Source organism: Salmo salar, chromosome 10 (assembly GCF_965601325.2).
Source record: "Salmo salar chromosome 10, fSalSal1, whole genome shotgun sequence".
NCBI classification, from domain to species: domain Eukaryota; kingdom Metazoa; phylum Chordata; class Actinopteri; order Salmoniformes; family Salmonidae; genus Salmo; species Salmo salar.
Window position 1 is genome coordinate 40,673,231 of NC_138300.1, and position 121,896 is coordinate 40,795,126.

Below are 121,896 nucleotides of genomic sequence, written 5' to 3' on the forward strand. Positions count from 1 at the left end.
CTGGAACCCAGGGCTGTGTATGTTTTACATGTTGACAGGTACTGGACAGAAGTTATAATTATTAATATTAGGTCTATTGCCTTTTACTACATGAGTATTGCATATAGCAGTTACTGTGGAGATGTGGACCTGTGACCAATGACCTTCACCTTTACATGATGAATGTTCTGATATTTGACACTTTTGAACACTCTGGTGTTCTTTGGTCACAAGCTGAGAGAAAATTATTTTCTGTTGACTTAATGTGATATCTTGTTTACCTCGTGCAAAGGCAATACATTGATTACTATCACTGTCTGACCTTGCTTATTTACAATAATACATAATAGTCCTATACTTTAGGAGAACTGTGCTTGGTCAGAAAAGCAATCGGTGAGCATTATAGAGTTAACAGTTGTTTTTAATCTGCTATCCTAAACAGAGTAAGTTAATTAAGAACAGATTACATAATTACAGGCACAGCAACATTACAAGCACAGCATCATATTTGGGCTCTAAAACACCTGTGAGAGATTTACCTTGGATCATAAAACAAGAACAATATGGACTTCATAATACTCTGCTATAGGGCACAGTCCCCGACTCCACAGCATTTCGCCAAAACAATTCCCTGTCCTTTGTGGTAAACTCTTCCGTGTTCCTTCATGAATTCATTAGCCTTGTCTTAGCATGTTTGATTACACTATTTTAATGCATTTAATTGACGTTTACATGTTGTTCCATCTATTTGGTGCCAGCAATCCATCCACACAGCCCAGACCCATGGTAGGGTAATGGTAATGACAACACAACGGCAGTGTCTCATAGCAGTGCTCTCTCTGACATTGATCGATTGTCCCTTGTTTGATGTGGCCTGTTGGATCTGAACTACAGTGAGAACCCCCCCCATCCCCTCCCCTTCCACCCCCCTTTTACTAGGAAGGAAGTGCTCACCCACTGGTTGTCTGTTCCCTCTTGAGAGAGAGGCAGGAGGACAGGGCAAGCCAGGAGATGGGGGCGGTGTCAAGGGGGAGGGAGGCTGAGGAGGAGGGGGGTGGGGTGGGGTGGGGTAATATTTACAGTGAGCTCTTCCTCTTGCTGGCCAGGGGCCCATGGGAAAAAAATATGAAAGACAAACAATGAACAATAGATGGTTTTGGGGGTGAGCTACGGTGCCAACACAGCGTGTGCCATGGGACGGAGGGATGAATGGAGGGGTGGGGGGGTCTCTAGTCCTGGTGTAGCTGGGGGTTAGGATGACTTCACTGGCTCTCTGTAGAGCTCACCTGAACTACTTTACTCACACTTTGGGGACTATTCCATTGGCTCCATTGTACCGGGTAAACCAAATCAAGCACAGCGCAAGTATTTGAAAGTATGTGACATATGTATTTGACCTAGGTCTGTCTGCAACTAGCGACTCTCTGACACTCCAAACACCAAAGAGAATATTCTGGTCATTCTATAGATGCCAGCTGGGAGTCTGAGCTCCTTTCCTCCTCTCTCTTTCTCTTTTCACGGTGCATCACAGCGGCATTTCCACTTGTTCTGGGAAAGACACAGGCAGCATCATTAGAGCTGCAACAGGGAGTCAGGGAGAGACCACCCAGCCACACTGGAGCTCTGATACCAACATATTTATCTCACCAAATTGTCCAAGGCACGGCAGAGCGTGTTTCTGTATGATAAGACCTGGCCACCCAGCCCCCCCCCCCGCCCCTCAGGGGAACCCGTATTTTCCAATTAGCCAGGGTTAATGTGATAATGGAGGGATCAAACTGTGATTTGGGCGGTTGGTGGTTGGTTTGGCGACTACCCCATCTCTCCATTGCTGTGGCCCAGGTCCAGCACATTGCAGTGAGTGTGAGTGGATGCTTAGGCTCTGACTGGCTCTGAAAGGGCTAATTTAGAGTAATGACTCTGTAGGATTTGGGCCTTCTCAGCCCCCAGGGGTAGGCTACTGCAGCCCTTTGCCATGGACTGGACTGGTGCTCCTTCCAGAACTTGATGAAGGGTTTTGGTGCTTTGACCAGAGGGAGTCGTAATGTTGCTTTTGTTCTCCTTTCTTCCCCACAAGTTAGAGTTCTGAGGGATTCGCATGTGAGGCGTGGTGGCCCGGCGACCAAGGATTCTGGGAGAAATCCGACGCCAAGTTCCAGCTGTCCATTACACGCCATTGGGTTTCATGACCACTTAAAATAGACGCGCCAGCCAGCTCCTGTTTTCACAGACCCCAGACACGACCCTGAGAACTGTTCTACTACGGAAACATTCAGCATTCTACTACACAGAAATATTCTGCATGGAACATTCTATTACAGAAACATTGAACATTTTACTACACAGAAATATTCTGCATGGAACATTCTACTACAGAAACATTGAACACTCTACTACACAGGAATATTCTGCATGGAACATTCTACTACAGAAACATTGAACATTCTACTACACAGGAATATTCTGCATGGAACATTCTAGTACAGAAACATTGAACACTCTACTACACAGGAATATTCTGCATGGAACATTCTACTACAGAAACATTGAACATTCTACTACACAGGAATATTCTGCATGGAACATTCTACTACAGAAACATTGAACATTCTACTACACAGAAATATTATGCATAGAACATTTCGCTACTACTACACAAATGAGCCAAGAGAACCTTGTGGAAGATTCTAAAACAGTAACTGCGCATGATTTGGTTTACCTGGTGCAATGGAGCAAATGGAATAGTCCCAAAAATAAATAAAGCGGGGGGAAAACCAGACAGCCAATACTCCTACGGTGAATCAATCAATCAAATTAATTTACAAAGTGCTGTACAGAAACACAGCCTAAAACCCCAAACAGCAAGCAATGCAGATGTAGAAGCAATGCAGATGTAGAAGATGTAGAAGTAATGCAGATGAACACTCCCAAATGAAAATACATGTACATTTACATTCCATTTTTGTCTAGTTCTTAAGCATGTATTTCTAATATTGCTTTACTAAGCCAATACATACGTATAGCAAACACAGACACAGTATATAGAGACACCTATTGATTCTAAGTGGGTGAGTTATTTTTCTCCACCAAAAAACCAACCAACCCAGTCCAGACATGTGTCAATCTCAGCCGGACGGCTCCCTGGAAGTGTTGCATAATAGTAGGATGTTTGCTGTGCAGTAGGTTATTGGGCAGGTCTGTGTGAACCACCCAGCACAATGAGATGTTTGAGTTTTATATCACGAACCTCACTTCCGACAAGGAAAATAAACGGTTGCCATCCCAAGGTTTGGCTTGGGCTCCTTGTTTTGAGAGCCAGCGAGTCAAGAATGACCTAATAAGAAACAAGGACTTGAGAAGGAGGAAGACACAGGCACACTTTTACGGTGTGCTTGGCAGGCACAGAACATGAATAGGGCAATATCAGTAGCAGTAAAGCATATTTTACTGTCAATATTTCACACCTCAATAAAGATGATAGGGCCATTATTCTCAAAGAAACAATCATGAAAAATGTACACTACAAAGTGCTCTGTAAACCCAAATTATGGCCGTGTTTGAGAGCATCAAAACCATGATGTATCATGGGTAAATTGTGACTGACCGATCTACAAGTAATAATGAGTCATTATTTATGATGCAAGGTGATTTGTAGATCAGTCAGTCGCAGTGGCGATTTTAGCATGTAAAATCTAAGTGGGGAAAAAAACAAAAACATGTTTGCTGCATGCCAGCAAAGCCACTACACAACACTAAACAATATATTAATTGTACTAGAACGGTGACAACAAACTTTTAGGGAAAACCTAAAGCCGTCCCAACAGCAGAGCTTTCTTTTCAGCACCATTAAATGAATCCTTACCACTGCTACACCTGGCTACCAGCAAAGCCTTGTCTGGAAGCGAAACAGTTCATTCATCCTCATTTACTGCCTTTTTTAAAAACATAGCTGATATGGCTGACTTGCTTAAACAAATGTGGTTTCTACTGACAATTCAGATGTACAAACTATGGCATAAGGGAACAACGAGCAGATAAAAGGCAATCTGTAATTTTGATTAAGATATTAATGAGCAAGCTAGGAAGGAAGTAGTCAGTATAACTATTTGTTCAGCACCTTTGAAATGTACAGCGACAGAATTCAGAACATGGGCCGTTCTTACAGTATTCTCCCTGTACACCAAGTCAGAACCGTAGGATAAATAAAGGGGGCATAGAAGCAGACAATGAAAGCTCTTACAATATTTGATGATAACATTTCTCTAAAACAGGCTATAGGCTACATGTGCACCATCAAGTCAGAACAGTAGGCTAAGTTATGAGGGAGGAAAGGGACCAAATTATTAGGGTGAGGCACATGGGCTACTAACAGCTTACTACACAACATACACTTAGTATTACTTTCTTAGCGACAGTATACATATCTCCCTGGCATATTACAATTTATGCAGCAGCATACAATAGATTTTTGGACTCACCTTGTTGTGCTGTGCTCACTTGAACAGGAAGGTGGCGAAGCGGTCCTTCTTGTGGGCTCTAGAAAGAGTCCCTAAATCCCAACTTGGAATTCTGAGTTGGATGACCGCTCAAAATTATTTTAAGTATTTTCCCAGTAGGAGCTAGTTTTATCCGAGTTCCCAATTGTCTTGAACTCACTGAAGTCTGAGATTTTGCAGTTCTGAGTTTCCAGTTGTTTTGAACGCGGCAGAAGTATTGCTGGATTGACAGCATGGCCAATGTTTTCAAACTTTTCTGGCCATGGAGTTACCGCCTTTTTCGTGATATACAATCAGTAGATAGGATCCTGTCTCATCGCTGAAACTCCACTATGGACTCTGCAAAGGTCGAGAGCCAAGACGCGCTGCTTCTTGACACACTGCTCGCTTTACCCGGAAGACAGCGGAGTTAACCAATCAAATCAAATGTTATTAGTCACATGCGCCGAATACAACCTTAAAGTGAAATGCTTACTACGAGCCCCTAACCAACCAAAAAGTTTTTTTTAAATACAGATAAGAGATAAGAGTAACAAGTAGTTAAAGAGCAGCAGTAAAATGACAATAGTGAGACGATATACAGGGGGGTACCGATACAGAGTCAATGTGCGGGGGCACCGGTTAGTTGAGGAAGTATGCACATGTCGGTAGTGTTATTAAAGTGACTATGCATAGATGACAACAGAGAGTAGCACTGGTGTAAAAGGGGGGGGGGGGGGGCAATGCAAATAGTCTGGGTAGCCATTTGACTAGATGTTCAGGAGTCTTATGGCTTGGGGTAAAAGCTGTTTAGAAGCCTCTTGGACCTAGACTTGGTGCTCCGGTACCGCTTACCATGCGGTAGCAAAGAGAACAGTCTATGACTAGGGTGGCTGGAGTGTTTGACCATTTTTAGGGCCTTCCTCTGACACCGCCTGGTATAGAGGTCCTGAATGGCAGGAAGCTTGGCCCCAGTGATGTACTGGGCCGTTTGCCCTACCCTTTGTAGTGCCTTGCGGTCGGAGGCTGAGCAGTTGCCATACCAGGCAGTGATCCAACCAGTCAGGATGCTCTCGATGGTGCAGCTGTAGAACCTTTTGAGGATCTGAGGACCCATGCCAAATCTTTTCAGTCTCCTGAGGGGGAATAGGTTTTGTCGGGCCCTCTTCACGGCTGTCTTGGTGTGCTTGGACCATGTTAGTTTGTTGGTGATGTGGACACCAAGGAACTTGAAGCTCTCAACCTGCTCCATTGCAGCCCTGTCGATGAGAATGGGGGTGTGCTCGGTCCTCTTTTTCCTGTATTACACAATCATCTCCTTTGTCTTGATCACGTTGAGGGAGAGGTTGTTGTCCTGGCACCACACGGCCAGGTCTCTGACCTCCTCCCTATAGACTGTCTCGTCATTGTCGCTGATCAGGCCTACCACTGTTGTGTCATCTGCAAATTGAATGATGGTGTTGGAGTCGTGCCTGGCCGTGCAGTCATGAGTGAACAGGGAGTACAGGAGGGGAGCACGCACCCCTGAGGGGCCTGAGTTGAGGATCAGCGTGGCGGATGTGTTGTTACCTACCATTACCACCTGGGGCGGCCTGTCAGAAAGTCCAGGATTCAGTTGCAGAGGGAGGTGTTTAGTCCCAGGGTCCTGAGCTTATTGATGAGCTTTGAGGGCAATATGGTGTTGAACACTGAGCTGTAGTCAATGAATAGCATTCTCACATAGGTGTTCCTTTTGTCCAGGTGGGAAAGGGCAGTGTGGAGTGCAACAGAGATTGCATCATCTGTGGATCTGTTGGGGGGGTATGAAAATTTGAGTGGGTCTAGTGTTTCTGGGACGATGGTGTTGATGTGAGCCATAACCAGCCTTTCAAAGAGCTTCATGGCAAAAGACGTGAGTGCTACGGGTCGGTAGTCATTTAGGCAGGTTACCTTAGGCATTGGGCACAGGCACTATGGTGGTCTGCTTAAAACATGTTGGTATTACAGACTCGGACAGGGAGAGGTTGAAAATGTTAGTGAAGACAGTGTGGATGCTGCCTGTAATGCATGGCTTCTGGTTGGGGTATGTACGGTCACTGTGGGGACAACGTCATCGATGCACTTATTGATGAAGCCAATGACTAATGTGGTGTACTCCTCAATGCCATCAGAGGAATCCCGGAACATATTCCAGTCTGTGCTAGCAAAACAGTCCTGTAGCATAGCATCTGCTTCATCTGACCACTTTTTTATTGATCTAGTCACGGGTGCTTCCTGCTTTAATTTTTGCTTGTAAGCAGGAATCAGGAGGATAGAATTATGGTTAGATTTGCCAAATGGGGGGGGGGGGGGCGAGGGAGAGCTGTGTATGCGTCTCTGTGTGTGCAGTAAAGGTGATCCAGAGTTTTTTCCCTCTGGTTGCACATTTAACATGCTGATAGAAATTTGGTTAAACAGATTTAAGTTTCCCTGCATTAATGTCCCCGGCTACTAGGAGCGCCACCTCTGGGTGAGCATTTTCTTGTTTTCTTATGGCGGAATACAGCTCCTTCAATGCTGTCTTAGTGCCAGCCTCCGTCTGTGGTGGTATGTAAACAGCTACGAAGAATAGAGATGAAAACTCTCTCGGTAGGTACTGTGGTCTACAGCTTATCATGAGATACTCTACCTCAGGCGAGCAATAGCTTGAGACTTCCTTAGATATCATGCACCAGCTGTTATTTACCAAAATACATAGTCCGCCACCTCTTGTTTTACCAGACGCCGCTGTTCTATCCTGCCGGTACATCGTATAACCAGCCAGCTGTATGTTGATATTGTCGTCGTTCAGCCACGAGGCCATGAAGCATAAGATGTTACAGTTTTTAATGTTCGGTTGGTAGTTTAATCTTCCGCCTAACTCAGCGATTTTATTCTCCAAGGATTGCACGTTTTCTAGCAGAATGGAGCGAAGTGGGGGTTTATTCGATCACTTACGAATTCTCAGAAGGCAGCCCTCTCTTCGGCCCCTCTTTCTCCACTTCCTCTTCATGCAGATCACGGGGATCGGGGCCTGTTCCCAAGGAAGCAGTATATCCTTCGCGTCGGGCTCGTCAGAGTTGCAAATAAAACGAACAAAAAACACAATCGGCTGGGGGCACGTAAAACATCTGCCTTCTTCTCCAGCTCTATTTTAACACTGTAGAACTGACAACCGAGGTCAGCTTGCAGGCACACAGCCCGCCACAAGGAGTCGGTAGAGCCCGATGAGATAAGGACATCTCAGCCGGCCAAACCCTCTCCTAACCCGGATGATGCTGGGCTAGCATAGACCTAGGGCTTGTTCGACATTGCAGCCGAGAATGCATGAGACTGCCGACTGACCATTGGTGACACGTAATTCAGGGCAGGTGTAGCAGAGCCCCACCTGTTAAGCAATTTTTTATTTATTTTTTATTTTAGCTAAACAGGTGGGTCTCAATGACACGTCACCACTGGTCAGTCGGCAGTCGCATGCACTCTCAGCTGCAATGTCGAACAAGCCCTATGTCTATGCTAGCCCAATATTGGACTAAAGGTGCCTAATGTTACTCCTTAGTCCAAGGACCTTACATGTTCTGTTTAAAGGGCGAATTTGATCTGGAAGCCAAAACAGCCAAATACTCTAAACGTGAATCGATTCTTGCGGTACGGCTCTAGAAATATAAATCCCTCTACTTTCTATCACATCAATGCAAAATAAACACTTACGGTTTTAACAGTTGCAGCAGACAGTATGTTTCAGTGACAACACGTTTGTGCCGTCTGTCTTCTGCAGATAGATCATTAGCACAGGTTGAAATATGGCCGTGTGGAAACACTAACCCTATAAAGAAAGTATCAATTTAAACTTTTTTTTTTATTTCTAACCGATATGTTAGATAAGGTCCTTATGCTTCCAAAACCGTACCGCATGCGATGCGTATTAATGTTCAGACCGAGCGTCGCGGCTCTTAACAAAACTCCCCCTACAGAAGACGCCTTCGTCCAATGACTTATGTGTCATGTAATGGTACTATGGGCTATGTCTATGCCTAGAGGATGATCAAAATAAAACATCATGGCAGAGATGAATACAGAATGGTTTAAAGATATTCCAGGTTATAGAATTTTTGGTAGAATAAAGTAGGCTACGTTTGTGTGAACTGGGCCCAGGCCAACACTGCTATTAGTGGCAAGATGGAGAGATTGACAGTTCACAAACCAACATGTTTATATTATTTTCATGTTCTTTTATTTATTTATTTATTTATATATATATATATATATATATATATATATATATATATATATATATATATATATATATATATATATAAAATGCATTTTGGCTATATAAAGCGTTTTGAGTAACTACCATCAACATTTTACTCACTCCACTCAGCTATTGTGAGCTTATGCTCTGAGGGGATGCAAAGTAGAGTGCGTGATGATATCATCACCGACTGGTCGTTGCAGGAAGTGGCAACCTGGAAGTTGATTTTGGAAAAGGTTAGCTGGGATTTTTCTTTCAACAGCACTTAATTGTAAGTTACCCTATGTTATCTATTTATTTAACTAAATGTTGTGACACAAATATGAACTATTTATCATGGTCTTAGTTCGTATCGCTTCAGAGAGAGTTCAGAAGATTGTTTCCATTTCCAGCTAGCTAACGTTAGACAACTCGATAGTTCGCTAACAGTGTCCAGCTTCATATCGCAAGACGGTCTCACGCTACGATGTACGTTTGTCTGATGGTTGTTAAGAGTCTATGTATTTCGGCTGACAGCGAACGAACTTCAGAAATGTTTAGCTATTAACGGTAGTTGCCCTAGCTAGCTCTGTGTCAACTGACCTGTCAAAAAACAACAACCCTGCTCATCTTTAACTGTTGACATGCTCATATGAATGTAATCATTAGTTGATTTGCAAGTAAAACGAGAATTTCTATTCGACAAATTGAGGTAGGACCCTCCCTGTTTCGTATGCTCCCGAAACATTTTGAAACAGAGTCGGCGTAATAAATACGCCCCAGTATTCGCATTCAAGGGGTCATTGACCCATCTACCTGCCTACTGGGAGTGAAACAGTTTGGGAACCCCTGCTCTAACATGTTGGCTTCAGCATTCCCGATCAGTCCAATTACAAGTCAGAATGTTGAATAAACGTGATTTTAACTTACTTTACCTGTTGTCAGCTGTTTTTGTCCTCATGTCGGAGGTAATCTGAGACAAAAATATCAACAGGGAAGTGTTATTAACCCGACTTTCAGTACGCCGGTTTGTATTTCCGGTTTTGTGTTTACAATTCTGAAGTGATTCGCATGCGACAAAACACTTGCACATTGTGTAAACAATGCCCGAGCTTAACAGTACTACAGACCAAACGTTGTCGCATGCAATCAGCTGGCAAATTTCACAAGCACTTTCAGCTGATTGCGAGAGAAAGTGCTTTGGTCACAACATTCTGTTACATTCGGCTATTGTTTACATATTGTGCATCACGTGCAATGCGTCAAGAGATTGAAAATACGAACAGGCGCCGCAAAAACTCAGGTAAACAATACTTTACTGTGGATATTTTATCTCCACTTCCTACCGTCAAAAGGACCAACAGCACAGACAATAGGTAAGGTAAGTGTACAGCATTCTGGTTTGTAGTCTTTTTTTAGTGCGACTTCTTTCAGACAGAATTTCCTTGGGGTAACCACGGTAACAGTCTGATGTTTATGCATAGGCCTATGTAATGCCAATCTCGTGAAATATACACTGTGTTTGGGCTATAAGTGTAAATTTGACTCTGTAGAGGCAGATGTAGAGGAGCTCTGCAGGATAGAATGGAAACAGTGGCTTGTCAAACCAATAGCCATTTGCCCTTGTTGTTTTGTTTTATTGATGTGTACCCTGACTGGCCTCAATACCTAACACTGCTGTATCCTTAGTAAACTGCTAATGCCCCCGTTCTGTCTAACGGCCCTGCTACGCTGCAGCCATCGGGAGTCCGGCATTGCCACCAGCCATTGAGGGAATGCTTCCTTTGAATCAATGACAGCTGCTATACTGCTTGCGTTGCGCCGAGGTTTAATTCTCGATGGCTGACGCCTGTTCTTGTGAATTGAAATAATGAGAAATAAAGTTGAATTTGGTGGGTTACTATGTAGCAGATAGAACGTCACATTGATGGCAACGCGTGTAGTGTAGCTGAAGTGTTACTGTTTGTGTGTGTGTTCTCCAAGCCTACTTGTATGATTTGCTATTCATGGCAATGACAACAATAGAAGTATGTTGAGAATGTAAAATTATCATTATGAAAATGTTTGCTTGCATCAGAGCGTAGTTAGGCTGAGCCCACACTGTAGAGCTGTTTGTCTTTCATTATGGCCAGTTACTGCATGATTACACCCCAGATAGAGCCTGACATGATTCGCCTGCCCTGAGGCACTGTCCCGGCCTCTGCACAGCCTCCAACCCTGATTGGCATGATTTTAGTGATTGACATTTGGTAGATGATCCTGCTGCGCTGATACAGCAGCATATTGCTGTGTTCTCAATCATCCATAATTGGTAGCTAGAAGGTCAGTGTTTTGAAACTATAGCATACAGAGCCTAGCGCCAACATAACAATGATGTCTTTAGTCTCCTTGGATCAATTTTGAACTGCTTTAACAGACTTCTGATCTAAATGAGACTTGGCAGAAGCCTACATTTATGTAAGTTACTGGTAAGCTTGTTTTCTATTTGTAAGATTTTAAGCTTAGATATCATCAAAATGATGTAGGCCTAAGTGTGTCAGATAGGCAAGTAGCTGCCTTAATGTATCAGAGCGCCACATTTTTCATGTTGGATCAGTGTTGAGGGGTCTTCTTATTGGTAGAGGAACATTACCCCTGCTGTGTTACCCTCAGAAATGAAAGGTCAAAGCACAGACCCTTGTTGCTGTGTGTGTGTGTGTGTGTGTGTGTGTGTGTGTGTGTGTGTGTGTGTGTGTGTGTGTGTGTGTGTGTGTGTGTGTGTGTGTGTGTGTGTGTGTGTGTGTGTGTGTGTGTGTGTGTGTGTGTGTGTGTGTGTGTGTCCTCGCATATTGTACACTGTGTGCTGTTTCAGCTGGAGCATTGGGGAGAGGGAGAGAGACTGCACAGGCAGCTCTTTCCCTTGCCGGTCGATAGCTTAAGGTATCACAAAGTTAATGAGACTCAAGCCATGTCCTGTTATCACACCTAGGAATACAGTATGTTTAACGTCAACTGGAAAAATGAAGACTAACAGTAATATAGGTATGGTATTCTTGTGGTTCCCCTTTCAGCTTTATTAAAGGATCTGAATTATTGTGTTGTGTGGGTGGGTGTGCAGGCCTCTCAGTTAATGTATTATTTTTATTTTTTTTTATTTTTAATTCCCCCAAAATGTAAAACCTTTCTTAGTAATTACTGAATATTTTCTACAACTTTACGCTGTGTGTGTATCATTCTGTGGTTGACACCACTGATATTAGAGTTTTGGCTGATACCGATATCCAATATTTTCCTTGCCAAAAAAAGCTATACCGATAACCGATATTTAACATTTAGCGGCCTTTTAAGAATTCAAGTACAGTTAAATCGTTAACACACACACATATGGACGCAGCGGTCTGAGGCACTGCATCTCAGTGCAAGAGGCGTCACTACAGTCCCTAGTTCGAATCCAGGCTTTATCACATCCAGCCGTGATTAGGAGTCCCATAGGGCGGCGCACAATTGGCCCAGCGTCGTCCGCGCCATCATTGTAAATAAGAATTTGTTCTTAACTGACTTGCCTAGTTAAATAAAGGTTACACACACGCAAACACACCACAATGACCAAAAGGTTATTTTGTTGGCATTTACGTATGTCCCCATTACCAGTAAAACGTAATTAAAACCTATTTCTTTCACTTACTGTGCTGTTTCGTTGTTCATTTGTTCAGTCGTTTCATTCTCAAGCAGGATTATTATGGAACGCCGTTTGGGTCTTTGCATGTCAAAAAAGATACACGTCAAATAACACTATTTGATGTGTCAAATAAGCTTGTTGATCAATCAGGATCTGAATATGACTGCAAGTCAAATAATAATTTAATGCGTTCATACATTTTTTACGTAGTTGTTACTAGAGGTCGACCGATTATGATTTTTCAACACCGATACCGATTTAATCGGACGATTTTTATTTATTTATTTATTTGTAATAATGACAATTACAACAATACTGAATGAACACTTATTTTAACTTAATATAATACATCAATAAAATCAATTTAGCCTCAAATAAATAATGAAAAATGTTCAATTTGGTTTAAATAAAGGCAAAAACAAAGTGTTGGAGAAGAAAGTAAAAGTGCAATATGTGCCATGTAAGAAAGCTAACGTTTAAGTTCCTTGCTCAGAACATGAGAACATATGAAAGCTGGTGGTTCCTTTTGCTTACGAGCTTACGAGCCTGCTGCTGCCTACCACCGCTCAGTCAGACTGCTCTATCAAATCATAGACCTTCATTATAATATAATAAACACACAGAAATACGAGCATTAGGTCATTAATATGGTCGAATCCGGAAACTATAGTCTCGAAAACAAAATGTTTTTCCTTTCAGTGAAATACGGAACCGTTCCGTATTTTATCTAACAGGTGGCATCCCTAAGTCTAAATATTCCTGTTACATTGCACAAACTTCAATGTTATGTCATAATTACGTAAAATTCTAGCAAATTAGTTCGCAACGAGCCAGGCGGCCCAAACTGTTGCATATACCCTGACTCTGCGTACAATGAACGCAAGAGAAGTGACACAGTTTCACCTGGTTAATATTGCCTGCTAACCTGGATTTCTTTTAGCTAAATATGCAGGTTTAAAATATATTCTTCTGTGTATTGATTTTAAGAAAGGCATTGATGTTTATGGTTAAGTACAGTCGTGCAACGATTGTGCTTTTTTCGCAAATGCGCTTTTGTTAAATCATCCCCCGTTTGGCGAAGTCGGCTGTCTTTGTTAGGAAGAAATAGTCTTCACAGTTCGCAACGAGCCAGGCGGCCCAAACTGCTGCATATACCCTGACTCTGTTGCAAGAGAAGTGACACATTTTCCCTAGTTAAAAGAAATTCAAGTTAGCAGGCAATATTAACTAAATATGCAGGTTTAAAAATATATACTTGTGTATTGATTTTAAGAAAGGCATTGATGTTTATGGTTAGGTACACGTTGGAGCAACGTGTACCTAAGCGATTATATGCAACGCAGGACAGGCTAGATAAACTAGTAATATCATCAACCATGTGTAGTTAACTAGTGATTATGATTGATTGATTGTTTTTTATAAGATAAGTTTAATGCTAGCTAGCAACTTACCTTGGCTTCTTACTGAATTCGCGTAACAGGCAGGCTCCTTGTGGAGTGCAATGTAAAGCAGGTAGTTAGAGCGTTGGACTAGTTAACCGTAAGGTTGCAAGATTGAATCACCGAGCTGACAAGGTAAAAATCTGTCGTTCTGCCCCTGAACAAGGCAGTAAACCCACCGTTCCTAGGCCATCAATGAAAATAAGAATGTGTTCTTAACTGACTTGCCTAGTTAAATAAAGGTGTAAAAAAAAGAATTCGGCGTCCAAAGATACCAATTTCCGGGTGTTATAAAAACTTGAAATCGGCCCTAATTAATCGTCCATTCCGATTAGTCGGTCGACCTCTAGTTACACATTGATTAAAGTATCACTCGTATTTCATATGTCACAACGATTCATTGATACGTATGCTATGATGCTTGTAAAGTTGTCTCGTGCACCTACAGTGCTGGTCATAAACAAAGCTAGATAGCTCATGGATGCAAACAATGTTCTTCTCTAAAAACATAGCAAAACGTCATAATCTGTTTCAGTAGGTGTAGTTAGCTAGCTAACTATATAGCTAGGTGTCATCATGTAAAATAGCCCTAATTTATAAGACAGTTTTTATTTGATTAATGGTGGTCTGACCCATCGATGTGAAGCTAGCCACAATAAGGATTAGCCACAATAGTGGACTTTGCAGTTAGCCTTAAATAAAAGTATGGCACAATCCTACTATTTGAATTAATTTGCATCACTGTCAATGTCATACTTTTATTTTGAAGGCAAACCGCAAATTCCACTATTGTGCCTAATCCTTATTGTGGCTAGCTTCACAACACATAACCCGCTCTGGTCGAGCGTCACTAGCCAGATGAAGCTAGCTGGCTGCTTATAACGTTAGCTTTGGGCAACAGGGTTAAGTAGCTGGCTAGCTATTTATTTTCATGATCTGAAGTTCAATTTCAATAGGCGAACAACAAGTGGCAACCTAGCTAGTACTTACTCACAAGGATTCCTAAATCATTGCTAAGAATAATGAAAATGACTGCAGTTTCTATTGGTCATGGTTTTCAGGCTGGTTGTATTGGTGCTAGCTAGGTACCAAGCTAAAGCTAGCTACCCCAGAAGTTGCAGTCGAACAAATTTATGCTTTATTACCAACGCGATATTGTAAACGCATCGTTCGTGGGCGGTGTTTGCTTGTTTGCAGACTTTTTTTGTAGAAGCTTTGACAGTGCAACTGTATCTTTTTTGACATGCAAAAACCCAAACGGCGTTCTATAGTATCTATGTAGTGAAGCAAATAGCAGTGACGGTATTACTGTGTAACATCTGAAAAATAGTGCACTTGGTAGTGTGTACCGGTGCTCGACCAGTCGGCGAAAGCCAACATCACCTATGACAGAGAACGGTTGATTGTCAAGGGCAATGAATTCCATTATATTGGCTTTAATGGATTTCGCCTTTGCGATGTTTCGCTGAAATTTTCGTACTCTTTCAAATGCTTGACTTGTTGACTGCTCGATCCACACAGCAGACATTGTGGGCTAGGTTAGGAATGCTGTGTTGCCCGCGTAGCACCAAATTTTACGTGGCGTCATTACGTTCTGTACCTTCGTTATATAGGTATGCACTGTAGCGTTGACATTTGTTTTTAACATCAGTGTTAAACTTGACATCGGGCCGATACCGATGTTGGCATTTTTAGCTAATATTGGCCGATTCCGATATGTTCACCGATATATCGTGCATCCTTAGTTGACACATAGCATGTCACAGGAAATCAGTGCTAAGCTGTCTCTGTCTCTCTGTGGTTGGAGCCTTTAGGACCTCCGTACCTCACCCTCCTCCCTGGGGAGAACACAGCGACGTTTCCTGCCCCCTCACAGGGCTCTAATTGGAAATGTTGGGTGGGCCGGACAGCCCCTGCTTGTTTGTTTTGGTGGAATGCTCGACAGCGGGTTATATTTTTGTGGCATTTTCTCAGCAGTGGTTGCTGCTTTAGGATTAAGCCAGGGTTGGTTGAAGCAGAGCGGTTACAGCAGGGGTGGGAGGGTTGATGAGGGGCAATGTTTTTGGAGTGGCACTTCTCTCTCACCCCTGTTGTCCCTCCTCTCTCTCCACTCTCCCCCACCTGCTGGCCGGCCCCTCTCATACAGTCTTTTTGAGTAGTTACGCTGACTGTGAGGGAAGGGTTATGTTTTTGGAGTCAGTGGCACTTCTGTCTCACCTCTGTCATTCCTTTTCTCCCCCCTCTTCCCCACCTGGCTGGTAGCCACTCTTTCCCCTCTCTCAGTCCCCCCTGCTGACAGGCTTGTTTGTTGGCCATTGGTTTTCACAGTCCTTGGGTCAGTTCCCTGACCCAGTCTGACTACAGGGTAGTCCAGGACAGACCACACTGGATTCTGGGAGAGGAGGGATGGGTGATAACACAGTAATAACCATTTAAAAACCTTTAATAAAACAGTAATAACTAGAGGTTGACCGATTAATCGGAATAGCCGATTAATTAGGGCCGTTTTCATAACAATCGGTATTTTTGGCACACATATATATATATTTTACACCTTTTATTTAACTAGGCAAGTCGGTTAAGAACACATTCTTAGTTTCAATGACGGCCTAGGAACGGTGGGTTAACTGCCTTGTTCAGGGGCAGAACGACAGATTTTTACCTTGTTAGTCCAACGCTCTAACCACCTGCCTTACATTGCACTCCACGAGGAGCCTGCGTGGCAGGCTGACTACCTGTTATGCGAGGGCAGCAGGAAGCCAAGGTAAGTTGCTAGCTAGCATTAAATTATAAAAAACAATCAATCTTCACATAATCACTAGTTAACTACACATGGTTGATGATATTACTAGTTTATCTAACGTGTCCTGCGTTGCATATAATCGATGCGGTGCCCGTTAATTTCTCATCGAATCACAGCCTACTTCGCCAAACGGGTGATGATTTAGCACTGTCGTTGCACCTAACCATAAACATCAATACCTTTCTTTAAAATCAATACACAAGTATATATTTTTAAATCTGCATATTTAGTTAATATTGCCTGCTAACATGAATTTCTTATAATTAGGGAAATTGTGTCACTTCTCTTGCGTTCCGTGCAAGCAGTCAGGGTATATGCAGCAGTTTGGGCCGCCTGGTTCGTTGCGAACTGTGAGAAGTCCATTTATTCCTAACAAAGACCGTAATTAATTTGCCAGAATTGTACATAATTATGACATGACATTGAAGGTTGTGCAATGTAAGAGCAATATTTAGACTTAGGGATGCCACCCGTTAGATAAAATACGGAACAGTTCCGTATTTCACTGAAAGAATAAGCGTTTTGTTTTCAAAATGATAGTTTCCGGATTTGACCATATTAATGACATAAGGCTTGTATTTCTGTGTGTTATTATATTATAATTAAGTCTATGATTTGATATTTGATAGAGCAGTCTGACTGAGCGATGGTAGGCAGCAGCAGGCTCGTAAGCATTCATTCAAACAGCACTTTCGTGAGTCTTTGTTAGGAAGCTGATGTCCTGAAAGAGCTGCAAAATCTGGACCCCTACAAATCAGCCGGGCTAGACAATCTGGACCCTTTCTTTCCAAAATTATCTGCCGAAATTGTTGCAACCCCTATTACTAGCCGGTTCAACCTCTCTTTCGTGTAGTCTGAAATTCCCAAAGATTGGAAAGCAGCTGCGGTCATCCCCCTCTTCAAAGGGGGGGACACTCTTGACCCAAACTGCTACAGACTTATATCTATCCTACCCTGCCTTTCTAAAGTCTTCGAAAGCCAAGTCAACAAACAGATTACCGACCATTTCAAATCCCACCGCACCTTCTCCGCTATGCAATCTGGTTTCAGAGGTGGTCATGGGTGCACCTCAGCCATGCTCAAGGTCCTAAACGATATCTTAACCGCCATCGATAAGAAACAATACTGTGCTGCCGTATTCATTGACCTGGCCAACGCTTTCGACTCTGTCAATCACCTTATCGGCAGACTCAATAGCCTTGGTTTCTCAAATGATTGCCTCGCCTGGTTCACCAACCACTTATCTGATAGAGTTCAGTGTGTCAAATCGGAGGGCCTGTTGTCCGGGCCTCTGGCAGTCTCTATGGGGGTGCCACAGGGTTCAATTCTTGGGCCGATTCTTTTCTCTGTATACATCAATGATGTCGCTCTTGCTGCTGGTGAGTCTCTGATCCACCTCTACGCAGACGACACCATTCTGTATACTTCTGGCCCTTCTTTGGACACTGTGTTAACTACCCTCCAGACGAGCTTCAATGCCATACAACTCTCCTTCCGTGGCCTCCAAATGCTCTTAAATAGAAGTAAAACTAAATGCATGCTCTTCAACCGATCGCTGCCTGCACCTGCCCGCCTGTCCAGCATCACTACTCTGGACGGTTCTGACTTAGAATATGTGGACAACTACAAATACCTAGGTGTCTGGTTAAACTGTAAACTCTACTTCCAGACTCATATCAAACATCTCCAATCCAAAGTTAAATCTAGAATTGGCTTCCTATTTCACAACAAAGCATCTTTCACTCATGCTGCCAAACACCCTCGTAAAACTGGCCATCCTACCGATCCTCGACTTCAGCGATGTCATTTACAAAATAGCCTCCAATACTCTATTCAATAAATTGGATGCAGTCTATCACAGTGCCATCCGTTTTGTCACCAAAGCCCCATATACTACCCACCACTGTGACCTGTACGCTCTCGTTGGCTGGCCCTCGCTTCATACTCGTCGCCAAACCCACTGGCTCCAGGTCATCTACAAGACCCTGCTAGGTAAAGTTCCCCCATACCTCAGCTCGCTGGTCACCATAGCAGCACCCACCTGTAGCACGCGCTCCAGCAGGTATATCTCTCTGGTCACCCCCAAAGCCAATTCCTCCTTCGGCCGCCTCTCCTTCCAGTTCTCTGCTGCCAATGACTGGAATGAACTACAAAAATTCTCTAAAACTGGAAACACTTATCTCCCTCACTAGCTTTAAGCACCAGCTGTCAGAGCAGCTCACAGATTACTGCACCTGTACATAGCCCATCTATAATTTAGCCCAAACAACTACCGCTTCCCCTACTGTATTTATTTATTTATTTATTTTCCTCCTTTGCACCCCATTATTTCTATTTCTACTTTGCACTTTCTTCCACTGAAAATATACCATTCCAGTGTTTTACATGCTATATTGTATTTACTTTGCCACCATGGCCTTTTTTGCCTTTACCTCCCTTATCTCACCTCATTTGCTAACTTTGTATATAGATTTATTTTTCTACTATATTATTGACTGTATGTTTGTTTTACTCCATGTGTAACTCTGTGTTGTTGTATGTGTCAAACTGCTTTGCTTTATCTTGGCCAGGTCGCAATTGTAAATGAGAACTTGTTCTCAACATGCCTACCTGGTTAAATAAAGGTGAAATATAAATTAAATAAATAAAAAAAGGAAGAAATGGTCTTCAAACAGTTCGCAACGAGCCAGGCAGCCCAAACTGCTGCATATTCCCTGACTCTGCTTGCACAGAACGCAAGAGAAGTGACACAATTTCCCTAGTTAAAAGTAATTCATGTTAGCAGGCAATATTAACTAAATATTCAGGTTTAAAAATATATTCTTGTGTATTGATTTTAAAGAAAGGCATTGATGTTTATGGTTAGGTACACATTGGAGCAACGATAGTGCTTTTTTCGCAAATGCACTTGTTAAATCATCACCCGTTTGGCGAAGTAGGCTGTGATTCGATGATAAATTAACAGGCACCGCATCGATTATATGCAACACAGGACAAGCTAGATAACTACACATGGTTGATGATATTACTAGTTTAACTAGTGATTATGTTAAGATTGATTGTTTTTTAGAAGATAAGTTTAATGCTAGCTAGCAACTTACCTTGGCATCTTGCTGCACTCGCGTAACAGGTAGTCAGCCAGCCACACAGTCTCCTCGTGGAGCGCAATGTAATCGGCCATAATCGGTGTCAAAAAATGCAGATTACCGAACGTTATGAAAACTTGAAATCGGCCCTAATTAATCGCCCTTTCCGATTAATCGGTTGACCTCTAGTAGCCATTTGATTCGGTGTTCAGGAGTCTTATGGCTTGGGGTAAAAGCTGTTTAGAAGCCTCTTGCACCTAGACTTGGCGCTCCGGTACCGCGCGGTAGCACAGAGAACAGTCTATGACTAGGGTGGCTGGAGTCTTTGACAATTTTTATGGCCTTCCACTGACACTGCCTGGTATAGAGGTCCTGGATGGCAGGGAGCTTGGCTCCAGTGATGCACTAGGCCGTTCGCCCTACCCTCTGTAGTGCCTTGCGGTCGGAGGCCGAGCAGTTGCCATACCAGGCAGTGATGCAACCAGTCAGGATGCTCTCGATGGTGCAGCTGTAGAACCTTTTGAGGGTCTGAGGACCCATGCCAAATCTTTTCAGTCTCCTGAGGGGGAATAGGTTTTGTCGTGCCCTCTTCACGACTGTCTTGGTGTGTTTGGACCATGGTAGTTTGTTGGTGATATGGACACCAAGGAACTTGAAGCTCTCAACCTGCTCCACTGCAGCCCCGGTCCTCTTGTGTCATCGGCAAACTTAATGATAATGATAGTAATGAACAACTTGGAAGGTGTGTTCCAAAACACGTGCTAGTGGAGTGGAAATTACCTTTCACGGAGTTGCATTATTTTCCAGAGAACGCATAGAGCCCCGAGTTGATTATCCTTTTTATTTCATGGCTATAATTTAACACATTTGCCACTAGAATGTGTTCATTTGCCGGTAGAACTGTATACTATAGCTACAGTAGTTGCCGTGGTAACCAAACAAACAGACTTGATAGTTTAGATAACCAAACCATCAGTCCTAGCTTGCTATTATAAAAATCAAATTCAACAATATCAATAATGTTTTCAATTCGACTTTTGCTTTCAAAAGCAGCTCAAACAAAACATGTAAGAATGAACTATAGCCATTGAATTCTACCGTGCCGATTTACTGTGCATTATCGGGAAATAACGCACGCTCTAGAATGCCCTTCAAGCCAATCAGAAACAGTGTTCATCAATGCCATGGTACAACTCTGTAACCACCCTGTAATAACCCTGTAATAACATGATACACTAGCAGAAGGAACCACTCAATTCACTGTTTGTTTGCAATTTAGGCTAAAGGAGCTGTTTTGGTATTGTACATTTTAATAGGTCTAGTCTGTGGTTTACTGTGAGGAACATTGTTTCTCACGCTCATTGTGATGATCCATGTTTTTGTATGTAAACAAAGTTACTGTACTTATGACACGGCATTACCAAGGTTTAAACCCTGTCTCCCCTTAGCATCTCATTATGTAGCTTTCTGTCTCCACATCTTAAACCCTCTGCAAACATCAGCCTGCATTCATACGCCCACATTTCACTGTTCTGTTTATTTATCTAGGATTCTGAGAGGAGAAATTGGTGCCTATGCTTAAGTTAGATCTTAAAAATATAATTTCAGACAAACAAACAGACAAACAGAGCCAGCCAAAGGATAACAAACGGGAGAGGAGACAGAGGGGATGGAGAGAGCCAAACCCAGACGCCTAATGGCTCTGGTCTAGTCCTCTCCTGGACCCTCTTACTGTCCTGTGTTGGGATTGGCTGAGAAGTGCTGACTCATTGTGGAAGGCTTGACTGGCCAACAGATTCGATAACAAAAAATGTCTGTCTGCCCAAAAACATAAATGGCACTGCAATGGCAACATATTACGTGTCAGATTATTTGGTTGTTTGTTTTACGCAATAGTGCTGATTTTGAAGTTGTCTATTTGTAATCGATTCCTGCTTTATCAAAATGTAACGTTTGATTCAAAATAAAACTAGCCTATGTATGAGCCTTGTTGTCACTCTTCTGAAACTTATTTGATCCCATTACTTTTCCTTTAATGCACACATCAGAGAGTGTAGCCTAACTGATGCTGTCTGTGAAATACTTGGCAGTGTTCTATCTCTCCCCTGCCAGTCTGCCACTGAGGGCCAGTTCAAAGCAATCTGTATGAGTTCTGGTGTGAGTTTTGAGTGAGGAATGGTTTCTTAAATCGCTAGCCTGTCAGATCAGAGATCAGAGCCGGTCATACCAGGGCCATGATGTTTGGCCAGCTCTGTGCATTCAGACTGAGGGGAATCTTTGATGGAATCTGGTGTTTGTGTAATGTTGGGGGGCTGAGGAGAGTGTTAGTATGGGGTACTGGGGAGGCTTAGTGGTAGCAGCGCTGATGGGGAGGCAGGCAAGGGTGGCGGTCTGGGGGGCAGACGGAGATGTCTGAAAGGGTTCCTTTGTGCCCCTAGTCCAGACCATCACACAGAACATACACCTAACTCCCTCTGACCTGTCAATCAGTCCTACATGGGGATATGAGAAACAGTGCAGTATATAGAGCTTAGACCAGAGCGAAGTGGACCATTACACTACATACTATCTGTCTAATTCAGAATAGGCAGGCCAGTTGTGTGTAACATGAGCTAACATCAGGATTTCCTTAACAAGCTCAGTTTGTAAACCCATTGCTGTCTCCAGTAGGGATATCCCCCCTGACAACCAAGGGGACATCTCTCTGACCACCCCCTTCACCCTACCCTCTCTTCCCCCCAGGTCCTTCTCACAGTGACTCAGTCCTTCTGTAGCAGTAGAGAGATGAGGAGGGACGAAAGGGACGCATGCTGGAAGTAGTAAGTAAGTCAAAGTTTAGGAATAAGATGACTTAAATAAACCACTTAAGGCCTATGTTTGGGAGCAGTAAGTGAAATCCCCCCCCCTGTGAAGCCGCTGCTATCCCCCTCTCGGCCCTCCGCTCTCCCCAGAACCTTTCCTCCTGTCCAGTTCATTAACCTAAGCAGCAGGGGAAAATCAACCAAACCCCTAAAACCCAGACAAGCTCTCAGAGGGGGACAATATGACAGACTGATGATCAACACACACTGCCTGGGAAGTGTGTGTGTGTGGGCGTGCTGTGTGTGCTTAAATGCTGGCTTGTGTGTGTGTTTGTTAGTGCACGCATCCTAGGTTGTGTTAAATATGTATCTATCACAATACTCTTATTTGCTCTCCTTAGCGTCTTTCTAAAACAGAACAGTGTCCTGGCATCGTGTGTGTGGGGTATATTATTTGAAGTGTGCAAATGTCCTAGGGTATAGTCCTATATGGTTTTCATCTGTTCTTAAATATTTTTACATTTGTCATTTAGCAGACGCTCTTATCCAGAGCGACTTACAGTAGTGAATGCATACATTTCATACATTTTTTTTGTCCCCCAGTACGGAATATACAGTATAAATAAATATACAGTATAAATACTTCCTATGAAAAAAGTTATTTCTCATATTCAGACCATACAACGGCTGTGACACAAATGGCACCCTACTCACTATAGGCTCGTGCACTACCATAGGGCTCTGGTCAATAGTAGTCCACAATATTAGGAATATGGTGCCATTTGGGACGCAACTTGGGCCACATGCAGTCTTCCCTAACCAGAGAGCTCCTTTCTCCCTGGGCTTGTTAGCTCTGTTTCTGTTGCTTATCAAGACCTAGTAGGCTCTAGTGTGACAGAGCTACCAAATAGAGGGGCAGTCACTCTGTTTATAAGTCCCTTTCCAAGTAAAACAAACCTGCCATTTTAGCCCAATTAGAACAACGGCACTGAGGGAGAGAGAGCAAAACGTAGACTGGGAGGTGTTGCCTAGGGCGGCAGGTACCCTAGCGGTTAAGAGCATTGGGCCAGTAACTGAAAGGTTGCTGGTTCAAATCCCTGAGCCGACTAGATGAAAAATCTTTCTATGTGGATTAGAGCATCTGCTATATCACTTAAATGTAAACAATGTCAATTTATAGAGAGACGATGCTTCTGGATCCGTAATGTGGCCAATGAATAGGAATATGTTTGATCATTAAGTGATGATCCCCTAGAAGCCGGTGTTTGGAGGATATTGGGCACGTGTGTTGATTATCACTTAATTATCAAACATCTTCTTACTCATTGGCCACATTACGGATGTTTTACCAACATATTCAACAATAGATTTACATATTTTGATTAACTTTATTTTGATGAATTTATTCATACTATTTCATCCTTCCACAAGATATAGCCCCGGCACAAATCTAAGGTTGCTACCCAAGCCTGCTCGTTCGTTTTGTCGGTTCTATATCTATAAACGCGACCCAGTTGTTCATTCTAAATGTTCTATTGCCATACTACTGGCTGGCAACGTTCTTATGCCTTGCTTTCTAGCTAGCCAACTACAGCTAACTTACAGTCACATCAAACAGTGCAGCCAGAATAACAACAAAGGAGCTGCATTTGCATTTGTTTAAGCTGTTTTCTAGTGACATTTTATTTGGATACATCCATAAATTAGCTAATGATGCGTGATTTCACCTGGCATATAAAATGTGCTCTTTCATCAGGACACTGTTGTTCAGAGGAGCTAGCCAACAACACAGCTAACACAACACCAACACAGCTAACACAACACCAACACAGCTAACACGGTCACTTCAAACTGAAGTGGGAAAGACTGCAAACTAGCATTTTGTTTCCTTTGATGTGTTTTCTATTGACATTTCTTTGTATATGTCCATAAAAATGATGCTGATTCATGATTTCGACTGGCTGAGAAACGCTGCCTGCCTGTCTGTCTCGTCCCGACTCCCGACCCCAACACGTTCATTACTAGGGGACAGCTGGAGATCGAATTTCAATACTGAAACAATGTTGCAAATGTCAGACAGACAGATGGCAAGGTTTATACAAATCTCCGTTATTGAAAACCAAATGCTAGTCTCAAAGAAATGGGAGATAATCTCTAGATGCTTTTTACATTAGAGATCAAGTTTATAAATTGTCTGGCTGGGCTGCTGAGACAGTGGATTGCGCAGTGAGATGGAACCGAGTAAATAGGCATTTCAACGTAAACTTGTGGAATAGACATCGGTTGGAATGCGTTTTTAACGAATCAGCTTCCAGGATTAGACCCACCCGTTGTATAAACACAGGATAAACAACAAGAATGGTGAGAAGAAACCGGCAGAGAGAACATGAGAGAGCAGGCCTTAACTGCCTTTTTATATGACTTTAATTGTTATTAATGTACTGTGTGCAGTGTCTAGCCTACCTTTTGGTTTTCAGGTAGGCTTTCCAAAGAGGGTCCTTTAGTGCCCCCTAGAGGATGTTTGTAGAACTAATAAACAAACACTGCTGTTAAACAATCTACAGTGCAGTCATGCAAATACTGTTGCTTAGCTTACCTGTTTTTTTTCCCCCACATTTTTTCAGTAACAGTATGACTCATGGCAATTAACAATAACCTACTGAAACCTGAATAGGCATTCCTATTCTGGAGTTCATTTTGATACAGCTTAGTTTTGTTTCTGCTCCTGTCATATCTAAGAGCTTGGTCAATATAATGGACATAGTCCTACATAAAATGTTTATTCGAAATGTAACATCTATGCCTCAATTGTCACTGACAGGGTTGTTCCACTAGCTTGTGACGTATGGCTCGTGCAAGAGCCTCCTTGCTCTGTCTGTGTGTGTGTGTGTTACAGAGTGGAGGGGTCTGGGCACTGTTCCCGTGTCCATGCATGGCCCCCAGAGTAAAGTAAACACAGCGCACTTTTCTCATCCCAGCCGTCAGCAGGCTCTCCCCAGGCCCGAGCCAGAGACCACACAGCCAGACCACACACACACACACTGCCCAGACCCCTCCACTCCGCAGCACAGATCCCTCCACACACTCTCTCACATACACACAGACCACACAGCGCCAGCTCGGGCCCCTCGCATGCAACCGAGCAGAGCTGTCATTCTGCCTAGCCTGTGTGTGTGTGTGTACACAAGATGGGGATAGAAACACTCCTGTTGAGGAAACACAACAGTTGTAGACATTCTGTGCAGAAGAAGACAGACTAACCCCTATATTCCCCACTGCCCACTGCCCCCTCCACTCAAACTCCCCTTCTAAAGATATGGGCTTGATGAACGACAGACGAGGCGCTTGTTTAAGGCCTGTTAGCCTCTTATCTTCTCCATGTCAGATCCCCTGCCCCTAGATTTCCTCTGACAAGCACACTGCAGCGGAGGTTAGGTTAGGCTGCATGAGTTAGGCCTACATCCCTTTTGAGTTATCAGACCCCCATCTCTTTAGGGTGTGTGTGTGTGTGTGTAAACTCAGATTATAGCCTAGTAGAATTGCTGTTCTATCATTCTGTGTGTGTAGCTAGCTAGGTGCCACTCTCTGGAGTGGTTGGATGTGTGCTTTTGTGAATGTGCTGAATAATTTTGAAGGATTTTTTATGTATTTTTATTTTTTTAATTTTTTTAAACATGTATCTTTTGTGAACTTAGCCTTATTAAACTTGTTGAGTTTATCAAAAAATATTCAACAAGTGTAGGCTAAATGTACACTCTGAGATTATGTTGCCACAGATTTGCTGCATCACCGTTGGTTCCCTTGTTGCTGCTGCGTTCCGTGTGAGCTCCTGCCTTGTTTGTAGAGAACGTGTTTTGGCTTTAGTGTTAGAATGCAAAGTGGTTACAGAGAGGCAAGGTTGTTCAACCTCAACCAGACCTGGCACCTGTTTATTAACACACATCTGTGATGAAAATGTCTTGGACACCACTTGTTCTACAGGCTTTTTAGACCTCCTCAAATATATTTTCCTCCATTTTAATTTATACAATTCTAAACAGTTTCACATTTTATTTTAGCTGTTTCTCTTCCACACTGGAGTATCATCTCTATGTTGATGATTGGTGTTTGTTCTGTCAGTGACAGTGGGGGAAAAAGGTTGTGGGGGGGATTGAGAAGCTCCGTTCTGGTGACTTTTCAAAAGGACATTCTACTCCAAAATGACTGAAAATAAAAGTATGCTGACACCATCTAATAAATCATTTACAACTCCAGAAATGAGCCCAATAGCACATTGGTAAAATGATTTGTTTAAATTATTTTAACATATTGGGCCATGTATATAGCCTATGCATGGTCCATATGAACAGGTAAGCTATTAGCAATAAACATTATAACCTGTTGCCCAACTGATGCAGCAAAGTGCAAATAAATAGGCTGAAACATCGACCCAATTGGGCTAATCATTAGCCAGATCCCAAATGTGATCTTTTAACTACATATTATCCTATTGATACATTTTATGGGTCAAAAAACATGCAAAGTGATTATAATATAGGCCTACCTGTTGGGGTAACTTGGGGTGACTCGCACCCAGCCTGTACTTCTCACAGAAACCACTTCATGTCACAAGTTTTTCCCCCAACACTTTCTCTGGTTGCCACTACTCTTGATCAACAAAAAATATTATCTGTCTCATCACCATTTTTAAGTCACTTCCCAAAAAATATTTTGAGGTAGAGTTGCGTTCTACCCCAAGTTACCCTACAATTGTCCGGTGTTACATTCAGCCCCACTCTCCCCTATGCACTCATTGTGAATTGCAGAGCAGTAACATGCTTAACCATGTTTAGCAGTTACACTGGTGGGCACCGAAGGCAATCAATTAATAAAACCTTGGAAGAGTTCAGTTTTGGATAGCCATAGCTAGCTAGCATCCCTCTCTGTTTGAGTAGGCTAAACTAACTAGCTGGGTTCGCAAGTAAGTAAGTGAAAGTGAAAAAAAGACACTGAAATATAGCTAGCTCTCTCTCTGCCTCTTTCCCGCTTCTTCAGTTTTGAATAAATTAATTTCATTGTTCAACTATTGTCTTTCTCTCTCTGAGTCAACTACTCACCAAATGTTATGCACTGCAGTGCTAGCTAGCTGTAGCTTATGCTTTTAGTACAAGATTAATTCTTTAATCTTTTGATTGGGTGGACAACATGTCAGTTCATGCTGCAAGAGCTTTGATACGTTGGAGGATGTCCTTCCAGAAGTTGTCATAATTACAGTGTGAGGGTGAGAACCATGAGCCTCCTAGGTTTTGTATTGAAGTCAATGTACTCAGAGGAAGACGGAAACTATCTACACCATGGTGCTACCCTACAGAGTGCTGTTGAGGGTACTGTAGACCTTCATTGCAAAACACTGTGTTTTAATCAGTTATTTTGTGACGTGAATATACTGAACAAAAATGTAAATGCATAATGTAAAGTGTTAGTCCAATGTTTCATGAACTGAATTAAAAGATCCCAGAATTTTTCCATAGGCACTAAAAGATTATTTGTCTCACATTTTGTGTACATCCTTGTTATGAATTTTTCTTCTTTACCAAGATAATCTATTCACCTGACAGGTATGGAATATCAAGAAGCTGATTAAACGGCATGATCGTTACACAGGTGCACCTTGTGCTGGGGACAATAAAAGGCCACTATAAAATGTGCAGCTTTGTCACAACACAATGCCACAGATGTTTTGAGGGAGTGTGCAATTGGCATGCTGACTGCAGGAATGTCCACCAGAGCTGTTGCCAGAGAATTGAATGTTCATTTCTCTACCATAAGCCACTTCTATTGTCGTTTTAGAGGATTTGGCAGTACGTCCAACTGGCCTCACAACCGCAGACCACGTGTAACCACACCAGCCCAGGACCTCCACATCCAGCTTCTTCACCTGCAGGATCATCGGAGACCAGCCATCCAGACAGCTGATTAAACTGAGGAGGATTTCTGTCTGTAATAAAGCCCTTTTGTGGGGAAAAACTCATTCTGATTGGCTGGGCCTGGCTCCCCAGTGGGTGGAGCTGGCTTCCAAGTGGGTGGGCCTATGCCCTCCCAGGCGTTCCTGCACAGTCATGTGAAATCCATAGATTAGGACCTAATGAATTGATTTCAGTTGACTGATGTCCTTACATGAACTGTAACTCGGTAAATCATTGAAATTGTTGCATTTTATATTTTTGTTCAGTAAAGTTTTATATTAAAATGATTAACTTTTTTAAACATTTCACAATTTTAAACTTTTCTGAAATTCACTGAGGAGGATGGTTCTCCCCTTCCTCTGAGGATCCTCCACTGCTGTTACATAGCCCACACACACACATGCACCCTCTAGATATATTAGGGTAGGGCTAGCTATTGGGTCTCTTACACAAACACACACGTTGTGTAGGTTAGGCTATGTGGAATCGATGAGGGAGAGCAGCTTTATTTATCCTGCTCTCTGAGGTTTACATTCCTTCTTTCCTCCCCCTCTTTCTCTCTCTCTTAGTTCAGTCAGAGCTCCTACCAGCACCCTCATGTCCTCCTGTGTTTGTAGACATTGTAGCCTTCACTTTGAAACTCTTTTAAATATAAGCCTTTTAAGATATTCTAATCTGCATAATAAAACATAAAGGTTCATACATGCTTATAAATAATAACACATTAGCCTATAGCTGTACTGTACACATTACAGCTGTTTTTATGTCTCCTGGTTTCTGTATTAGACTAATATCCGTGTTACGTGTCCTTCTGTCTTTCCCCTCTCCCCTGCCGTGTTCACAGGTTGCTGACTGACTTTCTTTGTGTTCCTGCACACACGTGACCACCACCATGTCTCGTGCCCACCAGCCCCCCCTGGTGACGGGCATCTCACCCAACGAGGGCACCTCATGGACCAAGGTCACCATCCGAGGAGAGAACCTGGGTACTGGCCCCGCAGACCTCGTTGGTACGAGTATGACACACACATTCACATGCAAGCACAAACTTACACAGGCACGAATGTACACACACACACACACTTGTTATTTTGCATTCGACTTCTGACAGTCAATTCACTTCCAATTTGTTTTTTTATAGATTGCCCACCTTTCTGTAATGTAATTAATTGCTGCGGTTGTTTTTGATACATACCAAAGTGAATAATTTTATGCAAGTGTTTTCACTGGCATTGTCGATAATTGTTTGTGTGTGTTGTGTGGTAGTTTCTGGCTCTTCCCAGTCTGTGAGGTAGGGTTCATGCCGTTATGACCCTTCGTCAGACTGAGTGACTTTTATTAATTTACCCAGAGCCTGGCTAGAGCCTGGCTAGAGCCTGGCTAGAGCCTGGCTAGAGCCTGGCTAGAGCCTGGCTAGAGCCTGGCTAGAGCCTGGCTAGAGCCTGGCTAGAGCCTGGCTAGCCTACAGTCTACCACAGAACACCCTGGACCGTAGTCAGCCGTGGTCAGGCTCTGCTTACATTACACAGAGTGTTTGTTGCTGTTTATCAAATGAAAGGTTTTCATTACTTTTTGAAGGGGAAAATACTTTTTTATGATTCTAGATTAAATTACTTTTCGTTTCTTTTAACTGAGTGAAACCTCTGCCTAATTCACAATCTTTTATACCCGGCCAAGATTGAATTTTAACCCATATTGATTTTGTTTAAAAATAAGACTGTATTTAAAGGTTTTAGAACATAATTAAACAACAATTTTAGGCCTACATTTAAAATATGTGATTTAAATGCTGAAACAAATGATATGTCTGAATAATATGTTATTGTAGGTTTTTGGTATGTGTTAATTGAATTTAGACCTAAAATAGTATTTTCTAACCTTTGTGGTAAAGATGTATTTGTCAAAATGTTTAATTTAAAATGTAAAGATTGTTAGAAGTTGACAAATTGAAGATTAGATATATTATTGTCAAGGATATCAACATGTAAAGCTTTTTGGGTTTAGAATATTATAGCATTGACAGGAATCTCTTATTAATATGTAGGATATCGGTGATGATGGTTTATTGTTAAAAGGGAGACATTTTTTTACCACAAAAAATGCTACATTTGATACTCTAACTAAATACTGCATATACTGTTTTTATTCAATTTTATCAAAATATAGTTGACCAAAACGATTAAATTATTTCGAATGATGGGTTAATTGTTTTTACAGAATTACAATAACTGTTTTGTTTTAAATATATACAGTACCAGTCAAAAGTTTGGACACACCTCCTCATTCAAGGGTTTTTCTTTATTTTACTATTTTCTACATTCTAGAATAATAGTGAAGAGATCGAACACCAAAAAAAGTGTTCAACAAATCAAAATATATTTTATATTTGAGATTCTTCCAAGTAGCCAGCCACCCTTTGCCTTGATGATAGCTTTGTACACTCTTGGCATTCTCTCAACCAGCTTCATGAGGCAGTCACCTGGAATGCATTTCCATTAACAGGTGTGCCTTGCTAAAAGTTCATTTGTGGAATTTCTTTCCTTCTTAATGTGTTTGAGCCAATCATTTGTGTTGTGACAAGGTAGGGGTGGTATATAGAAGATAGCCATATTTGGTAAAAGACCAGGTCCATATTATGGCAAGAACAGCTCAAATAAGCAAAGAGAAATGACAGTCCATCATTACTTTAAGACCATGAAGGTCAGTCAATGCGGAACATTTCAAGAACTTTGAACGTTTCTTCAAGTGCAGTCACAAAAACCATCAAGCGCTATGATGAAACTGGCTCTCATGAGGACCGCTACAGGAAAGGAAGACCCAGAGTTACCTCTGCTGCAGAGGATACGTTCATTAGAGTTACCAGCCTCAGAAATTGCAGCTCAAATAAATGCAACAGAAACATCTTCACATCAACTGTTCAGAGGAGACTGCGTAAATTAGGCCTTCATGGTTGAATTTCTGCAAATAAACCACTACTAAAGGACACCAATAAAAGGAGAAACTTGTTTGGGCCAAGAAACACGAGCAATGGACATTAGACCGGTAGAAATCTGTCCTTTGGTCTGATGAGTACCAAATGTTTTTTTTGGTTCCAACCGCCATGAGACGCAGAGTAGGTGAACGGATGATCTCCACATGTGTGGTTCCCACCGTGAAGCATGGAGGAGGAGGTGTGATGGTGTGGGGCTGCTTTGCTGGTGACACTCAGTGATTTATTTAGAATTCAAGGCACACTTAACCAGCATGGCTACCACAGCATTCTGCAGCGATACGCCATCTCATCTGGTGTGCGCTTAGTGGGACTATAATTTGTTTTTCAACAGGAAAATGACGCAAAACACACCTCCAGGCTGTGTAAGGGATATTTGATCAAGAAGAAGAGTGGTGGAGTGCTGCATCAGATGACCTGGCCTCCGCAATCACCCAACCTCAACCCAATAGAGATGGTTTGGGATGGGTTGGACTGCAGAGTGAAGGAAAAGCAGTGCTCAGAATATGTGGGAACTTCTTCAAGACTGTTGGAAAAGCATTCCAGGTGAAGCTGGTTGAGAGAATGCCAAGTGTGTAAAACTGTCATCAAGGCAAAGAGTGCTACTTTGAAGAATCTCAAATATATAATATATTTTATAACGTTTTGGGTTGCTACATGATTCCGTATGTGTTATTTCATAGTTTTGATGTCTTCACTATCATTCTACAATGTAGAAAATAGTAAAAATAAACACCCTTGATTGAGTAGGTGTATCCAAACTTTTGACTGGTACTGCATATATATTTTTGGGTTTGACATTTTTCCCATTTTTGGCAAATTGAAGTTGTGCTAATGTAAAGAAAATAACTTGGACTTCCACAATTCTTTTAGCTGCTATTTCAAAATGCCATATTGTGGAACATCTGTTGTTTTAAAATTAATCTTTGTGGATAGTCTACATTTATTTTGATGTAAATGCCCTGAATTTGTGGTATTGTCAAAATGCCACCACTCATTTCCCTAGAATTTCAGTATTATGTTCAGAAATTAGATTTAAGCCACCCACAAATGAAAACCAAAGCCCACGAACTGAGAGTGGCAAAAAGCCCCAAAATATGGCCTCACACACGATTGTGCACTTGGCAGGCTGAGCCCTGGCCAATGATTTTATATCTACACTATATATACAAAAGTATGTTTACACCCCTTCAAATTAGTAGATCTTAAGTGCTGTTATTGTGAAGTGGAAATGTCTAGGAGCAACAACGGCTCAGCCGCGAAGTGGTAGGCTACACAAGCTCACAGAAGGGGACCGCCACTGAAGCACATACAAATCGTCTGTCCTCGGTTGCAACACTCACTGCTGAGTTCCAAACTGCCTCTGGAAGCAACGTCAGCAGAAGAACTGTTCGTTGGGAGATTCATGAAATGGGTTTTCATGGATGAGCAGCTGCAGACAAGCCTAAGATCACCATGCGCAATGCCAAGCATTGGCTGGTGTGCTGTAAAGCTTGGACTCTGGAGCATTGGAAATGCGTTCTCTGGAGTGATGAATCACGCTTCATCATCTGGCGGTCCGACGGACAAATCTAGGTTTGCCAGATGCCAGGAGAAAGCTACCTGCCCCAATGCATAGTGCAAACTATGAAGTTTGGTGGAGGAGGAATAATGGTCTGGGGCTGTTCTTTGTAGTTCGGGCTAGGCTGCTTAGTTCTAGTGAAGGGAAATCTTACCACGATTCTGTGCTTCCAAATTTGTGGCAAAAGTTTGGGAAAGGGCCTTTCCTGTTTCAGCATGTTCCCTCTGTGCACAAAGTGAGGTCCATACAGAAATGGTTTGTCAAAATCGGTGTGGAAGAACTTGACTGGCCTGCACAGAGCCCTGACCTCAACCTTATCAAACACCTTTGGGATTAATTGCAATGCCGACTGCGAGCCAGGTCTAATCGCCCAACATCAGTGCCTGACCTCACTAATACTGTTGTGGCTGAATGAAATCAAGTCGCTGCAGCAATGTTCCAACATCTAGTGGAAAGCCTTCCCAGAAGAGTGGAGGCTGTTATAGCAGCAAAGGGGGGACCAACTCCACATTAATGCCCATGATTTTGGAATGAGATGTTTGACGAGCAGGTGTCCACATACTTTTGGTCATGTAGTGCATTTCTGACCACTAATATCCCTGGAGCCTGAAGTTAGCCTATTAGATGTTGGATAGCAACAGGTGTGTGTTAGTTAGTTAGTGCATGTACTGTATATTCAAACAAAACAACCAGTACAGAACAAAGGCAGGAAATGTCCTTTAATTGAGTTACTGTTTTATTATTTACAGTTTGTTTCAGTGGTTGTTTGTTGATCATCTCTCACAGGCTTTTATGATGTTTAAGTGCAGTAATCTGTAGCTCTCTGTCCAGTTCCCTTTGGTCAGATAAATCAAATGCGGTGGTTTCACTTTCTCTCTTTTTAGTCTCTCTTTTTCTTCTCTCTCTCTATCACTTTCTTTCTCTCTAAACTTCTCTTTACTCCATGAGAAGGGTCAGATAGAAAGATAAATAAAAGAGAAAGTGTAGAAGTAGAGTAAATAGATCTGTAATGAGCCACTTAACAGTGAAGTGACAGCACTCTCAGTGTGGAGAGAATGATGAAGCTGTGGCAGACTTGTCAGGGCTACACAGGACTGACTGGACCCTGGGCTGAACTTTGACCCCCTAATGACAGGTTCATTAAACTGCTGTTTGTGTCATTGTGTCATGCCTCTTCTCTCAGTGTGTCTCTGTGTTCTTACTTGTCCTGTTGCTGTAAGCGTGCCTATATATTTCTCTCTCTCTCAGGTCTCTCCATCTGTGGTCACAACTGCCTGCTGACGGCTGAGTGGATGTCAGCCAGTAAGATAGTGTGTCATGTGGGCCCAGCCAAAGACGATAAGGGAGAGATCATCGTCAGCACCAAGTCAGGAGGACACGGCACCTCCACCGTCTCCTTCAAGCTGCTCAAGGCTGAGAAGATCGGTAAGATGGCTGCTCTCTGTAACCACTCCAGTTCTAATACAAGTCTCTCTGTCAATCATCAGAGGAACTCTAGAACGACTACTCCGTGGCGCAAGTACAGACAATCTTCCTCAGTATTACCAAGCAGATGCAGCGGGGAACTACAGTATGGATACTTATACTGTTTTGTCCTGTGTTCCTGTACAAACTGTATAGTAGCTCTGTCAGGTACTATTATTGTGTGTGTGATCTGGGCTGTCCCTCAGTGATGATGTGTTTCCTGTGTGTGTCTGTGCTCTAGGTATCCTGGATCAGTCTGCTGTGTGGGTAGATGAGATGAACTATTACGACATGAGAACCGACCGCAACAAGGGCATCTCTCCCCTCTCCCTACGCCCCAGCAATCCATTGGGCATCGACGTAGACAAGTAGGGACATACACACGCATGCGCACACACACGCATGCTACACACACACAACACACACGCATGCTACACACACACACACACACACACAACACACGTATGCATGCACACACACACACACACACACACACACACACACACACACACACACACACACACACACACACACACACATAAATACACAGGTTCTAGTCTTTGAGTCATGGTTTAGGTCTGTAAACAGAAACAAAGGATCCCCATGTGGAGGTGTTTGAAATGTTATGCCAACACAGCAATGGCTCAACTGGCTTTAACCACTGAACAACGCACTGGAGACAAAATCATTGTGTTTAAAGGAGAGAGAAGGAAAGAAGAAAGGAAATAGTTGAAAAGAAACTCTTTCTTTTCAGCCCACCACATGGTCATTGGAGGCGTGTGGTGTGGTCTCAGCCTCCCACGCGCCTGGCAGAGAAAGCACAGCCTGTAATGTATAGTTTAGTTCTGGTATGTCTGTGCTCTAGGCCCTCTGGTGTTTGTTTGGTTTAGAGGGGGCAGGGGCCAAGTGACCACTTGTGGCCAGGGAGGTTAGCCCCTAACTGAGCCGCAAACCCTCCATGTCCAGGGTCACTTTCCTGGGCCTACTAGTAGGCTACAACCCATAGAACCCAGTCAGTTATCCCAAACTAAGAAACCATGGTTTCTTCTCTTCATGTTATTAGCCACATTAAAGACATTCTCTGGTACTTTGTCGACTAGTAAGTTATTATTTTTTTTTTAAACCTCCCAATTTGGGCTGGATGTGTCAATGTGTAGTTCATACATGCATAATCTATGAGCAAAGTTACTCTCTTACCTTAATTAGCCATGAAATCCCTAGTTTGAAAGCAACTGCTTTCTGGAAGCTGTGCGGCGCCATTTTCCCCCACTTGGGCCAGCCCCTTAGCAATTCGAGTTTCAGCCAATGAGCTTCAGCCCTTCGCCATTTGAGTGACTGTTAGCAAGACGTACACACAGTAGAGAGCGATCAATGACGTGACATAGTAAGCAATTTTCGTGGATCGCTTTTGGCTCATGGATGCTACTTTCAGAACTGCTGGCTAAAAAGTATGCAAAAAGATGGGAGAATATCTTTCAAGTAAAGACACTGGTCCATGAAAATGGACACACACACACTGCACAGTACACACACACACATCACATTAATGAATGTAGCCAATGCTGTTTATTGAAGAGACAGTGGTTAGCTGTCCAACCAGACACAGCTGACCAGGAGAAGTGGAGTGGACGGGGTCAGACAACCTTTTAGGAATTGTTTAGTAATTCAATAAGTTTCAACCCATGATTAGAATTACGAGGTCTTGAACCAGTTTGAACAAGTTTGTCTGGTGGTGATGTCACTGGCTGGTTATTCTAACCGAGAGGTCAGACAGGAAGTCATCTTGTCAGTCTGCAAAACACTTCCTGGGGATGTCATCATCAACCTGTTCCTTTTTATTTTGGTCCACACGCTACAGAGTAACAAACCTCGTCCGAGCCGCAATGCTCCAGTGATAATGTCCCAACTGTAACTGCTTGTTTTGAGTTCGCCTACTGAACTGCATGAATAGTAAGAGCAAGGTTCCTCTCAGCGTATACGTATGTGCTTCCTGTCTGTAGAGCAAAGCAGCAGATCCGTAACATGTGAGAGCAGGCTTTGATAACGTGCCAGGTATGGAGATGAGGGAATAACTTAACGGACTGAGAAAGTTGTTTCTCTCTCTCTTTTACTTCCTGACTCTCTCTCTCTGTCTCTTTCGAGATACATGTGTAAATTGAATATGCCACTTTGCAGAAGCTTTGTAAAGCGACCTACAGTGCATCCGTTTTTAGTACGTTTACGTGATCTTTGCGCAAATTCAATCTGTAAACTTTGTTGTTCACGCCACACTCTTACCAATTGAGCAACAAAGTTACAAGGTTGTTAGAAGAGCATGGGTACTTTGAATGGAAAGTGTGGTGAGAGTTCTATGGTGATCAAACTCCCTCTCTCCCATTTCTTTCCCATGACAACCCATCTTTACATCTTTTCTGAGATAATTCTGCTCTATGATGTTTGTGTGTGTGCGTGCATGCATGCATGTGTGTGTGTAATCACTCCCTGAGGGCTCAGTGTGCTCCAGTACATTACAGTAGAGGCTGGATGGGGGGGGGTTAGGGTTTAGTTTGTGTAGCCCACGGGTCATTACCACAGATCAAACCTTCCTAATGAGCTCTGGGTCCTCAAGGGGCACCCAGGCGTCACACACTGCTCTTCCCACGCCCGGGCCTCTCTCCTTGGGCACAGCCTGGCCTCACACTGACCCCTGCTGGATGACTTTATACAAACACCCCAACTCACCTTTCACCTCATTACATTATAAGAAGGACATTCTTGTTATTTTGTACAATGTCACAGTTATATGTTATTTCTTATTTGTGTAACTATGTACAGTTGTAAGCATTGTTTGTGTAGATTGTGTTGAAGTTTCAACTTTATGGTCAAAGAGAGAAATGGGGTAAGCTGCATAATCTATAATAATATGTTTGCTTTTAACCAAATGTGCCTGAATACATTATCCGTATGGGTGGTCAAGAGAAATCCAACCCACAATCACTCTACCAACTGACCCAAACAGGACCACAGCATGACCAAACAGGACCACAGCATGACCATACAGGACCACAGCATGACCATACAGGACCACAGCATGACCATACAGGACCACAGCATGACCATACAGGACCACAGCATGACCATACAGGACCACAGCATGACCATACAGGACCACAGCATGACCATACAGGACCACAGCATGACCATACAGGACCACAGCATGACCATACATAGAAGATATAAAACATACATTTCACAGGGTTTATTAGTAATCTGTTTTCTCCCCCAGGGGTAAGGTCCCTCTGAAAGATCTGGAGGCCATATTCCCAGGGGTGAGTGGGGATTTCACCAGCGAGAACTTCTCAGCCACCTGGTACCTCATCGAGAACCACTCTGTCACCAGGTAGGTCAGACCTACCTACCTATCTATTTTCTAGGACCTCTGGGTCAGACACACAGCCAATCACAAGTGTATTTCTCCTGTACCAGCCAGCGCACCATCCAAACTAGTATGTTGATGAGCGTCAGCCCTCTAGCCAAACGATCAAACTACTAATCAGAAACACTGTTGGAAGTAATGCAGTGACTTGGCACAAAACCTTTGAATGTGTTCTTTATCACCAAATCAAATCACAATTTATTTAAAATGCATTTAACAAAAGCATCAATACAGTTTACAAAAAAAAAAAATTTGTTTATTTTTTACGTGGTTCTCAGTCCATCCAATCAATCCACTGACCCAGGGACAGCGCTAGTCTGTAAATAAATACAATCTAGCTCCAATCCCTGTTGATCCCTGACCCCTGACTTGGCACAAGAAAACTTTGGACATGTGGAGGAATTGTCCTTTCTCTTGTTGACCTCTGACCCCTGGTCTCTGTCATACTAGGACAGTGTTTGTCAGCATGTCTGTCAGGTTATTATTAGTCTCTCCTGGTTTCCTCCCTGTCATCCATCATGGTTCACCTCCATCTAACCCCCCAGTCTAGCGGATGGATCCTGTCTGGTCCTGGCCAGCAACTGCAGGGCTGCAGACTCCACTGGGTTGGGCTGTTTTGGGTTGACAGGGCCTGTGTTTCTTCCTCCAGAGGAAACTTCCATTCACTCCCAGATTACACACACGCATGCTTGTGCGGACTCTCACTCGTGTGCGTTACACATAGAAAATCGTACACACACACACACACACACACACACACTCCTCTGACTGATGGGATGGTGTCACACTTGGAAGTAAACAGAGTTTAACTTTCATATCCCACTTTTCTTTCTCGTCTCGCTCTCTCTTTCCCTCCCTCCCCCTCTCAGTTTTGACCAGTTGCGTATGGCAGCCAGTAACCTGAAGAAGCAAGCCACTAGGAAGAACGAGGGCAGTCTGGCCTACGTGAAGGGAGGGCTCAGCACTTTCTTTGAGGCACAGGACGCCCTCGCAGGTAAAGATACAGTACACGTTACACACAGACTATACACAGAGTATGGGTTTTTTACACTGTACGTCAATACTACACAGAGAGTGTGTGGTATATACATTGTATGTGTGTTATTACACAGGTAGATGGTAACCGTATAAAGACAATGAATCTAAACATGTTGACGGAACTTGGCTCTCATGATGCAAGTAAGAGTTTGTGAGGCTCTGGTCTATTGCAGTGTGTGTTTGACTAATATCCTTTACAGACATAGAACACTTCTACAGTAACACGTCGATGGCGACAGTAGATAACCTTTCAGACAATTTAAAAAAGTGCAGCATCAGGAGCATCTATACCTTTTCTGACAGTAGAATTCTGCTCCGGCATATAATGTCCGCTATTGTTTCCCTGACAACAATAAACCTTGCTGATTGATGTGCTGCTGTGTTTTTTTAAATGGCGTTTTATTTTATGATATGGTAGTTTTCTTTCTCCTAAAAGTCTTGGTAAGTCACAGTATTTAATGAACTTACTTTTTTTAGGAGAGAGTGGGCTGCGTGCAGGCTGGCAGGCTGCGCGCAGGCAGCTCGAGATTAATTGATTGACAGTTCTGGTCCCATAGTGATGGACGTCAAGCCTGCTTCAGAGGAGGTATTCCATTATAGACAAGTAAAATGCCTGTTCAGTGGTGCTTCAAAAACTATCTCCAGAGATGGAGTTGTGTCGGCTTTTGAAAAGCTATAGTGTACCCTTAGCCGAGGCACTTTCAAGGCGGCACATTCCATCTGTCTGAAAAGAGTATAAGACCGGTATGGTTTGGGATAACATTAGTGTGGTGTTTTACAGTGGGAGTTAGAATAAGACCGGTATGGTTTGGGATAACATTAGTGTGGTGTTTTACAGTGGGAGTTAGAATAAGACAGGTATGGTTTGGGGATGACATTAGTGTGGTGTTTTACAGTGGGAGTTAGAATAAGACAGGTATGGTTTGGGATAACATTAGTGTGGTGTTTTACAGTGGGAGTTAGAATAAGACAGGTATGGTTTGGGATAACATTAGTGTGGTGTTTTACAGTGGGAGTTAGAATAAGACAGGTATGTTTTGGGATAACATTTCGTGGGGGGAGACCGGGGGGGCGGTGGTGTTTTACAGTGGGAGTTAGAATAAGACAGGTATGGTTTGGGATAACATTAGTGTGGTGTTTTACAGTGGGAGTTAGAATAAGACAGGTATGGTTTGGGATAACATTAGTGTGGTGTTTTACAGTGGGAGTTAGAATAAGACAGGTATGGTTTGAGATAACATTAGTGTGGTGTTTTACAGTGGGAGTTAGAATAAGACAGGTATGGTTTGGGATGACATTAGTGTGGTGTTTTACAGTGGGAGTTAGAATAAGACCGGTATGGTTTGGGATAACATTAGTGTGGTGTTTTACAGTGGGAGTTAGAATAAGACAGGTATGGTTTGGGATGACATTAGTGTGGTGTTTTACAGTGGGAGTTAGAATAAGACCGGTATGGTTTGGGATAACATTAGTGTGGTGTTTTACAGTGGGAGTTAGAATAAGACCGGTATGGTTTGGGATGACATTAGTGTGGTGTTTTACAGTGGGAGTTAGAATAAGACAGGTATGGTTTGGGATAACATTAGTGTGGTGTTTTACAGTGGGAGTTAGAATAAGACAGGTATGGTTTGGGATGACATTAGTGTGGTGTTTTACAGTGGGAGTTAGAATAAGACAGGTATGGTTTGGGATAACATTAGTGTGGTGTTTTACAGTGGGAGTTAGAATAAGACCGGTATGGTTTGGGATAACATTAGTGTGGTGTTTTACAGTGGGAGTTAGAATAAGACAGGTATGGTTTGGGATGACATTAGTGTGGTGTTTTACAGTGGGAGTTAGAATAAGACAGGTATGGTTTGGGATAACATTAGTGTGGTGTTTTACAGTGGGAGTTAGAATAAGACCGGTATGGTTTGGGATAACATTAGTGTGGTGTTTTACAGTGGGAGTTAGAATAAGACAGGTATGGTTTGGGATAACATTAGTGTGGTGTTTTACAGTGGGAGTTAGAATAAGACAGGTATGGTTTGGGATAACATTAGTGTGGTGTTTTACAGTGGGAGTTAGAATAAGACAGGTATGGTTTGGGGATAACATTAGTGTGGTGTTTTACAGTGGGAGTTAGAATAAGACAGGTATGGTTTGGGATAACATTAGTGTGGTGTTTTACAGTGGGAGTTAGAATAAGACAGGTATGGTTTGGGATAACATTAGTGTGGTGTTTTACAGTGGGAGTTAGAATAAGACAGGTATGGTTTGGGATAACATTAGTGTGGTGTTTTACAGTGGGAGTTAGAATAAGACAGGTATGGTTTGGGGATGACATTAGTGTGGTGTTTTACAGTGGGAGTTAGAATAAGACAGGTATGGTTTGGGATAACATTAGTGTGGTGTTTTTACAGTGGGAGTTAGAATAAGACAGGTATGGTTTGGGATAACATTAGTGTGGTGTTTTACAGTGGGAGTTAGAATAAGACAGTTATGGTTTGGGGATGACATTAGTGTGGTGTTTTACAGTGGGCATGTAATCTAAGGACTTCCTGACCATTCCTCAGAACTCTGATGGACGTGTGGAAGCTGGCCTCTAGGTTTGTGTGTATGTGGGTGTGTATTGCCTGGTGTGTTTTCTGAAAAGTGTGTGTGATTCTGCGTGTGTTTGTGTGCCGGTGGCCACGTCTCTGCAGCTCCTGGGTTTTCCTGTTGTGTGTGTAAATCAAATCAAATTATATTTGTCACATGTGCCGAATACAGCAGGTGTAGACCTTACAGTGAAATGCTTACTTACAAGCCCTTAACCAACAATGCCGTTTTAAGAAAAATAAGTGTTAAAGTATTTGCTTAAATAAAATATTACAAATAGAAAAATATCAAATAATTAAAGAGCAACAGTAAAATAACAGTAACGAGGCTATATGCAGGGGGTACCGGTACAGAGTCAATGTGCTGGGGCACAGGATTTGGGCGTGCACACGTTAGCGCAGTGTGGTCTAGCAGTGGTTGATTAAAGAGGCGCGTGTGTGTGTGTGTGTGTGTGTGAGCAGAGCACCACTCCACTGCAGTGTACCACAGTTGCGCTAGCCAACCACAACACGCTTAATTCATCTTCATTAAAACAGCATCAGCTCTCATATGTCAATCACAGTGCTGCCTGTAGCAGGGCCATCTAGTTCTGTACTGCTTTCCTATTAGAACCGTAGAGTGGAGTGCGTGGATTCATTACACAAATACAAACACCTACTAACGTACACACATACTAACATACTGACACTTGACACCCATACACACTGAAACACATGCACACGCATACACACATGTATACCCAAACAGATGCACACACACTCCCATGGCCTTTCTGATTCACTCTCTGATAACTCTGAGGTAACATTTTGACTGCTGTCACTCTGCCAGGTAGCTCAGTCAAATCAATTGTTCAACTTTATCAGTCATATTTTTGTCTGTTTACTCTAATTCCCCTCATAGCCACTCAGTTACTTCCCCTGACTATTTATATGTCTCAGTCATTATTATGATTGCTTTCCGTATGTAATGTTTGTGCCCGGGTGGAGCAGGGGGGTCCGAATCCGAGGCAATATTTTCATTGTTAGCGTCTGAATCTAAATAAACGGAGCAGGGCAACACAATGCAGGCCAGAGCAATAGGGATGATAACGGCCCTAATATGACCGAGGGGAACAATACAGTCCCTTTCTCACGTTCACTCTGCTGAGCGTGCCCATTATGAGCCAAAATGGGAAGAGCAGGAGATAATGCACCCTCAGATGGACTCATGGCCTGTGAACCAGGAAGCAATGGACCATAAGATGACAAGTCAATTGACCTGTGTCATTAGGCTGTACTTCACTGTAAAGGTTTGAGAGTATATTCTGCCTCCTTACAGCACGGCTGTGAAGCTCATTCCACGGAGGGCGGAGTGTCTGCAGGTTTTACATTTTTACTTTCAATTAAGAACCGCCAGGTGAGGGGAGTTCCTTACTAATTAGTGACCTTAATTCATCAATCAAGTACGAGGGTGGAGCGAAAACCCGCAGAACCTCGGCCCTCCATGGAATGAGTTTGACATGTGCCTTACGGCATAATAGTCCTGTGATTATGTCTGTTTTTAGGGAGATGATTCTGAGGCCCTTGTTTGTTTTGGTTATTGAGGATGTCTCAGCGCTAGTCCTGGTATGGATAGTAAGCTTGATGTATGGTTGAAGTTACATCCAATGGTCAAGTATGGTCAGGGTTTTCTTTTAGGAACGTGCCAGCCATCTTGACGGCACTTGGCGGCTCCAGCAGTTGCTCACTGCCAGGTCCAGTTAGCACAGCTGTCTGCAAAACTGTGAATCCTTTCTTTGTCTGTCTCTCTCCATGTTTGGCAAGTCGTCTGAGTCATTCTAAATGAGCTCTACTTCAGGTGTTGCTGTACAAGTTTAAAGGAAATGAATAATGAAGGCTGTGTGTGCGTGTGTGTGTGTGTGTGTGTGTGCTCTGTGGTCAGCATGTGTTACATTAAAAGTGGCATGGTACTAATAGCTGTTTAGCCTGTGGTGCTTCCAGCTCACTTAATCACCATTTAATGGCTTTTATTTTTAGTCTCCTCCTCAGTTTATTTTCTCTTCTGGCTGCATGTGAGAATTTTATTGATGGCTCTCGTAAAAGCCAGTGGTGTTTTATTATTAAGAGAGAGCAGGGGAGTGGGGATCGCAGTGTGGAAATAAGGAAGGAATGTCTCTGCATGGACCAAATCTGGAAAATGAATGAGTTCTGTTCAACCAAAAAATGGTTTAAACAAGTGGTGCGTTTTGAGAATCCATGGGGTTCTTCTCTTTCTCCTCTTCTCTCTCCTGTCATAATCTCTCTCTACTTTCTCTCTTGTGTCTTGCCCTCTTCATTCCTTCCTCTCTTCTCATTTCATCTCCTCCAACAGAAACGTACGTGTGTGTGTGTGTGCCACTGATGTCTCAGTAATAATGTCTCTGTATGTTTCCCTGCTGGGTTTAAGCACACAGTTTAGCACCAGGCACTAACTGGCTATCCCCACCCATCCTCATCCCACAGCACTATTTATGGCTAGTTTGGTTAGTGCAGTGGCTAGCCCAAATGCTAACCTCAGTGCGTCTAGTGTTGTGGACAGTGATAAGCTCTCTCCATTTAGGGAATGGAAAATACAGCCAACTGTTGCTCCCTAAACATGCTTACTTCACTGCTTATTACACCCTTCTTACACTGCTCCCCTTGTCTATTAGACTGAGGCTTGTAGATACATAGTGACAGAGAAGAGGAGGGTACATCGAGGGGTTACTTGAGGTCAAAGGTCAGACGACCTCGGTGTCTAGGGTCACCCACCCAGTGGACCAGGGGCTGGGTAAAACAGGAAGTGAAGGAATAGTTCTCTAAACTCTCTGTGTGACCCAGAGCAGACAGGCTGTTGAAAAGCATGGGGGGGGGTTCATAGTTCATAGTCATAGTTGGGGGCTGTTTGGTTAGGCTGATCCGCTGACAAACTGAACCATCTTTCACAGGGGTCTTCTGAGACCTGGCTGACTGACTAACTGGCTCACTGATTGACAGAGGCCGGGTTCCTTCCTTCTTTTTGTGGGGGGGCCTCAGAAGAATTTTGAAATTTTATGTTTTTCATTGTTGTGTGAAAAGGAAGTGGCCCTGCGATACAGGAAACGGACCACTGCTACCGTGTTCCAAAATCCCATATTTCCCAGGGCCGTATTCCCGACGCTCCGAACCTCCGACTCCGGTGCATAGTCAGGAGTCAAAACATCTCCAACTTCAGAACCCAGGGAGGCTGTATTTTTATTTTGGATCCATTCTTTTCAATGGGTTCCAGGAAGCTGAGTGGGGGCTGCCTGTGTCTCTTCCTCCGCTCGTGTGTGTGTGTGTGTGTGTGTGTGTGTGTGTGTGTGTGTGTGTGTGTGTGTGTGTGTGTGTGTGTGTGTGTGTGTGTGTGTGTGTGCGTGTGTGTTAGTTATCTGGAGGCTGTCGGGGTGTTTAGGTTAGCCGTGACGTCATAACTGCGGCAGCAAGTATGTGTGACAGACAGAGAGGACACACAGCTGGCAGGGGGCACGGGGGTCTCTGCAGAGACAAAAACCAGGACCCTGAGGGTGTGTGTGTGTTTGTACAATACACTAGACTTCTCTCTACTCTATACTTTTCAGAGCAGATGGCATTATTCTTCCATAAAACCTCTGGTCTCCCTGTTTCTGCCTGTAGGCTAAGTAAGTCTATAGTTCCTGCCATGGCTCTCTGAATGTCCTCTGGCCATTCTGCTTGCGTTGGTTCAGTGATGGCCGTGTCGATTTACGCAGCCATGATATGATGGCATGTTTGATTAGTGAGGTTCAGGAATACCTCAGCCTCTCTGCCTCAAGGCTCCCGTCTTTCAGAACAGGACCCACATTTATTTACAGAACTCTCTCTCCCCCTTCTCTTTTTCCTTCCTTCATTCCTTTTCTCTCGCTTTGTTCCATTTTAGCTGACAGTCGTTGTTTTCAGTGGAGCGAATGAGGGTAAGAGAGTGGTGAAAAGCAGAGAATAAGGAAAGGGGGCTTGAAAGGGGGATGACATCCTTTTTCTCTTTCCCTTGTCAGTGTTTCTCGTCTTGTACCCTAGCCTCCCCCATTTCGCCCCTCTTTCTTCTCTTCCCCTCCATCCTCTCCTCTCACCCTACTCTCCTCCTCTCTCCCCCTCTCCATCTTCTCTCCCACCCTCCATCTTCTCCTCTCTCTCCCCCTCTCCATCTTCTCTCTGCCCCTCTCCTCTCCCCCCTCAATAAACGCTCACTGCCCCTCTCAGCACCCAGCTGCCCCACTACTGTCATTTGAGAAGCCCTGAAACTCACTCACTCACTCACACTCTCTCTCACACTCTCTCTCACTCACTCACTCACTCACTCACTCACTCACTCACTCACTCACTCACTCACTCACTCACTCACTCACTCACTCACTCACTCACTCACTCACTCACTCACTCACTCACACTCTCTCTCACTCACTCACTCACTCACTCACTCACTCACTCACTCACTCACTCACTCACTCACTCACTCACTCACTCACTCACTCACTCACTCACTCACTCACTCACTCACTCACTCACTCACACAAATGACTCCAGACCAATTCTGACCTCTCTTCTATCTCCTTTTCTTCTCCTCTTCTCACCTTTTACACTCTACCTTTCATCTACTTCTCCTTGCCTTACCACACCAGCACTATTTCCTATTCATTGTTGATGTTGGACTGCGGACCCACCAGATCTTTATTCATTAGTGTTGTATAGTCAACCTGACACAAGCAGCATCCCTCTCAGCAGTAGAAATACTGCTTTTCAGTCTTCAAGCTCTCCTCACCCAAATATTATTCCTCCAACTGATGAAACATTTGGATGTACATTTCCTCTGGGAGTCTCTTGGTCTTTGGGTGCACAGTATCTACAGTCTATGATCCATTTTGAACAGTCTTCTTTCCCCTAGATTATTTTCCAGTCAGGTTACAAAGGCCCCCAAAGGAACATCAAATGCTAATCTGGAGTGGATTTTGATTGGGGGCACCAATTCAGTCAGGTTAGGTCAAGTGGATCAGTTACAGTAGCTGTGGTCAGGTCAGTGGTTGGCGTGGGAACGGTTGAGAGGGGGCGTGGTCAGAGTCAGACAGAAGCCACTGGGGCAGAGAGGCTGTTTATTGTTTTAACTTCAGTTCCTCAAATTGGAATCTCATAATTACGCATGTTAGATTGAGCAGTAGAGGCACTCTGTGATTACAGATCACAGAGACCTTAAAATAACTTGAATAACTCTCTTTCTCAATGTGTCTCTATATCTGAGTCTGTGCTGCTTTAATTCAGTGATTTGATACTGAATTCAGAGCTCAGATTTTTTTTTCTTGTCTCCTTTGATTGAACAGAATACTTGTAGCATCCATGACAGCTAGTCCTGGTGTTGAATAAAACGTTATTGTTATTTTACAGCGATCCACCAGAGGTTGGAGTCTGATGGGACAGAGAAGGTGGAGGGCTCCATGACACAGCGCCTGGAGAACGTCCTCAACAGTAAGCCTTCCATCTTTCTATCCATCCATACATCTACAATATGCATCCGTCCACCCATCCATTCATTCATCCATCATCCATCCATCTATTCACTCTCTGTTAATCTCTCTACCTCTCAGTTGGAACATACACCAATTCATAGGTCAAATCAAATCAGTAGTATGTATTGTAATCTGAAAGCAGACATCATCCCAGCTGATATTGTTTAGACTACCTTCTATCTCTATAGGAAGTCCAATTAGCAGGAAGTTTCTTCAGAAAACACCACCTACCTAACTATCAATCTGTTTGAGGATAGATAGTGCGGTTTCGCCTCCTCGCCACCCACCAATTATCTCACACACATACACCACGTTGTGTGTGTTCATTTTTCCCTGTCTGTAGAGTGTCTCTTCCAGCTAGATCCTCTGTCCCTGTCTCCCATCTCATACATGATAATGTGACTCCTAAATTGCAGCATCAATAAACATGTCCTCGGGGTTGAAGGTAAATAAACCTCCCTCCCGGACGCTGCTTTCATCCCCACAGCCCCAGACAGACATGCATGTGGGCCCACAGCCGAGAGCTCAGCAACCGCACACCTCCATAACTCCCTACATGTGGGCCTTCAGCTCGAGAGTAACGGACCCACCCCTCCCCCACCCTCCAGTCACCACACACCTCCCCACCAGTGGGTCTACACAATCACAAACATCCCCCCGAAATATCAAACAGCATGACAACTCGTCAGTCAGAGTGCAGAGTGGGGAGTGAAAAATGTGAAATATTTCTCTGTTCGCTGTTTCAATGTTTTTCCTTTTGAGATTTGGTGTGGTGGGGGCGAGGGGGCTAACTCCTTTTTCTGATTAAAATCATTTTAGTGAGTCCTTGTTTTTTCTTTTTTTGCCGGCACATCCGAGGCCACCCACGAAGCCAGAGAGTAGCGTGTGAATGGCCCTGAGAGGGGGAGAGAAGGAAAGACTGAGAGATGGCTGTCATGCTCTCCTTACTGACTCTCTCTCTCTACCTCTGCCTAGTTCAGGTAGCTTCCTGGCACACAGCTTCCTGGCACACAGGCCACAGAGGGAAACCAGATTCTCGTCTGAAAGATGATATGCATTAGTAGTAAAAAAAAATATATATATTTTTTGATACTCGCCCTTTCTTTATCCCCCCCATCTCAGGAGCCAGTGATACAGCAGACACTCTGTTCCAGGAGGTTTTGGGGAGGAAGGATAAAGCTGACTCAACACGTAACGCCCTCAATGTTCTGCAGCGCTTCAAGTTCCTCTTCAACCTGCCGCTCAACATTGAACGAAACATACACAAGGTATACAGAACACACACACACACACGCACACCTGCCCCTCAACATAGAGAGCAACATACACAAGGTGCCCATCATACACACACGGACGTGGACACAGATACACATACGGACACACACACACACACACACACACACACACACACACACACACACACACACACACACACACACACACGTCTATACACTAACACACACAGCATACACACACACACATTTCTATATACACACACACACAGCATACACACCTCTGTCGCTCATCATCAAGCACAGTATCCAGAAGGTGGTGCTACAGAGGCCTGAATGTGTGTAGGGTGTATTGTGTATTCAGTTTACAATGCTAGAGTCTCATCTTGACATGTTCCTGTCCGCTGTACATATGAGCTTTTTCTCTGTGTTACAAAATTCAACCAATGTGATATTGTTACAGTGCGAGTTTAATGTTGTTGTGTTCTCTCTACATGTTATAATCATAAAGTATTATGTTGTTGTGTTCTCTACATGTTATAATCATAAAGTATTATGTTGTTGTGTTCTCTCTACATGTTATAATCATAAAGTATTATGTTGTTGTGTTCTCTCTACATGTTATAATCATAAAGTATTATGTTGTTGTGTTCTCTCTACATGTTATAATCATAAAGTATTATGTTGTTGTGTTCTCTCTACATGTTATAATCATAAAGTATTATGTTGTTGTGTTCTCTCTACATGTTATAATCATAAAGTATTATGTTGTTGTGTTCTCTCTACATGTTATAATCATAAAGTATTATGTTGTTGTGTTCTCTCTACATGTTATATTCATAAAGTATTATGTTGTTGTGTTCTCTCTCAGGGAGATTATGATGTGGTGATCAACGACTATGAGAAAGCCAAGTCTCTGTTTGGGAACACTGAGGTCCCCGTCTTTAAAAAAGGTAGGATAAAGTGAAGAGATCACCGAAGATTTTTATTTTATATTTTTTTTATTTCACCTTTATTTAACCAGGTAGGCTAGTTGAGAACAAGTTCTCATTTACAACTGCGACCTGGCCAAGATAAACCAAAGCAGTGCGTCACAAACAACAACACAGAGTTACACATGGAATAAACAAACATACAGTCAATAATAAAGTTGAAAAAGTGTATATATACAGTATGTGCAAATGAGGTAGGATAAGGGAGGTAAGACAATAAATAGGCCATGGTGGCAAAGTAATTACAATCTAGCAATTAAACACTGGAATGGTAGATGTGCAGAAGATGAATGTGCAAGTAGAGATACTGGGGTGCAAAGGAGCAAGATAAATAAATACAGTATGGGAATGAGGTAGTTGGATGGGCTATGTGCAGTGATCTGTGAGCTGCTCTGACAGCTGGTGGTTAAAGTTAGTGAGGGAGATATGAGTCTCCAGCTTCAGAGATTTTTGCAGTTCGTTCCAGTCATTGGCAGCAGAGAACTGGAAGGAAAGGCGGCCAAAGGAAGAGTTGGCTTTGGGGGTGACCAGTGAGATATACCTGCTGGAGTGCGTGCTACGGGTGGGTGCTGCTATGGTGACCAGTGAGCTGATATAAGGCTGGGCTTTACCTAGCAGAGACTTGTAGATGACCTGGAGCCAGTGGGTCATATACTGTACTGCAGTAAGTGTGATCCTCTCCTCCTGTGTGTCTGTCTATAGTGTATGCCGAGGTGGAGACTAGGATCGGGGCTCTGAGGAGTCTGCTACTGGACAAACTACTGGAGACGCCATCTACCTTGCATGACCAGAAGAGATACATCAGGTCTCAGTAGACTTCATGTATATGTACGGTAGTGAGGAAGACGGGTTTGTTACATTCGCCCCATTCTCACTACCCTCTCTCACTTTCTATATGTTTATCTCTCGTTGTATACCTGTCTACAAACCCTTGCTTGCTCTTCCTCTTTCTCTCTTACTTCTCTGGCTTTCCTTAAATACCATCTGGCTGTTGCTCTTTCTCCCCTTATTACTCTATTTCCCTCTCCCTCGCTCTCCTTTTTTCTCTTTTCCCCTCTCTCCTTGTTCCTCTTTTCCGCTCTCTATCTTTCTCTCTTCCCCCTTCTCCTGCTCCCTCATTCTCTTCTACTCCTCTCCCTCCTCTCCCTCCGTCCTCATAGTTGTGGTCTGTGATAGTTTATTATTACTCAGAACGACCCGTCAGAACCAGAGAGAGCAGCTCACGATCACAGCAGCCATCTTTCATCCTCCTACATTACATTAGAGCTAGCTGGCTTTAAACGTCCACCATGTCAAACCTCCTGTTTACCTTACACCCATTAGGGGAACCTAGGGGGTCTCTGGTGGGGGTTGTGGTGGAGTAAAGTCAGACATGGTTTCAAATAGTATTTGTTTCCCTTCAAATATTTTAGTTGCTCTTGATAGAAATTGCCTGGTTTAAAAATGGAACCAACGGAATTGTCCCAATTGTGCAAACCGCGCCCATCTGGAACTCCAGGCTGACTTAGTCGAATGCTGAAAACAATTTGAAAAGAAACAAATACTGTTTGAATCCAAATAGTTGGCTTGTTGTGTCTTGTAGGGGTTTGGGGGCTGGAGGTTCCCTTGTAATGAGGAACAAATGATTCTGGTCTGGTCAGGTCTGCCTGTTATGTGATGGTGTCAGCCCACAATGAGAGACTAGAGAGTAACTCACTCATTTGAGATGGTCCCACACAGTACTGAGTGATGTAGAGGGAATGTAGTGGGGAAGAGGACTGTGGGTAGGGGATGAGGGTTTTTGGAATGAGATGGGGAGGGGAGAGGGTTTTGGGAATGAGTTGAGGATGAGGGTTTTGGGAATGAGTTGAGGATGAGGGTTTTGGGCATGAGATGGGGAGGGGATGAGGGTTTTGGGCATGAGTTGGAGAGGGGATGAGGGTTTTGGGAATGAGTTGGGGAGGGGATGAGGGTTTTGGGAATGAGTTTGGGAGGGGATGATGGTTTTGGGAATGAGATGAGGGTTTTGGGAATGAGTTGGGGAGGGGGTGAGGGTTTTGGGGATGGGTAGGGGGTGAGGGTGAGGGTTTTGGGGATAAGTTGGGGAGGGGATGAGGGTTTTGGGGATGAGTTGGGGATGGGATGAGTTGAGGCGGGGATGAGAGTTTTGGGGATGAGGGTTTGGGGAATGAGTTGGGGAGGGGATGAGGGTTTGGGGATGAGTTGGGGAGGGGTTGAGGGTTTGGGGATGTGTTGGGGATGAGGTTAAGGCAAAGGCTACAGGAGATGGAGGTTGCTGGGTTTAAACTTAAATCTGAAGTGTCATGTTGAAGTGTTTTTTTAAAACCCATTTCTTACCTGAGTGTGTCAGCATTGACGACATCACCTGTGAAGTGCTGTGCCCACATTCTAATTCTTACCTGTGTGTGTTCCTTCCAGGTATCTCTCTGACCTGCATGCACCAGGGGACCCTGCCTGGCAGTGTATCTACGCCCAGCACAAGTGGATCCTCGGACTGATGCAGAACTGCAAGGAGGAGTTTATCAATGACCAGAGAGGTGAGTTACAGACACACACACACACACACACACACACACACACACACACACACACACACACACACACACACACACACACACACACACACACACAGATCCACAAACAGAGTCACATGCAATATAGAAAGAAAAGCCCTTATTTCCCCATTTCAGTCAGACTGGTTAGGTTGACTAAGAGAATTCATGCTTTCTCTTTGCCATATCCCGACACACTCCCCCTTTTCCTCTCTTGCTCTTTTTCTCCCCGTCCCTCTCTCCCCCCCTTTTCCATCTCTCGTTCTGACAGTCAGTGTGTTTATTTTTTCATGAGCGTATGAATAAGATGAAAGAGGGGGACTCTTGGCGTTGGACTTGGGTTTCAGGGCCCGACACACCGCGTGCGGCCGCACAGATGGATTGGAACAATTAACCCCAATTAAGCTGTTTCTCTGTTAAATCAGCCAGCAGGAAAATGTGGATGTGAAACCATCCTCTCAGGAAGAACAGTACAGCAACCCATGAACACACACACACACACTCAAACACACATGCTAACCTCTCACCATTACAATAACGAGAGGTTAGCATGTCTTGGGGGTATGATATTTTTGCGTCTGTAACTTTCTCACTCATTATTCATGATTCATTCAAGACTACACTCTTAGAAAGGTGCAATCTAGGACCTAAATGGGTTCTTCGGCTGTCCCTATAGGATTACCCTTTGAAGAACCCTTTTGGGTTCCATGTAAAACCCTTTCCACAGAGGGTTGGCTCTACATGGAACCCAAAAGAGTTATCCTAATGGGGACAGCCGAAGAACCCTTTTGGACCATTTTTTTCTAAGAGTATATGTATAATCATGGTAGCATCCACATTAATGTAGAAGTGTTTAGAAACATATTATATTATTATTTACAATAAAAGTGACTCCACAATACATTATTTACCATTAATTTCTATTGGGCACAAAATAATCGGAAATGCATCCAACAAGCTTGATGTAATCATTACATGCTAGGAATATGGGACCAAATACTTAACTTTTGATTACTTTAATACACATATAAGTGAATTTGTCCCAATACTTTTGGTCCCCTAAAATGGGGGGACTATTTACAAAAAGTGATTTAATTTCTAAACGGTTTACACTATATGGATGAAAATACACTCAAATTAAAGTTGGCAGTCTGCACTTTAACCTCATAGTCATTGTATCATTTCAAATGCAAAGTGCTGGAGTACAGAGCCAAAACAACAACTAAATTATCACTGTCCCAATACTTTTGGAGCTCACTGTTTACACACAGTATGCTCATAGACACACGCTCACACGTACTATGCTCATATTCACAAGCCCAGACACACACAGAACACTGCGTGGGTGGTGACTGCCGTACGCAGTGGAGTCCGAGTATAAACAGGGCTAATGATAAGGGGAAATGTGGTTTCCGGGGCTCAGGGTGATGAATATGGGGGCTTAGTGTGTGTCTCTACCACTCCGCTCACACGGAGCTGCTTCTCTCATATCTGGGATGGAGTTAGTTACACATCACAACAGACATGGACACCTGTCAGTCAGCTGTTAGTCTACACAGAGTCAGGAAGTCAGATGTGTGAATTTAGTGAGGGCTCAGAGTATTTAGGCCTACTGTATGTAAGTACATGGATGACACCAGTCACTCAGTTTCACTTAGGGAATTATTTCAAGAAAACATTGAATATCAAAAGCACACACACACACTCTGCAGCAGCAGCTGTCTCCTGGCCTCCTGTCTTGTCTTGTGAGCTCAGCCACTCTGCATATACCTGGCAGCCATTTACACTTGTAGACCATATCCCCGCTTCCCTCACCCTCAACCCCGCCCTCCAATCCCAGCCCCTGAAACCAGTGCTTCCCAAAAACATCCCTCAACCACAGCCCCTCCCAGTATCTCTCAAACCCTTGCTCCACTCTCACTCCTCACATCCATCATCACACACACACACACACACACACACACACACACACACACCCTATTGTCAGAGTCACACCTGGCAGGGCAGGCCTATTAACTCTGTGATTGATTGGTTGTGTCTACAGTAACTGATGTAATTTTCCTCTTTCATTCCTGGGTTAGCGGAATGCTCCGGAATGTTCCGGTCCAGAACGTGACGGTTCCGAAGCCCATTCTAGGGTGTTATTAAGACTCATAATTACCTCAGAAAATGATCCTAAAACGTGAATTAGCTGTATTTGCCTTTGGTTGAAACTAATTAATCACATTTTGATGTGTGGTTGGTTGATTTGTAGCATAGCTGCGATCAGTGCAGCGCTAGCAGTCAAATCAAATCAAACTTTATTGGTCACGTACACGTGTTTAGCAGATGTTATTGTGGGTGTAGCGAAATGCTTTTGTTTCTAGCTCCGACAGTGCAGTAATATCTAACAATTTCACAACATATACCCAATACACACAAATCTAAGTAAAGGAATGTAATTAAGAATATATAAATATATGGACGAGCAACGTCAGAGTGGCATAGACTAAGATACAGTAGGATAGAATAGAGTACAGTATATACATATGAGATGAGTAAAGCAAAATATGTCAACTTTAATAAATTGACTAGTGTTCCATTTATTAAAGTGGCCTCTAATGTGCTAGTGATGTCTATTAACAGTCTGATGAGATAGAAACTGTTTTTCAGTCTCTCAGTCCCAGCTTTGATGCACCTGTACTGACCTCGCCTTCTGGAGGCATCAGTTGCTTCCGTATGTCTACAGCGCATTTGGAAAGTAATCAGACCCCTTGACTTTTCCCACATTTTGTTATGTTACAGCCTTATTTTAAAATTAATTAAATTGTTTTTTCCCCCCTCATCAATCTACTCACAATACCCAATAATGACAAAGCAAAAACAGGTTTTTAGAAATCTTTGCAAAAAAACCGGAAATATTACATTTACATAAGTATTCAGACCCATTACTCGGTACTTTATTGAAGCACCTTTGACAGCGATTACAGCCTTCAGTCTTCTTGGGTATGACGCTACAAGCTTGGCACACCTGTATTTGCGGAGTTTCACCCATTCTTCTCTGCAGATCCTCTCAAGCTCTGTCAAGTTGGATTGGGAGCGTCGCTGCACAGCTATTTTCATGTCTCCAGAGATGTTAGATCGGGTTCAAATCCAGGCTCTGGCTGGGCCACTCAAGGACATTCAGAGACTTCTTCCAAAGCCACTCCTGTGTTGTCTTGGCTATGTGTTTAGGGTCATTGTCCTGTTGGAAGGTGAACCTTTGCCCCAGTCTGAGGTCCTGAGCGCTCTGCCGCAGGTTTTTATCAAGGATCTCTCTGAACTTTGCTCCGTTCATCTTTGCCTCGATCATGACTAGTCAACCAGTCCTTGCTGCTGAAAAACATCCCCACAGCATGATGCTGCCCCCACCATGCTTCACTGTAGGGATGGTGCCAGGTTTCCTCCAGACTTAACACTTGGCTTTCAGGCCAAAGAGTTCAATCTTGGTTTCATAAGACCAGAGAATCTTGTTTGTCATGGTCTGAAAGTCCTTTAGGTGCCTTTTGGCAAACTCCAAGCGGGCTGTCATGTGCTTTTTACTGAATAATGGCTTCCGTCTGGCCACTCTACCATAAAGGCCTGATTGGTGGAGGGCTGCAGAGATGGTTGTCCTTCTGGAAGATTCTTCCATCTCCACAGAGGAACTCTGGAGCTCTGTCAGAGTGACCACTGGGTTCTTGGTCACCTCCCTGACCAAGTCCTTTCTCCCCCGATTGCTCATTTTGGCCGGGCGGCCAGCTCTAGGAAGAGTCCTGCTGGTTCCAAACTTCCTCCGTTTAAGAATGATGGAGGCCACTATGTTCTTGGGGAACCTCAATGCTGCAGACATTTCTTGGTACTCTTCCCCATATCTGTGCCTCAACATAATCCTGTCTGAGCTCTATGGAAAAGTCCTTTGACTTCATGGCTTGGTTTTTGCTCGGACATGCACTGTCAGTTGGGGGAGCATATATACACAGGTGTGTGCCTTTCCAAATCATGTCCAATCAATTGAATTTACCACAGGTGGACTCCAATCAAGTTGTAGAAAGGATGATCAATGGAAACAGGATGCACTTGAGCTCAATTTCTTTATACTTGTCAGACAGGCTACTGCGTCTGCTGTGCAGATATAGGCGTACAGAAGAAGGCTAATTCGTTAATTTTCTATTCGAATATTTTTGATAAAGATAAGTATTATATTGTTAAATTAGAGGATGAACTCTGGTAGGCCTAAAGCATTCTTCCTCTCCTCAAATTCAACTATCTAAGTCAGTTGGAGCGCCGGTGCGCATTGTCTTCATATCATAGGCCTGAGGTATAATACGCTAATAGCCACACCACACCAAACTGTCACAAAAGTTTAAAAACGTTATTAGGGTAATATCAAAAGTAAGTTAAGCCATTGTTTATAGGTAAATATACGAGCAGGATATTATATTACGGCAAACACAACATTACAGTTGGAACTTAAGTTCACCCAAAGAAAATGGCTCAACAGAATGAAACAAAACACGAACTGGTTTAAACCTTCACAAATATTTTAACAGGTTATATTGCAGCATTTACCAAGAAAGTCTAGTACCTACCATACCCAACAAATGACAGCAGTAGGTTAATGATATTTATTTATTTTACAAGAGGTCTACTTAAACTAAATATTGAGCACACAATTAAAAAGTAGATCAAAATTAACTTAGCCAACGGAAATGTCTCAACAGAAGGAAGCAAAACAGGTTATGCATATTTAAAGAACTGGTTTGGATGAGTAAATAGGCCTACAATGATATATAATAATAATAATAATAATAATAATAATAATAATAATACAACAAAATTCATAAATAAAAGTTCCAAAATTGCATCCTACCTGAGTAGCCTGCATTTGGCTTCGCCGACATTGTTCTCATATTTGTCCACTACAATATTAAAACGTTTCCATACGGAGGACATTCCCCTGGTAGCAGGGCTCCAGACTAACATTTTCCCCTGGTGTCACTGGTGGCACCAGCCCGTGATTTGGTTGGACCAATTTTTTTGCGGCATCACACAATAGAAAAAAAGAGTAGGAATATCATCTTAAAGTCATTCACAGTGCTTTATTAAAAAGTGGAATTGACTACTGAGATGGTATTGAAGAAATAAGTTGTTTCATCATCTTGTGATTCAAAAAATAATAATTGCAACCTAATCCAGTGATTGTCATGCTTTCTGTGTAGACATTTATGCTACTGTTGTTATTTTACTATTAAAAAAGGGCTATATATATTTTTCAATAGAGATGAATTTTCCTGCATCTTTCTGTGCTGTAATATCATAGTTTATTTATTTGGGCTTAATTCACCACATGAGTAAGTGGAAACTCAAAACACATTAGCTAGATCACTTACTCTAAAGATAATACCCACTCATAGTAGCCGTGTATTAATTTAACATTATATTAAATGTACCAAAAAATGTTGTTGGTGTAGCCTACCGTCCAATGAGGCCTATGCAATCGCAATGGCCAATGCGCATTTCACTCACTCCGTATCTCAAAGCCATATGAAATATCCTTGTAAAATAGTTGCTATTGAACTTATAATTGAGAGTTGAGAAATACCTACAGAAAGCTGAGAACATCCTCTCTACATCTGTGACAACAAGATAACTGTGTTTTCCCAGCAATAGGATTTTAAAATGTTATACAGTCAGAAAACTTTCTTTCTCCCAGAGCATTTTTTTCACCCCGGGAAAGGAAGAGGGAGAGTGGCTCGCTCGACACAAAAACAGGCCCCAACAAAACAGGTACAGGGGCCGGCAGACACTTTCATTACAGGAATCATGAGGATAATGTAGCCTACTTTATCATTGACCAAAATAGGATGTTTTTAGTGAGGTGAATAATTGTGCAGCCAGCACCGACGCGACCAATGCATATTTTTTAACTCGCACAGCCAAGTCAAAGGGTCGCAAAAGGCAACTAAATGCTTGCAGTCTGGAGCCCTGCCTTGTAGGCTTTTCACTATAGGCATACTCTCTAACTTTTGTTTTACTTCAATGAAAAAGCCTCCATCTTCACAATCAACAGTAGCCTAGGTCAAGGCTCCTCTCTCACTTTCTCTCTCTCCTCAGCAGCAGGGCAGCCCCGAACAATTTGGCTGGCTACAAATTAATTTATTAGCTTTAAAAAAGAAAAAAGAAAATGTACCCCCCTTCTTCAGAGGACACACATCTTGTTTGGTTTTTACAGCTTTTCTGCTACATTTTACAAATACATTTTACATACACATTTTGCATACTTTTATATAAAGCAATCACATAACAATAATACCTGACCAGACATGAGCTCTTTAATCCCGCCACTCTCAGCCCATTCCACCTATCACCATAGACCACCATCGTTTGGTTTCCATGTGCCATATATTTTTCAATTGTGCTGTGATATTTTACATACATTTTGAACCTTTCTAATCATATAGAATCCACAGATTGTGAGCTAAAGATGAAAGCCTTTCCTACGAGTATTATTATATTATTTATTGACTGACTATGGTTTTCCAGATCGCTCAACACTGGTATTTGTAGAGTTAATTTTAAGTGAATGTTGGGATTTTTTTTAAACATTCCTGAACCTGTGACCAGAAACAAGCTACATAGGGGCAATACCAGAATAAATAATCTAGTTATTCTGTCTCGTCGCAGCAAAATCTACAGTGCTGAGATTGTTGTATGCCCCGTATATATAGCATTCTGTTGGTGGCATGAATTTTGTATAATCATTTAAATTGAAAAACTCAGTGTTGAATCAAGTGTTGTTTTTTGTACCAGTTCATAAACCATGTGCCATGGAATCGGTACATCAAAATTCTCTTCCCATTTATTTTGCAACCTGTACGGCGCAGCTACTGTATCAACATTTTTGTCCTCAAATGAAGCTGGTATATTTTTCTATTTATGCCAGTTCCGTTCAGCCAATTTGTATCTTTAGTATATGGCAGTTCCCTACCTTCTCTCTTTTCCACTTGCCGCCTCCATTTTTGTGGTAATGCTGCAATCAGTTGGTTCTAAGTTTCTTTTGAGCAGACATTCTCATAAATTTTCCTTAGCTGCATATGTGACAAGTCCAGCGTTTTATATTCATAATATCGTTAATAAATATAATAAAACATTTCCATAAGGATTTTTTTTTATTAATCAGTATATTTGAGTTTAACTATAACATTTGTTGTAATATTTGTTCTATCTTTTCTGGAGGATAAAACTGAAATTGTAACCAGATTTGTATGGCTTGTTCAAGAAAGGGCGATACTTTAAACCAAATTTAATTTTCAATTAGTGAGAAGTTGTAATCTGTATAAAGGCAAAAATGTAATTTTTGAACAACAGATGAGCCTTTCTTAATCTACTGGAGAACCATTTTGGGTTTAAGTATAATTTATGTATGAGTGAAGCTTTTAGTGAGAGGTTTAAAGCTTTAATGTTTCATCATTTTAGCCCCCCCAAACTCATATTCATTATATAAATAGGCGCACACACACACACACACACACTTGACACCATGGGAAAGGGTTCACCCGACACCTGTATCAACAGCAACAGCTCTGATCCCTCTCTCTATAAAAAAAGATGGGAACATGGCCAGGAATGAGAGAGAGAACACAGCTCCATATGTGCAGAATCTCTGTCTGTCTATGTGCCCATTGCTTGCGTCTTTGTGCGTGCGGGTTGTGTGTATGCTTAAATATGTACTTCCAAACATACAGTGCCTTCAGAAAGTATTCGCACCCCTAGACTTTGTCCAGATGTTGTTGTATTACAAATTGGGATGAAAATGGATTTGTCATCTTTTGTCAACGATCTACACAAAATACTCTGTAAAGCCAAAGTGGAAGAAAATTCCCAAGCAGACTAGATGAAAAATCTGTCGATGTGCCTTTGAGCAAGGTACTTAACCTTAATTGCTCTGCATAAGAGCGTCTGCTAAATCAGCTGATCCAAATAATCAAAGCTTGATGATGCGTTGGTTATTTGAATCAGCGGTGCAGTGCTAGGACGAAAACCAAAACGTGCACCCAGGGGGGGCCCCAGGACCGAGTTTGGCAAATGCTGTGCTAAATGACTAAAGAGTAAAAATGCAAGTTGGTTGTTGATCATTGCTAGACAGCCATTTTCAAGTCTTTCCATAGATTTTCAAGCCGATTTAAGTCAAAACTCCCTAGTCCTTGCCGATGACAAGCTTACCCATACCATTATACAGCCACCACCATGCTTGAAAATATGAAGAATGGTACTCAGTAGTGTGTTATGTTAGTATTGTGGAGTAACTACAATGTTGTTGATCCATCCTCAGTTATCTCCTATGACAGCCATTAAACTCTGTTACTGTTCTAAAGTTACCATTGGCCTCATGGTGAAATCCCTGAGCGGTTTCCTTCCTCTCCGGCAACTGAGTCCACCTGTATCTTTGTAGTGACTGGGTGTATTGATACACCATCCAAAGTGTAATTCATAACTTCACCATGCTCAAAAGGATATGCAATGCCATCTACCAATAGGTGTCCTTCTTTGCAAACCATTGGAAAACATCCCTGGTCTTTGAGGTTGAATTTGTACTTGAAATTCACTGCTCGACAGAGGGACCTTATAGCTAATTGTATGTGTGGGGTACAGAGATGGGGTAGTAATTTAAAACAGGTTAAACACTATTTTTGCACACAGAGTCCATGCAACTTATTCTGTGACTTGTTAAGCACATGTTTACTCCTGAACTAATTTAGGCTTACCATAACAAAAGGGTTGAATACTTATTGACTCAAGACATTTTAGCTTTTCATTTTTTATTAATTAATTTCTAAAAACATAATTCCGCTTTGACTTTATGGGGTATTGTGTGTAGATCAGTGACACAAAATCTAAATGTAATCCATTTTAAATTCGGGCTGTAACACAACAAAATGTGCAAAAGTAAAAGGTGAATACTTTCTGAAGGCCCTGTATGTGTGTGTATGAAAGATTGTGTGCTTCTCTAGAGGGTGCTTATGGTCTCTTTCCTGGTTTATCTGACTCACCTTGTAGTTTACTAACATTTGTAGATGGAAGGGTTTGGTTAGTGCTTGTGCACAGTCAGCCTGCAGCCCTTCAATCTGGGGGATTCACCAAGCTCACTGACCACAACAGAGCGAGTGTGTCATATGTTTTGCAAATAAGTCAGCTCTTTTTCTTACTGCATTTACAGTAAGGATCTGTAGGCGTTCTAAGTGGTGTTGTTCTATCAGTACTTTACCCTGACTTTCATTTTGTCTACTCCCTTCACAGAACAGCGCAAACTGTATAGAAAGAGGAGTGGGAGGCCCCGGTGCACAACTGAGCAAGAGGACAAGTACATTAGTGTCTAGTTTGAGAAACAGATGCCTCACAGGTCCTCAACTGGCAGCTTCATTAAATAGCATCCGCAAAACACCAGTCTCAACGTCAACAGTGAAGAGGCGACTCCGGGATGCTGGCCTTCAAGGCAATGATTGATGTGCCATCCTGGATGAGCTGCACTACCTGAGCCACTTGTGTGGGTTGTAGACTCCGTCTCATGCTACCACTAGAGTGAAAGCACCGCCAGCATTCAAAAGTGACCAAAACATCAGCCAGGAAGCATAGGAACTGAGAAGTGGTCTGTGGTTACCACCTGCAGAACCACTCTTTTATTGGGGGTGTCTTGCTAATTGCCTATAATTTCCACCTGTTGTCTATTCCATTTGCACAACAGCATGTGAAATTTGTCAATCAGTGTTGCTTCCTAAGTGGACAGTTTGATTTCACAGAAGTGTGATTGACTTGGAGTTACATTGTGTTGTTTAAGTGTTCTATATATATATAGATAGATAGATAGATAGATAGATAGATAGATAGATAGATAGATAGTACCAGTCATAAGTTTGGACACAAATACTCATTCAAGGGTTTTTCTTTATTTTACTATTTTCTACATTGTACAATAATAGTGAAGATATCAAAACTATGAAATAACACGTATGGAATCATATAGTAACCTGAAAAGTGTTAATGGAAGCAAGTCCCAGCAACAATGTTCCAACTTCTAGTGGAAAGCCTTCCCAGAAGAGTGGATGCTGTTATAGCAGCAAAGGGGGACCAACTCCATATTAGTGGCCAGGATTTTGGAATGAGATGTTCGATGAACAGGTGTCCACATACTAATGGTCATATAGTGTATTTTTCTATTTGGTCCTCAAACTTGAACTCGACTCTGAGATGTGCCATTTCGAAAATGAGGCGTTTTCCAGAATACGCAACATCACTCTCCCTCATCTGATTGGTCAGGTAGGCGGGCTTTCTGAGCCAGCATACACTCCCTCATCTGATTGATTGAGTTGGCGGGACTTTGTGGCTGTGGTAACTAGTGATTTCACATCTTGTGGAGAGCAGCACTGTAGCTCTCTATCCCCATCTAGTGGAGACTGGAGCGCAGTGAGCGGCCTGATCAGGTCAGCGTAATCTGACCCAGACGTCACTCTGCCCAGCTAAACCGAATTCACCTCTGCGTTGTACAAACCCACTGCCCTCTCCTCAGCTCCCCTTTGCTCCCTTCTCCTCCTCCTCTCTCGCTCATCACTCTGAAACAACGGGGCATTCTCTCCATCGCCGGCAAGGGGAGAGATGGATCAGAAGACAAATAAAGAAAGGAGGAGGGGATTGTTTGGTGTGAAAGCCTGCTGAGATTATTGAGGAATGTGGAGTTATTATGAAAACGTTTGATTTAATCTCTCAAGTATTTGATCCTGTGGGTTCATCTCTCTCGCTCTCTGTCTTGCTCTCTCTCTCTACCTCTCTATCTCTCCATCTCAGTGGGGTTGGGGGCCATAGCCCTGGATCTAGAGGGGGACCCTCGCCCATCGGCGCTCAGTAGGATCAGGGACACAGCTTCTCTGAAGAGGGGGTGCAGTCTGCGTACCCCCCGCCCCAGCAGTGAGTAACACTAGCTACACTATATAAACGTCCTCTCACTGTCAACTGCGTTTATTTTCAGCAAACTTAACGTGTAAATATTTGTATGAACAAAACAAGATTCAACAACTGAGACATTAACTGAACAAGTTCCACAGACATGTGACCTAACAGAAATTGAATAATGTGTCCCTGAACAAAGGGGGTCAACATTTTTATTTAACCTTTATTTAACTAGGCAAGTCAGTTAAGAACAAATTCTTATTTACAATGACGGCCTACACCGGCCAAACCCTGGACGACGCTGGGATTTGGAGTCCTATGGGCCTGATACAGCCTGAATTCGAACCAGGGTGTCTGTAGTGATGCCTCAAGCACTGAGATGCAGTGCCTTAGAACGCTGCGCCACTCGGGAGCTCAATTTGTCTAGGACCAATAGGCTCCTTAACAGCTTCTACCCCCAAGCCATAAGACTGCTGAACAATTAATCAAATGGCCATCGGACTATTTACATTGATCCCCCCCCCCCCCCCCCATTTGTTTTTTACACTGCTGCTACTCGCTGTTTATTATCTATGCATAGTCACTTCACCCCTACCTATATGTACAAATTACCTCGACTAACCTGTACCCCCGCACATTGACTCGGTACCGGTACCATGTGTATATAGCCTCGTTATTGTTATTTTATTTTGTTACTTACATTTTTTTTTACTTTAGATTATTTGGTAAATATCTTCTTAACTCTTCTTGAACTGCACTGTTGGTTAAGGGCTTGTAAGTAACCATTTCACGGTAAGGTCTACACATGTTGTATTCTGCACATGTGTCAAATAAAGTTTGATTTGATTACAGTACAGTATAACAATATATCAAGTTAAATGAAATTTGTAACATACACATATTTAACAGATGTTATTGCGGCTGTAGCGAAATGCTTGTGTTTCTAGCTCCAACAGTGCAGTAGTATATAACAATTCACAACAATACACACATCTAAAAGTAAAAGAATGGAATTAAGGAATATTTAAATATTAGGATGAACAATGTCAGATTGGCATAGACTAAAACACAGTAGAATATAATACAGTATATACATATGAGATGAGTAAAGGCAAAATATGCAAACATTATTAAAGTGACTAGTGTTCCATTATTAAGTGGTCAGTGATTTCAAGTCTATGTAAGTGGGGAAGCAGCCTCTAAGGTGCAGGGTTACGTAACCGTGTGGAAGCCGCCTAGTGATGGCAATTTCACAGTCTGATGGCCTTGAGATAGAAGCTGTTTTTCAGTCTCTCGGTCCCAGCTTTGATGCACCTGTACTGACCTCGCCTTCTGGATGATAGTGGGGTGAACAGACTGTGGCTCGGGTGGTTGTTGTCCTTGTTGATCTTTTTGGCCTTCCTGTGACATCGGGTGCTGTAGGTGTCATGGAGGGCAGGTAGTTTACCCCCGGTGGTACGTTGGGCCACCGTCTGGAGAGCCCAGTGGTTGCGGGCGGTGCAGTTGCCGTACCAGGTGGTGAAACAGCCCGAGGGGATGCTCTCAATTGTACATCTGTAAAGGTTTGTGAGGGTTTTAGGTGCCAAGCCAAATTTCTTCAGCCTCCTGATGTTGAAGAGGCCCTGTTGCGCCTTCTTCACCACACTGTCTGTGTGGGTGGACCATTTCAGATTGTCAGTGATGTGTACACCAAGGAACTTGAAGCTTTCCACCTGCTACACTGCGGTCCCGTCCCACTGCTGGGCCGTAGGGCAGTGCGATGGCGATTGCATCGTCTGTGGATCTATTGGAGCGGTAAGCAAATTGAAGTGGGTCTAGGGTGTCCGGTAAGGTAGAGGTGATATGATCCTTAACTAGCCCCTCAAAGCACTTAATGATGACATAAGTGAATGCTACGGGGCGATAGTAATTTAGTTCAGTTACCTTTGCTTTCTTGGGTACAGGAACAATGGTGGACATCTTGAAGCAAGTGGGGACAGCAGACTGGATAGGGAAAGATTGAATATGTCCGTAAACACCCCAGCCAGCTGGTCTGTGCATACTCTGAGGACGTGGCTAGGGATGCCGTCTATACACACACTACCAGCGATTCTCAACCTGTGTTGTGGACAATGTAGATTTGTAATGCTTCATCGTGAACTATACTGTGTCTTTATGTACAGCACTATATAACTCCACTACATTCTCTTGTCTCTCTGTAACCTGTCTGCTTGTGGTCTGTAACTTGTCTGCCTGTAACCTGTCTACCTGTGGTCTGTAACCTGTCTGTCTGTGGTCTGTAACCTGTCTGTCTCCTGTGTGTGTTGTAGCCAGGCGTTATGAGATGCCCCAGCAGGTGCAGTTTGTGGAGAAGCTGTCGGACGTGGTGATTGGCCAGCTGCCCAACTTCTGGAAGCTCTGGATCTCTTACGTCAACGGCAGCCTCTTCAGCGAGGTCCCACACACACACACACACACACACACACACGTACTCTCTGTACACACCTATATCAGTCCTCAAGCACTGTGTCTGTTGTTTAAACAGACTGGTGAAAAATCTGGCCAGGTGGAGAAATCGAAGAAGAATGCCAGACAGAGACAGAACGACTTTAAGGTACGTTTTGTTGAGTTAGATATACTTTTGGTAAAATTCAGAAGACTCTTTCTGTGTGTAGTTTTACTTCCTGAAATGGTTTGTGTTATATATTTGATATCTCTGTAGAAAATGATTGAGGAGGTGACCCATCGCCTGGTGAAGCTGGTGAGAGGTGCTCTCCTCCCCTCTACTCTGACAGAGCTGGAGCTGAGGCTGTATGGGGGCTGGGAGAGTAAGACTGAACTCACTGGACCCTGGCTCACACACGTCATACACACTGTCAGGTATGGACACCTCGCTCTAGTGTATTGATGATGGCGCCAGAGAGAATGGCTGCAGTTTTATTGGTCTCCTAACCAATTGTGCTATTGTCTGTGTTTTTTCGCATGATTTGAACATATTGTTTCTGCCACCGGACAGCCACAGGACAGCGATTACTCACCTCGTATTGAAAGATGATTTGTTCTTTAACTAGTCGGACGAGAGGGATTAACTCCAGACACCCGACAAGTCCCTCATCCCCGTCATTCGCTGGAGAAAGAGACAGGGATATCAAAGACGAAGGTCGGGGTGCCTTGTAAGGGTCCGGCAGCGAGTGGGTAATTTGCATTTACCATTGGTCCTATCAGCCAACGTACAATCATTGGATAATAAAATAGACAAACTACAAGCACGTATATCCGACCAACGGGACATTAAAAACTGCAATATCTTATGTTTCATCGAGTCATGGCTGAATGCCGACATGAATAACATACAGCTGGCGGGACACACTGTATCGGCAGGACAGAACAGTAGCCTCTGGTAAGACAAGGGGTGACGTTCTATGTATATTTGTAAACAACAGCTTTTTCACGATTTCTAAGGAAGTCTCAAGGTTTTGCTCGCCTGAGGTAGAGTATCTCATGATAAACTGTAGACCACACTATTTACCAAGAGAGTTTTCATCTATATTCTTCGTAGCTGTCTATTTACCACCACAAACTGATTCTGGCACGAAGACCGCACTCAATGTGTTGTATACGCCCATAAGCAAACAGGAAAACACTCATCCAGAGGCGGCGCTCCTAGTGGCCGGGGACTTTAATGCAGGGAAACATAAATCCATTTTACCTCATTTCTACCAGCATGTCACATGTGCAAGCAGAGGAAAAATAACTAGACCACCTTTACTCCACACACAGAGACGCATATCCAAAGCTCTCCCTCGCCCTCCATTTGACAAATCTGACCATAATTCTATCCTCCTGATTCCTGCTAACAAGCAAAAACTAAAGCAGGAAGCACCAGTGACTTGGTCAATAAAAAAAGTGGTCAGATGAAGCAGATGCTAAGCTACAGTTTTGTTTTGCTAGCACAGACTGGAATATGTTCCGGGATTCTTCCGATGGCATTGAGGAGTACACCACATCAGTCACTGGCTTCATCAATAAGTGAATCGATGACGTCGTTCCCAAAGTGTCTGCGTACAATTTCCAACCAGAAGCCAAGGATTACAGGCAACATCTGCACTGAGGTTACGTGTAGAGCTGCCGCTTTCAAGGAGTGACACTCTAAGCTGGAAGCTTATAACAAATCCCGCAATGCCCTCCGACGAACCATCAAACAGGCAAAGCATCAATACAGGACTAAGATCGAATCGTACTATACCGGCTCTGATGCTCGTCGGATGTGGTAGGGCTTGCAAACTATTAGAGACTACATAGGGAAGCACAGCCGCGAGCTGCCCAGTGACACAAGCCAACCAGACGAGCTAAATTACTTATGCTTGCTTTGAGGCAAGTAACACTGAAACATGCATGAGAGCATCAGCTGTTCCGGACGACTTTGTGATCACTCTCTCCGTAGCCGATGTAAGGCCTTTAAACAGGTCAACATTCACAAGGCCGCAGGGCCAGACGGATTACAAGGATATGTACTCCGAGCATGCGCTGACCAACTGGCAAGTGTCTTTCCTGACATTTTCAACCTCTCCATGTCTGAGTCTGTAATATCAACATGTTTCAAGTAGACCACCATAGTCCCTGTGCCCAAGAACACCAAGGTAACCTGCCTAAATGACTACCGACCCGTAGCACTCACGTCTGTAGCCATGAAGTGCTTTGGAATGCTGGTCATGGCTCACATCAACACCATTATCCCAGAAACCCTAGACCCACTCCAATTTGCATACCGCCCCAACAGAGCCACAGATGATGCAATCTCTATTGCACTCCACACTGCCCTTTCCCACCTGGACAAAAGGAACACCTATGTGAGAATGCTATTCATTGACTACAGCTCAGCGTTCAACACCATAGTGCCCTCAAAGCTTATCACTAAGCTAAGGACCCTGGGACTAAACACCTCCCTCTGCAACTGGATCCTGGACTTCCTGATGGGCCGCCCCAGGTGGTAATGGTCGATAACAACACATCCGCCACGCTGATCCTCACCACGGGGGCCCCCAGGGGTGCTTGCTGAGTCCCCTTCTGTACTCCCTGTTCACTCATGACTGCATGGCCAGGCATGACTCCAATACAATCATTCATTTTGCTGATGACATGAGTGGTAGGCCTGATCACTGACAACGATGAGACAGCCTATAGGGAGGAGGTCAGAGACCTGGCCGTGTGGTGCCAGGAGGCCAACCTTTCCCTCAGCGTGATCAAGACAAAGGAGATGATTGTGGACTACAGGAAGAGGAGGACCGAGCATGCCCCCATTCTCATCGACGGGGCTGTCGTGGAGCAGGTTGAGAGTTTCAAGTTCCTTGGTGTCCACATCACCACCATATCATATCCTCCATATCATTGTCCATGCACACCAAGACAGTCGTGAAGAGGGCACGACAAAACCTATCCCCCCTTAGGAGACAAAAGATTTGACATGGGTCCTCAGTTCCTCAAAAAGTGCTACAGCTGCACCATCAAGAGCATCCTGACTGGTTGCATCACTGCCTGGTATGGCAACTGCTCGGCCTCTGACCGCAAGACCGTACAGATGGTAGTGCGTACGGCCCAGTACATTACTGGAAGCTTCCTGCCATCCAGGACCTCTATACCAGGCAGTGTCAGAGGAAGGCCCTAAAAATGGTCAAATGGCTATCCAGACTAAACTCAGCAAAAAAAGAAACGTCCTCTCACTGTCAACTGTGTTTATTTTCAGCAAACTTAACATGTGTAAATATTTGTATGAACATAAGATTCAACAACTGAGACATAAACTAAACAAGTTCCACAGACATGTGACTAACAGAAATTGAATAATTTGTCCCTGAACAAAGGGGGGATCAAAATCAAAAGTAACAGTCAGTATCTGGTGTGGCCACCAGCTGCATTAAGTACTACAGTGCATCTCCTCATGGACTGCACCAGATTTGCCAGTTCTTGCTGTGAGATGTTACCCCACTCTTCCAGCAAGGCACCTGCAAGTTCCCGGACATTTCTGGGGGGAATGGCCCTAGCCCTCACCCTCCGATCCAACAGGTCCCAGACATGCTCATGGGATTCAGATCCGGGCTCTTTGCTGGCCATGGCAGAACACTGACATTCCTGTCTTGCAGGAAATCACGCACAGAACGAGCAGTATGGCTGGTGGCATTGTCATGCTGGAGGGTCATGTCAGGATGAGCCTGCAGGTAGGGTACCACATGAGGGATGAGGATGTCTTCCCTGTAATGCACAATGTTGAGATTGCCTGCAATGACAACAAGCTCAGTCCAATGATGCTGTGACACACCGCCCCAGACCATGACGGACCCTCCACCTCCAAATCGATCCCGCTCCAGAGTACAGGCCTCGGTGTAACGCTCATTCCTTCGACGATAAACGCGAATCCGACCATCACCCCTGGTGAGAGAAAACCGCGACTCATCAGTGAAGAGCACTTTTTGCCAGTCTTGTCTGGTCCAGCGACGGTGGGCTTGTGCCCATAGGCGAGGTTGTTGCTGGTGATGTCTGGTGAGGACCTGCCTTTCAACAGGTCTACAAGCCCTCAGTCCAACCTCTCTCAGCCTATTGCGGACAGTCTGAACACTGATGGACGGATTGTGCATTCCTGGTGTAACTCGGGCCGTTGTTGTTGCCGTCCTGTACCTGTCCCCAGGTGTGATGTTTGGATGTACCGATCCTGTGCAGGTGTTGTTGCACGTGGTCTGCCACTGCGAGGATGGTCAGCTGTCCATCCTGTCTCCCTGTAGCGCTGTCTTAGGCATCTCACGGTACAGACATTGCAATTTATTGCCCTTGCCACATCTGCAGTCCTCATGCCTCCTTGCAGCATGCCTAAGGCACATTCACGCAGATGAGCAGGGTCCCTGGGCATCTTTCTTTGGTATTTTTCAGTCAGTAGAAAGGCCTCTTTAGTGTCCTAAGTTTTCATAACTGTGGCCTTAATTGCCTACCGTCTGTAAGCTGTTAGTGTCTTAACGACTGTTCCACAGGTGCATGTTCATTAATTGTTTATGGTTCATTGAACAAGCATGGGAAACAGTGTTTAAACCCTTTTACAATGAAGATCTGTGAAGTTGTTTGGATTCTTACGAATTATATATGTGAACCTATATGTGCAGTTGAAGTCGGAAGTTTACATACAGTTCATTGTAGTCATTAAAACTTGTTTTTCAACCACTCCACAAATTTCTTGTTAACAAACTATAGTTTTGGCAAGTCGGTTAGGACATCTACTTTGTGCATGACACAAGTAATATTTCCAACAATTGTTTACAAACAGATTATTTCACTTATAATTCACTGCATCACAATTCCAGTAGTTCAGAAGGTTACATACACTAAGTTGACTGTGCCTTTAAACAGCTTGGAAAATTCCAGAAAATGATGTCATGGCTTTAGAAGCTTCTGATAGGCTAATTGACATCATTTGAGTCAATTGGAGGTGTACCTATGGATGTATTTCAAGGCCTACCATCAAACTCAGTGCCTCTTTGCTTGACATCATGGGAAAATCAAAAGAAATCAGCCAAGACCTCAGAATAAAAATTGTAGACCTCCACAAGTCTGGTTCATCCTTGGGAGCAATTTTCAAACGCTTGAAGGTACCACGTTCATCTGTACAAAAAATAGAGTGCAAGTATAAACACCATGGGACCACTCAGCCATCATACCGCTCAGGAAGGAGACACGTTCTGTCTCCTAGAGATTAACGTACTTTGGTGCGAAAAGCACAAATCAATCCCAGAACAACAGCAAAGGACCTTGTGAAGATGCTGGAGGAAACAGGTACAAAAGTATCTATATCCACAGTAAAACAAGTCCTATATCGACATAACCTGAAAGGCCGCTCAGCAAGGAAGAAGCCACTGCTCCATAACCGCCATAAAAAAGCCAGACTACGTTTTGCAACTGCACATGGGGACAAAGATCGTACCTTTTGGAGAAATGTCCTTTGGTCTGATGAAACAAAAATAGAACTGTTTGGCCATAATGACCATCGTTATGTTTGGAGGAAAAAGGGGGAGGCTTGCAAGCTGAAGAACACCATCCCAACCGTGAAGCACGGGGGTGGCAGCATCATGTTGTGGGGGTGCTTTTCTGCTTTCACAAAGTAGATGACATCATGAGGAAGAAAAATTGTGTGGCTATATTGAAGCAACGTCTCAAGACATCAGTCAGGAAGTTAAAGCTTGCTTGCAAATGGGTCTTCCAAATGGACAATGACCTCAAGCATACTTCCAAAGTTGTGGCAAAATGGCTTAAGGACAACAAAGTCAAAGTATTGGAGTGGCCATCCCAAAGCCCTGACCTCAATCCAATAGAAAATGTGTGGGCAGAACTGAAAAAGCGTGTGCAAGCAAGGAGCCAAACAAACCTGACTCAGTTACACCAGCTCTTTTATTTATTTTTTTATTTCACCTTTTTTTAACCAGGTAGGCAATTTGAGAACAAGTTCTCATTTACAATTAGGCTAGTGAGGGAGATAAGTGTTTCCAGTTTTAGAGGTTTTTGTAGTTCATTCCAGTCATTAGCAGCAGAGAACTGGAAGGAGAGGCGGCCGAAGGAGGAATTGGCTTTGGGGGTGATCAGAGAGATATACCTGCTGGAGCGCGTGCTACAGGTGGGTGCTGCTATGGTGACCAGCGAGCTGAGATAAGGGGGAACTTTACCTAGCAGGGTCTTGTAGATGACCTGGACCCAGTGGGTTTGGCGACGAGTATGAAGCGAGGGCCAGCCAACGAGAGCATACAGGTCACAGTGGTGGGTAGTATATATGGGGCTTTGGTGACAAAACGGATGGCACTGTGATAGCCTGCATCCAATTTATTGAGTAGTGTATTGGAGGCTATTTTGTAAATGACGTCGCCGAAGTCGAGGATCTGTAGGATGGTCAGTTTTACGAGGGTATGTTTGGTTGCATGAGTGAAAGATGCTTTGTTGTGAAATAGGAAGCCAATTCTAGATTTAACTTTGGATTGGAGATGTTTGATGTGAGTCTGGAAGGAGAGTTTACAGTCTAACCAGACACCTAGGTATTTGTAGTTGTCCACATATTCTAAGTCAGAACCGTCCAGAGTAGTGATGCTGGATGGGCGGGCAGGTGCAGGCAGCGATCGGTTGAAGAGCATGCATTTAGTTTTACTTCTATTTAAGAGCATTTGGAGGCAACGGAAGGAGAGTTGTATGCCATTGAAGCTCGTCTGAAGGGTAATTAACACAGTGTCCAAAGAAGGGCCAGAAGTATACAGAATGGTGTCGTCTGCGTAGAGGTGGATCAGAGACTCACCAGCAGCAAGAGCGACATCATTGATGTATACAGAGAAAAGAGTCGGCCCAAGAACTGAACCCTGTGACACCCCCATAGAGACTGCCAGAGGCCCGGAAAACAGGCCCTCCGATTTGACACACTGAACTCTATCAGATAAGTGGTTGGTGTACCAGACAAGGCAATCCTTAGAGAAACCGAGGCTGTTGAGTCTGCTGATGAGGATGTGGTGATTGACAGAGTCAAAAGCCTTGGCCAGGTCAATGAATATGGCTGCACAGTATTGTTTCTTATCGATGGCGGTTAAGATATCGTTTAGGACCTTGAGCGTGGCTGAGTTGCACCCATGACCAGCTCTGAAACCAGATTGCAAAGCGGAGAAGGTGAGGTGGGATTCGAAATGGTCGGTAATCTGTTTGTTGACTTGGCTTTCGAAGACTTTAGAAAGGCAGGGTAGGATAGATATAGGTCTGTAGCAGTTTGGGTCAAGAGTGTCCCCCCCCTTTGAAGAGGGGGATGACCGCAGCTGATTTCCAATCTTTGGGAATCTCAGACGACACGAAAGAGAGGTTGAACAGGCTCGTAATAGGGGTTGCAATAATCTCGGCAGATAATTTTAGAAAGAAAGGGTCCAGATTATCTAGCTCGGCTGATTTGTAGGGGGTCCAGATTTTGCAGCTCTTTCAGAACATCAGCTGACTGGATTTGGGAGAAGGAGAAATGGGGAAGGCTTGGGCGAGTTGCTGTGGGGGGTGCAGTGCTGTTGACTGGGGTAGGGGTAGCCAGGTGGAAAGCATGGCCAGCCGTAGAAAAATGCTTATTGAAATTCTCAATTATAGTGGATTTATTGGTGGTGACAGAGTTGTATATCCTCAGTGCAGTGGGCAGCTGGGAGGAGGTGCTCTTATTCTCCAAGGACTTTACAGTGTCCCAGAACTTTTTTGAGTTTGTGTTGCAGGAAGTACATTTCTGCTTAGCCTTTTTTAGCCTTTGCTTTTCTAACTGCCTGTGTATATTGGTTTCTAACTTTCCTGAAAAGTTGCTTATGACGGGGGCTGTTCGATGCTAATGCAGAACGCCACAGTATGTTTTTGTGTTGGTTAAGGGCAGTCAGGTCTGGAGAGAACCAAGGGCTATATCTGTTCCTGGTTCTACATTTCTTGAATGGGGCATGCTTATTTAAGATGGTGAGGAAGGCATTTAAAAAAAATATCCAGGCATCCTCTACTGAAGGGATGAGGTCAATATCCTTCCAGGATACCCAGGCCAGGTCGATTAGAAAGGCCTGCTCGCTGAAGTGTTTCAGGGAGCGTTTGACAGTGATGAGTGGAGGTCGTTTGACCCGCTGACCCATTACGGATGCAGGCAATGAGGCAGTGATCGCTGAGATCTTGGTTGAAAACAGCACAGTTGTATTTAGAGGGCAAGTTGGTTAGGATGATATCTATGAGGGTGCCCGTGTTTACGGCTTTGGGGTGGTACCAGGTAGGTTCATTGATAATTTGTGTGAGATTGAGGGCATCAAGCTTAGATTGTAGGGTGGCTGGGGTGTTAAGCATGTCCCAGTTTAGGTCACCTAGCAGCACAAGCTCTGAAGATAGATGGGGGGCAGTCAGTTCACATATGGTGTCCAGAGCACTGCTGGGGGCACCTATAGCAGGTGGCAACGGTGAGAGACTTGTTTTTAGAGAGGTGGATTTTTAAAAGTTCAAATTGTTTGGGTACAGACCTGGATAGTAGGACAGAACTCTGCAGGCTATCTCTGCAGTAGATTGCAACACCGCCCCCTTTGGCCGTTCTATCTTGTTTGAAAATGTTGTAGTTAGGGATGGCGATTTCAGAGTTTTTGGTGGTCTTCCTAAGCCAGGATTCAGACAATGCTAGGACATCCGGGTTGGATCTCTGTCAGGAGGAATGGGCCAAAATTCACCCAACTTATTGTGCGAAGCTTGTGGAAGGCTACCCGAAACATTTGACCCAAGTTAAACAATTTAAAGGCAATGCTACCAAATACTAATTGAGTGTATATCTGACCAACTGGGAATGTGATGAAAGAAATAAAAGCTGAAATAAATCATTCTCTCTACTATTATTTTGACATTTCACATTCTTAAAATAAAGTGATGATCCTAACTGAATTGTTACTAGGATTAAATGTCAGGAATTGTGAAACTGAGTTTAAATGTATTTGGCTAAGGTGTATGTAAACTTCCGACTTTAACTGTACATGTTACCTCGACTAATAGGTGCCACCGCACAGTGACTCTGTAACGGTAGCCCCTGTATATAGCCTCGCTATTGTTATTTTACTGCTGCTCTTTAATTATTTGTTGCTTTCATTTCTTATTTTTTACTTATCTATTTTTTTTACTTAACACATTTTTCTTAGAACTGCTTTGTTGGTTAAGGGCTTGTAAGTAAACATTTCACTGTAAGGTCTACACCTTGTATTGTATTCGGCGCATTTGACAAATACATTATTTTTTTTGATACACGCTGTCACGTATGGACACCTCACTCTAGTGTCATATACACTGTCACGTATGGACACCTCACTCTAGTGTCATACACACTGTCACGTATGGACACCTCACTCTAGTGTCATACACACTGTCACGTATGGACACCTCACTCTAGTGTCATACACACTGTCACGTATGGACACCTCACTCTAGTGTCATACACACTGTCACGTATGGACACCTCACTCTAGTGTCATACACACTGTCACGTATGGACACCTCACTCTAGTGTCATACACACTGTCACGTATGGACACCTCACTCTAGTGTTTGTTTGTGCGAGCATGTGTGTGTCAATGACTTTATCCCCCATATTGCAGACCCCCAATCCCTCCTCCACTACAACATTCTCTTTCTCGCTCTCGTCTCTCCTCTCTCTCGTCTCTCTCGTCTCTCAGAATCATTTTTGAAGCTCTGGTTGCTCTGGAGATCCCTAATGATCTGCTGCAGGTGATCCAGGATCTACTGTTGGAGCTGAGACACCACTGTCTACTGGTCACCCTGCACCACACCGCAGAGGGTGAGGGAGGAGGGGAGGGAGGGGATGGGAACTGAGACATCACTGTCTACTGGTCTCCCTGCACCACACCGCAGAGGGTGAGGGAGGAGGGGAGGGAGGGGATGGGAACTGAGACATCACTGTCTACAGGTCTCCCTGCACCACACCGCAGAGGGGGAGGGAGGGGATGGGAACTGAGACATCACTGTCTACAGGTCTCCCTGCACCACACCGCAGAGGGTGAGGGAGGAGGGGGGAGGGAGGGAGGGAGGGGATGGGATGGGAACTGAGACATCACTGTCTACTGGTCTCCCTGCACCACACCGCAGAGGGTGAGGGAGGAGGGGGGGAGGGAGGGGATGGGAACTGAGACATCACTGTCTACTGGTCTCCCTGCACCACACCGCAGAGGGTGAGGGAGGAGGGGGGGAGGGAGGGAGGGGATGGGAACTGAGACATCACTGTCTACTGGTCTCCCTGCACCACACCGCAAAGGGTGAGGGAGGAGGGGAGGGAGGGGATGGGAACTGAGACATCACTGTCTACAGGTCTCCCTGCAACACACCGCAAAGAGTGAGAGAGGAGATATGGGAGGGAGGAGAGGGGAGGAAGGAAGAGGAAATGGGACCTGGAAGACAGGGGCAGAAGGAGGAGAGAGATCGAGAAAGGGGCAGAGGTGGGTTAGGTAAGGTGAGGTTAGTGAAAGAGAAAGTGTTTGTGAAAGGGGGTTTTGTGGTTAAACTCTGTTGGTCATTCTGACTGTGGCCCTAGATCTATAGAAACTCAGGTTGATAGTAACAGCTCATGTGGTTTTGAAGGTAGTCATTCACTAGTTTAGAGGGTCATTTCACTTTCTTTTGCGGTCTTCCACCAAACAGTTCTATTTAAAATGTCATGTGAACTGATCATGGCTCTTCACTTGTTCACGAGTATGTAGTACCATTATTTAATTTGATAGTGATCAAAAATAATGTGAAATGTGAAAGCACACATTTGTTGCCCCTACAGTGATTTATGTTTGTGTATGCATTTTGTCAGATGTCAAAAGGCTTGCAGAGAAAGAGGACTGGGTCGTAGACAATGAAGGAATCACCAGCTTGGTAAAGCTATATTTACTATACTTTGTGATATATCATGATTTATTATATAGTAAGATATGATGAAAAATATGTCATGGTATAATCTATATATCTGATTTGTGTGTTGTGTCGTGTGCAGCCAGCCCAGTTTGAGCAGTGCATGGTGCAGATGCTGCAGTCACTCAAAGAACCCATGGAGACCAAACCTGGGGAGGTCAATGTAAGGAACACACTATACACTATAACAGAACCTCATTCATCTATGTGAACTACCTTATTTATGTATGTGAATTGCACTGAACAATCATATAAACGCAACATGCAACAATTTCAAAGATTTTACTGAGTTACAGTTCATATAAGGACATCAGTCAATTTAAATACATTCATTAGACTCTAATCTATGGATTTCACATGACTGGGATTACAGATATGCATTTGGTCGTCACAGATACCTTAATAAATATGGTAGGGGCGTGGATCAGAGAACCAGTCCGTATCTGGTGTGACCACCTTTTGCTTCATGCAGCGCGACACGTCTTCTTTACGTGGAGTTGATCAGGCTGTTGATTGTGGCCTGTGGAATGTGGGAACTGGAACACGCTGTTGTGCACATCGATCCAGAGCATCCAAAACATGCTCAATGTCTGGTGAGAATGCAGGCCATGGAAGAACTGGGAGATGTTCAACTTCCAGGAATTGTGTAGAGATCCTTGCGACATGGGGCCGTGCATTATCATGCTTAAACAGGTGATGGCGGTGGATGATTGGCACGACATTGGGCCTCAGGATCTCATCATGGTGTCTCTGTGCATTCAAATTGCCATCGATAAAATGCAATTGTGTTCGTTGTCCATAGCTTATGCCTGCCCATACTATAACCCCACCGCCACCATGGGGCACTCTGTTCACAACATTGACATCAGCAAACCGCTCGCCCACACGACACCATACACGCTGTCTGCCATCTGCCCGGTACAGTTGAAACCGGATTCATCCGTGAAGAGCACACTTCTCCAGCATGCCAGTGGCAATCGAAGGTGAGCATTTTCCCACTGAAGTCGGTTATGACGCCAAACTGCAGTCAGGTCAAGACCCTGGTGAGGACGACGAACATGCAGATGAGCTTCCCTGAGACGGTTTCTGACAGTTTGTGCAGAAATGATTCGGTTGTCCAAACCAACAATTTCATCAGCTGTCCTGGTGGCTGGTCTCAGACAATCCCGCAGATGAAGAAGCCAGATGTGGTGGTACTGGGCTGGCGTGGTTACACGTGGTCTGCGGTTGTGAGGCCGGTTGGATGTACTGACAAATTCTTTAAAACAATGTTGGGGGCGGCTTATGGTAGAGAAATTAACAATAAATTCTCTGGCAACAGCTCTGGTTGACATTCCTGCCGTCAACATGCCAATTGCGTGCTCCCTCAAAACTTGAGACATCTGTGGCTTGTGTTGTGTGACAAAACTGCACATTTTAGAGTGGCCTTTTATTGTCCACAGCACAAGGTGCACCTGTGTAATGATCATGCTGTTTATTCAGCTTCTTAATATGCCACACCTGTCAGGTGGATAGATTATCTTGGCAAAGGAGAAATGCTCAATAACAGGGATGTAAACAAATTTGTGCACAAAATTGGAGAGAAATAAGCTTTTTGTGCGCAAGGAACATTTCTGGGATCTTGATTTATTCAGCTCATGAAACATGAGACCAACACTTTACATGTTGTGTTTCTATTTTTGTTCAGTATGGATGGTGGTGTATTGGACCACATTACTGCGTGATAGTTGGTTTTATGCAGTATGCTGTCTAACCCTCCTCTCCTGTCTTCAGATCCTCCAGTTGGATCAGGCCCAAGATCAAGCCTCAGAGCTCTGTGTGGACATCATGAGGGTACTGTACAGTCACTACAGACTAGGTTTACACTATATTTCACCACAATAATACAGATTAGAGATTAAGATTACGGTATAGTTCAACATAGGAATCCCTTCAGTTTACTGGTACTGTAGTTAGCATGAATTTATGGTAGTACTGTCACAAGAGAATAGGTTTACAGTATATTTCACTCTAGTGAAGGGACTCCTACAGGTCACAGGTAGTTTATTGCTACAATGCTCAAATTCAGTAAACATTTAGGAACGGTTTCCAGGACACAGATTAAGACTAGTCAACACCTTCAATGGAGAATCTCCATTAAGAATGCTTTTTAGTACTGGATTAGGCTTCATCTATGTCCGGGAAACCGGCCCTTAGATTATTGTAGCCTTTTACCTTTGTAGCAGGAATGGACCAGGAAGCTCTGTGAGAGGATCATGAAGGTATAGTACTATAGAGTAAAGGAATCGCCATAGGAATATCTACAGTTTACTAGTAGTTTACTGTAGGTCTACAGTGCACAAATTCAGTTGAAATGTATTAATTATTGTAGACTTGTACTTTCTGAGCAGGTTCGAGAGCAGGTGAAAAAGCTCTAAGGAGATCAATAAGGTACTGTATGGTACAGAGTAGATAAATGACTAGGATTACACCATAGGAATCCCTACAGATTATAGGTCAGGGGTAGGCAACTACATTCAGCCGCGTGCTGATTTTTGACTGAGTGGATGGTCAGCGGGCCAGAATATAATTCTAATAATTTGAACACTGAAATTGACCACAACTAAGCCCAAAAAGAGATTGTATTTCAAATAAAAAATATAATTTTATACCTTGATTACATTGAGACACGATCACGTGACCATTTTTTTTAGAACAAAAAATTTGCTTGCAGGGTGGTTTTGGCCCACGGGCCGCCTGTTGCCCACCCCTGTTATATGTAGTTTACTGTAGGTTTATAGAGCAGTCCATTCACCCCACTCCTTTTTAATATAGTAGACTGTTACTGTTGCCTGAGTGACTGACCTGTCTCTGTGACACTGACCTGTAACATCTCTTCCAGGTGTTTGTCAACTGCCTGGAGCAGCTGAGCAATAAAACAGATGGAGACATCGACACTTCACAGTGAGTACAGGTAGGGACTTTACATCCAGTGCCATTTTGTGTGTGTCTGCGTTAGTGTGTTTTTGAACTATGTGTGTGTGTATTCTCAGTATATCAGTGGACCTTGCCTCTCCAGACTCATTCAGTGGCCTTCAGGAAGACTTCTGTGCAACACCGGTAAGAAGATCTGAATTTTCTCAGACTGAGGCTACAGGCCTCAATTGAACTCAATCTACCTCAATCTCACACTACAGGATTGCCAATGTCAATGAGCGTTCTCAATGAGGGTTATTTTTCTTACAATCTAACCCCCCTACACACACACACACACACACACACACACACACACACACACACACACACACACACACACACACACACACACACACGTGTATCTCCTTCACTGGTAAACCAAACCAATCTGTTATGATGCTGTTTCCTAGTTGTGGACAGGAAGCCGACACAACCTAATTTCCTGTATGTGTCCAGATGAGAGTGAATGGGCCTGGGTGTGTAGAGGAGGGGGAGGAAGAGAAAGGGGAGTTTTTGGTAAAGGGAAATAGAGCAGGGTGCAGACGGGGTTTCCCCTGATCTCTAGCAGGGCTGAGTCGGTGAGACAGCCAGACAATATTCAGGGCACATGCCAGAGTTCAGGCCTACAGAACCACCTTAAGACATTATCATATGGAGTACCAGACATCTCACTGAAATACAGTAAGGCCTCAGAGAGACGGTGGGCTGGTAGGCCATAGATTGACATGGTCTACAGAGACTGGAAGTGTTGAAAAATAATAGAAGACTAGAATTCTTATAATAAAAGGAGTTGCCACAGTAACCAAATTATTTGAGATTGTCTATTAAGACCAGAACCTCCTCTTTTAGGAGTGAACACTACCTGTTACACTAATCCTGTCAGTGAGGTTGTCAGTTAGGTAACTGTTATAATTGACCTTGTATCATTGAAGAAAACCCGGTGTGTAGTATGGCGTAAAACAGCATTTTAGTCAACTCCATTAAAACAGGGATGGAGTCAATGATGAGATTAACTGACAGATGCTCATAAACCATCACTCAACATAACAAATCCAACATTCTGAACTTTCTACGGGTGTGTGTGTGTGCGCATCTCTTTCTCTCTATAGGAGCAGCGTCTGCTGATCATCCTGAGTAACTGTCAGTACCTGGAGAAACACACCTTCCTTAACATGGCTGAACACTTTGAGAAACACGGCTTCACCGGGACTGACAAGATCACACAGGTTAGTAGAGAGGACACACACAGACACAAACACAGACACAAACAGACACACACACAGTTAACTGTCAGAAACAGCAAACAGTTACCTGGCTCCTTAGATGTTTAGTTTTTGGTGTTCTTTGAAGAAGAAGATTTGTCACCAAAGAGTTGATGAGAAATGATGTTTTGGGGCAGAACGATTACTCTCTGTTTCTCTTTAAACAGCTAAAGGTCAGATCTCTGAGTCAGTCTCCTTCTCTCTCACACACACACTCATACAGACAGATATTGGTTGGCTGTTCCTGTAAAAACAGGTTAACGGCTTGTGTTTTTTAGAAACATGGCCTGTAAGCAGTTGGTTCAAAACCAGGATCTATATTGTGACTATAAGAACATAAATCAAGTTCCTGTAAAAGCACTTTGTGACAGCTGCTGATGTAAGAATCGATTTCTAAGTACATTTCATTGAAATTTGATTGATATCTCTACCTCTGTTTCCAGGTGAGTGTCTGTGTAGCTGTGTACAGGTGTTGATTAGGTTTGTCTCTACCTCTGTTTCCAGGTGAGTGTCTGTGTAGCTGTGTACAGGTGTTGATTAGGTTTGTCTCTACCTCTGTTTCCAGGTGAGTGTCTGTGTAGCTGTGTACAGGTGTTGATTAGGTTTGTCTCTACCTCTGTTTCCAGGTGAGTGTCTGTGTAGCTGTGTACAGGTGTTGATTAGGTTTGTCTCTACCTCTGTTTCCAGGTGAGTGTCTGTGTAGCTGTGTACAGGTGTTGATTAGGTTTGTCTCTACCTCTGTTTCCAGGTGAGTGTCTGTGTAGCTGTGTACAGGTGTTGATTAGGTTTGTCTCTACCTCTGTTTCCAGATGAGTGTCCATGCAGTGAAGGAGCTGGATGAGAGTCTGTTTGATGCCTACATCGAGAGGAAGTCAGATCCCATCGTAGGATCCCTAGAACCAGGCATCTACGCTGGATACTTCGACTGGAGGGACTGCAGTACACCTACAGGTACAAACACACACTCTCTCTCTCTCACTCTCACACACACACACACATACACATATACACACACACACACACACACACACACACACACACACACACACACACACACACACACACACACACACACACAGATATAGGCTGTCTACTTTGATTTATTTTATATAACCTTTATTTAACTAGGCAAGTCAGTTAAGAACAAATTCTTATTTACAGTACACCTGCAGGTACACAGAAATGTATTTCTCGAATTTTTATAATTTTCTCTCTGCATTGTTGGGAAGGGCCCGTAAGTGTTTCACTGTTAGTCTACACCTGTTGTCTACCAAGCATGTGACAAATGTGATTTGATTTGATCTACCCTGTCTACGTCCATTGGCGCAACTGCACACCTTTTTACACACCTTAATCACAGGACATTATGGACTGAGGCCAGTATTCAAACCAACACAGATTAACCACCTGTACACTGCGATAGACTTTTAAATGCAATTTCCCAGACGTTTGTGGAGATTGCATTCGCAATGTTGAGTTCTTCCACCAAGCCACAGATGTAACAGAGAGAGGGGGGTTTACCCATAATAACCCTTGACCTATCTATCCTCTAGGGCTTATCTCCAAAAGCAATAAACCTTACGGCTTGTCTGGGGAATGTCTGGGGAACATTATGGCAGAGGTTTTCAAACTGGGGTCTGCAGCCCCCTAAGGTTCCATAGAGGCACTGCAGGGGTTCTGCAAAATTATTTTATGAATATCGCTAGCTTCAACAGAATACCATGTGTCTCTGCATCCAGTATGAAGGAAGTTAGTGGTAGTTTCATGAGCCAATGCTAAAGTTTCAAGTTTGATTAGTCGTATGTACGACTATGGTATACACATGGTATACACATACACATGGTATACACAGTCCAATGAAATGCTTACTTGCAGGTTCCTTCTCCACAAGCCAACAACAATAAGAAATGATAAAAGATAAGAATAGGAACATAAAGTAAATGGCTCAGTAGAATGTAATAAACATTTTAGCATCAGTTTAATACATGAAGGCACAATTCATAGTCCAATGTTTACACATGTTTTGGAAAAGCTGGGATTGGGGGGGCAAGTGTTTAAATTGTGCAGTATTTACCAATCATAATAAGAGTCTGGCAGCAGCAGTTGTGATGTGTGTGTAGCATGAATGTACAGTACCAGTCAAACGTTTGGACACACCTACTCATTCAAAGGTTTTTCTTTATTTTGACTATTTTCTACATTGTAAAATAATAGTGAAGACATCAAAACTATGAAATAACACATATGTAATCATATACAAACCAAAAAAGTGTTAAACAATTCTTCAAAGTAGCCACCTTTTGCATTGATGACAGCTTTGTGCACTCTTGGCATTCTCTGAACCAGCTTCATGAGGTAGTCACCTGGAATGTAGTTCCATTAACAGGTGTGCCTTGTTAAAAGTTCATTTGTGGAATTTCTTTCCTTAATGTGTTTGAGCCAATCAGTTGTGTTGTGACAAGGTAGGGGGATTGGGGGGGGGGGGGGTATACAGAAGATAGCCCTATTTGGTAAAAGACCAAGTCCATATTATGGCAAGAACAGCTCAAATAAGCATAGAGAAACGACAGTCCATCATTACTTTAAGACATGAAGGTCAGTCAATCTGGAAAATTTCAAGAACTTTGAAAGTTTCTTCAAGTGCAGTCGCAAAAACCTTCAAGCACTATGATGAAACTGGCTCTCATGAGGACCACCACAGGAAAGGAAGACCCAGTGTTACCTCAGCTGCAGAGGATAAGTTCATTAGAGTTAACTGCACCTCGGATTGCAGCCCAAATAAATGCTTCACAGAGTTCAAGTAACAGACACATCTCAACATCAACTTTTCAGAAGAGACTGCGTGAATCAGGCCTTCATGATCCAATTGCTGCAAAGAAACCACTACTAAAGGACATGAAATAAGAATAAGAGACTTGCTTGGGCCAAGGAACATGAGCAATGGACATTAGACCGGTGAAAATCTGTCCTTTGGTCTGATGAGTCCAAAATTGAGATTTTTGGTTCCAACCGCTGTGTCTTTGTGAGACGCAGAGTAGGTGAACGGATGATATCCATATGTGTGGTTCCTACGGTGAAGCATGTAGGAGGAGGTGTGATGGTGTGGGGCTGCTTTGCTGGTGACACTGTCTGAGATTTATTTAGAATTCAAGGCACAGTTATTCTGCAGCGATACGCCATCCCATCTGGTTTGCACTTAGTGGGACTATCATCTGTTTTTCAACAGGACAATGACCCAAAACACACCTCCGGACTGTGTAAGGGCTATTTGACCAAGATGGAGAGTGATGGTGCTGCATCAGATGACCTGGCCTCCACAAACCTGACCTCAACCTTAATGAGATGGTTTGGGATGAGTTGGATCGCAGAGTGAAGGAAAAGCAGCAAACAAGTGCTCAGCATATGTGGGAACTCCTTCAAGACTGTTGGAAAAGCATTCCTCATAAAGCTGGTTGAGAGAATGCCAAGAGAATGCCAAGTGTGAATAATCTAAAATATGTTTGGATTTGTTTAACATTTTTTGTTACTTATGTGTTATTGATTCCATATGTATTATTTCATAGTTTTGATGTTTTCACTATTATTCTACAATGTAGAAAATAGTTTCAAAAAATCTGAAAAACCCTTGAATGAGCAGGTGTGTCCAAACTTTTGACTGGTAGTGTATATGTGTGTGAGTGAGTGGATGAGTTAGCGAGTGAGCGCATGTGTGCTAAGGTGCGGGGAATCCGAGCAGGTGGTCAGTCCAGTTCAAGTGTTCAGCAGTCTGATGGCTTGTAGATACCAACAGACTCAGAGACTGTTTCTATCAGACCTCATGCTCCGATGCCTGCCCGACGGTAAGGGAGTGAACTGCTCATGGCTGGGGTGTATGGGGTCCTTGATGATGCTGCGGGACTCATGCACCGTTTCAAGTAGATGTCCTGGATGGGTGGGAGCACGGTCCCAGTGATGTATTCAACCTTCTTCACCACACACTGGATGGACTTCTGGTCGTACACAGCAATTCCTGTACCAGGCTGTGATGCAACCGGTCAGGACGCTCTCGATGGTGCAGAGGTAGTATTTGGAGAAGACCCAGGGTGACTTGCCGATTTTCTTCAGCTGCCTTAGGAAGTAGAGACACTGTTGCACCCACTTGACAAGATTGGTGGTGTTGTTGGTCCATGACAAATCCTCTGTGATGTGGACGCAGTGAAACTTAACTGCTTACTCTCTCTACTGCAGTCCCCTTGATGTGGATCAGGGCATGTTCCCTCCTCTGCTTCCTGAAGTCAACAACTCCTTTGCTTTGCTGATGTTGAGGGAGAGTTTGTTGTCCTGGCACCACAATACCAGTTCACTTACGTCCTCCCTGTGGTCTGCCCGTCAGTATAATAGTAAAATAGGGATTTTGTCAGACATCATAGGGCAGAAGCTCTATAGAGATGACTTGGAATTAAATAATAAAGTCATCAAATAAAACAAATATTTTATTAAAAGTAAATTAATGTGAATAAATGATGGTTAGTAAGTGATTAGCAGAAATGGGCAGTCACTACCATCATGACATTCAACCCACATAATCCATAGTGCTTTTAATGAAAAAATAAATAATTAAGGAAATCGAAAACCATGATTTTATTTTTTCATAATCCAACCGAAACAACCTCAAAAAGCACTAATCGCTCAGCACTAACTAAATGTCTCTGTGTGTCCTGAAGTTTTACGATGAACAGTGCTTGGATGTGCTTAGCCTGATGTTCACAACTTCACATGCAGTCCACTCTTAGTCTACTCTGCATTAGGGTTGTATCACAATATTTTTACCATGGCAAATGAAATCACCAAGCAGATCAAACTTTTTGGTCCTTTAAAAACCTGCTGTATGTAAAATATTGTGTGCTATAGCTGGGAAAATAAATACATCTGACTCTGGATAAAAACATAATGTTTGTTTCCAACATTAGGACTGTTTTCCTAAAGAAGTTAAATCCGAGTATCGCAATACTGGTATCGTCCCAGCCCTACTTTATTGGCACCTTACCAAGACTACCCTTCATATCTGCCTGTTGTGTATTTATCCACGAAAATATTCTCTCTGTCTCTGTCTGTATTTTCTCTACAAGCTAGTCATCAGTTGTTGTGGGTGAGGGAGCTCCTTGTAGGAAATGTCAAACCCTGAATCTTCAGTGAATTCTTCATACAATCATACACACACACTTTAAATTGAAGTGATGTTAGAAGTGACATGGACATATCATTCTGGTCTGTGGTTTTGTGTGTGTGTGTATGCACATACACACACACACATAGCACATCCATGTGTACGAGGCTGTGCACAGGTGAAACTTGTGTGTGGTTTACGTACCTTAAAACAGGAAGTTTGTGTGTGCGCCACTCCCCTATGCTCCTCAATGTTCCAGGGAGAAAAAGTGGTGCCTTTTACGATTTTGTGTGTTCCGCTAATAGTGAAACAGGAACATTTGGGCTTATTAACCACAGCTATAAGGAATAGGATATGATACTTTCACTGGCTAAACATGTGGGTGATTGGTGTGTGTATGCTGAGGCCTGCATTGCCAGCGGAAACAGAAAGACAACTTTCACTGGTTTTGGTCTTTTGTTTTCTCGTGGTAACACTCTTGCCCCCTGGAAGTATTCATCTTTAAAGCACCAGACAATCATCTCATTTATATTTATTATATTGTCTTCTCAACATGGCATTGGGGATGTGACAAATGGAAAAGTTTTCTTAACATTTAAACGGCGATTTGTTAAAATGCTAAGAATTCTTTATAGAATTCCATGTGAATTCACAATGCAGCTGTGAATGAGGTTAAAAGGAGCTTTCTATGAAATTTGTCCAACTGTTAACCATGATGACGTAGTGGTGGAGAGTCGACTCAAAAATTTCTCGACTCGTTGCATGTCGACTCCAGTGTCAACTCCCAATTCTAAGTGTCAAGATTCAGTAATTTTTGGAACAGAGGTGACTGATTTGTTGCTGTACTTCCGAGAACACAAACGCTCGCATCTTTCATAGCAAGGGACAGAATTTAATTGAATTGACAGAGGAGATGGACAAAGTATAGGCAGGACGGCCACCAGGCAGACAGAGTCAGAACGGTGCACTAGGCCTATCAATTGGCAATCAAAAGCTGTATCTCGCAATTTCTTGGCTTGCAATGTCTGCAACTTCAGTAAAGCAGGGCCTATGGTCAATGAATAGGCTAGGATGCTGAGATGAGCAAGATGTAACACTTCGCTTTCGCACAGTCACACACAGTATCTGCGCATGTGCACAGGTTTACTTCACACTGTTCACAGTGTGGTAGCCAGGGCACCAGAATTTACCCACTATGCTGTTTACTTTCCCCAGGCCTTCATAGCCTATTGTTTAGTTAGACTATAACACGGAAACTGGGATTCAAATGTTGTTGTTAGGGATTTTTCTTAACGTCAAGGATCCCAACTTCGTTTATACATTTAAATGTTCACACCCCTACTTAGGGGTGCCATTACACGTTATACACCCACCATTCTCAAGGTTGATTGGAGAATACGTACATTATATGGCTCATCTCAATACCAATAGAAATAACTACTTTCGATCTTTCCTCGCCCACTGCATTTCAGTCTAGTCTTATAGTAAAAGAGAACTGATAAATGTGTTAGGTCTGGGATCAGTTTCATATGATCGGTTTTGGGTTTTGACGTTATTATGAAACTACCTTTTTTCCAAGGTGTGAGGAACTACCTGAAGGAAGCCTTGGTCAACATCATCACTGTTCATGCTGAGGTAAGGCATTGGCCTTTCTGTATAATGAAGAGATGCATGACAAAAATTATTGGGGTCCTTCTGTAATGAGTAGAGCAGTCAGTCAGTAGTCACAGAGAGAGTTTGATCTCTCTCTCTCTCTCTCTCTCTATCTCTCTCTCTCTCTCTCTCTCTCTCTCTCTCTCTCTCTCTCAGGTCTTCACAGTGTCAAAGGAGCTTGTTCCCAGGGTTCTGACTAGAATCGTTGATGGTGTGGCGGAGGAGATGAGCCGTCTCATGCAGTGTGTGTCATCCTTCAGCATGAACGGAGCCATACAGGTACACCACGCACACACACACTTTCAGATCTCTCTCGCTCTCTCTCTCTCTCTCTCTCTCTCTCTCTCTCTCTCTCTCTCTCTCTCGTGAGTCAAATGAAGAGCCACCAACTGGGGGGATTTACCCTCTTTTACTGATGATTCTAAACCCCAGCAACTCTACCAGACCAGCTACTGGTATACTACATTTTACATTTACGTCATTTAGCAGACGCTCTTATCCAGAGCGACTTACAAATTGATGCATTCACCTTATGATATCCAGTGGAACAACCACTTTACAATAGTACATCTATATCTTTTTATTTTGTATTTTTTTTTGGGGGGGGGTGGGTTAGAAGGATAACTTTATCCTATCCCAGGTATTCCTTAAAGAGGTGGGGTTTCAGGTGTCTCCGGAAGGTGGTGATTGACTCCGCTGTCCTGGCGTCGTGAGGGAGCTTGTTCCACCATTAGGGTGCCAGAGCGGCGAACAGTTTTGACTGGGCTGAGCGGGAACTGTGCTTCCGCAGAGGTAGGGGGGCCAGCAGGCCAAAGGTGGATGAATGCAGTGCCCTTGTTTGGGTGTAGGGACTGATCAGAGCCTGAAGGTACGGAGGTGCCATTCCCCTCACAGCTCCGTAGGCAAGCACCATGGTCTTGTAGCATATGCAAGCTTCAACTGGAAGCCAGTGGAGTGTGCGGAGGAGCGGGGTGACGTGAAAGAACTTGGGAAGGTTGAACACCAGATGGGCTGTGGCGTTCTGGATGAGTTGTAGGGGTTTAATGGCACAGGCAGGGAGCCCAGCCAACAGCGAGTTGCAGTAATCCAGACGGGAGATGACAAGTGCCTGGATTAGGACCTGCGCCGCTTCCTGTGTAAGGCAGGGTCGTACTCTGCGAATGTTGTAGAGCATGAACCTACAGGATCGGGTCACCGCCTTGATGTTAGCGGAGAACAACAGGGTGTTGTCCAGGGTCACGCCAAGGCTCTTAGCACTCTGGGAGGAGGACACAATGGAGTTGTCAACCGTGATGGCGAGATCATGGAACGGGCAGTCCTTCCCCGGGAGGAAGAGCAGCTCCGTTTTGCCGAGGTTCAGCTTGAGGTGGTGATCCGTCATTCACATTGATATGTCTGCCAGACATGCAGAGATGCGATTCGCCTCCTGGTTATCAGAAGGGGGAAAGGAGAAGATTAATTGTGTGTCGTCTGCGTAGCAATGATAGGAGAGACCATGTGAGGATATGACAGAGCCAAGTGACTTGGTGTATAGCGAGAATAGGAGAGGGCCTAGAACTGAGCCCTGGGGGACACCAGTGGTGAGAGCACGTGGTGCGGAGACAGATTCTCGCCACACCACCTGGTAGGAGCGACCTGTCAGGTAGGACGCAATCCAAGAGTGAGCCGCGCCGGAGATGCCCAACTCGGAGAGGGTGGAGAGGAGGATCTGATGGTTCACAGTATCAAAGGCAGCAGATAGGTCTAGAAGGATGAGAGCAGAGGAGAGAGAGTTAGCTTTAGCAGTGCGGAGAGCCTCCGTGACACAGAGAAGAGCAGTCTCAGTTGAATGACCAGTCTTGAAACCTGACTGATTTGGATCAAGAAGGTCATTCTGGGAGAGATAGCAAGAGAGCTGGCCAAGGACGGCACGCTCAAGAGTTTTGGAGAGAAAAGAAAAAAGGGATACTGGTCTGTAGTTGTTGACATCGGAGTGATCGAGTGTAGGTTTTTTGAGAAGGGGTGCAACTCTCGCTCTCTTGAAGACGGAAGGGACGTCAGCAGTCAAGGATGAGTTGATTAGCGAGGTACTACACTCTGTACTGTACACTCTACAGTCCAAACTGAGGATACTTTAAATTACCCTAAAGTGCTCTATTAAATGCCCAGTGCAGTCACTGTTTTATACAGTATATATTTCCAACACTATGAAGTTGGAATTACACTGAAATTATGAAAATGATGATAACTGCTCTTTTAGTGTAAGAGCTGTTTGAAAAGACTGCCAGAAATGTCAGCTTGTTTTGGTGGGATGGAGTTTTGGCCTGCCTGGTGACATCACCAGGCAGTAAATGAGTTAATAGACCAATAAGAAAGAGCTCTAAACCCCTGCCAATAACAGCTAGTTTTCAGTTTTCCCTTCCCCACTCAGACCACTCCCAGACAGTCCGAGCAAAATTCTTGCTTGAGAAAGTGCTCTTTGCGAAGAAGCTATTTTTGTTTCTTTTTTACCATTTTAATTACAGTAAGGTACTTAATTGTTACCTAAAAAATATTTGATGTTGAAATAAAAACTGCTGCACTGGACCTTTTAACCTCATTTACCCATTATTTATTTTTTCTTTATCCATCTCTCTCTCTCTCTCTCTCTCTCTCTCTCTCTCTCACTCACTCACTCACTCACTCACTCACTCACTCACTCACTCACTCACTCACTCACTCACTCACTCACTCACTCACTCACTCACTCACTCACTCACTCAATTTCAATTTAAGGGCTTTATTGGCATGGCATACGTTTACATTGCCAAAGTATGTGAAATAGATGATAAACAATAAAAAATGAACAGTAAACATTACACTTAAAAAGGTTCCAAATGAATAAAGATGTCATATTATGTCTATATACAGTGTTGTAATGATGTGCAAATAGTTAAAGTACAAAAGGTAAAATAAATAAAACATAAATATGGGTTGTATTTACAATGGGGTTTGTTCTTCACTGGTTGCCCTTTTCTTGTGGCAACAGGTCTCAAATATTGCTGCTGTGATTGCACACTGTGGTATTTCACCCAATAGATTTGGGAGTTTATCAAAATTGGATTTGTTTTCGAATTCTTTGTGGGTCTGTGTAATCTGACTGAAATATGTGTCTCCTATATGGTCATACATTTGGCAGGGGTTTAGGAAGTGCAGCTGTTTCCACCTCATTTCACTCTCTCTCTCTCACTCTCTTCAGGCCCGTTTGGAGATAAATGCTCTGAGAGATGTTGTAGCCTCCTACCTGTCATCTGAGAGCCAGTAAGACCCCAAAAACACTCCCTGAGACTGTACTGTACTACACCACTACACACCTATGTACCACACGCACACATACACTTCACACACACTGTGCATACTACTGTATACACGTACATATGTTACAGAAACGACACAGTACTCTCACTGTCATTCCTGTAAGTCCCATTAATCTTACCCACACCTTCTACCAGACACTCTCTAGTCTACATTACCTGGGGGTACTGTAGATTGAAAAAGAAGCGAAAGCAGCACTCCAGCTAGTTTAATCTGTTTTTGTGTGATGGTATGTCTCCTCCTTTGTGTAGTAGAATGTTGGTGTGTGTCGTGTGGTGTCAACTGTGTGTATCTTGTTTCAGCGCCAACTTCAAGCAGGCTCTGGAGACCCTCCCCCAGTTACACAGTGGAGCAGACCAAAAGTAAGTCATTCATCAAGGGTAATACCGGTTCCAGTTAAAATATGGAGCGAATTCAGTGCCAACAGAAACTGTATTTGATTTCATTATTTTTTAATTTGTATTTAGATATTGAATTCATTATTTTTGAGTTTGTAATGCACAAATTGAGTCGTTGAGTTCATAAATTGAACTTGTATTTCATGATTTTAAACTGATTGAATTAATATTGCATTCAGTTTTAAAATTCAATTTAATTGAATATTAAAATTCTATATTTATATATTCAATTTCAATATGGTAAATATTGCATTCATTGCCCTGGTATCAAGTTTATAAACTATAATTTCAAGTTAACCAAAGTTTCAAACATTCAACTTCTTAAATGCGTTCGGATTCAGTCTTCAAATTCAGTTCTCTACATTCAGATTCAAAATCAGAGTTAACGTCCTGGTACTTTGCCAGCAAGGAATGGTAGAAGTGAACAGATAGAATCTTTGTGTTAAACAGATTTCTGAAGCCAATGTGGCATTTTGAATACACTTTCTTCCTATGATTTTGGTTCTAGCGTTTGGGCTGAGATATTATGACTTAATTCCTGAAAGCTAAGACTCTCTGGAATACGGTTCTGCATTCTGTTCCCCTCTATGATGCTCAAAGGACTCGTTAGAAGGGAGTGCGACAAAAAACGCAATTTGGCCCCAATAACAATATAGTTGAATAGCCATGTCATAGCCCTTCGAAGGATAGCTTTTCCACTTTCTAATTAATCTTGCTCTTGTGACTGACTGGATTCGAACCGGGTCTCCTGCATGTCAGAAGACTGTGTTAGCCCACTTATACTAACATCTAATAGGCAAATTTCAGGCTCCAGGGATATTAGTGGTCAGAAATGCACTACATGACCAAAAGTATGTGGACACCTGCTCGTCAAACATCTCATTCCAAAATCATGGGCATTAATGTGGAGTTGGTCCCCCCTTTGCTGCTATAACAGCTTCCACTCTTCTGGGAAGGCTTTCCACTAGATGTTGGAACATTGCTGCGAGGTCAGGCACTGGTGTTGCGCGATTAGGCCTGGCTCGCAGTCGGCGTTCCAATTCATCCCAAAGGTGTTCGTTGGAGTTGAGGGCAGGGCTCTGTGTAGGCCAGTCAACTTTTTCCACACCGATCTCGACAAGCCATTTCTGTATGGACCTCGCTTTGTGCACAGGGGCATTATCATGCTGAAGCAGGAAAGGGCCTTCCCCAAACTGTCTAGAATGTGTAGCGTTAAGAATGTGTAGCGTATACTGTAGCGTTAAGATTTCCCTTTACTGGAACTAAGGGGCCTAGCCCGAACTATGAAAAACAGACACATACCATTATTCTTCCTCCACCAAACTTCACAGTTAGCATTATGCATTGGGGAAGGTAGAGTTCTCCTGGAATCCGCGAAACCCAGATTTGTCCACTGGACTGCCAGATGGTGAAGCGTAATTCATCACAAAAGAGAACACATTTCCACTGCTCCAGAGCCCAATGGCGGCAAGCTTTACACCATTCCAGCCGATGCTTGGCTATGCCTGGCTGCTCGGCCTTGGAAACCCATTTCATGAAGCTCCAGATGAACAGTTCCTGTGCTGACATTGCTTCCAGAGGCAGTTTGGAATTCGGGAGTGAGTGTTGCAACTGAGGACAGACTATTTTTACACGCTACCCCCTTCAGCACTCAGTACAATGTAACTCTCAGGTCTCTTGAGAAGTTACTCATCACGCAAGCATGGTCCCCAAACCACCTGTTACACTTCACCCCCCCTTTGACCTCCTCCTCGAAGAGACCCATTCAAGTCACATAACCAATACCTAGGCTTGCCAGAGACTTGAAACTAACAGGCTGTCATTGTAAATAAGAATGTGTTCTTAACTGACTTGCCTAGTTAAATAAAGGTAAAATATATATTTTTTTTTAAATAAACACAAACTAACACATGTCAAACTAACATGTCTTCAGGTCTCAGGCAAGTTTCTCATCCCATAAGCATGGACCACCAAACCACACTATTTCGATGAGTAACCTAGCTGGATCTTGAAGAGTTGTATTAGTGTAGCCGATGGGATCTGTTAAACTCACTCCTCAGCCTGAAGTGTTGCCTCGTGCGCAATTGAATACCTTTTTTTATTAATATATTTTTAATTTCACCTTTATTTAACCAGGTAGGCCAGTTGAGAACAAGTTCTCATTTACAACTGCGACCTGGTTAAACATACAGTCAATAACACAATAGAAATATCTATGTACAGTGTGTGCAAATGTAGTAAGGTTAGGGAGGTAAGGCAATAAATAGACCATAGTGGCGAAATAATTTCAATTTAGCATTGACACTGGAGTGATAGATGTGCAGATAGAGATACTGGGGTGCAAAAGAGCAACAAAAAAAACTGTATGAGGTAGTTGGGTGTGTGCTATTTACAGATGGGGTGTGTACAGGTGCAATGATCAGTAAGCTTCTCTGACAGCTGATGCTTAAAGTTAGTGAGGAAGATATAAGTCTCCAGCTTCAGTACTTTTTGCAATTCGTTCCAGTCATTAGCAGCAGAGAACTGGAAGGGAAGGCGGCCAAAGGAGGTGTTGGCTTTGGGGATGACCAGTGAAATATAGCTGCTGGAGGGCGTGCTATGGGTGGGTGCTGCAATGGTGACCAGTGAGTTGAGATAAGGCGGGGCTTTACCTAGCAAAGACTTATAGATGACCTGGAGCCAGTGGGTTTGGCGATGAAAATGTAGTGAGGGCCAGCCAACGAGATCATACAGGTCACAGTGGTGGGTAGTATATGGGGCTTTGGTGACAAAACAGATGGCACTGTGATCAACTACATCCAATTTGCTGAGTAGAGTGTTGGAGGTTATTTTGTAAATGACATCGCCGAAGTCAAGGATCGGTAGGATAGTCAGTTTTACGAGGGTATGTTTGGCAGCATGAGTGAAGGAGGCTTTGTTGCAAAATAGGAAGCCGATTCTAGATTTTATTTTGGATTGCAGACGCTTAATGTGAGTCTGGAAGGAGAGTTTACAGTCTAACCAGACACCTAGGTATTTGTAGTTGTCCACATATTCTAAGCCAGATCCGTCCAGAGTAGGGATGCTAGGCCGGCGGGCAGGTACAGGCTGCAATCGGTTGAAGAGCATGCATTTAGTTTTACTAGCATTTAAGAGCAGTTGGAGGCCACAGAAGTAGTGTTGTATGGCATTGAAGCTCGTTTGGAGGTTTGTTAACACAGTGTCCAAGTAAGGGCCAGATGTATACAGAATGGTGTCGTCTGCGTAGAGGTGGATCAGAGAATCACTAGCAGCAAGAGCGACATCATTGATATATACAGAGAAAAGAGTCAGCCCAAGAATTGAACCCTGTGGCACCCACATAGAGACTGCCAGAGGTCCGGACAACAGGCCCTCCGATTTGACACACTGAACTCTATTTGAGAAGTAGTCGGTGAACCAGGCGAGGCAGTCATTTGAGAAACCAAGGCTATTGAGTCTGCCGATAAGAATGCAGTGATTGACAGAGTAGAAAGCCTTGGCCAGGTCGATGAAGACGCCTGCACAGTACTGTCTTTTATCTATGCTGGTTATGATATTGTTTAGGACCTTGAGTGTGGCTGATGTGCACCCATGACCAGCTCGGAAAACAGATGGCATAGCGGAGAAGGTACGGTGGGATTTGAAATGGTCGGTGATCTGTTTGTGGGGGGGGGGGGGCTTGGGCAAGTTGCTGCAGGGTGTGCTGAGATGTTGGCTGGGGTAGGGGTAGCCAGGTGGAAAGCATGGCCAGCCGTAGAAAAATGCTTATTGAAATTCTCGATTATCATAGGTGTATTGGTGGTGACAGCGTTTCTTAGCCTCAGTGCAGTGGGCAGCTGGGAGGAGGTTCTCCATGGACTTTACAGTGTCCCAAAACTTTTTGGAATTAGTGCTACAGGATGCAAATTTATGTTTGAAAAGGCTAGCCTTAGCTTTCCGAACTGACTGTGTATATTGTTTCCTGACTTCCCTGAAAAGTTGAGTATCCGTGGGGGCTATTTGATGCTAATGCAGTACGCTACAGGATGTTTTTGTGCTGGTCAAGGGCAGTCAAATCTGGAGTGAACCAAGGGTTGTATCTGTTCTTAGTTCTACATTTTTTGAATTGGCATGCTTATTTAAGATGATGAGGAAAGCACTTTTAAAGAACAACCAGGCATCCTCTACTGACTTGCTGAGGTCAATATCCTTCCAGGATACCCAAGCCAGGTCGATTAGAAAGGCCTGCTCTCTGAAGTGCTTTAGGGAGCGTTTGACAGTGATGAGGGGTGGTCGTTTGACTGCTGGCCCATTACGGACGCAGGCAATGAGGCAGTGATCGCTGAGATCCTGGTTGAAGACAGCAGAGGTGTATTTGTATGGCAGGTTGGTTAGGATGATATCTATGAGGGTGCCCATGTTTACAAGTTTAGGCTTGTAGGTTCCTTGATCATTTGTGTGAGATTGAGGGCAACTAGTTTAGATAGTAGGACGGCCGGGGTGCTAAACATTTCCGAGGTCACCTAACAGTACGAACTCTGAAGATAGATGGGGGGCAATCAATTCACATTTGGTGTCCAGAGCACAGCTGGGGGCTGAGGGGGGTCTATAACAAGCGGCAACAGTGAGAGACTTATTTCTGGAAAGGTGGATTTTTAAAAGTAGAAGCTCGAATTGTTTGGGCACAGACCTGGATAGCATGACAGAACTCTGCAGGCTATCTCTGCAATAGATTGCAACTCTGCCCCCTTTGGCAGTTTCTTGACGGAAAATGTTGGAGTTGGGGATGGAAATTTCAGAATTTTTGTGGCCTTCTTAAACCAGGATTCAGACGTGGCTAGGACATCAGTGTTGGCGGAGTGTGCTAAAGCTGTGAATAAAACAAATTTAGGGAGGAGGCTTCTGATGTTAACATGCATGAAACCAAGGCTTTTACGGTTACAGAAGTCAACAAATGAGAGCGCCTGGGGAATAGGTGTGATGCTGGGGGCTACAGGGCTTGGGTTAACCTCTACATCACTAGAGGAACGGAGGAATAGGATAAGGGTACGGCTAAAGGCTATGAGAACTGGTCATCTAGTGCATTGGGAACAGAGAATAAAAGGGGCAGATTTCTGGGCGTGGTAGAATAGATTCAGGGCACAATGTACAAACAAGGATATCGTAGGATGAGAGTACAGTGGGGGTAAACCTAGGCATTGAGTGACTATGAGAGTGTTTGCATCTCTAGAGACACCAGCTAAGCCAGGTGAGGTCTCCCCATTTGTGGGGTATGTGACAAAAGAGCTATCTAATGCATGTTGAGCTGGACTAGGGTCTCTACAGTGAAATAAAACAAAAACTATCCAAAACAGCAGAAGACGAGGCATATTGACATTAGAGAGAGGCATGTGTAGCGAAGTGACCATAGGGTCCAATGAGCAGCAATAGGTGAGTCCGGGAGCCATTCGGTAGTCGCTACTATGCTAGGCGAGCGGGAGGCACGGCGTTCAGAAAGCTAGTGTGCCGGTGCTAGCTGATGGGTGTTTGGCAACATCGCAACGGAAAAGCCTGTTGAAACCACATCGGATGATTACATCGGCAGACCAGTCGTGATGGATCGGTGGGGCTCCGTGTCGGCAATAAAGGGTCCAGGCCAATTGGCAGAAGAGGTATTGTAGCCCACGAATTAGAGAGTGTACCTCTTCGGCTAGCCAGGAGATGGGCCTAGCTCGAGGCTAGCTCAAGGCTAACTGGTGCTTGCTTCGGGACAGAGGCGTTAGCCAGCAGTAGCCACTTGGTTGTAGCTAGCTAGCTGTGATGATCCAGTGTAATGGCTCAGAGCTTGCGGCAGGAATCCGGTGATGTGGTGGAGAAAAGCAGTCCGATATGCTCTGGGTTGATATCGCGCTGTGCAGACTGGCAGGTATTGACCGAGCTAAAGCTGGCTGGTGTCCGGGCTAAAGGTGAAGACCGCTAGCCGTGGCTAACAGTGACTAGTAGCTAGTTAGCTAGCTAGCTTCTGATTGAGGTTCCAGTTATAACGTATAAAAATAGCAGATCCGTACCACATTGGGTGAGGCGGGTTGCAGGAAAGTATATTTAGATCGTAGGCGGAAAGTGAGATTAAAATATATACGAAAAAGAACCGATAAACTGACTATTTACATGGGACAAGACAAACACACGTCCGACTGCTACGCCATCTTGGATACATAGCACGATGGGTTGGTATGCTACAGGAAGGTGGTCGAGTGTGTTGCCGAGGTCCTGAGTTTGAGTTTCTGTATGAGCTGAATCAGAGGGACATGGTACTCGCTAATCAAGCTAGACTGTGATCTACAGGCCTTTTTCAATAGTGTGGCGGGTTGGAATGCTTCAGGAGGGCGGTCACGTGTGTTTGCGAGGCAGAGGTCCTGAGTTCAAGTCTGGGGAAAGCAGTACTTGCTAAGCAAGCGGTGCGTTGTCCTTAGTTAACTTCCTGATCGCTTCCCTATGGGCTTAAGCACATTTTTGGTATTATTTTAATTAACCTTGATTGAAGCAGGGAAATCTCATTGAGACCAAAGGCCTCTTTTCCAAGGAAGCCCGGCATGTACACAATCCAACTAATTTGCAACATTTACAAATACAAAATACTCTATCATCAATTTACAAATCGCAATTATAAAAATCAAGGCTGTGGCTATTGATCTGACTTTTTCAGGTTCTGACTTCAAGGATCACGTTCTGCACATGTGTACAATGCAGGGCTCCCTTTTACCTGCAGAGAACAGGCTACTCAGACGAATGGTGCTCGTTTAATACATTTAGATCATGTAGAATCAATTTCTGCAAGATCACAATGTTCACAGTATTCTACATAACGGAACCAAATATAATAGCATAGTATAATGTTATTGTAAGACGAAAACACCACTGCATTCAATTGTGAATGATAATTCTTCAAGTTTTACCCATAGTAACCATTTGCTCTCAATCAGTTTCATGGGGATATGCATTTAGATCTTGAGTTATACAGTATTGGTTCAAAGTAACCTACACTGTTGTTTTGAATGATGTACAGTGAGCGAATTTAAGAACAGATGTGTTAACAAAGTAGCCTACCTTTGTACAGTTGAAGTCGGAAGTTTACATACACTTAGGTTGGAGTCATTAAAACTCGTTTTTCAACCACTCCACAAATGTCTTGTTAACAAACTTTAGTTTTGGCAAGTCGGTTAGGATATCTACTTTGTGCATGACACAAGTCATTTTTCCAACAATTGTTTACAGACAGATTATTTCACTTAGAATTCACAGTATCACAATTCCAGTGGGTCAGAAGATTACATACACTAAGTTGACTGTGCCTTTAAACAGCTTGGGAAAATCCAGAAAATGATGTCATGGCTTTAGAAGCTTCTGATAGGCTAAGTGACATCATTTGAGTCAATTGGAGGTGTACCTGTGGATGTATTTCAAGGCCTACCTTCAATCTCAGTGCGTCTTTGCTTGACATCATGGGAAAATGAAAAGAAATCAGCCAAGACCTCAGAAAAAAATTGTAGACCTCCACAAGTCTGGTTCATCCTTGGGAGCAATTTCCAAATGCCTGAAGGTACCACGTTCATCTGTACAAACAATAGTACGCAAGTATAAACACCATGGGACCACGCAGCCATCATACTGCTCAGGAAGGAGACGCATTCTGTCTCCTAGAGATGAACGTACTTTGGTGCGAAAAGTGCAAATCAATCCCAGAACAACAGCAAAGGACCTTGTGAAGATGCTGGAGGAAACAGGTACAAAAGTATCTATATCCACAGTAAAACGAGTCCTATATTGACATAACCTGAAAGGCCGCTCAGCAAGGAAGAAGCCACTGCTCCAAAACCGCCATAAAAAAAGCATACTACGGTTTGCCACTGCACATGGGGACAAAGATCGGACTTTTTGTAGAAATGTCCTCTGGTCTGATGAAACAAAAATAGAACTGTTTGGCCATAATGACCATCGTTATGTTTGGAGGAAAAAGGGGGAGGCTTGCAAGCCGAAGAATACCATCCCAACCGTGAAGCACGGGGGTGGCAGCATCATGTTGTGGGGGTGCTTTTCTGCTTTCACAAAGTAGATGACATCATGAGGAAGAACAATTGTGTGGATATGTTGAAGCAACATCTCAAGACATCAGTCAGGAAGTTAAAGCTTGGTCACAAATGGGTCTTCCAAATGGACAATGACCCCAAGCATACTTCCAAAGTTATGGCTTAAGGACAACAAAGTCAAAGTATTGGAGTGGCCATCACAAAGCCCTGACCTCAATCCTATAGACAATGTGTGGGCAGAACTGAAAAAGCGGACTCAGTTACACCAGCTCTGTCAGGAGGAATGGGCCAAAATTCACCTAACTTATTGAGGGAGGCTTGTGGAAGGCTACCCGAAACGTTTGACCCAAGTTAAACAATTTAAAGGCAATGCTACCAAATACTAATTGAGTGTATATGAACTGTATATGAAAGAAATAAAAGCTGAAATAAATCATTCTCTCTACTATTGACATTTCACATTCTTAAAATAGAGTGGTGATCCTTACTGACCTAAGACAGGGAATTTTTACTAGGATTAAATGTCAGGAATTGTGAAAAACTGAGTTTAAATGTATTTGGCTAAAGTGTTTGTAAACTTCCAACTTCAACTGTATTTTGCCTAGTGCCACGCGCTGTTGAGTTTTGGCAACATGAGAGAAAAATGTGTTTGTTGTTGTAGAAGGTGTGTGCCCTCAGGCCTGGAGGGAAGCAAAGTAATTCCACTACCCAAGAAGAGTAATGCCCCCTTTACTGGGTCAAATAGCCGACCAATCAGCCTGTTACAAACCCTGAGTAAACTTTTGGAAAAAATAGTTTCACCAGATATAATGCTATTTTACTGTAAACAAACAGACTTTCAACACGCTTATAGGGAAGGACATTCAACAAGCACAACACTTACACAGATTACTGATGATTGGCTGGGAGAAATTGGTGATAAAAAGATTGGGGGGGGGGGCTGTTTTGTTAGACTTCAGTGCAGCTTTTGACATTATCGATCATCATCTGCAGCTGGAAAAACGTATGTGTTATGGCTTTACACCCCCTACCATATTGTGGGTAAAGAGTTACCTGTCTAACAGAACACAGAGGGTGTTCTTTAATGGAAGCCTCTCCAACATAATCCAGGTTAAATCAGAAATTCCCCAGGGCAGCTGTTTAGGCCCCTTACTTTTTTCAATCTTGGCTAATGACATGCCACTGCTTTGAGTAAAGCCAGTGTGTCTATGTATGCGGATGACTCAACACTAAACACATCAGCTACTACAGTGACTGAAATGACTGCAACACTTAACAAAGAGCTGCAGTTAGTTTCAGAATGTGTGGTAAGGAATACGTTTCGTCCTAAATCTTTCAAAAATTAAAAGCATTGTATTTGGAACAAATCATTCACTAAACCCGAAACAACTAAATTGTGTAATTAATAATGTGGAAATTGAGCAAGTTGAGGTAACTAAACTGCTTGGAGTAACCCTGGATTGTAAACTGTCATGGTCAAAACATGTTGATACAATAGTAGCTAAGATGGGGAGAAGTCTGTCCATAATAAAGTGTTACTCTGCCTTCTTGACAACACTGTCAACAAGGCAGGACCTACAGGCCCTAGTTTTGTCACATCTGGACTACTGTTCAGTCGTGTGGTCAGGTGCCACAAAGAGGGACTTAGGAAATTTGCCAGCACTGCTGGTCCTTAAATGTACACGGAGAGCTAACATTAATGATATGCATGGAAATCTCTCATGGCTCGAAGTGGAGGAGAGATTGACTTCATCGCTACTTGTTTTTGTAAGTGTTGACATTCTGAATGCACCGAGCTGTCTGTTGTAAACTACTAGCACACAGCTCGGACACCCATACATACCCCACAAGACATGCCACCAGAGGTCTCTTCACAATCCCCAAGTCCAGAACAGACTATGGGAGGTGCACAGTACTACATAGAGCCATGACTACATGGAATTCTAATCCACATCAGCTAACTGATGCAAGCAGTAGAATCAGGGAAAAAAGGTAGAAGTACACCTTATGGAACAGCAGGGACTGTGAAGTGACACACACATAGGTACAGACACACGCATACACACAGAGGCGCTAGCACACGCACTCTACACACACACACGTACATTGTAATATTGTTGTGTAGTGGTATCATACATTTTATGTTGTGGATATGTAGTGGTGTGACTGTTATATGATGTACTGTTTTAGCTTTTGTTTTATGTGTAATATAAGTGTCTTAATGTGTTTGGAGTAGCTGCTGCCTTGGAAGCAGCTAATGGGGATCCCCAATAAAATACAAATAGTTGATTAACTTGATACACAGACAATGACTGCAATATTTACCATATTGAAGCAGAATGCATAAATATTAAAGATGCACTATGCAGAAATCGCTCTGACATTTCCTGGTTGCTGAAATACTAGTAGTTCGCCTAATTTCAGTTTGACAAAACAAGCAAGTATAGTGTAGAGAGTCATTGTACCATCTAAACCGCTGTGAAATATCTTTTCCATAACCAACAATATTGTATTTTCAACTGTTTGAAGCTGGTGTACAAAACCATAAGTAAAAGACGCAAAAATGAAACGTAAGAACAGGAAGCATAGAAAAAATGCACATAGAACCGATCTACCGCTTCTTAGACTTGTTTTGAATGAGAATGATCTATAACTCACATTTCTATGTGAATTTGGTCAGGTCGCCCAGAAAGATCGCCCAAATACAAAAGTTTGGACACACATACTCATTCCAGGGTTTTTCTTTATTTTTAATATTTTCTACATTGTAGAATAATAGTGAAGACATCCAAACTATGAAATAACACATATGGAATCATGTAGTAACCAAAAAAGTGTTAAACAAATCAAAATATATTTTATATTTGAGATTCTTCAAAGTCGCCACCCTTTGCCTTGATGACCGCTTTGCTCACTCCTGGCATTCTCTCAACCAACTCCATGAGGTAGCCACCTGGAATGCATTTCAATTAACAGGTGTGCCTTGTTAAAAGTTAATTTGTGGAATTTCTTTCCTTCTTAATGCGTTTGAGCCAATCAGTTGTGTTGTGATGAGGTTGGGGTGGTATACAGAAGATAGCCCTATTTGGTAAAAGACCAAGACCATATTATGGCGAGAACAGCGCAAATAAGCAAAGAGAAATTACAGTCCATCATTACTTTAAGACATGAAGGTCAGTCAATCCGGAAAATTTCAAGAACTTTGAAAGAACCTTTCAAGCGCTATGATGAAACTGGCTCTCATGAGGACCGCCACGGCAAAGGAAGACCCAGTGTTACCTTTGTTGCAGAGGATAAGTTCATTAGAGTTGACAGCCTCAGAAATTGCAGCCCACATAAATGCTTCACAGAGGTCAAGTAACAGACATCTCAACATCAACTGTTCAGGGGGAGACTGCGTGAATCAGGCCTTCATGGTCGAATTGCTGCAAAGAAACCACTACTAAAGGACACCAATAATAAGAAGAGACTTGCTTGGGCCAAAAACATGAGCAATGGACATTAGACTAATGGAAATCTGTCCTTTGGTCTGATAAGTCCAAATTTGAGATTTTTGGTTCCAACTGCCGTGTCTTTGTGAGATGCAGAGCAAATGAACAGATGATCTCCGCATGTGTGGTTCCCACCGTGAAGCATGGGGGAGGAGGTGTGATGTTGTGGGGCTGCTTTGCTGGTGACACTGTCTGGGATTTATTTAGAATTCAAGGCACACTTAACCAGCCTGGCTACCACAGCATTCTGCAGTGATACCCATTCCATCTGATTTGGCTTAGTGGGTCTATCATTTCTTTTTCAACAGGAAAATGACAAAACACACCTCCAGGCTGTGTAAGGACGTTTTGACCAACAAGGAGTGTGATGGAGTGCTGCATCAGATGACCTGGCCTCTAAATTCACCCGACCTCAACCCAATTGAGATGGTTTGGGATGAGTTGGACTGCAGAGTGAAGGAAATGCAGCCAACAAGTGCTCAGCATATGTGGGAACTCCTGTTGGAAAAGCATTCCAGGTGAAGCTGGTTGAGAGAATGCCAAGCGTGTGCAAATCTGCCATCAAGGCAAAGGGTGGCTACTTTGAAAAATCTAAAATGTAAAATATATGAATCAAACACTTCATTATTAACACTTCATTATTTGAAGACATCAAAACAGCCTTCTACAATGTAGAAAATAGTTGTTTTTTTTTCAACTTGAATGAATAGGTGTGTCCAAACTTTTGACTGGTACTGTACTGATTATTCAATAAAATGTATGAATGCAATTTTCAGTCAATTCAGTTTCATATCCTGAAATAGAAGTTTAATTTATGAATTCAATAATTCAATGTGTGCATTACAAATTCAAAAATATTGAATTCAAATACAGTTTCGGTTGGTACTGAAATCTCTCCAGTTACACCCTCATTTAATATCATTATTCTACCTCTTTCTTTCCCTGCTTCCATGTCTCTTTTTTCGTTCTCTCTCTTTCTCTCTCTCGCTCTCTCTCTCTCTGTCTCTCTGTCTCTCTGTCTCTCTCTGTGTAGGTTACTCGAGGAGTTACTAAATAGGTTTAAGAGCAGTATGCAGCTCCAACTCACCTGTTTCCAGCCCTCTAATGTCCAGCCTGTCAAGAGATGAGCCAAACCTCTGTACGTCTCTTCAACATTAATATAATGGCATTATAGTATCTCTATCTATCAAATAATTTGCAATGCCTATTTACTTGTCGCGATAAGCTTTCACAGCCTTTTGTTCAATTGTTATAAGATCTATAGTAGACCGGAAATTAGCCTTTTCTTACACTAATCACATTTTTTATCTTAGATATGTACACTAATTTGCTGAGGGGCAATTTCACGGCAACGGAATTACGCTTTGACTCAGTTTTTTCACCTTAAAATGTATGCCAAAAAAAACCATTGATTTCAAAAGTTTAACCAACTCTACTACTCTATGCACAGGGACGACTTTCAACAATACACTAATTTAGTGGAAGAACTTTGCAGATGCAAACTTTGGTAACAGAATTATGGTAAAATTTCCCTCAGGCTTTTATGCGGCAATTTTTTCCAAAAACTCGGTTAAATATCTGCTCCTAATTAAGATTGAAAGACGTCTGCAGAAATCACCTATGAAATGACACCTTGAGTTTGATAAAATCTATTTTGGTTATTGAAATACAGTAAGTGAAGTGGATTTACACCTGGTTACAGAATTAAAGTAATGAACAAAATTACATTGTGGGTCCCTGATCTGTACTATACAGATTTGAATGTCATTCACCTTATGTTTCACAAGTTTGGACATCACAGTAGAGTACAGCACAGTAAAGCAGAGTAGAGTATAGTTAAGTACATACGTCAATGATAGATTTGGTCCGTTCCATCTGTCGTTAACATCAAGGCCAGGGTGGACTGACCAACTTTCAACTACTTTTCAATGTCCATGGACGTCCAGTGTCGGTCAGTGCTCAGTGAGTGAGGCTGCTGGTTACAGTAAATAAAAAAAGTGAGGGTGCTCATGGGTAGGTGTCAGTAAGAGCTGGGAGAGGTGACATAACTTGAGATGGTAGAGAGAGGCAAAGAGAGGAAGGGGTTGCTGAACATAACAGTATGCCAGTGGAAGGAATGACAGTAGCAGGCTCCCAACTGTGCTTTGTGACTATTGAGATTTCCCATTGTAGCCAATTCAGTTGCCGTAATTCTGTTAGATGTTTTAGAGTTTTAATCACTTCATAAACAAAATTGATATCAGTAAAATCACTATAATTAACAATACAGTATGTGGGTATTTGGTAACGGAATTGGGACTGTCTCTACTTTCTTCTGCTAAGAAATATGTCAGAGCCAGCCAACAACTGTGGTCACAGCTCTCTGAATGTTCATAAAGAAACTACAGGTGTGTCATTATGTGTTATATGTTTCAGTGCTGTTCTGTCCTCAAATTAAAAGACCTGCCAATTAAAATACACATTTAAATTGATTCTGTTCTTGTGTCACTTTTCACCTTATCACTGTAAGATACTACGTTATTGAATGGTTTATTACACATTGCTGCCATTTGTCAGATCTACTCACACCCTACCCAACCCCATTCACTCAGACCATACAGTGTCCTTGACCTTGATTAGGCTTGTCCCATAGAAGGTTGTGCAGAGACGGTGAATGAGTGAAAGTTAGAGAGACATCTCTGTCCCATAGATGGTAGAACCCCAGCCATAGATTAGCCACTGCAGTCAATTCAGGAGATCATTGCACTGACAGCTCACACATAGTCTAGCACTAGTATAGTGTAGGGCCAGTTAGACAGGGATGGGGTGTTAGTAGAGTGGGGTAGGCTAGGAAGTTGTGAACCATTCTGCAAGATAGACAGCAAGAGGAGTGGTCTATGCTAACTCCATACTGGCTGTAAAAATATAGGACAGATTCGGTTGTAGGTGGATGGTTGCGGTTTTGCAGTATTTATGTGGTCGTATATTTTAACCTTTATTTAACTAGGCAAGTCAGTTAAGAACAAATTGTTATTTACAATGACGGCCTACACCGGCCAAACCCAGACGACGCTGGGCCAATTGTGCGCCGTCCTATGTGACTCCCAATCGTGTCCAGTTATGATGCAGCCTGAATGTCAGACATTGTAGTAGTAGATACATGCTGCCACATGCTTTACTCTCATGAGTTGAGCCATGGGGTTAGCTCAGGGGGTTTTATCACAAAAGATAGTAACATTTTACACACATTCACGAGTGATTATGAAAACATCACTCATTACCAGACAACTCAACACAAAACTCAATTGGGACTTGAATAGCCTACCAGCAATAACCTACACTACAAAATAATGTGGACACCTTCTTGTCAAACATCTCATTCCAAAATCATGGGCATTAATGTGGAGTTGGTCCCCCCTTTGCTGCTATAACAGCCTCCCCTCTTATGGGAGGCTTTCCACTAGATGTTGGAACATTGCTGTGGGAACTTGCATCCATTCAGCCACAAGAGCATTACTGAGGTCGGGCACTGATGTCGGGTGATTAGGCCTGGCTCGCAAAAACATTTTTGTATGGACCTTGCTTTGTGCCCTGGAGCATTGTTATACGGAAACAGGAAAGGGCCTTCCCCAAACTGTTGCCACAAAGTTTGAACTAATTGGCCTAGCCTGAACCATGAAAAACATCCCCAGACCATTATTCCTCCTCCATCAAACTTTACAGTTGGCACTATACACTGGGGCAGGTAGCGTTCTCCTGGCATCCACCAAACACAGATTAGTCCGTCGGACTGCCAGATCATGAAGCGTGATTCATCACTCCAGAGAACACATTTCCACTGCTCCAGAGTCCAATAGTGGCGAGCTTGGCATTGTGCATGGTGATCTTAGGCTTGTGGCTGGCTGCTCGGCCATGATAACCCATTTCATGAAGCTCCTGACGAATAGTTCTTCTGCTGACGTTGCTTCCAGAGACAGTTTGGAACTCGGTAGTGAGTGTTGCAACCAAGGACAGATGATTTTTACACGCTTCAGCACTTGCCAGTACCGTTCTGTGAGCTTGTGTGGCCTACCACTTCGCAGCTGAGCCGTTATTGCTCCTAGACTTTTTCACTTTTTCACAATAACAGCACTTAGTTGACCAGGGCAGCTCTAGCAGGGCAGACATCTTACGAACTGACTTGTTGGAAAAGTAGCATCCTATGACGGTGCCACGTTGAAAGTCATTGAGCACTTCAGTACAGTCTCCTGCCAGTGTTTGTCTATGGAGATTTCATGGCTGTGCACTCATTTTTATACACCTGTCAGCATGGGTGTGGCTGAAATAGCCGAATGCACGAATCTAGCCGCTAATCTAACCAAAAATGATAATAAAATATGAGATTGAAATGTTCTTATCGACAAAACAAACCCAAAAATGTGCTCATCTTCTCATTGCCACTATCGACTGTTTGAGAAAAAGCAAAGCCAAATTGCATAATGTGAGCTTCATTATCAACAGCAGCACCATAACCCCAGGCCAGGCAGGGGACATTTCATCAGCAGCACCATAACCCCAGGCCAGGCAGGGGAAAAGCCATTTAGACTGCGGTTGTTTTGATTCTCTCTTCTTTCTGGTCTGTTCTAAACTTAACTCTCTATGTGGAGTGTCCACCCACGGATTCATTCACATCAGCAGTATGTTCAAAGCCCTCAGGTCTCATCCTTCCACAACCGGTACTGTTTACAGTGCCAGAGAAGTGAGGTGGGGAGGGGAGTTTTTACACCACACTTCTGTTCCATTTTGGACGCAGGTGAAAACATGTTTACATCGATCAAGGTGGATTCTTTGAAATAGGTGTTTTTGGTAATAAGGCTGTAATGGGAAGAACCACAAGTTACATGGGGATTTTGTAGGTAGGTGGTGGAACAAATGGTCAGACAAATTAATTTATTTTCTTTGATCATTCTTATCAGACATCTTATAAACCTGTTGTATGGTGTCTCATCCTTAAGGGTGGTTCAACTCTGTCCTTCCTTACAATGGTACACCTGTTCACTAATGGTTGTTATACATATCAGTGTAATTTAGAAGACTTTTTCATCTATAACAGTTTCCCCCCAAAATATAGTACATTATTACTATTACATATATTACAATTGAAAGAACTACCCTGTCTTATTTACTGTATCAGTACTACCCAGTCTTGTTTACTCTATCAGTCAGCCAGTGATTGAGAATTCTACTCAGGGTTTTTCACTATTCTTCCATGGAAATTGAAAAGTAGTCGGCGTATGTAGAGACACCCCAGGAAACACTTGTATCAGTTCTAAACGCTAAGGCTCTTAGGGCCCCGTTGGGGTGGAAAGAGTGGCCAACCTCTTCCTCTGGTAATGTCATCACACATTGTTTATGACAGCGTTCTCCTGTGAGTGTGTTTGATTAACCAGCGTCATCCTGCATCTGAACCAGGCTTCCTGTACACAGACGCACAAAAGCACACACACGTAAACACATGCACACATCCGAAGGATGTCACTTCACCACAAATCCCTTGTCTAACATGAGCCCTCTAGCTATTTGATTGAATGTCTATGTATGTCTCAAAAAGTGCACCATTTTTGCTTTGGTACAATTTTTTATTTTTCTATTACAAAACATGTTCCGTATGTATGACAGACGGAGCTTATTGAAGGTTCAGCATGCTAGTCAGTGTTTCAGTGTGGTCCAATCTTACTGAGTTTATCGAAGATTCAGCATGCTAGTCAGTGTTTCAGTGTGTTCCAATCTCAGAGGCCGTCTTTGGTCATCTCTATTACAGTATTCCCTATTATTCAGTATTGATGCTGGGAAATCTACATACAGTAGTAGCAACAGTAGTCCGGTAAAATGTCTAACATAGTTATAGAAGAAATTGAGCAAACACAATTAAGCACATAAAAAAAACATGTCAATACAATCACTACAGCTGTCAGTTCTGTTGCTGTCAGAAAGTGGACGTTGATACACAAAATGTCAATCAAGTTTGGGTCTCTACGGCCAAAGGACGGCTCCCTGAGTTGTTGAAATAAAGTTTGGTCCAAAGTTTGGAACATTGATTCCCTTGAGTCCTTACAACACACAAACACATCTACAATATACAACTATGTGTTACAATCTCTTCAGTGGTCCAATGGTATGTTCCTCCATAGCCTGCCTTAGTTCAGTTCAGTCTGGCCTGGCTTGGCTTGGTTCAGTTCAGTCTGGCTTGGTTCAGTTCAGTCTGGCCTGGCTTGGTTCAGTTTGTCTTGGATTGGAGTGGCATAGTTTTGCTTCGGCTTTGAGTGAAATCTGGGATCCAGAGTACAGGGAAATGACTCTCCTCCTCTACCCAGGCTTTCTCCCATCTCCTCCTCTCCCCATATCCTGCACCGCAGTCTGACTGTGATCAGAGATGGCCAGATATCAGTCCTGCAGGGTGTTGCTATGGTGATGCGTGATGACCCTCTGGTAGTCCTCAGTTAAAGCAGGTGTCATGCTGTGTTCCGTGACCCCTGGGTGGGAGAGGTCGTAGCTGCGGTAGTAGTGTCCGCTGGTCTGCTGGTGCTGGGTGTAGTATAGGAGTTGCCTGGCAAACATTGGCTCCACCTGCAGGGGCGGAGGGGAACAGCAGGGATCAGTACTGGTGTCACTGGGAGGTGGTGGCGGTGGTAATGTGGCATAGCCACGGGACGTAGGGGTGCTGAGGCAGCTGCAGCAACCCCTTATAAATACGCCCCCAAATTTTTTTTTTTACTACATTTATACATTACCGTTCAAAAGTTGGGGTCACTTAGATATGTCCTTGTTTTTGAAAGAAATGTAAAAAATTGTCCATTGAAATAACATCAAATTGATCAGAAATACAGTGTAGACATTGTTAATGTTGTAAATGACCATTGTAGGTGGAAACGGCAGATTTTTTTAATGGAATATCTACATAAGCATAAAGAGGTCCATTATCATCAAACATCACTCCAGTGTTCCAATGGCACATTGTGTTAGCTAATCCAAGTTTATCATTTTAAAAGGCTAATTGATCATTAGAAAAACCTTATGCAATTATGTTAGCACAGCTGAAAACGATTGTTCTGATTAAAGAAGCAATAAAACGGGCCTTTTTTAGACTAGTTGAGTATCTGGAGCATCAACGTTTGTGGGTTTGATTACATGCTCAAAATGGCCAGAAACAAAGACCTTTCCTCTGAAACTTGTCAGTCTATTCTTGTTCTGAGAAATGAAGGCTATTCCATGTGAGAAATTGCCAAGAAACTGAAGATATGGTACAACGCTGAGCAAGAGGACGAGTACATTAGAGTGCCTAGTTTGAGAAACAAATGCCTCACAAGTCCTCAACTGGCAGCTTCATTAAATAGTGTCTGCAAAACACCAGTCTCAACGTCAACAGTGAAGAGGCGACTCCGGGTTGCTGGCCTTCTAAGCATTTGAAGCTGCCATTTGGACTCTGTTTCTCAAACTAGACACTCTAATGTACTTGTCCTCTTGCTCAGTTGTGCACCGGGGCCTCCCACTCCTCTCTCTATTCTGGTTAGAGCCGGTTTGCGCTGTTCTGTGAAGGGAGTAGTACACGGCATTGTACGAGATCTTCAGTTTCTTTGCAATTTCTCGCATGGAATAGCCTTCATTTCTCAGAACAAGAATAGACTGATGACCTTCAGAAGAAAGTCTTTGTTTCTAGTCATTTTGAGCCTGTAATCGAACCCACAAATGCTGATACTCCAGATACTCAACTAGTCTAAAGAAGGCTAGTTTTATTGCTTCTTTAATCAGAACAAGTTTTCAGCTGTGCTAACATAATTGCAAAAAGGTTTTCTCATGATCAATTAGCCTTTTAAAATGACAAACTTGGATTAGCTAACACAACGTGCCATTGGAACACAGGAGTGATGGTTGCTGATAACGGCCTCTGTACGCCTATGTAGATATTCCATTAAAAATCAGCTGTTTCCACCTACAATGGTCATTTACAACATTAACAATGTCTACACTGTATTTCTGATCAATTTTATGTTATTTTAATGGAGAAAAAATGTCCTTTTCTTTCAAAAACAAGGACATTTCGAAGTGACCCCAAACTTTTGAACGGTAGTGTATATACAGTACCAGTCAAAAGCTTGGACACACCTACTCATTCAAGGGTTTTTCTTTATTTTTACTATTTTCTACATTGTAGAATAATAGTGAAGACATCAAAACTATGAAATAACACATATAACACTGTACATGATTACATATGTGTTATTTCATATTTTTGATATCTTCATTATAATTCTACAATGTAGAAAATTGTACAAATAAAGAAAAACCCTTGAATGAGTCGGTGTCCAATCTTTTGACTGGTACTGTATATTTAACAAAAAAAAGTGTGCACTAGGCCTTTATTATTCCTGTATTAGGGGAGACAATTACCTGTCATCAGAGCAGTGAAAATGACACCTTTTTTCTCTTTGCATTGTTGGGAAGGGCCTGTAAGTAAGCGTTTCCCTGTTAGTCTACGCCAGTGGTGGAAAAAGTATCCAACTGTCATACTTGAGTAAAAGTATAGATATCTTAATTGAAAGTTACTCAAGTAAAAGTGAAAGTCACCCGGTAAAATACTACTTGAGTAAAAGTCTAAAAGTATTTGGTTCTAAAAATACTTAGGTATCAAAAGTAAATGTCAGCTCTAAAATGTACTTAGGTATCAAAAATAATTTAAAAATATTTTCAAAATCCTTATATTAAGCAAAGCAGACGACACCATTGTCTTGTTTTAAAAATGTACGATTAGCCAGGGGCACACCCCAACACTCAGACATAATTTACAAATTATGCATTTGTGTTTAGTGAGTCAGAGTCAGTAGGGATGACCACGTGTTATCTTGATAAGTGCGTCATTTGGACCATTTTCCTGTCCTGCTAAGCATTCATCATGTAATGAGTACTTATGGGTATCAGGGAAAATGTATGCTGTAAAAAGTACATTATTTTCTTTAGGAATGTAGTGAAGTAAAAGTAAAAGTTGTCAAAAATATAAAAAGTAAAGTACAGATACCCCCAAAAAACGACTTAAGAAGTACTTTAAAGTATTTTTACTTAAGTACTTTACACCACTGGTCTACACCTATTGTTTACGAAGCATGTGACAAATACAGTTTGATTTGAGTAGAATGGAGGGAGGTTAGGGGGTGGAGAGAGGGCCAGGATTAGGGGATGGGGTTTGGGTAAAGTAGAGTGTGGTTGAATACAGGTAGTAGAGGTCATATTGATATTAGGTGATAGTTATATACTGTACCTGTACAGTGAGGGTCCTCCTCTGTCTCTGCGGGTCCAGACACTCGTCTCCAAAACTCAGCAGCACCTGGAGACGTGGAGGGGGCCGGCCGTGGAGGGCATAGCCCTGGAGCTCTGGTAGACAGAGAGAAATAAGTGGTTAATAAGGTCTAGATGGTTATGTTAGGTACAGAGGAGAGACATGGAGGGCATAGCCCTGCAGCTCTGAGACAAACAGGGAGGGAGGTGAGGTGGAGATGGTTAGATTAGGTACAGAGGAGAGACGTGGTGGGCATAGCCCTGCAGCTCTGAGACAAACAGGGAGGGAGGTGAGGTGGAGATGGTTAGATTAGGTACAGAGGAGAGACGTGGTGGGCATAGCCCTGCAGCTCTGAGACAAACAGGGAGGGAGGTGAGGTGGAGATGGTTAGATTAGGTACAGAGGAGAGACGTGGTGGGCATAGCCCTGCAGCTCTGAGACAAACAGGGAGGGAGGTGAGGTGGAGATGGTTAGATTAGGTACAGAGGAGAGACGTGGTGGGCATAGCCCTGCAGCTCTGAGACAAACAGGGAGGGAGGGAGGGAGGGAGGTGAGGTGATGTGGAGATGGTTAGGTACAGAGGAGAGTTGTGGAGGGGGCCTACCGTGGAGGTCATAGCCCTGCAGCTCTGAGACAAACAGGGAGGGAGAGAGGTGAGGTAGAGATGGTCAGGTAGAGAGGACAGATTGCAGGGAGGGAGAAAGAGGATTCAATCTAGAGGGTAGGGTTGTGTAGATAGGTTCGCAGGGAGGGGACATTGGGTGGATAAAGGGTTAATACATTTTGGTCAAAGGGAATTCTTATGAGCTGGTGTGGTGGTGACTTTAGAGGTTGTGTGACTGGATGGAAACTCCTGGTTCTATATGCAAATTAGACCAATCAGGCTGAACACATCTGTGGAAGGTGGGCGGGGATGAGGTCACTACTGTGTGTCATGTGTCATTCTTAAAAGTGTGTGTTGGGGATTATGGAGGCACTCTCATCATATTTCAAGGAAATTAGGACTTATCTGCTTCCTGTTCATGACCAGGAAACAGCATGACAACAGAGAGTGGTTTGGTTTGCCAGTGAATGAGACGTGTGTGGGTGCGTGCCTGCCTGCAGTGTACGTTAACTCACCTGCAAAGTAGTCCTGTGTGTGCAGTAGTTTACAGGTGTGTTCTCTCTCCAGCTTGTTGGGTTTATCTCCGTAGGGCGATAACCCTCCCTCCCAGAACACTCTCTCCTGGCACAGCCGCCGAGCGTAGAGGCCATCTGGGGCCATCCATAGCAGCACGCCCCTCTCCAGAGTACCACCAGGGGGACTGGGGGGGCACTCCTCCCCCCTCCCCAGAGCTGGGAGGCTATCCAGGGGTAGGGGCACCAGGTCTGGACCTCCAGTGGGGGAATAGAGCTTGTCGTCTGGAGAGCAGGGAGTGATGCGACAGCCTTCAGGACTGGAGGTGGTCACCTCCTTCCACAAGGAGTCCCGGTAGAACACTGACACATGTAACCGCATATCTGGGGTGGAGGAGGGAGTAAGGGTTAGAGCTAACACAATATAATACCAATTACGTGGACCAAAATATATTATTGGCAAGTCATACGTGAAGTAAATAAGTGTGTGTGTACACTGTATATTGTACCTGAGAGTGCCTCAGCTGATCTCATGCTGGTGTCCAGTGTGAAGGGGGAGGGCTGGCCATCAGTAGGGTAGGTGTAGAAGGACCCTGTGATCTGGTACCCTGCAAACACAGAGAGACAGTACCTGAATAAAGGCACTTATTCCAACACACAACAGAACAGCATACACACAAATATCATGGGTCGAATCGACAATCACATGAAAAGCAAGTTATTTGAGCCATGTCAAGTTAGTATGTAGGCCCATGTGAACATAACTCCCACCGCCTGAATAGCTGGTTGACCCTCACCAACTGGGCCACCTGGTCCACGATACATTTTCTAATTCATAGACTATGCACTATCATCCTAGAACGGCAAATTGCTCTTTACACACTCTGCACACACTCATATGCACCCGACTCTTTCATTTACATATTTCCCCTACCGCACATCATCCTGTAAAAAAAAATACTTTTTTTATTTATACATCTCTACATACAGAATTTATAATGTAACTTAGTGTTTATAGTGTAGCTTGTAGTTCCTAGCTTACAGTCTACATAGTGTACAAACCACATGGATTTGTGTAAACTCTGTTTCTACATACAGTATGTTGTCTGTATATCCTGTTTATTGTGGCTGCACCATTTCACCAAGTCAAATTCCTGTACATGCAAATGTATTTGGTGAATAAAGGTGATTCTGATTACACCTAAATTACATTTTCTCATACAAACAACCATGGATGCTGTGCTATTGGGCCTACCGTTGTCCATGCTGGGGCCCTGGGCCCAGGGTAGGCTGCGTGAGGGGTAGGAACACTGGGCATAGGGCAGCTCAGGGAGCACGGTCTGCTCTGGAAGATAGTCCCTCATCCAGCCTCGCTCTGCACTGGACATGTACCCAGACATCTACACACATAGAGACAGGGAGATGCCTCTCAGTCAAACCATCCCATCTACACACATAGAGACAGAGATTTGTGCAGCTGTCTCTCTCTCTTACACACACACACACACACACACACACACACACACACACACACACACATGCACACAGTGTTGGGAGTAGTGAACTACATGTAGTTCATCTAGTAATTTAACTACATTTTGCAGTAGCTTGGTGGTAGTTGAGCTAAATTCAAATCTAGATAGTGTTTTCAGTAGTTATTTACTTTTTGGGCCATGTAGCTAACTACTGGAACTACACACTACTTTTTTTGCAAAAAGAAAAGATGGATGAAGTAGAGAATTTCCTTTCTTTTTTGGCATCAGACATGACTAATTCTCACTTTAAACACAGTTTGTGTTAAATAGGCTAAATTACACATTCTGTTATCTGTCTCCATATATATGTTTCTTAAGGGTAGATTTAGTGTAGCTTAACTTCTTCCAGTGTGAAGTAATTGGTAAACTATATTTCAGAATATCTTCCCCAACACTGCACACACGCACACAGCCTTCCTTGTTATAGTTACCGGAGTCTGTAGAGCGGGGTAGGAGGGGTGCATGGGATAGCTCGGGGGAGTCTGCGGGCTGCCACCATCCTCCTGTTTGGATCCTGATAGCAAGAAATCTGTTACACAGGAGAAATAATTGAAACAAAACACAGACACACACACACATTCATTGCGCTCCCAAAGTTCATAAGAGAATAATAGTTCATTATTACACATACATAAGCATAATCAGGACTTTATCCTACAGTTGGCTATAACTAATTCACAGTGTCTTGTGGATTGGCAGCCTGATTATCCAGCATACTGATGTGTATTTGTACAGAACTCACTGGCCCCTATCAAACCCTATCACCCTATCAAAACTCTATCAAACCCTATCCCCCTATCAAAACCCTATCAAACCCTATCCCCTTATCAAAACCCTATCAAACCCTATCCCCCTATCAAAACCCTATCAACCCCCTTTCCTACTGATGGTGGTGTACAGTATATGATAAAAACAAGAAGTTGATTTTATAACTTTCGATAACTTGTTTTCATCATTTTCATTCATACAACTACCGTTTATTGCGTGTATTGGAATGCCACTTAAATTGATAGAATACTGAGTAGAATTGATAGAATTTTCTAGAATTGATAGAATATAATTATACTGACGTCTCTTGGCGCCCTCGGGTATGATCCGGTAGACTTTGTAGGGGTCTGAGATGTCCAGTTGACTCTTTTCCACGAGCTCTTCGAAGTCGTTACTTTTGTTGAGTGCGCACCGCAGGCGCGTCTTCCACGTTGGTGGGTCCGGTTTGTCGATGCCCTCACGAAACTTGCCCTTAAACAGCGCCCAAGCCTGCAGGAATGTCACACAAAACTGAGCAGTGAGATATGCGTAACGAATCACCGGCGCAGTTGTGCATGAGTTGAAGACAAGTCCTGTGTTTCTGGGATTTGGCACTTCAACCTACCCAAAGCGCACGAATTGAACTCATCATTAGTCTAATAGTTCTGTTTGCAACCAACACAACTAAATGTCCAATATGTTGGTCAAGTGTATAGTATACATCTCTAACAAATACAGTGTGTAAATGCAACATTTGAGAGACATTCCGTTGAGGCCCCGTATCATACAGTACCTTGAAGAGAGCGGCATCCTCGTCCCGGTTGTAGTCCTGCTTGCCCGCGTGCTTCCACGGTATCCTAAAGATGCTCTTGTCGTCGTTCTCCCACACGAGCCCCGCGTACTTCCCGGTCTCAACCTGCTCGATCAGCCACGAGCGGAGCTTCCCGTTTCCACAGCTCACTGTAGACATGCCGTAGTCCGAATCCGGATTCATCTCTAGCCAAGAGGCACTGTAGACAAGCACTCAGATATTTAGTCTACAAATGATCCAGCACACATACATTTTCCTAAAAATGTCTGCAAAAATATTATGACTAGATTTTTTTATGTCAAATTGCTTGCGTAAACTTGCAGATCAATTATGTACATTTTATTAAAATAATTAAAGAATAGGCTACATTCACTTTTGAAAACGTTTAATTGGATGTGAACTTATCTTTTGCTGCAGGTAGCCTATATGTTTTAGAGGGAGCAGAGCAAGTGTCCATGACTTACCTCTGAAACTCGAAACCCCTTTGAGTTTTGAAATCAATCAGTCTCGAAAGATCATAATGCAGCGTGACAACTTAACTTAAATCATAGTTGTGGAGTGGGCGGGGCGAGTAGACAGATGTGCACCTGCTATGTTCTGGTGAACGTTATCTGCGCAAGCCTCCCGTAAACAGCAGGGGGAAACCCTCACCGGACACCCGCAATCCTGGAAAGTGGGACAATCTATTCACCGTAGTAGAGAGCAAAACAATTCTTTGAAGTTATATAAACCCATGTAATGGGCTAAATATAAGCATACATCCTGCCAGTGATATTTTATGTTCATGATACAAATAAAGCATACATCCTGCCAGTGATATTTTATGTTCATGATACAAATCGGTTGGCCTAATTCCCTGTCCAAGAAGTGCAATTGATATAGCCTCAAGGATTGGGAAAACTTGATCTCAAATAAGCCTGAAGATATAAGAAACATACTGGGTGCCTAATTTTTCAACTAAGGCATATTGCAAAAAAAGTAAGTAGCCTAGGTATAATCATTGGAATTACTAAAGTCATAGGCTAATTATGATTGATAAAGAACATTGCCTTCCTGTGGTGAACAAATTGAAATGCAGCTGAGCTTGCAGAGTCTTATACCAGTTTCTTTTTTAATAATATGTCAGAATGGTCAAGAAAAAAAAACATTCTTGAATATACATACAATCAAAATTCTGTTGGTCTATAAAGATGCAGTGCTGAGTTTCATATAATTATTACTCACAAAGCACACACACAAACCCACACAACACTCACAGAAAGAGGAACATGTGTATGGAGAGGGGTGAAGGAGATGATCAAATGAGAGGAGTACCTGTGTCTTTGTGTGGATTGCATTAAGCCTATAGTAAAGTTTATTTGCTGTGCTGTCAGATTGATTGCTCTTCCATGTTGCTGTGACAGTTAGGGGAAATGAGCCCATGTCAAAGAAGACCCCAATCACACACAGGGACCACTGAGAAATCCCCTTGTGACAGCATTCACATTTGCAAACATATGACCTATATCATATTTTTGACAACTTGGAATTTTGCACATTTGCCTCTAGCAAAGTTGGTCGATTTAAAGTTGGTTGACTGCGAATATGGAACTCAAGTCCAGCCCATATCTATGCAGTGAGACACAGGGATTGGCTGGGCGTTGCGTGAGTGACAGGTGTCTGGCTGGAGATATGGGGTCATGTGTTGCTGGTGCCGTGACCGTTGCTATGGAGTCACTGATGGTCTGAGACTTTGGCAACAGAAGGGCTCCGATCTCCTCTTCATCGTTGAAAGGGTTCTTCTTGTACCTGTCCTTAAACCATAACTTACACTGCATTCGGAAAGTATTCAGACCCCTTGACTTTTTCCACATTTTGTTCAATTACAGCCTTATTCTAAAATGGATTAAATACATTTCTGTTCCTCATCAATCTACACACAATACCCCAGAATGACAAAGCGAAAACAGATTTTTTTAAATGTTTGCACATTTATTAAAAATAAAAAAACAGAAATAACTTATTTACAAAGTTATTCAGACCTTTGCTATGAGTCTCGAAATTGAGCTCAGGTGCATCCTGTTTCCATTGATCATCCTTGAGATGTTTCTACAAATTGATTGGAGTCCACCTGTGGTAAATTCAATTGATTGGACATGATTTGGGAAGGCACTCACCTGTCTTTATAAGAGCCCAAAGTTGACAGTGCATGTCAGAGCAAAAACTAAGCCATGAGGTCGAAGGAATTGTCCGTAGATTGTTTCGAGGCACAGATCTGGGGATGGGTAGCAAAAACATTCTGCAGCGTTGAAGGTACCCAAGAACACAGTGGCCTCCATCATTCTTAAATGGTGGAAGTTTGGATCCACCAGGACTCTTCCTAGAGCTGGCTGCCGGGACAAATTGAGCAATCAGGGGAGAAGGGCCTTGGTCGGGGAGGTGACCAAGAACCTGATGGGCACTCTGACAGAGCTCCAGAGTTCCTCTGTAGAGATGCGAGAACCTTCCAGATGGACAACCATCTCTGTAGCACTCTACCAATCAGTCCTTTATAGTAGAGTGGCCAGACAGAAGCCACTACTCAGTAAAATGCACACGACAGCCCGATTGACGTGTGCCAAAAGGCACCTAAAGCACTCTCAGACCATGAGAAACAAAATTATCTGCTCTGATGAAACCAAGATTGAACTCTTTGGCCTGAATGCTAACCGTCAAGTCTGGAGGAAACCTGGCACCATCCCTACGGGGAAGCATGGTGGTGGCAGCATCATGCTGTGGTTATGTTTTTCAGTGGCAGGGACTGGGAGACTAGTCAGGAGAGAGAAGAACCAGGGAGAGTGGAGGACAGTCAACACTCGGGAAGGTGAGAGAGAGATAAAGATGAGAGGAGGAGAGTGAAGGCTCAATAGGTGAGGGAAAGAGAGAAGAAAGAGAGAAAAGACCTGTTGACTCTGACCAGCTAGTCCTCTAGCTAGTCCTCTAGCTAGTCCTCTAGCTAGTCCTCTAGCTAGTCCTCTAGCTAGTCCTCTAGCTAGTCCTCTAGCTAGTCCTCTAGCTGGTGTAGGAACACAATGTCAAATGAAATTTTATTTGTCACATACACGTGTTTAGTAGATGTTATTGCGGGTATAGTGAAATGCTTGTGTTTCTAGCTCCAACAGTGCAGTAATATCTAACAAGTAATATCTAACAATACACACAAAGCACACGGCTGCAGCACGCTCACCGCAGATAACGATGCCACCCAGCCCCGCCCAGTAACAGTCATGATGTACACCACCACCAATGCAACACTACAGGAAACACCTGCCACACTGGGAACACATCAGTCAATCAATGAATGATCAAGTCATCAATACAGTACATCAATCATCATTCATATATTAAAACAATGATAAATACATTTAAACAAGTTCTCACCAGCGAACCAGGCATCCCTTCCCTTTGAGGCTGGACTCGTGGATGAATATGATGCGGTCCTTAAAGAACTGGTTTCTGGGGACAGAAAGGAGATAGAAAACACAAACGTAGAGTTTGGTTTAATGTAAACCGTTTAGGGGTTATAGTGTAATAAACGAAATGTATATGTAAACCACACGCGCACATTATGCACACACGAGCGTGAGCACACACACACACAGAACACACACTTACAGGCTTTGTTTGGAGGCATCAGCAGCAAGAAGACAGAGGTAGGTCATCTCCTGTGGAGGAGAATGACGAGCTGAACAACACAAGTCAACAATAGACCCAATTATACATTTAGCTATAAGCAATGTGTCAGATTGTTAGCCAACCTGCCTAGTGATAAGGCTCTATATCATAAACCATTCATAGTTCTGTCGTAACTATAGTTTGAACTCTGTGTGTGTGTGTGTGTGTGTGTGTGTGTGTGTGTGTGTGTGTGTGTGTGTGTGTGTGTGTGTGTGGTGAATGTGCACCTGACAGCTGATGGTGAGCCCATGGCCCCAGCGGGCAGAAACTACTCTGTCCCGATATGACTGCACCTCCGCAAAAACCCCTCGGCCCTCTGGGACAGACTGAGCCGCAGGAGTCCTCCAACAGGACAGTTCAGTCAGTCGCATGTGCACACAGATACACACGCATACACACACCACCGACAGACAGAAGGACGCATGCATTTAGCTATTGTATCTATGGAACTGGGAACTGTCTAATGTTATAGAAGATGTCCTACCACGTATACTGTATATGCATACAACTGATGACTGATGGGACTGCTTTCTGCTAACATTAATTCAGAAATATCCTTATGTCTTGACATTTTCTAATTAACCTTCTCAACTGGTCATCAAAATAATGAGTCATCATAATCAGCATAGTTAACAACAATACAACACAGTCAACACCAATAATCATCATAGCAACTGCTGATGTCCTGGTCCTAACCACAAGTTACCACACAATCCTAACCAAAACTGTGTGCAGTGAATTAAAGGGTGGCGAAAAACACACTGCAATGAAAAAAGATCAGGTTCATATTAATATTGATAAGCGTAATCAATTTCTTCTAAAATTGCTGATGTAAACTTGACCAGGTTGCTAGCAAACTTCTCCCCTATCCAAAACCACAGAGCCATCTTCCCAGAAATTAATCAGTCAGTCAACCCGTTGACTGTTGAGTATGCAAATAAACCCTCCAGCTGACTGGCTATTAGCCTGCAGGACGACAAACAGACATCGGAGTCATTACGCTATTGCTTCTCGACTGTTCATCAGTTGATTGATAGGTACAATGATAAAGTATTTTATAATAGTGTGACGACTTGCCAACGATTTATAGTTGATGGTTGTAATTATCGTTATATTTATTGGCCCAAGTGGGATTGGGACATTAGCTGTGTTATAGCTGTCATAAACCATTCATAGTTCTGTTGTAACTATATCATAAGCCATTCTTAGTTCTGTTGTAACTATATCATAAGCCATTCTTAGTTCTGTTGTAACTATATCATAAGCCATTCTTAGCCCATCAACTATGGATGAGGAAGGGTTATTGAAAGGCGATAGCAGCATTGTTTTGAGTCTTTGTGTTTAACATGTGCTTTTAATATAAGTTGTTGGCTGATCAGACTGGGTCGTGATACTGTATTAGAAGTTCTCTCTTCAGCGTAATAGTAGTGAGAACACACTAGTGTACACACAACAACTAACTGACATGCTGTCACAGACTGAGAAAGTGTACAGAGATCGGGACGTGGTTTTCATGCTGGCTTTCAATGAGAAAAGATGAAAGTTCTGAGGCAATAGGGAAAGGGGGATACCTAGTCAATTGTACAACTGAATGTCGTGTGTGTACATGTGTTTGTACACAAATATGTTATAGTCTGTGCAACTTAAACAGCTGCAGTCAACAGCACTGAATGAAAAGTAGTTGCTAACCACACAGCTCATTTTGGCATTCTCAGTTTGAGATTTGTCCTTTCTATCTTTTTTTCTCACACACACACACACACACACACACACACACATTTCCCGCTCTTTCATATACATATTTGAACATCTGAATGTAGCCCTATCTGAAAAACCAGAGTAACATTTAATAGATTTACACTTTCATGTCATGAATAAATATAGAAAATAAGAAAATGAAGATAACAATATACCTAACCGAGCACATTCAGCTGCAAATGAAATGACATATATTTTGTTGAAAAGCTGTTAAATAATTAAAACACAGTAACATGCAGTATCAAATCAAACAGAAATTCAGTGTTTTGGCAGCTGCACCTTCAATTACATAACTTGAGGTAGAACACCGTTGTCTTGTGAGTGATACCAGAAGTCGGTACTACTTTCCATATAACAATTGAAAATGGGGATAAGAAAGTTTGACTTTCACAACAATTTCAGTTTTCTATTTTAGGAGTTGTAACAGAGAAGTGTGTGTTGTTGACATGATCCGCTCATAAATACTATACCATGTAAGTTGCGTCTGACTCAAAGTTTATTTACATATTATTATTTACGTAT

The 121,896-nt window shown here is 43.2% G+C and overlaps 2 protein-coding genes across 12 annotated transcripts; one reads left to right on the plus strand and one right to left on the minus strand.

The window, feature by feature from the left end:
- The first annotated feature begins 8,870 nt into the window (after window positions 1-8,870).
- LOC106560366 (exocyst complex component 2) lies at window positions 8,871-104,896 on the plus strand. 10 transcript variants are annotated; one of them, XM_082957012.1, is made up of 30 exons: window positions 8,871-8,977; window positions 22,414-22,494; window positions 28,302-28,643; window positions 29,262-29,427; window positions 34,216-34,392; window positions 34,673-34,799; window positions 37,697-37,810; window positions 38,716-38,840; window positions 46,873-46,953; window positions 48,117-48,262; window positions 49,098-49,179; window positions 49,921-50,023; window positions 51,637-51,755; window positions 62,610-62,729; window positions 65,021-65,145; window positions 65,236-65,304; window positions 65,413-65,570; window positions 74,906-75,027; window positions 76,045-76,106; window positions 76,225-76,305; window positions 77,916-77,975; window positions 79,024-79,085; window positions 79,175-79,241; window positions 80,207-80,323; window positions 81,169-81,310; window positions 87,085-87,140; window positions 87,315-87,437; window positions 90,376-90,437; window positions 90,794-90,853; window positions 103,459-104,896. In XM_082957012.1, exons 4-30 carry the CDS (start codon window positions 29,310-29,312, stop codon window positions 103,550-103,552), a joined length of 2,772 nt encoding a protein of 923 aa, XP_082813138.1. In that variant the 5' UTR covers window positions 8,871-8,977; window positions 22,414-22,494; window positions 28,302-28,643; window positions 29,262-29,309; the 3' UTR covers window positions 103,553-104,896. The 10 variants fall into 10 exon arrangements, with proteins under 10 accessions (XP_082813138.1, XP_082813140.1, XP_082813139.1 ...); XM_082957014.1 differs by having other exon boundaries at window positions 28,302-28,451; XM_082957013.1 differs by having other exon boundaries at window positions 22,414-22,490.
- A 2,443-nt stretch (window positions 104,897-107,339) lies between these two features.
- On the minus strand, window positions 107,340-116,546 carry LOC106560370 (interferon regulatory factor 4). Of its 2 annotated transcripts, none has more exons than XM_014123230.3 (9): window positions 116,388-116,546; window positions 115,906-116,122; window positions 115,436-115,622; window positions 114,797-114,879; window positions 114,086-114,230; window positions 113,340-113,438; window positions 112,834-113,214; window positions 111,697-111,809; window positions 107,340-109,010 (listed from the first exon to the last, which is right to left on the minus strand). In XM_014123230.3, the coding sequence occupies exons 2-9, from the start codon at window positions 116,104-116,106 to the stop codon at window positions 108,828-108,830; spliced, it is 1,392 nt and encodes a 463-aa protein (XP_013978705.1). In that variant the 5' UTR covers window positions 116,107-116,122; window positions 116,388-116,546; the 3' UTR covers window positions 107,340-108,827. The 2 variants fall into 2 exon arrangements, with proteins under 2 accessions (XP_013978705.1, XP_013978704.1); XM_014123229.3 differs by having other exon boundaries at window positions 107,343-109,010; window positions 114,797-114,894; window positions 116,388-116,531.
- Between the last annotated feature and the right edge of the window lie 5,350 nt (window positions 116,547-121,896).

Bases quoted from the DNA above. Each gene is read 5' to 3' on its own strand.
- LOC106560370 (XM_014123229.3), bottom strand. From the start codon at position 116,106: ATGAATCCGGATTCGGACTACGGCATGTCTACAGTGAGCTGTGGAAAC. The intron at 114,895-115,435 runs GTCAGTATAATT...CCTGTGTAACAG, and splicing joins ACCCGAGGGCGCCAAGAGAC to ATTTCTTGCTATCAGGATCC. The intron at 109,011-111,696 runs GTACAGTATATA...CCGCCCCTGCAG, and splicing joins GGAGGACCCTCACTGTACAG to GTGGAGCCAATGTTTGCCAG.
- LOC106560366 (XM_082957012.1), top strand. From the start codon at position 29,310: ATGTCTCGTGCCCACCAGCCCCCCCTGGTGACGGGCATCTCACCCAAC. The intron at 75,028-76,044 runs GTGAGGGAGGAG...GCATTTTGTCAG, and splicing joins CCTGCACCACACCGCAGAGG to ATGTCAAAAGGCTTGCAGAG. The intron at 76,306-77,915 runs GTAAGGAACACA...TCCTGTCTTCAG, and splicing joins CCAAACCTGGGGAGGTCAAT to ATCCTCCAGTTGGATCAGGC.